The sequence below is a fragment of the Anolis sagrei genome, chromosome Y, assembly GCF_037176765.1.
Source record: "Anolis sagrei isolate rAnoSag1 chromosome Y, rAnoSag1.mat, whole genome shotgun sequence".
Classification (NCBI taxonomy): Eukaryota; Metazoa; Chordata; class Lepidosauria; order Squamata; family Dactyloidae; genus Anolis; species Anolis sagrei.
This window is the reverse complement of record NC_090035.1, coordinates 76,568,639-76,712,817: the sequence shown is the minus strand read 5'-3', so window position 1 is coordinate 76,712,817 and position 144,179 is coordinate 76,568,639. Positions and strand designations below refer to the sequence as shown.

At 43.2% G+C, this 144,179-nt stretch overlaps 2 protein-coding genes across 4 annotated transcripts in view; both read right to left on the bottom strand.

Moving 5' to 3' along the window:
- LOC137095148 (serine/threonine-protein phosphatase 5) overlaps window positions 1–35,198 on the bottom strand; it is a 44,861-nt gene extending 9,663 nt beyond the window's left edge. The window contains exons 1-11 of the mRNA XM_067461453.1: window positions 35,004–35,198; window positions 23,532–23,773; window positions 21,205–21,352; window positions 17,266–17,387; window positions 13,641–13,706; window positions 11,550–11,648; window positions 8,527–8,632; window positions 5,747–5,889; window positions 5,453–5,540; window positions 3,626–3,666; window positions 195–373 (exon numbers count right to left, since the gene is read on the bottom strand). Of these exons, the coding sequence (XP_067317554.1) occupies window positions 195–373; window positions 3,626–3,666; window positions 5,453–5,540; window positions 5,747–5,889; window positions 8,527–8,632; window positions 11,550–11,648; window positions 13,641–13,706; window positions 17,266–17,387; window positions 21,205–21,352; window positions 23,532–23,773; window positions 35,004–35,139 (1,370 nt within the window). The 5' untranslated portion in view covers window positions 35,140–35,198. The remainder of the gene's footprint in view (window positions 1–194; window positions 374–3,625; window positions 3,667–5,452; window positions 5,541–5,746; window positions 5,890–8,526; window positions 8,633–11,549; window positions 11,649–13,640; window positions 13,707–17,265; window positions 17,388–21,204; window positions 21,353–23,531; window positions 23,774–35,003) is intronic.
- Window positions 35,199–53,336: 18,138 nt separating this feature from the next.
- On the bottom strand, window positions 53,337–140,009 carry LOC132781947 (hypoxia-inducible factor 3-alpha). 3 transcript variants are annotated; one of them, XM_067462109.1, is made up of 15 exons: window positions 139,776–140,009; window positions 88,412–88,602; window positions 87,101–87,246; window positions 81,668–81,752; window positions 77,627–77,736; window positions 77,091–77,305; window positions 74,670–74,776; window positions 71,595–71,742; window positions 69,406–69,566; window positions 67,805–68,037; window positions 65,562–65,657; window positions 62,569–62,951; window positions 60,216–60,327; window positions 60,014–60,107; window positions 53,337–57,864 (listed from the first exon to the last, which is right to left on the bottom strand). In XM_067462109.1, exons 1-15 carry the CDS (start codon window positions 139,799–139,801, stop codon window positions 57,710–57,712), a joined length of 2,262 nt encoding a protein of 753 aa, XP_067318210.1. In that variant the 5' UTR covers window positions 139,802–140,009; the 3' UTR covers window positions 53,337–57,709. The 3 variants fall into 3 exon arrangements, with proteins under 3 accessions (XP_067318210.1, XP_067318211.1, XP_067318209.1); XM_067462110.1 differs by lacking the exon at window positions 139,776–140,009 and adding an exon at window positions 134,522–134,671; XM_067462108.1 differs by lacking the exon at window positions 139,776–140,009 and adding an exon at window positions 93,370–93,460.
- Between the last annotated feature and the right edge of the window lie 4,170 nt (window positions 140,010–144,179).

Here is a 144,179-nt window from a genome sequence, read left to right as displayed (position 1 = left end):
ACTCCCAAATGACAAAATCAATTTTTTTGAGTGAAGGACATACATTGGGTTGTTAGGTGTCTTGTGTCCAAATTTGGTGTCAATTCGTCCAGTGTTTTTTGAGTTCTGTTAATCCCACAAACTGACATTACATTTTTATTTATATAGATAGAAGAAAGTTTGTAGTATATATGGTTTTCCATTTGCTCACTCACCAGTAGTTGGGGGCAGAGAACACAGTGACGCACTTGCCGTCGTGGGCCACCTCGTATCCCTCGGGCTTGACTTCGTGGCTGCGGATGATGTAGTCTAAATGGTTGCGTTCCAGGAAGCTTTGGGTGACGTCGGGCCCGAACTGGCAGCTCACGCCCCGTTTGCTGATCGACCGGCCGTTCTGGAGGAGGCGAGACAAGAAGGAAGGCACGCAAAGGTGCTTATGTTTAGCCCCAGCTTCTTTCTAAGTGATGTTCCAGCCATGAGTTCTGCTATATTGGTAGATCACAAGGGAGCCAGAAAGGCAGTGAGTTTGTGTGTCTGATTCAGGCATGGGCCAACTTGGGCCCTCCAGGTGTTTTGGACTACAACTCCTGTATTCCTCACCATTAGACATCATGGCTAGAGCTTATGGGAGTTGAGATACAGCAGTATCTGGACAGCTGAAGTTTGGTTTTGTTTCGACAAGAGAGAGAGGTTTGGATTTAGATAGAATCATAGAATCATAGAATCAAAGAGTTGGAAGAGACCTCGTGGGCCATCCAGTCCAACCCCATTCTGCCAAGAAGCAGGAATATTGCATTCAAATCACTCCTGACAGATGGCCATCCAGCCTCTGTTTAAAAGCTTCCAAAGAAGGAGCCTCCACCACACTCCGGGGCAGAGAGTTCCACTGCTGAATGGCTCTCACAGTCAGGAAGTTCTTCCTCGTGTTCAGATGGAATCTCCTCTCTTGTAGTTTGAAGCCATTGTTCCACGTCCTAGTCTCCAGGGAAGCAGAAAACAAGCTTGCTCCCTCCTCCCTGTGGCTTCCTCTCACATATTTATACATGGCTATCATATCCCCTCTCAGCCTTCTCTTCTGCAGGCTAAACATGCCCAGCTCCTTAAGCTGCTCCTCATAGGGCTTGTTCTCCAGACCTTTTATCATTTTAGTCGCCCTCCTCTGGACACATTCCAGCTTGTCAATATCTCTCTTGAATTGTGGTGCCCAGAATTGGACACAATATTCCAGATGTGGTCTAACCAAAACAGAATAGAGGGGTAGCATGACTTCCTTAGATCTAGACACTATGCTCCTATTGATGCAGGCCAAAATCCCATTGGCTTTTTTTGCCGCCACATCACATTGTTGGCTCATGTTTAACTTGTTGTCCACGAGGACTCCAAGATCTTTTTCACACGTACTGCTCACGTACTGCACAAGATACAAGGCTTGTGCCTCATGTAAGCCACTCCGAGTCCCCTTTGGGGAGAGAGTGGTGGGATATAAATAAAGACTATTATTGTTATTATTATTATTATTATTATTATTATTATTATTATTATTAGCTGTCCCCTGCCACATGTTGCTGTGGTCCAGTCTGAGTATATATTTGTGTATATATGTGTGTTTGCGTATCTATCTATCTATCTATCTATCTATCTATCTATCTATCTATCTATCTATCTATGTGTATGTGTGTGTGTGTGTGTGTGCATGTCTATATATGGGTTTATATATTTGTGTGTTTATGTATATTATATATGTGTGTATGCTTGTCTATTTGCATATTTGTGTGTATATATATGTGTGTGTATGTGTATATCTATATGTGTGTGCATGTGTATATGTATATATGTGTGTATACGTGTGCATGTGTGTATATACAGTATATTTTGGCGTATAAGACTACTTTTTAACCCAAGAAAATCTTCTCAAAAGTCAGGGGTCGTCTTATACGCGGGTGTAGTCTTATGCATGGAAGTCGTCTTAACTCTATATTTTAACTGGAAAAGTTGGGGGGTCGTCTTATACGCCCAGTCATCTTATATGCCGGAATATACGGTATATATATTTGTGTGTACTTGTTCATTATATGTGTGTGTGTATGAATGTGTGTATATGTATATTGAGCGTATATGTATACATGGTGTATTTTTTGGGTTTTTAAGTCTGGTCTGATGGGCTTTTTTGGTGTTTTTAGGGGTGAGGGACACTCGTTGGATTGTTAGGTGTATTGTGTCAAAATTAACCGCCAGTTGCAGTAAATCTGCAGAAAGGTTGACAGTTTGAAGCCCGGGGTCGGGGTGAGCTCCTGGCCTTTAGCGCAGCTTCTGCCTACCTAGCAGTTTGAAAACAAAATGTACTGTTTTAAAAGCGGGGAGGTATTTAAGGCACCCATAAGGAAATGACAGAAAAATGCCGGCAATTCAATCAAGGAGGAAGTTTACGAACAAAAGCTCTTCGGCAGAGAAAGTGGAGCAACAGCACCCCCTGTGGCTGAAACCGAGCACAGCCTCCAAGATGCCTATATATATCTCTATCTATCTATTTTTTTTAATTGAAAACATTTATATTCCGCCTTTCTCACCCCGAAGAGGACTCGGGGTGGAGCACAGCATATATACGGCAAACATTCAATGCCAGGACACAGATTCACATACAATACATAAACATTAAAAAACATATATTAAAATACACCATTTAAAACCGTCCTAGTCATTTCCTATTGCCGCTTTATTGCCCTATCCCGAAAGCTTGGTCCCACAGTCAAGTTTTTACCATCCTTCTAAAGGACAGGAGGGAGGGGGCCGACCTGATCTCACCACGAAGGGAGTTCCATAACCGGGGAGCAATCACTGAGAAGGCCCTGTCTCTCGTCCCCACCAATCGTGCCTGTGACAATGGCGGGACAGAAAGCAGGGCCTCCCCGGAGGACCTTAATCTCTATCTATGTACAATTGTCTGTCTTGTCAATGTATAATGGCATTGAATTTGGCTGTATACGTGTTCTGTGATCCGTCCTGAGTCCCCTTTGGGGTGAGAAGGGTGGAATATATATTCTGTGAATAAATAAATAAACACACACACACACCCCTTTGTCCTATAACAACATACAGCTTGGCACCCAATCTCATTTATTTTTATTTAAGACATTTATATGCCACCCTTCTCACCCCAAAGGGGACTCAGAGCAGCTTACAAGATATATATACATACAATATATTATATTAAAAGCATAGTACAATATCAGTATTAAATATTACTATATTGTATTATACCATTATATTGTAATATTATTAGTAATATTACATGTAATATAAATATATAATTAGTAATATTTTATTGGTAGTATTATATTGCATTACGTTATAATATTATATGTATATACAATATATTATATTATATTATATTATATTATATTATATTATATTATATTATATTATATTATATTATTAACATAGCACAGGAGACAAGGTGGAACTGTCCCCTGGCCCACTCTCTCTTCACTCTGGCCTAGAGCGGTAGTTTTACCTTATGCAAAGCATGTGTGCCCATAATCTGCAACTATTTCAGACAAAGATAGACAAAGAAGAGAAGGGGTCCCTAGGATGCCTGGCAAACATTTGCACCAGGGTAAAGTGCAGGTAGAACGAAAGTAGGCCTTACCTGAGGTTGAGGGTCTGACCAGAGTAAGTCACACATGGGACCTGCCAATGAGAATGTGGAAAATCAGTTAAAAATATCAAAGGAAACCCAGAAAGGAAGACCTGAGTGTCAAACATGTCTGTTGTAAACCACCCAATCAAACTAGAGATGGAAAAGAATGGAATTCCATTCAGGTTGGTAGAACTGTAGCTGGTATAATAGGCAAGGTGCAAGTGGAAACCACTGGTGGTGCAGCGGGTTAAACCGCTGAGGTACTGAACTTGCTGACTGAAAGGTCGGCGGTTCATAGAACCAGTCCCATGACGCGACTCAGAAGGATAACATGGTCTACTGCGGTGTTTCTCAACCTGGGGGTCGGGACTCCTGAGGGGGCCACGAGGGGGTGTCAGAGGGGTCGCCAAAGACCATTAGAAAACACAGTATTTTATGTTGGTCATGGGGGTTCTGTGTGGCAGGTTTGGCCCAATTCTATCATTGGTGGGGTTCAGAATGTCTTTGATTGTAAGTGAACTATAAATCCTAGCAACTATAACTCCCAAATGTCAAGGTTTATTTTCCTCAAATTCCACCAGTGTTCACATTTGGGCATATTGAGTATTCGTGCCAAGTTGGGTCATGATCCATCATTGTTTGAGTCCACAGTGCTCTCTGGATGTAGGTGAACTACAACTCCAAAACCGAAGGTCAATGCCCACTAAACCCTTCCAGGATTTTCTCTTGGTCATGGGAGTTCTGTGTACCAAATTTGGTTCAATTCCATTGCTGGTGGAGTTCAGAATGCTCTTTGATTGTAGGCGAACTATACATCCCAGCAACTACAACTCCCAAATGTCAAGATTCTATGTTCCCCAAACTCCACCAGTGTTCACATTTGGGCAAATTGAGTATTCGTGCAGTTTGGTTCAGATCCATCATTGTTTGAGTCCACAGTGATCTCTGGATGTAGGTGAACTACAACTCCAAAACTGAAGGTCAATGCCCACCAAACCCTTCCAGTACTTTTTGTTGGCCACAGGAGTTCTGTGTGCCAAGTTCGGTTCAATCCCAACGTCGGTGGAGTTCAGAATGCTCTTTGATTGTAGGTGAACTATAAATCCCAGCAACTACAACTCCCAAGTGACAAAATCAATCCCTCCCAACCCCACCAGTATTCAAATTTGGACATATTGGGTATTTCTGCCAAATTTGGTCCAGTGAATATCATCCTGTATATCAGATATTTATATCACAATTCATAACAGTAGCAAAATGACAATTCTGAAGTAGCAACGAAAATAATTTTATGGTTGGGGGTCACCACAACATGAGGAACTGTATTAAGGGGTCGCGGCATTAGGAAGGTTGAGAACCACTGGTCTACTGTATCGAAGGCTGCGGAGAGGTCCAGGAGAACCAAAAGGGACACAATCCCCCGTCCAGTTCCCTATGCAGATCACCCACTAAGGTGTTTCAGATCCATGTCCCAGCCTTTTAACCTTTCATATGCCATTTTTAAAACTTTTGTGCACTTTAAAACCCCTTTTCTATGTTTTTATGATAGAAATAATTAAAAAATGACATTTATAACCCAGGAAACAAAAATCATGTGATATAATATAACTAACATGGGGCTTGCTGTAACTCTGCTCTAATGTTTAAGGCCACACAACTCTTGTCATTTGGGATTAGTGACATTTCTTTTCCTCGAGTGCAATTTACACATGAAAGAATCCCATTAATATACAAAAACGAACCATGATTTCATTTGCTGGGCAACTGCCTGCAGAGGGAGCAGATAATCCCGCTCACAAATGTGATGCATTAGAGTTCACCTTCCGTATTATTTACCTGAATCAGGAGGTTGCCGATTCCGTTCGATCTTCCTGATATCATCTAACGTTACTCCATCTTCACTGAAAAGCCCACCGTGCATTATCTATTTAAGGGGAGGAAAAATATAACAGGATCACCAATGGAGTAACATAGGGCATGGGCAAATTTGGGCCCGCCCGGTGTTTTGGACTTCAACTCCCACAATTCCTAACAGCCTACCGGCTGTTAGGAATTGTGGGAGTTGAAGTCCAAAACACCGGGCGGGCCCAAGTTTGCTTTCCCACCTCCTAAGCTGCAGGACTATCTTACCAAGACTTTGCCGTTGATGCACTGCGCCAGAGGAAGCCACTCAAACACTTCGCTGAAGAGCTCAAACATCTGGGCTGTGTATTTGGCCTTCACTTCGCCTTCAAACCCGTAAATTTGGTTCATGTTGTCTGTTTCGTGGTTCCCTGGAAAGGCAGGCAAAGGGGGAAATACAGAGAAGACGGTGTTGGGACGAGGAAATGTAAATTCCACAGGAATGGGTTAAAAGGAAGAGGAGAAGGAGAAAGAGCGATGGGATACGGAAAGAGAATAAGTGACAGGACAAGAGAGATTTGTGTGAGAGGTTAGGAGAGAAATCAGACTGACTGAACTGTGGTTTACAACTTTGAATATGTTTTAGTGGATTTAGTGATTTTTTAAAAGATACTGTTTATAATGAATTCTGTTTTAATGTTTGCATATTAACATAAAAACATTGTACGCTAATGTTTTTGTGTTAAGCTGCATTGAGTCTCCTTTGGAAGAGATAAAGAAGGGTATAAATAAATATAATAATGATAATAATATCAATTTTGCAATCCCATGCAACAGCAGGATTGAAGAAAAACAACTGGAAAAGCCAGTCAAGGTGGCCCCAGTGGTGATCGGCACACTGGGTGCAGTGGCTAAAGACCTTGGCCTGCAGTTAAACACAATTGGCGCTGACAAATTAACATCTGCCAGCTGCAAAAGGCCACCCTACTCAAATCTGCACGCATTATTTGCCAATATATCACACAATCCTAGACACTTGGGAAGTGTCCAACGTGTGATCCAATACAACAGCCAGCATAGTAATCTTGTCTCAACGTTCTTGCTCCAGGGGTTCTCCCCCCCCCCCCCGCCGTACGAAGGTTTGTTTACTTCTCTGTCTCTCTATGAGTTCTCCCTTACAAAAGGTCTGCCCCTTTATCTCACCCTGAGTTTTTAAATCATTTTATGTACATGTGGCCCGCTCTCTGTCATTATGTTTCTATGTTTTGTGTATATTTTTATATGCTTTGATATTTTATACTTTATTGATATGTTGTTTATTTTATTGCAATTTGTATTTTTGTATTGTAATTTGTTGTTCAGGCTTGGTCCCATGTAAGCCGCTCCGAGTACCCATTGGGGGAGATGGTGGCAGGGTATAAATAAAGAATATTATTATTATTATTATTATTATTATTATTATTATTTGAGAACACAGAATTGTTTACAGAACAGAAAAGAGACACAGAGGTGCTGGGGTGAGTGGCAAAATTTACAGGCAGATGGGGAAAAAGAAAATTGGATTTCATATGTTCACGTGCGCATATTTACGTCAAGTTGAGACTACAAAACCCATGATTCAGAAGCACTCAAATGGGGCATTTTTCTTGATTGAAAACCATCCCTTAGTTCTTCTGCAGAACAAACTATTGAATTCTAATCTAATTTCTAGTCTTTGACTGAGAAGTTAAAAGGACTATGAGAATCAACATTTTTTTACGCCCGATAGATTTAAGGATAACATTTTAAAACACTGGGAGATTGGGCAATGTAAATTATCGCGAAGGGGGGTCTGGGATGAGGAAGGGTTTAATTGCATGAACCATAAAATAAAGTGCTTCTGAGGTCATTTTGTGCGAAATTTGGTCAGGGAGTATTGATTTACTGTATATACTTGAGTATAAGCCTAGTTTTTCAGCCCTTTTTTAGGCTGAAAAAGTCCCCCTCGGCTTATACTCGAATCAAAGTTATTTATTATTTTACTCTATTATTTTTATTACATTTATAATTTTACTCTATTATTATTATTATTATTATTATTATTATTATTATTATTATTACATTTATTATTTTACTCTATTTATTATTGTTATTACATGTATTATTTTACAACATAATTACTGGTATTATTACATTTCTATTATTATTATTACATTTATTATTTTACTCTATTATTATTGGGAGGATACATAAGCACATTGAAGAAGGTTAGAATAATGGTTTAATCAGAGTTGGGCAGTCTTATCTTAAATTACAGTTTTATGTAAATATTTAATCTACTGATGCCTCAATTAATGTAATTTTATTGGTATCTATTTTTATTTTGAAATTTACCAGTAGATGCTGCATTTTCCACCCTCAGCTTATACTCAAATCAATATGTTTTCCCAGTTTTTTGTGATAAAATTAGGTGCCTCGGCTTATATTCGGGTCGGCTTATACTCGAGTATATACGGTAAGTATCAACACAGAGAAGAAACTACATCTTATCTAACTGAACTCTAACAAGAAATGTGCCTGTATGGTGAATTAATGCAAGTTATTTATGAGTAAACAAGTATGCTATTTTTGTTTTTGTCTCTTGAGTGCATATTTTAACTAAGAGGTTTCAAGAGAGTATATATCTTTTGGGCAATCGCAACTGCAAATTCTATTTCAAAGAAAGGACTATCCTCTGCTAATCCAATATATTTTTGTAGTGGCATGTCTTTATTCTTGGCAGTTTAAAGACATGGTTCTTCAGTTTAACAGTCGAGTTACCTGTGTGCCATTACACGAATGCTTATGAATATCACTGGTTCAAGGAGTTAACTTCTAACAAGGTCATGCTTTTCTTGACTAGTGGTTTTCAAAAGGTGGTCTCCACATGTTCATGGCGATTCTCGTTTGTCACCATTTTTACCTTTTCAATAAGGTTGTGGTGTACTTATTTCCAATAGGTTATGGAATTTCCAATACAAAGACCTATTGCTATTGGTAGGTGCTTCATCTGTCTGGCAAGATGGGTAGGAGGAGGAGGAGAGCCTTACCTCGAAGTAGGTGGAAATGGTCTGGGTATAGCAGCTTAAAACCAAACAGCGTTAATATCACCTCCACAGAGAAGGAGCCGCGGTCAACAAAATCCCCGTTGAATATCTGACGCGGTGAAGAGACTTCGGCTCAGGAAAAATAAATACAATTCTGGTGCCCAGAGGACACCCAGATGTTTTTGATCTGTTATCACCCTTCTCTCATGTCCCTGCATGGGGAGCTGGAGCTGACAAAGGGAGCTCATCCGCGCTCTCCCCGGATTTGAACCTCTGACCTGTCGATTTTCAATCCCGCCGGCACAAGGGTTTAACCCATTGCACCACCGGGATATGTAGACAGATGGATATTACTGAAACTAAGGGGAAAATAGAGTATGTCTAAGTAAACTGATAAAAGGAACACTTATCATGCAGGCTTGGGGGAAAAGATAAAGAAAAGATGGGACAATATAAGAAGATTAATACGAATGCCAGATGACAAGAATCTACTTGTTCTTCGAATAGAAGAAGATATTGTAGATGGAATTTCTTTATATGCTAGATTCCTGTTAGATTTATATGCTAACAAAACTCCATCATACTTTTCTTTATTTCCCATCTTTTTCCCACCCCGCTTTTCCTTGATGTTATACAATTGTGACAATCTATATAAATAAAAATGTAATGTTTGTTTGTGGGATTAACATAACTCAAAAACCACTGGGTGAAATGACACGAAATTTGGACACTACACCCTTAACAGACCAACGAGTGACCATCACTCAGAACTCCCCCCCCCCAAAAAAGTAGAAAGGACTTAAACCCCCAAAAAGCTTAATTAGGAAAAGCTAAATGACGATACAGGGGCGGGGGGAAGGGAAGGAAGAGGGAGGGAAGGAAGGGGAGAAGGAAGGAAGGAAGGAAGGAAGAGAGGAAGGAAGCATGGAAGCAAAGAATGAACAAATGAAGGAAGGAAGGAAGGAAGTAAAGAAGGAAGAAAGGAGAGAAAGAGGAAAAAAGGGATGGAAAGAAAGGGGTAGAGAAAGAAGGAAGGAGAGGAAAGAAAAAAGGAAAAGAGGGAAAGAGGGAGCAAAGGAAAAAGAAATAAAGGGAGAAAGAGGGAGGGAAGGAAAGACAGAAGGAAGGATGGAAGCAAAAAGCAAAGGAAGGAAGAGGTAGAGAAGGAAAGAGAAAGAGGGAAAAAAGGGAAGGAAAGAAAGAGGTAGAGAAGGAAGGAGAGAAGGAAAGGAAGAAAAGGGAGTGAAGGAAGGAGGGAAAGAGGTGGAAATGGAAGAAAGGAGAGAAAGAGGAAGGAAAGACAAAAGGAAGAATGGAAGCAAAAAGTGAAGGGAGGAAGGAAAGAGGCAGAGAAGGAAGGAAGGAGAGAAAGGGAAGGAAAAGAAAAAGGAAGGAAAGAGGTAGAGAAGGAAGGAAGGAGAGAAGGAAAGAAGAAAAGGGAAGGAAAGAATGAAAGAGGGAGTGAAGGAAGGAGGGAAAGAAGGAGAGAAAGAGGGAGGGAAGGAAAGACAAAAGGAAGAATGGAAGCAAAAAGTGAAGGAAGGAAGGAAAGAGGCAGAGAAGGAAGAAAGGAGAGAAAGGGAAGGAAAAGGAAAAGGAAGGAAAGAGGTAGAGAAGGAAGGAAGGAGAGAAGGAAAGAAGAAAAGGGAAGGAAGGAATGAAAGAGGGAGCGAAGGAAGGAGGGAAAGAAGGAGAGAAAGAGGGAGGGAAGGTTGGCCACAGCAATGCATGGCTGGTACAGCTAGTCTATATAAATAAAAATGTAACATTTGTTTGTGGGATTAACATAACTCAAAAACCACTGGACGAATTGACACCAAATTTGGGCACAAGACACCTATCAGGCCAACGAGTGACCATCACTCATAAAAACACTGAAAAACACATTGGAAGAGACTTAAAAAGCTAAAAAAAAGTAAAACGACACTACAGCGCATGAGCAAAAATGATTCCCCCGGCAAACAAAACACGCAATAGCATGACCACACTCTTTTCCAGACTACAGCTCCCAGCATCCCCTAGACCAGGCCCTTTAGGAGAGGAGGATGATCCAAATGCACTGCTTCCAAGAGGCAAGCTTTCTTCTCCTTGGATTTCTTTGAGAGCATCCCAATCCCTGCATATTTCCAATTTTCTATTCCTGGACTGCAGCTCCCATCAATCCTCGAGATAGATAGATTAGATAAAGACAGATAAGTAGGTAGATAGATCAATCAATCAGGAGGACTGCTGGGAGTTACAGTCCAAGAATGGGTAGAGAAGGAAGAAAGGGGAGAAAGAGGAAGGGAAAGAAAAGGGGGGAAGAGAAGGAAGGAAGGAGAGAATGAAAGAAAAAAGGGGAAGGAAGGAAGGAAAGAGGGAAGGAAGGAGAGAAAGAGGAAGCGAAAGAAATGGGGGGAAGGAAAGGAAGAGAAGGAAGGAAGGAGAGAAGGAAAGAAAAAGGGGAAGGAAGGAAGGAGAGAAAGAGGAAGCAAAAGAAAAGGGGGGAAGGAAGAGGAAGAGAAGGAAAGAAAAAAGGGGAAGGAAGGAAGGAAAGAGGGAAGGAAGGAGAAAAAGAGGAAGCGAAAGAAAAGGGGGGAAGGAAAGGAAGAGAAGGAAGGAAGAAGAGAAGGAAAGAGGAAAGGAAGGAAAGAAGGAGAGAAAGAGGAAGCGAAAAAAAAGGGGGGAAGGAAGAGGAAGAGAAGGAAGGAAGGAGAGAATGAAAGAAAAAAGGGGAAGGAAGGAAGGAAAGAGGGAAGGAAGGAAGGAGAGAAAGAGGAAGGGAAAGAAAAGAGGGGAAGGAAAGGAAGAGAAGGAAGGAAGGAGAGAAGGAAAGAAAAAAGGCGAAGGAAGGAACGAAAGAGGGAAAGGAGGAGAAAAAGAAAGGAGAAAAAGAGGGAGGGAAGGTTGGTCGCAGCAACGCGTGACAGGTACAGCTAGTGAAATAATAAAAAAGGAATGCCGCCTGCATTATGACTCCTGCTTCCCTCCAAAGAGAGGAGGTGATCAATACAAGAGACCCAGAACGGAGCACCAAGAAAGGATACATAGGGGTTTGTTTCTGCCGGCAGCCCATTCAACTCAAATATGTTCAGGAGGTCGTAATACTGGCCGTGGGTGTCTCCACAGACTGTGATTTTCTCTGTCTGGAGCAAAGAGAGAAGAGACAATAGGGAGTAGAGACAACAGGTGGAATCAAACGTATTTCTTTGCAATGAGCCCTGGATTATTTCCCTCTGTTCAATTCCAAGGGACCATGACATGGTTGTGCCCCAAACCTCCCAACTCAAGAACAGGAAACGTAATGTTGGTGGACAGGAAAAGAGATTTAAAGATGGGCTGAAACCCAACCTTAACAATTGTGTGATAGACACCGAGAACTGGGAAGCTCTGGCCCTTGAGCACTCTAACTGGAAGTCAGCTGTGACCAGCAGTGCTACAGAATTCGAAGAGGCATGAATGTGTTTTCTGATGGTCTTTGGCGACCCCTCTGACACTCTCTTGTGACCCCCAGGATGAGAAACCTTGATCTAGAGCAGAAGTCCTCAAACTAAGGCCCGAGGGCCGGATACGGCCCTCCAAGGTCATTTACCCGGCCCTCGCTCAGGGTCAACCTAAGTCTGAAATGACTTGAAAGCACACAACAACAACAATCCTATCTCATCAGCCAAAAGCAGGCCCGCACTTTCCATTGAAATACTAATAAGTTTATATTTGTTAAAATTGTTCTTCATTTCAATTACTGCATTATTTTTAAGTGTTTTTATGCACTACAAATAAGATATGTGCAGTGTGCATAGGAATCCATTCTTTTTTTCTTTTTTCTTTTTTGCAAATTATAATCTGGCCCTCCAACAGTTTGAGGGACTGTGATCTGGCCCTCTGTTTAAAAGGTTTGAGGAACCCTGATCTAGAGCAAACTTGCCCAACATGACAAACTTTAACTATTGATGGAGTTTCAGGGGGTTGACCCTGATGTGAGTTATAGCTCACCCACAAACGTATGCATTTTGGGAAAAAATGTCTTTTTCAAATAACCCGGGCAACGCCTTTTCGGTGGTGGCCCCTCGAGTCTGGAATTCACTCCCTAAGGACATCATACATGCCCCAACGTTGGCAGTTTTTAGGAGGAGCCTGAAAACGTGGTTGTTCCAGTGTGCCTTCCCAGAATAAGGAAAACACTTATTGCTGTCCTCAAATGCACTTTAGTATTCATTAGGATTGCCTGCGCGCCCTCTTCTTCCTTTGAAAACCCTATCCTAGTTTACCCTACATTGTTCATGCCCCAGAATTTAAAATTTTAATTATTACATTTGGCCCAGCCATAGGTTTTTTAAATGCTGTATGTTATTGTTATTGCTTATTGTGTATTTTTTGTTTTTGAGTTTTATTTTAACTGTGTGTATTGATTATTTTTTATCGCCTTTGTTTATTGATGTGCTGTGGGCTTGGCCTCATGTAAGCCGCACCGAGTCCCTTGGGGAGATGGTAGCGGGGTGCAAATAAAGTTTTATTTTTATTATTATAACGGTAGGTACCCAAACTAGTAATAATATAAGACTTTATTTCTATCCCGCATTATCTTCCCAATGGGGACTTAGGGTAGTTCACAACATACAGCGACAAACGTTCAATGCCGTAAAGTACGACCCAAAAAAGCAAATAAACAACCCATAAATCAAAAGTTCTGAGAGTGCCTTGGACTGCGAGAAGATCCAACCAGTCCATCCTCCAGGAAATAAAGCCCGACTGCTCACTGGAGGGAAGGAGACTAGAGACAAAGTTGAAGTCCTTTGGCCACATCATGAGGAGACAGGAAAGCCTAGAGAAGACAATGATGCTGGGGAAAGTGGAAGGCAAAAGGAAGAGGGGCCGACCAAGGGCAAGATGGATGGATGGCATCCTTGAAGTGACTGGCTTGACCTTGCAGGAGCTGGGGGTGGTGACGGCCGATGGGGAGCTCTGATGTGGGCTGGTCCATGAGGTCACGAAGAGTCGGAGACAACTGAACGAATGAACAACAACAAATCAAATAACAACATATTATGGTATTAGCATCGGTGGAACTCAGTCCATTTCTAGAGTACAGACCTCTATAGCTTATTCCATAATTTCGGGCTGCAAAGGGATACACTCACTTCTTTTAACGTCGTTTCAACTAAGGTGGGGAGTTTCGATAGCACCTCTTTCGCTTGCACCAAGATCTGCAGGAAGGGAGAGAAAAGTCAGGCTAAATAGGAGGAAAGATTGATGCAAAAAAGAGGGGTAAAATCAATAAACATGCATTTATATCCTGAGCAGTATTATACACTTCAATTGTAATCATTTAAAGCCAAGTACAGAAGACTGTGATCAGAAGTGATTTTTGAAAAAGCCAAGGACGGTCTTGTAGCATCTAATAAGTCAACAGTGTCTACAATATCTTGAAAGGTTTGTTTATTGATGTTTTGTGGGCTTGGCCTCATGTAAGCCGCACCGAGTTCCTTAGGGAGATGGTAGCGGGGTACAAATAAAGTATTATTATTATTATTATTTCATTGTTTCATATCAGCTCTTATCACAGCTATTTAAATATATTAAATCCTATTTTTAAAAAATGCAATGCTTGGAACATGAGTCTTTCACACACAGAACTAACAAGTAAGTACATATAACTTATGCGGCCAGCAATGGACTGATCTTGGACTTTGATTCTGAACTGGCAGAATTTTTAAATGAATGTTTATAACTTTATTTTAATGTATTTATGTGTTTGGCATCTAATGGTTGCCTGTTGCAAAGCCACTCAAAGTCCCCATCCAGGGGTGAGAAGGACAGGTACAAATGCACGGAATAAATAAATAAATACCCAATTATAAAATACCAAACAATGCAACATTAATTACCTCTTGCCTAGTAAGTAACCAATTAAAATTCCGTATTACTGAAGAATTAAATAAGAGAACTTTGAATATAAACAACCACATCATAGTTAGTTTTTTAAACAATTTTTTAATAACAGTGTTAGGAAACTATGTTGAGTATGAGAGTAAAAAACAAAACAAAAATAAATATTCGTATATGTAAATATACAAATATTTACCAGTAATATTGTTTTTAACTCTTATATTCAACATCATTTCTTAACTCTGCTTTTAAAAATTGTAATTTAATGCCTAAACATATGTTTATTTACCTTTTGCTATTTGTTTTAATGCTGGTCACTGACTAAAATCATTCTCTCATATATATATACACTCTCTCTCTCTCTCTCACACACACACACACACACATATACATATACATACACGGCGCTCCATGCAGTCATGCCGGCCACATGACCTTGGAGTTGTCTACGGACAACGCTGGCTCTTCGGCTTAGAAATGGAGATGAGCACCACACCCCAGAGTCAGACATGACTGGACTTAATGTCAGGGGACTACCTTTACCTTTTACACATATATCATTTTTTTCACAGCTATTGGAAAAAGACCTTCCACATTCATTGGGGTAAGAGGGTGAGAATCTCCACAAAAGTAGGGAAAGAGTATAAAAATATCTAAAAAGAATGCCTCTATAGAAATCTCTAGGTCCTCCAGCATGTTTTTATGGTCAACGTCTAGCAAAAGCTGAGCACAGAATCATGCTGGTGGAACTAGAAATGCTTTGTCTACGAATGTCTAGGGCCCCTTCTATACTGCCATATACAATCCAAATTATCTTATTTGAACTGGATTATATGGCAGTGTAGACTCATATAACCCGGTTCAAGGCAAACAACGTGGACTATCTACTTTGATAATCTAGGGTCCTTAAACTTTTTCAACAGAGGGCCAGGTCACAGTCCCTCAAACAGTTGGAGGGCCCGATTATAATTTGAAAAAAACAAAACATGAATGAATTCCTATGCGCACTGCACATATCTTATTTGTAATGCAGAAAACACTTAAAACAATACAATCATTAAAATGAACAATTTTAACAAATATAAGCTTATTAGTATTTCAATGGGAAGTGTGAGTCTGCTTTTGGCTGATAAGATAGGATTGTTGTTGTTGTTGTGTGCTTTCAAGTCATTTCAGACTTAGGTTGACCCTGAACGAGGGCTGGGTAAATGACCCTGGAGGGCCGTATCTGGCCCCCGGGCCTTAGTATGAGGACCCCTGATCTAGATTATATGGAAGTGTAGAAGGGACCTAGGTCCTCTATTACCATTCTCTGGTCACTCTCCAATGGAAGTCCAAGGTGGAGGACTTCAGAGATTTCTGAAGAGCACACATTAATCAAATCCAGATCTATAAACATTAAAGTCACAGATATGGAGGTCTGATGGTACTTTGGAAGTTAAAAAAAGCAGGGGCAAATGATGAAATATGGATCATTATGATTAAGAAGTGAAGGATATCTGGACAAGGAGACTATTATTATTATTATTATTATTATTATTATTATTATTATCATTATCATTAGCTATCCTCTGCCATGTGTTGATGCAGCCCAGTCTGTGTATATGTGTATTGTGTGTGTATATGTGTGCGTATATATTTGTGTGTGTATATATATGTGTGTATGCAGCCCAGTCTGTGTATATGTGTATTGTGTGTGTATATGTGTGCGTATATATTTGTGTGTGTATATATATATGTGTGTGTGTGTGTGTGTGGTTTTGCACATGTGCTGAAATGTAATTTTTGTTTTTTGGCTTTTTAGGTCTCTTCAGCTGTGTTTTCCGGTGTTTTATGAGTGATGATCACTTGTTGGCTTGAGAGGTGTCTTGTGTCCAAATTTGGTGTCAATTCGTCCAGTGATTTTTGAGTTATGTTAATCCCACAACTGAACATTACATTTTTATTTATTTATATTATTATTATTATTATTATTAATATTATTATTATTATTATTATTATTATTAGCTGTCCTCTGCCATGCGTTGATGCAGCCCAGTCTGTGTATATGTGTATTGTGTGTGTATATGTGTGCGTATATATTTGTGTGTATATATGTGTGTGTGTGTGTGTGAGGTTTTGCACATGCGCTGAAATGTAATTTTTGTTTTTTGGCTTTTTAAGTCTCTTCAGCTGTGTTTTCCGGTGTTTTATGAGTGATGATCACTTGTTGGCTTGAGAGGTGTCTTGTGTCCAAATTTGGTGTCAATTCGTCCAGTGATTTTTGAGTTATGTTAATCCCACAACTGAACATTACATTTTTATTTATTTATATTATTATTATTATTATTATTATTAATATTATTATTATTATTATTATTATTATTAGCTGTCCTCTGCCATGCGTTGATGCAGCCCAGTCTGTGTATATGTGTATTGTGTGTGTATATGTGTGCGTATATATTTGTGTGTATATATGTGTGTGTGTGTGTGTGAGGTTTTGCACATGCGCTGAAATGTAATTTTTGTTTTTTGGCTTTTTAAGTCTCTTCAGCTGTGTTTTCCGGTGTTTTATGAGTGATGATCACTTGTTGGCTTGAGAGGTGTCTTGTGTCCAAATTTGGTGTCAATTCGTCCAGTGGTTTTTGAGTTATGTTAATCCCACAACTGAACATTACATTTTTATTTATATTATTATTATTATTATTATTATTATTATTATTATTATTATATTTATTTACACCCTGCTTTATCTCTCCTGCAGGAGACTCAAAGTGGCTTAACATAAAAGCATCAGCATGCAATTAATCATTATCAATTGATCATTATCAATTATCATCTCCCAGTTTCGCCAAACGCATCATTTTCAGCATCCCTGGAACAGAGGGGAGGAAGTACCTGGTAGGCACACTTCCTGTGAAGCTTCTTTTGATCCTTGTACCACTGCATTAGCTCCTTCATGAATTCGGGGGTCACTTTCCCATCGTCCAGTTTGGGGCCGCTGTACTCGTCCTCGATGGCTGGGGGGGGGGGGGGGGGAGAAAGGTGGGGATGGTTTAGAGCAGGCATGGGTAAACTTCGGCCCTCCAGGTGTTTTGGACTATGACTCCCACCATTAAAAAACAGAGTCCTGCCTTTCTGATCATCTAGGGTTGGACTGCCCTTCACAACATCCTGTTTCTAGCTTTCTTCAAACACATTCAAAGGTAGGGGATTATAAAAATTCGATTTCAGGGGCATTCAGACTTCAACTGTGCCAGAGTTCAATCCAGATGCAAGGACCAAGGCTGCCTTGCTCGTGCCGTTTGCAAAAACGGTGTCTATTTACTCTTACTGATTAAGCCTCTCTGTGATGAGATCTATTTATGATGGGAGATTGTGGTCTATTTTGGGCCCTGGCAGGAAACCCTCGGCGCAGCCAGCCGGCAAAGTGGCATTAGTCACCGGCAGGAAGAGGCCAGGGCTGCCTTTGGAAAGGAGGGAGTCACGAGGCAAGAAGGCCTCCTTCTCAGCCATTTCCAAACCTAAAGGGAAAGGCAGGGCCCCTCCTGATGTCTTCCAAACTCACTCAACAGAAAGACTGTAACACACCAGTTTTCAAGTCCTATAGAAGGAGGATGCCTTCAGGTGCATCTAAATCAGGCATGGGCAAACTTTAGCCCTCCGAGTGTTTTGGACTTTCACTCCCACAATTCCTAGAAGCCGGCAATAAACACACCAAAGGAACAAAGGCCTGGCTGCTTACAGGCAGATGCCCTCATGATACAATCTCCTCAGTTGCTGTTGTTGATTTGTTCAGTCACTTCCGACTCTTGGTGATCTCCTAGACCAGCCCAGGCCAGAGCTCCCTGTCCGCTATGGTCACCCCCAGCTCCTTCAAGGTTAAGCCAGTCACTTCAAAGATACCATCCATCCCTTGATCGGCCCCTCTTCCTTTTTCCTTCCATTTTCCCCAGCATCACTATCTTCTCCAAGCTTTTCTGTCTTCTCATGATGTGGCGTATAAAGAAGAACAGTTGGTCATGAGTTCGAAGCTAGCCCGGGTCGGAGTGAGCTTCCGACCAATTTGTGTAGCTTGCTGATGACCTTTGCAGCCTGAAAGACAGTTGCATCTGTCAAGTAGGAAATTTAGGTTCCACTTAAGCAAGGAGGCTAATTTACAACACCATAAAAATCTCCAGCAAGCCTGTAAAGAATGAGGAAGTACTTCATCAGTGTCACAAATGGTGATGGTGAAGCGACAGCTCCCCTGGTGGCCAGAATACCCTCATGAAAAAGCTGGAATGTTAAATGGCCTCTGTCTATATATGTTGTGTGTCTATGGCATTGAATGTTTGCCATGTATATGTACATTGTAATCCGCCTTGAGCCCCCTGCGGGGTGAGAAGGGCGGAATATAAATACTGTAAATAAATAAAAATAAATGTGGCCAAAGTACTTCATCTCTGTCTCTAATATTCTTCTCTATAGTGAGCAGTTGAGCATTAGTTTCCGGAGAATGGACTGGTTGGATCTTCTTGTGGTCCAAGGCATTCTCAGCATTTTCCTCATTTCAAAAGCATCGCTCTTCCTTCGCTCAATCTTCTTTATGGTCCAGTTCTTGCATCCATAGGTTACTATGTGGAATACCATTGCTTGAACTAGGCGGACGTTCGTTGCCAGTGTGATGTCTCTACTCTTTACTATTTTATCGAGATTGGCCATTGCACTCCTCCCAAGATGGAACCGTCCTCTTTTTTCCTGGCTGCAGTCTGCAGTAATCTTCCCACTGAGAAATACAAACCCTGTCTCTGACTCCACGTTTTCTCCCTCTATTTGCTGGCTATCCATCAGTCTGGTTGCCATCATCTTGGGTTTTTTAATGTTTAACTGCAGCTTTTGCACTTTCTTCTTTCACCTTGGTGAGAGGGTTCCTCCGCTCCTCCTCGCTTTTGGACATCAAAGTAGTATCATCCGCATATCTAAGGTTGTTAATGTTTCTTCCAGCCATTTTTACCCCAGCTTTGCATTCGTCAAGCCCCGCACATTGCATGATGTGTTCTGCATACAAGTTGAATAGGTTGGGTGAGAGGATGCCGTACGCCTTTCCCAATCTTTCCAGTCTGTTGCTCCATGGTGAGTTCTGACTGTTGCTACTTGGTCCTTATACAGATTCCTCAGGAGACAGGCAAGGTGGCTTGGTCTCCTCATACCAACAAGAACTTGCCACAGTTTATTATGATCCACACAGTCCAAGGCTTTAGAATAGTCAACAAAACAGAAATAGATGTTTCTCTGCAACTTCCTGCCTTTTTCCAATATCCAGCAGATATTGGCAATTGGGTCTCTTGTTCCTCTGCCTTCCCTAAAACCTGCTTGTCCATCTGGCAACTCTATCTCCATGTCTTGCTGGAGTCTTCCTTGCAGGATCTTGAGCATTACCTTCCTGGCACGTGAAATAAGCTAATGGATGGATCCCACTCAAATTCTTTCAAATCAGGCTTGCTAATTGCACCCTTTACACTTGGTCAAAAGATATTGGTTCTTTCTTCCATTCTGGACATTCCACAGGTATATATTTTCCACTTGCTTTACCACCATCAGATCCTCTGAAGATGCCAGCCACAGATGCAGGCGAAATGAAAAAACTAGGTTCTTGTGGGTTTTTTCGGGCTATAGAGCCATGTTCTAGAGGCATTTCTCCCGACGTTTCGCCTGCATCCTCATTACCTCTGAGGATGCTTGCCATAGATGCAGGCGAAACGTCATGAGAAATGCCTCTAGAACATGGCTCTATAGCCCGAAAAAACCCACAAGAACCTAGTGATTCCAGCTATGAAAGCCTTCGACAATGAAATGAAAAAAGAAAAAAAATGCTTTGTCAAAGGCTTTCATGGCCAGAATCACTGGGTTGCTGTAGATTTTTTCGGGCTATATGGCCATGTTCTAGAGGCATTCTCTCCTGACGTTTCGCCTGCATCTATGGCTAGCATCCTCAGAGGTAGTGAGTGACCTCACTACCTCTGAGGATGCTTGCCATAAATGCAGGCGAAACGTCAGGAGAGAATGCCTCTAGAACATGGCCACATAGCCCGAAAAAACCTACAACAACCCGGAGAAAATGCTACTAGAACATGACCTTACAGCCCGGAAACCATGCAACACTCTAATGTTGTAATAGTCTTCTAGAACCCATCCTTAGTTTATAGAAAGCACCAAAAAAAGAGCAAATGCTCCACAGATCAGCCCATTCCAACTTTTTTTTCTCCCCGGAGTAGTGTTGAGCTTCTTTTCAGGTCCCTGAATTAAAATTATGACAGTTCAAAATAAAGTTTTTTTCCAAACACAAAACCCCAGAATTCCAGGGAACCCTGGTTGAGAAACCTAGTCCTCAACTATGTCCCAGAATTCTTTGCAATGAGCCTGAAGTTCACGGTAGGCATGCAAAGTCTCGACAATAATGTTCAGCTTAGGCACAGAAGCACCTAGGAAACTGAGGGACAGCACAAGCTCCACTGCAGAGAAACAGTTTATTAATGGACAGGCAGCTTCTCCTAAAATTAGGAAAATGCATGGGATGCTGGGCATCTGGGCCCTATGGCTTTCAGTCAAGGACAACGGCACAAAAGGGCTTGTTCCTCCCTCGGGCAGCTCAACCTTTTTGCCCTTTGTTGTTGCCATGCGGATTCAGTTCCCCCTCTGAGCAAGTCCCAAATGCCTGTCAGATTAACTAATGTCACTAGCTTTAGCAATGGGGGGCTTATTATGCTTCATGGAAGAGAAAGGAAACCTCGCCTTTGCTTTGGAGCGAAACCCTCCCATTTTCACTCTCACGTTCTCCTCTGCTCCCAAACTCACTCATATTCTCAATGTCCAGAGAGTCGACCACGGACCGCTTGTGCTCGTCGCTGGCGATGGCCCGCTCGAAAGCCTTCTGTTTCACAATCTTGTTGCACTCCTGGTACTTCATCTTGGCGTCCTTGTCGTTTGGTTTCACCTTCACAACCTGGGAAGAAAGAAGGAGTTATAGATAGTCAGCCTTTCAACTTTCACAAGAGACATAAGAACCTTGTAAAAACTGCAAATAATAAAGGTGGTTTTGAAAACATTGGAAAAACAACTCTTTTTTGTTATTTTTATCGAGAACTTTCCAAATACATTGAATCTTGTAAATATTTTAAGAAACTATGAATGAAAGCAGAAAGAAAACAGTTATTATATGAGAAAATGCATAGAAATAAATATATAAATGTCATAAATCAATAAATCAATAAAAAAAGCTTACAACTTCTTTTTGGTGCTTATAAATTACAAAAGGTAAAGGTTTCCTCTGACATTAAGTCTAGTTGTGTCTGACTCTGGGGGGTGGTGGTGGTGTTCATCTCAATTTCTAAGCCAAAGAACCGGCGTTGTCCATAGACACCTCCAAGGTCATTTGGCCAGCATGACTGCATGGAGCACCGTTACCTTCCCGCAAAAGCGGTACCCATTGCTCTACTCACACTTATATGTTTTCAATAGGTTGGCAGAAGTTGGGGATAACAACGGGAACTTACCCCACTCCCCCTATTCGAACTGCCAACCTTTTGGTCAGCAAGTTCAGCAGCTCAGCAGGTTAATCCGTTGCACCACCAAGGTTTAACCCATTGCGTTCACTAAACCAGACTGAGTCTTCAGCAGGGAATAAATACACATAGTAAAACCATTCCTCTCTATATAAGATCGTATTTATCTTTAGACAATCAAATCCTAATTCTCAAAACTCTCAGAGATCAAATCATTTTTTTCTGCAAAAAAAAAAAAATCAACTGGTGTTCCTAGTCTTTTAAATATATAACTAATTATTTTTTTCTCTAACCAAAGCAGATAATGTTGGCTAATTTATTAAAATTTTTGGCCTTTAAAAAAAATTGAAACATATTGTCAAATTGTTTACACAGCATTCTTTCATATACCTAAGAATTACTGCTGTTTCCATACGATCAAGTTCATGCGATCGTTTCCATACAATCTAATTGTGTCAAATATTATGTAACAGATTAATATTTTGAACATGAAGTCCTCATGTTGAAATTTTATTTTCATCCAGGAATTTTTTTTGAAGTGTTCCCAACCATGCTGATAAAACCCTTTTCAACCAATAGTGAAAAGGGTTTTATCTGTGTATTGTCGAAGGCTTTCAAGGCTGGAATCACTAGGTTCTTGTGGGTTTTTTCGGGCTATAGAGCCATGTTCTAGAGGCATTTCTCCTGACGTTTCGCCTGCATCTATGGCAAGCATCCTCAGAGGTAGTGACTACCTCTGGTGGCCCTCCTGTAGTAGCCTTTGACTACCACTACCTCTGAGGATGCTTGCCATAGATGCAGGCAAAACGTCAGGAGAAATGCCTCTAGAACATGGCTCTATAGCCCGAAAAAACCCACAAGAACCTGGTTTTATCTGTTCTTTAGTACAGCAGGTTAATCACCAGTTACAGCTGCAATAAATCTTGCCAACCAAAAGGCTGACAGTTTGACGTTGGATTAGGGTGAGCTCCTGACCTTCAGCCCAGCTCCACATCCACTTAGCACATCGAAAACAGCAATGTGAGTAGATAAATAGGTACCACATTGAAAGTGGGGAAGTATTAGGCATGGCAATTCCACCAAAAAGGAGAAAGTTTATGAACTAAAATCACTCTTCTGAAGGGAAGATGGAGTGACAGCACCCCACTCCAGAACCCATGGCCGGAATCGAGCACAGCCTCCAAGATGCTGAAAGATGGGAAAGCCTATAGATACCTCTATCTATGTTGTCTGTCTTGTCATTGTATAATCGGCATTGAATGTTTGCCGTATATGTATTCTGTGATCTGCCCTGAGAGGGGAAGAATATAAATATTGCAAATAAATGAATAAATAGTCAATTTCTGCTATTTCAGCAACTTTTACTATCCAGGAAGAACACATCTGAAGGAATCCCTAGGTCCATGCAACTCTTTAGGAATTCTAGAGGGAGCACATTAATCCACCCAGTGAGGAGTAAATGGCCCACTTGTAAGGAAAGCTCATCTTAGTGGACCCTGAAACCGCCACATCTTTGCAGTGCAACTCTGAGCAAACTAACCAACATCCCTCAAGTTTGGGCAACCTCAGAAGAAGAGGGGAGACCTACTTCCTTCCCATCCTGTCTCCCTTCCCACTCACCGTCTCGTAGTCCCGCAAGGCCGCCTTGAACTTGCCCAACGCCATGTTGCTGGTGGCCCTCCTGTAGTAGCCTTTGATATATTTCTTGTCCAACTCGATGGCCTTGGTGGCATCTGCAAGCGCGTATCCGTAGCATTCCGTCCGCAGGTAAGCCAAACTCCGGTTGCCATAATAGATAGCATTCGTGGGGTTCAGTTCAATGGCTTGAGTGTAATACTTCACGGCATTCTCGTAGTCCTTTGCTAACAAGGGAAGGAGGGGAAAAAAACATAAAAAGAAGAGCCTTTATTGGAGAACCGACACAACAACCATATGCAACCTTATGAGGCACGGTCCAAAGTTGTTCAAGGAAAGGCTAAGGCTTTCTGTAAAGTTTTTTAAAGGTTTATACCATGTTGCATCCACACAGGACAATATTCAACAAAATGTTGATGATAATAATAAATTATTGTTATTATTGTTATTATTATTATGTGAAAAGATTTTCTACCTTTTGACTGACACTAACTCTGCGGTTGCTTACAAGGTGTCTCTTTTTGCCACGGCAACACTGAAAATTTGGGCAAGATGAATAATAACAATAACAATAATAATGCTGAGTTTGTTGACCAAAAGGCCGCAGGTTCGATTCTGGGGAGCGGCATGAGCTTCCACTGTCAGCCCTAGCTTCTGCCAACCTAGCAGTTCGAAAATTTATTTATTTATTTATTTATTTATGGCATTTATATGCCGCCCTTCTCACCCCGAAGGGGACTCAGAACGGTTTACAATATATATTTTCATACAATATATTATATTATTAGCATAGTACAATATCAGTATATATTACTATATTGCACTATACTGCTATATTAGAATATTATTAGTAATATTACATGTAATGTAAATATATAATTATAATTATAATATTGAATTATTATTACTAGTATTATATTGTATTGTATTACATTATAATATTATAAATATTATATGTATATACAATATACTATATTATATTATTAGTAAAGACAAGATGGAAATGTCTTCTGCTCACTTCTGCCTTCGCATGCAAATATGAGTAGATCAATAGGTTACTCTGGCAGGAAGGTAACGGCGCTCCATGCAGTTATGCTGGCCACATGACCTTGGAGGTGTCTATGGACAACGCCGGCTTTTCGGCTTAGAAATTGAGATGAGCACCACACCCCAGAGTCAGACATGACTGAACTTAATGTCAGGGGACAACCTTTACCTTAAACTTTATTTATACCCCACCACCATCTCCCCAGAGGGGACTCAGGGCGGTTTACATGAGGCCAGGCCCAAAATCATACAACATAATAAACACACAATAACAAAATACATCTAACATATGAAATAACAAATAAAATCAACAATATAAAATAACATTATGATGAATGACTGATATTGCAGTTGACTATGCTGGGAATGCTTTTATCTAATCATTATACAGTTATATTCAAAATTCTCTTGTTTAAGTCTTCAATAATACTGAATTTTACTTGGCTTCTCACTATGCAAGAGCTAGTTTCTGTAGTATTTTTAATGTTGCATTGTTTTTATAAATGGGTTTATATGTATATGTTCTCCCCTATGAACAATCATGGAGGTTAAGATCTTCCGGAGAGGCCCTGCTCTCGGTCCCACCACCTTCGCAAGCGCGTTTGGTGGGAACGAGAGACAGGGCCTTCTCTGTGGTGGCCCCTCGGCTATGGAACTCTCTCCCAAACAAGATTAGATCTGCTCCCTCCCTCTTGTCCTTCAGGAGGCTAGTGAAATCCTGGTTATGGAATGAAGCATTCCCAGAACAATGGCTAAGACTGGTTATAGACCAAAGTGAGTGACCACATATGAGTTGAACATGATTTTACCTTGGCGATTTGGTATATATGTATTTTATCTATATGTATTTTAATCTTGTATTGTTGTATGGTGTTTTAACTTGTATTAGTAGCATTGAATCCTTGCTGTAAGCCAGTCTGAGTCCCTCTACGAAGGTGAGAAGATCGGGATATAAAAGTTTTAAATAAATAAATGCTTCTTTGTTCTATATGTGAAAGACCCACGGACTAAGCATTAGAATCATAGAATCATAGAATCAAAGAGTTGGAAGAGACCTCATGGGCCATCCAGTCCAACCCCATTCTGCCAAGAAGCAGGAATATTGCATTCAAATCACCCCTGACAGATGGCCATCCAGCCCCTGTTTAAAAGCTTCCAAAGAAGGAGCCTCCACCACACTCCGGGGAAGAGAGTTCCACTGCTGAACGGCTCTCACAGTCAGGAAGTTCTTCCTTATGTTCAGATGGAATCTCCTCTCTTGTAGTTTGTAGCCATTGTTCCATTGCGTCCTAGTCTCCAAGGAAGCAGAAAAAAAGCTTGCTCCCTCCTCCCTGTGGCTTCCTCTCATATATTTATACATGGCTATCATATCTCCTCTCATCCTTCTCTTCTTCAGGCTAAACATGCCCAGCTCCTTAAGCTGCTCCTCATAGGGCTTGTTCTCCAGACCCTTGATCATTTTATATAAATAAAACTGAACTGGAATTGAATTGGTAAAGTTCTTTGAGGTTTATACTTGTTGCACTTCAAGACTCTGTACATAACACTCACTCCAGTCCAAGGTAAAATAGCAAAGTGAATTATTGAGGACTATGTGAAGAGCAATTCAGCAAACTAGTATATTAAAAAATTCAAAGTTCAAATATCAAGATAAATCCACAGAATTCAAAGTACATGAGTAGCATCATAAACCAGGAATACAAAAGCAGAATAAATCCCAAACATGAGATTCAGGAACAGTCTTCAAAACTGGGAATCATGAGACATGAACAAAAGGAAACATGGAACATAGAACTAGAAATTTCTTGACTAGACAGAAGCTCTATACTCAAACACCAACCTTGCCTTGACTGGTGAAGCAACTGGTCTAGCTAATATTGAGAGAAAATCATGCTTTCTCCCATGGGAAACTCATAAGGCCTTCTTGGCTAATAGGCGTCTCGACCTTCGTACATTCTCCTGAGAAGCTCTGTGTTGACGGAACACAAATCTCCTATCTAGCTGCTCATTAGCCTGTCCACTTGGACTCTCATTTCCATCCTTTGAGTTCAGTTTTGTTTCTGAGCTTGCTTCCCTAGAGAACTGCCTTTCTGGAATGTGGCCATCAGACAGAGACTGCACCTTTTCAGGGCTTAAAATTTCTGGCTGACTCTCCTGCTCCTGATGACTTGCAGACCCAAAATCCCCAGTGCCATCGGGCTGACTAACAGGTCCACAATCCCCAGAGAGATCAGCTGCAAGCACAATCAAAGGCTGGACTCCAAGATACCGTGTTGCTTACACACAGGACAATATTCCACAAAAAATGATGATAAATTATCGACGTGGAATGGCTTTTGTAGTATTGATGTTTTTTGATGATGATGTTTTTGGGTAATGCTGGACTGATTATTTTAGATTGTGTCTTCAATTTTGAACCTTGTTCTTTCTATGTTGTACTATGTTCTGTGAGTCGCCCCCGGGCTGAGAACAGCGGTATATAAGCAAAGTAAATAAATAAATAAGTTATATTATTATTATTATTATTATTATTATTATTACAAGACCCATCTACAAGTCCCATCTATGAGTTCCAATAATAACAGATCCCAAATGTAGACTCTGCAAGGAAGCAGATGAAACAATAGATCCCATAGTCAAGAAGATCGCACAGACAGACTACAAGCAGAGGCACAACACCATTGCTCAGATGATTCATTGCAACTTGTGCCACAAATACCATCTGCCTGTAACAAAGAACTGGTGGGATCACAAGCCGGAAAGAGTTACAGAAAATGAACATGTCAAGCTACTCTGGGTCTTCCGAATTCAGACAGACAGAGTTTTGGAGCACAACACTCCTGACCTCACAATCGTGTTAAAAAACAAAGTATGGCTCGTGGATGTTGCAATCCCAGGTGACAGCAGGATTGAAGAGAAACAACTGGAAAAGCTGACACGATATGAGGATTTAAAGATCGAACTGCAAAGACTCTGGCACAAGCCAGTCAAGGTGATCCCAGTGGTGGTCGGCACACTGGTTTCAGTGCCTAAAGACCTTGGCCTGCACTTAAAAACAATGGGCGCTGACAAGATTACCATCTGCCAGCTGCAAAAGGCCACCTTACTGGAATCTGCACGCATTATTTGCCGATACATCACACAGTCCTAGAACTGGGGAAGTGTCCGACGTGTGATCCAATACAACAGCCAGCAGAGTGTCTGCTGTGGACTCATCTTGTTGTGTTTCAAATAATGATAATAATAAATGTATTGTCGAAGGTTTTCATGGCCGGAATCACTGGGTTGTTGTAGTCTGACATGGTGGTTGTGAGAGTGGTCCAGCATTTCTGTATTCCACTCTCACAACCACTATTTCAGACTACACAGAGAAGCCATTGAAATCCACAAGCATGTGGACAATTTCAACAGAAAGGAGGAAACCATGAAAATGAACAAAATCTGGCGACCAGTATTAAAAAACTCTAAAATTACAACAGCACAACAGAAACAAACAAAGACATCTCATCACCTCTCAACAAAAGATTGCTCCAGGCACTGCCAGGCCATCAAATGCTAATCAAGGTGGTCAGTTGAAACATTCACACCTAGCTCCAGCAGACAAGAGTCCTTTGTCTCACCCTGGTCATTCCACAGATATATAAACCCTTTTTCCTAGTTCCAACAGACCTCACTACCTCTAAGGATGCTTGCCATAGATGCAGGCGAAACATCAGGAGATAATGCCTCTCTAGACCATGGCCATATAGCCCGAAAAAACCTACAACAACCCGATAATAATAAATGTATTACCTATCTCTCCTTGTGGCTCAAGACTCATACATAGGTTCATAAAGAGAGATAAAATACAATATTAAAATACGTATAACAATACATGTACACGCACACTTAAAATACATGTTATAATTCTCCGATAAAATACAGATTAAAATTCAGAAATTTGAAGAACAAGGAAAGACAATTGAATGGGATTTGTTATTATCCTTGATTTTCTATCTCCATGGTTTCAGGAATATATCCCCTGCGAATACAGGGGTCATGCTGTATTTTCATAAGTCTCTTCGCAGGAGGCATGGATTCTAATTTGCCTGGAGGATCTGAAAATGGAAGTGGGATGGTGCTACCATTAGGCTGAATGAGCAATCGCACACCCCTAAGCTGCTACACACGGCACACAAATGACACACAAACATTGAATTGCAATAATTGTCCATTTAAACACAAGATTGGTTAGGAGGTTCAATGGCACAGCGAGAACGGAAATCATTAAGGCAGAAACTACACAGAAATAGGCACATTAGTGTCTACATGGAATTCCCTTCCTTCATGTCCAAGCCAGAATGAAATATGGCCTAAGGCACTAGAAAAACCTAATGTCAGAAGCCAGTTTGGCTAAGGATTTAAAAAGTCACATTGTGGAAATTGGCAAAGACGCAACCAAATGTAGCTTGAGAGTCCAGGATTCCCCAATAACATTCTTTGAACCACAAGTTAAGGATCCAAGCCTGCAAGGAAGGCAGTGATATCCTCCTGCAAGAGCTAGTTTACAAGGAGTACTTTGGGAGAATACAATCACGGTGTTAAAGGTATTCCCATTTTGTGTTAGCTTTTATCACTGCAATGTAAGTATTCAACAATATTTTTATCTTTCATAAAAATATTCAAATATTTAATTAGTCTTATCAGTTTATAGTTGTGGACCTTTCAATGCTGAGCAAATTGGGTCTTTGGATTGGAATAAAGTTTTGATGGATTGATCAAATGTTGTATTTTAGTGCCTCACTCTATGTTTTACCTACACTGTTCTGTTTCTTTCATTCATGGTTACCGTGTCCTGACTTATAAGAAACCCTGCTTGGATATCAATCGTGGGTGCTAGAAATAATATCATCCGAAAGCTGACTGGCAGAACCTGGGGATCACAACCAGACACAGTGAAGGCACCTTGAGTACACATGCCCTATGTGGAACACATCTCACCACTCTAAAACAAAGGATGTGGCTCTTAATGAAGTGATTGAACAGAAGGTCTCTGAAGCTTTAGGTGCCCTTACTGCCTATTACAGGGAAAACCAGCTGATTCCTAATCCATCTAAAATGCAGGCGTATGCTTTTCACCTTAAGAACAGACAAGCATCCCGAGCTCTGAGGATCACCTGGGAAGGAATCCCACTGGAGTATTGCAGCATACCCAAATACCTGGGAGTTGCCCTGGACCGTGCTCTGACCTACAAGAAGCACTGTCTGAATATCAAGCAAAAAGTGGTCACTAGAAATAATATCATACGAAAGCTGACTGGCACAACCTGGGGATCACAACCAGACACAGTGAAGACATCTGCCCTTGCGCTATGCTACTCTGCTGCTGAGTATGCATGCCCAGTGGGGAACACATATCACCACGCTAAAACAGTGGATGTGGCTCTTAATGAGACATGCCGCATTATCACAGGATGTCTACACCCTATGCCATGGGATAAATTATGTTTAGTCAGTATTGCACCACCTGACATCTGCCAGGAAGTAGCAGCCAGCAATGAAAGGACCAAGGCATTGACACCTTTGGCGCATCCTCTCTTCGGATAACAGCCAGCACACCAATATCTTAAATCAAGAAACAGCTTCCTAAGATCTGCAAATATACTCACAGGAACACCTCAGCAAGCAAGAGTCCAAAAGTGGCAGGCAAAAACCTGGAACCTCAATCAGTGGCTGAGACCGGATGAGAGACTCCCTCTGGGCACACAGAAGACTGAGCGATCTAGAAGGCACTGAACAGGCTGCACTCTGGCACCATGTGATGCAGAGCCAATCTTAAGAAATGGGGCTACAAAGTGGAGTCCACAACATGTGAGTGCGGAGAAGAGCAAACCACAGACCACCTACTACATACAATGCAGCCTAAGCCCTGCTATATGCACAATGGAAGACCTTTTCACAGTGACACCAGAGGCACTCCAAGGGGTCAGCTTCTGGTGAAAGGACATTTAGTATAAGGCCAAGTTTTTAAATTTTGTGTTTGTAAATATATTAAAACTGTACCCTCATGATAAATCTATATAAATAAAAATGTAATGTTCGTTTGTGGGATTAACGGAACTCAAAAACCACTGGGGGAATTGACACCAAATTTGGACACAAGACACCTAACAACCCAATGTATGTCCTTCGCTCATAAAAACACTGAAAAACACAACAGAAGGGACTTAAAAAGCCCCAAAAAGCTAAATGACGAAAAGCTAAATGACAATACAGAAAAAAGGGAAGAAAGGGGGAGGGAAGGGGAGAAAAGGGAAGGAAGGAAGGAAGGAAGGAAGGAAGGAAGGAAGGAAGGAAGGAGGGAGGGAGGGAGGGAGGGAGGGAGGGAGGGAAAGAAGGAAGGAAGGAAGGAAGGAAGGAAGGAAGGAAGGAAGGAAGGAAGGAAGGAAGGAAGGAGAGAGGAGGGAGGGAAAGAAGGAAGGAAGGAAGGAAGGAAGGAAGGAAGGAAGAAAGGGGAGAAGGAAGGAAGGAAGCATGGAGAGAAGGGAGGAAGGAAGGAAGGAAGGAAGGAAAGAGGTAGAGAAGGAAGAAAGGAGAGAAAGAGGGGGGAAAGGGGGAAGGAAGGAAAGTTAGAGAAGGAAGGAGAGAAGGAAAGAAAAAAGGGAAAGAAGGAAGGAAAGAGGGAGCGAAGGAAGGGGGGAAGGTGTAGAGAAAGAGGAAGGAAAGAAGGAAAGAGAGAAGGAAGAAAAGAGAGACAGAAGAGAAAGAAAAGTTGGGAAGGAAGGAAAGAGGTAGAGACGGAAGGAAGAAGAAAAGGAAAGACAGGAAGGAAGGAAGGAAGGAAGGAAGGAAGGAAGGAAGGAGTGAAAGAAGGAAGGAAAGAAGGAGAGAAAGAGGGAAGGTTGGCCACAGCAACATATGGCGGGTACAGCTAGTAAATAAATAAAATGGATGCTTACTAACTGAAATATAATATATGTGAGAGTGTACAGGTTTATGACAGCTTACTTGGAGGAAATTCCTTCCTGCTACATCCCAAAAAAAGCAAAGCAATGGTTCACAGAAGGTGGCTGACCAATTAATGCAACCTTTCATGCAACAACAGTTATTTAAAATGAAACAGCACAGCTTTTATGACGTTAATGGACTCAGGGCTGCAAATCTGCTGGCCGCAGCATCACCTCCAAAGATTACATTGCCTTTAAATGCTAATCCCACTCACGGATAACAATGCTCCCTGACTGAAGAGATCGTTCTAGTGGGTGTGTGGGTGATTTGTCACATGAGATACAACAGGCATGAGCAAACTTTGGCCTTCCAGGTGTTTTGGACTTCAACTCCCACAATTCCTAATAGCCTATTGTGGGAGTTGAAGTCCAAAACTTTGGAAGGCCAAAGTTTGCTCATGCCTGAGATACAAGGTCAGACTCTGAATCCACAACATTTCATCCAGGCAGGAAATACAAAGGACCCGAGTATTGCTAAAGCAATACTATGATCCCAAACAAGACCTTTGGCCCTTTAGGTCGGTAGTCCTCCACCAGATATTGCAAGGCTCTCCGAAGTTACGGCCAAATTGGCAATACAGGGAGTCCCCAAGATACGACTTAGATATGACTCATAGTTAAGAACAGGACTGAGACAACACGAAGCGAGAGAAATTGAACCCTTGGAAGGGAAATTCACTTCTGGAAGAGATATTATCATGAGGAAAAGCAGTCTCAGGTGAAGCTTTATCACCAATACTTGTTTCCATGAGCTAAATTTTTCAAAATTGAATTCTCACAGGGATGGAAAGAGAAGTAAAATCTCTTGAACAGGGATACAGACAGCAAAACAAACACCACTGGGGTGTTAGCACTCTCTCTCTCTCTCTATATATATATATATATACACACACATATATATTTGACTGGAGATACACTTAAAATATGTCCTTGTTCTAACATACATATTCAGCAAAAGAACAAACCTACAAAACCGATCTTGTCTGCAACCTGGGGACTGCCTGTAGTGTGAGATAATGCTTTTCTTCAAGGATTTGCAGAAAAACATGGATTGCAGGCTGCATCAAAAAGAGTTAGGGTCTAGATCGAGGGAAGTCATGGTGCCTCTCTAGTCTGCTTTGGTGAGACCTCTTAACCTGGCATACTTTGTCCAATTCTGGGCACCACAGTTCAAAAGAGATATTGACAAGCTGGAAAGTGTCCAGAGGAGAGCAACTAAAATGATCAAAGGTCTGCCCTGCATCTCCACTATGTTTATGTTTATTATTATTTTTATTAATGCCGTGCTTTTGCTTTCCGCTGTGTTTATTATTATCTTTATTAATGCCCTGCTTTTGCTCTCCACTGTGTTTACATTTATTATGATGTTTATTTATAATCTTCTTTTGCTTTCCACTTTGTCTGTTTATTATTAGGTTTATTTATACCCTGCTTTTGCTCTCCACTGTGTTTATATTTATTATTATGCTTATTATATCCTGCTTTTGCTCTCCACTGTGTTTATATTTATTATTAAGTTTATTTATAACTTTTTGCTTTCCACTTTGTCTGTTTATTATTATCATTATTTATACCCTGCTTTTGCTCTCCACTGTGTTTATGTTTATTATTATGCTTATTTATAGCCTGCTTTTGCTCTCCACTGTGTTTATATTTATTATGATGTTTATTTATAATCTTCTTTTGCTTTCCACTTTGTCTGTTTATTATTAGGTTTATTTATACCCTGCTTTTGCTCTCCACTGTGTTTATATTTATTATTATGCTTATTATATCCTGCTTTTGCTCTCCACTGTGTTTATATTTATTATTAAGTTTATTTATAACTTTTTGCTTTCCACTTTGTCTGTTTATTATTATCATTATTTATACCCTGCTTTTGCTCTCCACTGTGTTTATGTTTATTATTATGCTTATTTATAGCCTGCTTTTGCTCTCCACTGTGTTTATATTTATTATGATGTTTATTTATAATCTTCTTTTGCTTTCCACTTTGTCTGCTTATTATTAGGTTTATTTATACCCTGCTTTTGCTCTCCACTGTGTTTATATTTATTATTATGCTTATTATATCCTGCTTTTGCTCTCCACTGTGTTTATATTTATTATTAAGTTTATTTATAACCTTCTTTTGCTTTCCACTCTGTCTGTTTACTATTATGTTTATTTATACCCTGCTTTTGCTCTCCACTGTGATGTTTATTATTATGTTTATTTATAGCCTGCTTTAAGGAGACTCAAAGTGGCTTGCATTAAAAACATTTCAATACCATTTTAAAATCCACATACACACACACACACACACACACATATACACACAAACATTGAAATAGAATTAAAAATCAATGGTATTAAATAAAAATCCATAAAATGGATTTAAATGTATTCAAAGCTGAAAGATATAAAGAAATATCATATAGTAGGGACTGATATAAATAACAGGCCTAACTCAAACTATGCCCTGCCTTGAACTATGTATTGACTTGATATTGATATTGAAACACAGTTTTAAAAGCTCATTAAGACAAACAGGGACAAACTTAATGTAACACTGATTTATTTATATCCCACTTTATCTCTCTATATGCACACTCAAAGTGGCTCAAAATCAAAACATTACAACTTAAAAATAAACAAATATGCAATAATAAAACAGTATATTATTACATTATTATATATTACCCGTAGTAATTCTATTTAATATATCAGTATGACTATATCAATATTATTATATTATTATTAGTATTATACTATATTACATTATAATATTATTGAAGTTATATGTATGTGTAATCGTTGGTTTTAATTCAATATTACAATAATTAATTCAATAATACAATATTATTGATATTGATATTAATACAATATTATTTAATTCAATAATACAATATTATTGATATATATTATTATATTGTATGATCATTAGTATTATACTGCATTACATTATAATATTATTGATGTATGTCTATATAATCGTTGGCTTTAAGTCAAATAATTCTCATAAAATCCATGCTTCAATTCCAATACTCTCCCCTTTTCAGGCTCTCCTCCCTGTCCTTCAAGGAGACCCCTTTACTCCTATTGGCTGCTCTAGTTCCCGCCTTTGTCATTCTCTCCCTTTCATTGGTCAATGGAAAGACCTCTCCCTCCCTCATTGGAGGTAAGAATGAGAAGCCCCGCCCCTTCATCAGTTGGCCCCGCCCTCCAAAAACCCCTTTTCTGTCAATGAGAACCCCTATTTTCCTATTGGCTACTTTAGTTCCCCCTTAGCCAATCGCTGCCTCGCATTAGATAACGCAGAACCCGCCCTCCGTTTCTCATTGGCCAGTGAAGTTGGAGGCCCCGCCCCTTTTCGGTTTGCCCCGCCCCTACCGAGGCCCCGCCCTTTTCTCCTCAGGGAGCGAGGCCACGCCCCCTCCGCTACCTTTGAAGTAATCGTTCGCCTGAGTCTTGAGGGATTCGGCCCGCTCCATTGTCCCCGGCTCCCCTTCCTGAGGCGGCCGCCCGGAGCTGCTCCCTCCTGCACCGGCGCCGCTCTCCGCCCTCTCTCCCTCCGCCATCGCCGCCGGGCCGTAAAACGAACCGTCGCGACGAAAAGCCGTCAAGCGCGGACGTCGCAAACCACAATCTGGTGAAGAGGGGGCGGAGCCAGAGATGACGTCACACAGACGTATTACGCATGCGCAGAAGCAAACCCGGGAGGACTCCTAGCCGGCAAACCACAATCTGGTGGAGAGGGGGCGGAGCCAGAAATGACGTCACACAGACGTGTTACGCATGCGTAGAAGCAAACCCGGGAGGACTCCTAGACGTGGTTTCCATCCCTAGCTTAGGAGGCGGGGCCCGAATTGATACGTCATCGCCTCCTTCAAGGGCGGAGCCAGAGGCAAGCCTGGTACGTCATTGGACAGAATAAGTGCCCTAAGATGCTATGATTGGCTGTTTGGTGATTGGACAGCGCCGAGCTGGAAGGCGATTGGTGCGCGTCTATTTGCGGCTGGACGTGACGTCAATGTTTCTAGGCAAGATTCCCAAAGCTTTTGAGTTGAGTCTTTTTTATTTTATGAATTTGTTTATATTCTTGCTTTATCTTTCCATACAGAGAGTGGATCACAATTAAAAACATTACAATACAACTGAAAATATACAAATATACAAAAATAAAACAATTTATATGTTATTATTATATTATCAATAGCAATATAATAACAATAAATAATAATAATAAATAATAAATATAATAAAATATTAATATTGAATATTATCAGTAGTAATTATATTTAATATATTAGAATTATAAGTGGGTCATAACAAAGGAAATAGTGGTATTAGGGAAAAGAGAGGAAATGGGAAACAAAAGGGAAATAAAAGAAGCAATAATTGAATGTGCACAAGCAGTAATAGTATTAGGGTGGAAAGATAAATCAAAATGGACAATAAATAAATGGTACCATTATAAGGTGGAGAGCAAATGGAATTTGAAATTATGAATGTGAAATTAAATGATTTAAAAATCAATGAAAATCAAATGAGAGAAATGGAAGATAGATGGGCAAGGGTAATGAACTGTATTATGAATCATTCTGGAGATCAGGTCATAAGAAATAAGATACAAATGCTATATAGCATACAGGATGGAAATGTATAAAGATAAAGAAATAATGATTGTCTCAAAAAGAAATGAATATGTGAAAGATAATAATCCTCATGTTGGTGGTGGGAATTGTAAATGTTTTGTGTGTGCAAGGTATGTATTTTCTGTATTGTAAAAATAAAAAGTCGGGAAAAAATAAAATAAAATAATATTATATTATTATCAGTAGTAATTGTATTTAATATATTAGAATTACTATAGAACAATATTACATATTATTATACAGTATCAGTATATTTTATGTCATATTATATTATTAATATATACTATATGTGTATATAATATATATTATTAGCATAGCACAATATTAGTATTATATATTACTATATTGTACTATGCCATTATAGTGCTATATTTTACTAATTATATTATCAATAGCAATATAGTATTATTGAATATTATCAGTAGTATACTGATAATTATACTACATTACTATATTACAAATTAGCTATTATTATATGGTATTAGTATATTTTATGTCACCATTATATTACTAATATATGCCATATGTGTATATAATATATAATATATATATTATTAGCATAGCACAATGTTAGTATTATATATTACTATATTGTACTATGCCACTATATTACTATATTTTACTAATTATGTTATCAATAGCAATATAATTTTATTGAATATTATCAGTAGTATACTGATAATTATACTATATTACTATATTACAATATTATCTATTATTATATGGTATTAGTATATTTTATGTCATCATATTATATTATTAATATATATTATATGTGTATATAATATATATTATTAGCATAGCACAATATTAGTATTATATATTACTATAATATACTATGTCACTATAGTGCTATATTTTACTAATTATATTATCAATAGCAATATAATATTATTGAATATTATCAGTAGTAATTCTATTTAATATATGAGAATTATTATATTACAATATTATCTATTATTATATGGTATTGGTATATTTTATCTCATCATATTATATTTTAATATATACTATATGTGTATATATGTGTATATATTATATTATCAGCAGAGCACAATGTTTGTATTATATATTACTATATTGTACTGTACCACTATACTGCTATATTTTTACTAATATAACATGTAATCTATAATATACAATTATTATCATAGAACTAGCCATCCCCTGCCAGGCGTTGCTGTGGCCCACATGGGGGTTCTGTGTGGGCGGTTTGGCCAAATTCTATTGTTGGTGGGGTTCAGAATGCTCTGTGATTGTAGGTGAACTATAAATCCCAGCTACTACAACTCCCAAATGTCAAGATTGTATTTCCCCCAAACTCCACCAGTGTTCACATTTGGGCATATTGAGTATTCGTATAGAGTTTGGTCCAGATCCATCATTGTTTGAGTGCACAGTGCTCTCTGGATGTAGGTGAACTACAATTCCAAAACCAAAGGACACTGCCCACCAAACCCTTCCAGTATTTTCTATTGGTCATGGGAGAACTGTGTGCCAAGTTTGGTTCAATTCCATCGTTGGTTGGGTTCAGAATGCTCTTTGATTGTAGGTGAACTATAAATCCCAGCAACTACAACTCCCAAATGACAAAATCTTTTTTTTTTTTTTTAGTGAAGGACATACATTGGGTTGTTAGGTGTCTTGTGTCCAAATTTGGTATCAATTCGTCCAGTGGTTTTTGAGTTCTGTTAACCCCACAAACGAACATTACATTTTATTTATATAGATTATAGAGTTGGAAGAGACCTTGTTGGCCATCCAGTCCAACCCCATTCTGCCATGAAAGCAGGAAAATCACATTCAAAGCACTCCCGACAGATGGCCATCCAGCCTTTGCTTAAAAGTCTCCAAAGAAGGAGCCTCCACCAAAATTATTATTATTATTATTATTATTATTATTATTATATAATGCACTATATGACCAAACTGCTTTTTATGTCAGTTTAGATCCAGTTGAAGTTCACTTTTGCACATCTGCAGCTTCCAGCCATCTTCGGAAGTTGATATTCCGCTTTTCTCTCCCCTCGGTTTGTGCATTGGCTCTTCTGCCACTAGTCGGTGCTCTGAGTCAATTAAATCAATGTGTGATCAAAAGCAGCAAGACATGCATAGGATGAACTTCCATAGGATACACACAGCTGTGGCTGGATCTATACTGCCATACAATGCAGCTCCAAATTGCATTGTATGGTCAGTGTAGACCCATTTAATGGTGTTTAACTGCATTGTGTTATTGAAGGCTTTTAACTGCATTGACCTACATTATATAGGTCTACACTGACCACAGTTCCAGTTGAACCGCATTATATGCATCTACACTGATCCTAGTTCTGTTGAACTGCATTATATGGGTCTATATTGGATATATAATTCATTCAACTGCATTATACAGGCCTATATTAATCCTAGTACTGCTGAACAGCATTATATGGGTTCACACTGGCCATATAATGCAATCAACTGCATTACATGGCTCTACGCTGACCCATGTAATGCATTCAGTAGCATTATATGGGTCTACATTGATCTTAGTTCAGTAGAACTGCATTATATGGGCCTACACTGGCCACGTAATGCATTCAGTTGCATTATTGGGGTCTACATTGATCCTAGTTCAGTGGAACTGCATTATATGGGTCTACACTGGCCATATAATGCATTCAGTTGCATTATACGGGTCTACATTGATCCTAGTTCAGTTGAGCTGCATTATATCGGTCTACGCTGGCCATGTAATGCATTCAGTTTCATCATATGGATCTACATTGATCCTAGTTCAGTGGAACGGCATTATATGAGTCTACCCTGGCCATGTAATGCATTCAGTTGCATCATACGGATCTACATTGATCCTAGTTCAGTGGAACTGCATTAGATGGGTCTACACTGGCCATATAATGCATTCAGTTGCATTGTACGGATCTACATTGATCCCAGTTCAGTTGAGCTGCATTATATGGGTCTACAGTAGTCATATAATGCATTAGTTGCATTATATGGGTCTACATTGATCTTAGTTCAGTTGAGCTGCATTATATTGGTCTACACCCCTGGCCATATAATGCATTCAGTTGCATTATATGGGTCCACATTGATCCTAGTTCAATAGAACTGCATTATATGAGTCTAAACTGACCATATAATGCATTCAGTTGCATTATATGGGTCTACATTGATCCTAGTTCAGTAGAACTGCATTATATGAGTCTAAACTGACCATATAATGCATTCAGTTGCATTATATGGGTATAGATTGATCCTAGTTCAATGGAACTCCATTATATGTGCCTACACTGGCCATATAATGCATTCAGTTGCATTAAATGGGTCTACATTGATCCTAGTTCAGTTGAGCTGCATTATATGAGTCTACACTGGCCATATAATGTATTCGCTTGCATCATATTGGTCTAGATTGATCCTAGTTCAGTGGAACTGCATTATATGGGTCTACTGTCCATATAATGTATTCAGTTGCATTATACGGGTCTACATTGATCTTAGTTCAGTGGAACTGCATTATATGGGTCTACACTGGCCATATAATGCATTCAGTTGCATTATACGGGTCTACATTGATCCTAGTTCAGTGGAACTGCATTATATGGGTCTACACTGGCCATATAATGCATTCAGTTGCATTATACGGGTCTACATTGATCCTAGTTCAGTGGAACTGCATTATATGGGTCTACACTGGCCATATAATGTATTCAGTTGCATTATATGGTTCTACATTGATCCTAGTTCAGTGGAACTGCATTATATGGGTCTAAACTGGCCATATAATGCATTCAGTTGCATTATACGGGTCTACATTGATCCTAGTTCAGTGGAACTGCATTATATGGGTTTAAACTAGCCATATAATGCATTCACTTGCATTATACGGGTCTACATTGATCCTAGTTCAGTGGAACTGCATTATATAGGTCTAAACTAGCCATATAATACATTCACTTGCATTATACGGGTCTACATTGATCCTAGTTCAGTGGAACTGCATTATATGGGTCTGCCTTGGCCATATAATGTATTCAGTTGCATTATACGGGTCTACATTGATCCTAGTTCAGTGGAACGGCATTATATGAGTCTACCCTGGCCATGTAATGCATTCAGTTGCATCATACGGATCTACATTGATCCTAGTTCAGTGGAACTGCATTATATAGGTCTAAACCAGCCATATAATGCATTCACTTGCATTATACGGGTCTACATTGATCCTAGTTCAGTGGAACTGCATTATATGGGTCTAAACTACCATATAATACACTCAGTTGCATTATACAGGTCTAGATTGATCCTAGTTCGGTGGAACTGCATTATATGGGTCTACACTGGCCATATAATGTATTCAGTTGCATTATACGGGTCTACATTGATTCTAGTTCAGTGGAACTGCATTATATGGTTCTAAACTGGCCATATAATGCATTCAGTTGCATTACATGAGTCTACATTGATCCTAGTTCAGTTGAACTGCATTATGTGGGTCTATACTAGCAATATAATGCATTCAGTTGCATTATAGGGGTCTACATTGATCCTAGTTCAGTTGAACTGCATTATATGGGTCTATACTAGCAATATAATGCATTCAGTTGCATTACACGGGTCTACATTGATCCTAGTTCAGTGGAACTGCATTATATGGATCTAAACTGACCATATAATGCATTCAGTTGCATTATACAGCTCTACATTGATCCTAGTTCAGTTGAGCTGCATTATATGGGTCTACACTGGCCCTATAATGTATTCAGTTACATTATATGGGTCTACATTGATCCCAGTTCAGTGGAACTGCATTATATGGTCTCTGTTGATCCTAGTTCAGTGGAACTGCATTATATGGGTCTAAACTGACCATATAATGCACTCAGTTGCATTATACGGGTCTACCTTGATCCTAGTTCAGTGAAACTGCATTATAGGAGTCTACACTACATTATACGGGTCTACATTAATCCTAGTTCAGTAGAACTGCATTATACGGGTCTAAACTAGCCATATAATGCATTCAGTTGCATTATATGGGTCTCCATTGATCCTAGTTCAGTGGAACTGGATTATACGGGTCTACGTTGATTCTAGTTCAGTTGAGCTGCATTATATGGGTCTATGCTGGCCACATAATGAGTTCCACTGCATTATATGCATCAACACTGAATCCAGTTGACCTGTATTGTATGAGTCTATACTGATCATATAATGCACTCAGTTGCATTATAAAGGTCTACATTGACCCTGGTTCCATTGAACTGCATTATGTAGGTCTATATTGACCATATAATGCTTTCAACTCCATTATATGCATCTACACTGACCCTATTTCTGTTGTCCTGTGTTATATAGGTCTACACTGACCCTAGTTCAGTTGGCCTGTGTTATATGCATCTACACTGACCCTAGTTCAGTTGACCTGTGTTATATAGGTATACACTGACCCTAGTTCAGCTGACCTGTGTTATATGCATCTACACTGACCCTACTTCAGTTGACCTGTGTTATATGGGTATACACTGACCCTAGTTCAGTTTACCTGTGTTATATGGGTATACACTGACCCTAGTTCAGTTGACCTGTGTTATATGGGTATACACTGACCCTAGTTCAGTTGACCTGTGTTATATGGGTATACACTGACCCTAGTTCAGTTGACCTGTGTTATATGGGTATACACTGACCCTACTTCAGTTGACCTGTGTTATATGGGTATACACTGACCCTACTTCAGTTGACCTGTGTTATATGGGTATACACTGACCCTACTTCAGTTGACCTGTGTTATATGGGTATACACTGACCCTAGTTCAGTTGACCTGTGTTATATGGGTATACACTGACCCTAGTTCAGTTGACCTGTGTTATATGGGTATACACTGACCCTACTTCAGTTGACCAGTGTTATATGGGTATACACTGACCCTAGTTCAGTTGACCTGTGTTATATGGGTATACACTGACCCTACTTCAGTTGACCTGTGTTATATGGGTATACACTGACCCTAGTTCAGTTGACCTGTGTTATATGGGTATACACTGACCCTACTTCAGTTGACCAGTGTTATATGGGTATACACTGACCCTAGTTCAGTTGACCTGTGTTATATGGTTATACACTGATCCTACTTCAGTTGACCTGTGTTATATGGGTATACACTGACCCTACTTCAGTTGACCTGTGTTAAATGCATCTACACTGACCCTAGTTCAGTTGAACTGCATTATATGGATCTATATTGACATATAACACAGTCCCAAACTGCATTATATGGTAGTACAGGTCCAGCATTTGTTATGTTCTTCCATTTAATAAAAACAAAACGCATACACAGAGAGATATGATGTTACCAGACGTATTTAATGTTCCACAACAGCGATAGATACATACGCAGCGGGGGCCAACTCTGATCCCGCCATACAGAGAAGGAGGGGAGGAAATTAAACCGTACACAAGGGCGGAGGAAACGAGAGATATAAAAACGATATCATATAAACAAGATGCCCAAAGCCTTGAAAAAGAGACACGGCGGCCTCCTGCCACCGGCTCCCCTTTGAAGGAGCCCGTCCTCTGCCCCCCCTTTTTTTTGCCATCGCCAGCAAGCCCTTCTTCGGCTGATAGCCCAAAAATTTGGTTTGGTGGCCCACTGAACCCAGGGCAGATCGATCGATGAAGCTGCCAGGAAAGAGATCCGTTCTTTCATTGAGAAGCTAACGCCGGATCTACGCTGCCATATAATGCATTATATGATTAGTGTAGATCTATATAATGCATTGTATAGGTCTACACCAAGCATGGGCCAACTTTGGCCCTCCAGGTGTTTTGGACTTCAACTCCCACCATTCCTAACAGCCGGTAGGCTGTTAGGAATGGTGGGAGTTGAAGTCCAAAACACCTGGAGGGCCGAAGTTGGCCCATGCCTAGTCTACACTGACTATATAATGTAGTTTGAAATTCTATTAAAAGGGTTGAATGAAAAGTAATGCCTCCACCATCGTAAATCCTCAACAGATGGCAGTACTGGTATGCGGCAGGTACTGGCTTGTTCAGTAGACTCTCCTCTACAGTTCAATTTTGGTGGGGAAGCCTTAGAATTGAATGGTTGTGGTGTTAAAGTGGGAACTATGGAACCCTGCGCAGACGGTCTGTCAGTGCGACTTAAGCATTGAATTCTTGACAGCAGAAGGTGTCACCCCAAAGGAGATGCATCAGAGAATGCAAGCTGTTTATGGTTGTTGTGTTGATGTGATTACTGTGCATCGTTGGGAGAGTAAGTATATTGGTCTACGCTGCCCATATAATGCATTCAGTTGTATTATATGGGTCTACATTAATTCTAGTTCAGTGGAACTGCATTATATGGGTCTAAACTGACCATATAATGCATTCAGTTGCATTGATCCTAGTTCAGTTGAGCTACAGTTGAGAAAAGATATTGAGGTGACACCTTCTGCTGTCAATAATTCAATGACTGCATGTTGCTTAAGCTGCATTGACTGACCGTCTGCGCAGGGTTCCATACTTCGCACTTTAACAACATTACCGTTCAATTCTAAGGTTTCCCACCAAAATGAAACTGTAGAGGAGAGTCTACTGAACAAGCCAGTACCTGCCACATACCAGTACTGCCATCTGTTGAGGAGTTACGAAGGTGGAGGCATTACTTTTCATTCAACCTTCGTATATGGCAGCGTCGATCCAGCTGGCATTCTCATCCCGAAAATCAGCTTGAGAGGCACTTAAAGGTGCAGTGGGCCTCCATCCCCAAACCTGTCAGGGCCAGGTTTTGTCGTACCCAAGATCAATGGCTTCCAAATGTTGGCTTCCAGTGAAATCTCACATTGCAAATAACTTTGTCAGTTGTCAAACATTACTGTTCCTACTTTGCTCAAAGATGTCTTTTCTCAAGGGCACAGTCAGTAATGGTGACCATATTGCCTTTGAGAATAACCTATCCATCAATAATGGTGACCTTGGGTTGTTGTGAGTTTTCCGGGCTGTGCAGCCATGTTCCAGAAGCATTGTCTCCTGACGTTTTGCCTGCATCTATGGCAGGCATCCTCATGAGGATGCATGCCATAGATACAGGTGAAACGCCAGGAGAGAATGCTTCTGGAGCATGGAAAACTCACAACCCAGTGATTCCAGGCTTTGACAATACATTGAACATCTCTACAGGGAGAAACTGTTCCAAGACTGACCAAATTTGGAAAAATAGGGATGCCTGCCATAGATGCAGGCGAAACGTCAGGAGAGAATGCTTCTGGAACATGGCCACACAGCCCAAAAAAACTAATAACTCAGTGATACCGGCCATGAAAGCCTTCGACAATACATTGAACATCTCTACGGGGAGAAACTGTTCCAAGACTCACGGAAGTTGCAAAAATGGGGGTGCCTGCCATAGAGGCAGGTGAAACGTCAGGAAAGAATGCTTCTGGAGCATGGAAAACTCACAACCCAGGGATTCCGGCCATGAAGGCCTTTGATGATGCATTGAACATCTCTACGGGGAGTAACTGTTCCAAGACTCATGAAAATTGGAAAAATGAGGATGCCTGCCATAGATGCAGGGGAAATGTCAGGAGAGAATGCTTCTGAACATGACCATACAGCCTGGAAAACTCACAACAACCCAGTTAGTCCGGCCATAAAAGCCTTCGACAATACATCAAACATCTCTACGGGGAGAAACTGTTCCAAGACTCATGGAAAATGCAAAAATGGGGATGCCTGCCATAGATGCAGGTGAAAAGTCAGGAGAGAATGCTTCTGAACATGGCCATACAGCCTGGAAAGCTCACAACAACCCAATGATACCGGCCATGAAAGCCTTCGATGAGACATGGAACATCTCTACGGGGAGAAACTGTTCCAAGATTTACGGAATTTGGAAAAATGAGGATGCCTGCCATAGATGCAAGCGAAACGTCAGGAGAGAATGCTTCTGAACATGGCCATACAGCGTGGAAAACCCACAACAACCCAATGATACTGGCCATGGAAGCCTTCAACAATACAATGGTGACCTTATTTAGAAACCAATTGTCAAGTATTACGCATTATCCCAGGCATCCTCAAACTGCAGCCCTCCAGCTTTTTGGGACTCCAACTCCCAGAAGCCCTAACAAGCTTGTTCAATTGTCAGGAATTATGGGAGTTGAAGGCCCAAACAGCTGGAGGTCCGCAATGGTCTTATCTTGGGGGCAAAGTCCGTAATGGTGACCATATTACCTTTTGAGAATGACCTATCCACCAATATGGCCATATGATCTCTGAGACTCACTCACATAATGGTGACACTGTTTGAGAACCAGTATCTCACCATTATTGATCCGGAGGCCCTTTGAAAGCCATTGATCTCACCCTTTTGAGCGCTGGCTGGCATGGCAAATGTTTTGGGGCGAGGGGGCAATGTGCGTGTGTAAGCGTGGCCGGAAAGCGGGAGGGTTGTGTCTCTTTCAAACGTCTCCGTTTCGCACTCGTGCAACCGGTGCTCCTTCTGGAACGAGATGGTGGCACATCCCAGCATCCACCCAGTACCACCAGTGATAAGTAGCACCGGAAAGAAGGAAGGAAGAGATCCGCATCCTCTGTTCGGCCCAGCCGCCGCTGCCGCGAAAGGCAGGAACGGAGCACCGGGGCCTCAATAGCGGCACAGTGATTTGCCGCTAGAGACAGAGCGATGGGTTCTTCGGAGCACGTGGTTGCCGTTGTTCTCTACCCCTCCATAGCTGCCTCTTGAAACAACTGCAGAGCTAAGCGCATTTACCTTTTGCGGAAAGGGGGTTAAGGGGTTCTGGGAGTCGCAGTCTCCAAAAGTCACTCCTATCGAGTTCTGCGGGGCGAATGCATGCACATGCGCTAACTAGGTTTGCCAGATCTGGACCCTGATGTTGACGAAAGCTGCATCTAGACCATTGATTCCCAAACTCAGGTATTTTGGGAGATGTAATCCAAAACATGCAAGGAGCAGAGTTTGGGAAACACCGATCTGCACCGTTGAATGCAGTTTGACACTGCTTGAAATGCCATTGCTGGATGCAATGGGATCCGGGAAGTTTTGGATCCAAGAGTTTTTTATCCGGTGCCCGCCAAACTCCAACTCCAAAGATCCCATAGCATTGAGCCTTGGAAGTTAAAGTTGTGTCAAACTGCATTCATTCCACAATATAGATGCATCTTAGGGTTGCTGGAATGAAAACCGGAGAGGGTTACCTGTCCCGTTAATGTGATAATAATAATAACAACTTTATTTTTATACCCCATTTCCCTCTCCCTGAAGGTACTCAGGGCGGCTTACATGGGGCCAAGCCCAGATAACAGAGTTAGATCTGGAACCCAGATGTAGAATCTCGAACCCAGATGTAAAATCTAGAACCAAAATGTAGAAACTGGAACCCAGATGTAGAATCTGGAACCCAACCTCCCTCTCCCTGAAGGTACTCAGGGCGGCTTACATGGGGCCAAGCCCAGATAACAGAGTTAGATCTGGAACCCATATGTAGAACCTGGAACCCAGATGTAGAATCTGGAACCCAACCTCCCTTTCCCTGAAGGTACTCAGGGCGGCTTACATGGGGCCAAGCCCAGATAACAGAGTTAGATCCGGAACCCAGATGTAGAACCTGGAACCCAGATGTAGAACCTGGAACCCAGATGTAGAATCTGGAACCCAACCTCCCTCTCCCTGAAGGTACTCAGGGCGGCTTACATGGGGCCAAGCCCAGATAACAGAGTTAGATCTGAAACCCATATGTAGAATCTGGAACCCAGATGTAAAATCTAGAACCAAAATGTAGAAACTGGAACCCAGATGTAGAATCTGGAACCCAGATGTAGAATCTGGAACCCAGATGTAGAATCTGGAACCCAACCTCCCTCTCCCTGAAGGTACTCAGGGCGGCTTACATGGGGCCAAGCCCAGATAACAGAGTTAAACCTGGAACCCAGATGTAGAATCTGGAACCCAGATGTAGAATCTGGAACCCAGATGTAGAACCTGGAACCCAGGTGTAGAAATCTGGAACCCAGATTTCACATCCAGGTAAAATGCAGCACCTGTTGAAATTCCCTTTTAAAATTTCAACAGACCCCAAGGCAGGAATACTCAATCCAAGCCCTCCTGACAGATGGCCATCCACCCTCTGCTTAAAAATCTCCAGAGGAGACTTCAAGACAGCATATTCCTCAGAGCTTTGGGGAGTTCTTCCTAATGTTTAGGTGATGTCTCTTTTTCTGCAATTTGAATCCATTGCTCTATTTAAGTTATTTCAAGAGACGGGAGGTGTCTCCGGCTTTCCTTCTTGCAACCGTAAGCTGGTTCTATATCCATCATATAATGGCAGTTTGAACTGCATTATATGATTAATGTCTAACCATATAACCAGATACATACAATGCAGTTAGAACTGTGTTTAAGTGCGTTACATGCTTCATGTATAAACCATATAATGCAGCTTGAGCTGTAAAGAACTGCAAAATACGTAGATCCATATAATGTAGTTTGAACTGTATTTAACTGCATTGCATGCTTAGTGTCGAACCATATAATGCAGCTTGAGCTGTAATGAACTGCATTATATGTAGATCCATATAATGCAGTTTGAACTGTATTTAACTGTATTATATGATCAGTGTCGAACCATATAATGCAGTTAGAACGGCACAGTATTGCATTATACGATTCGACACTAACCACAGAATGCAGTTCAAACTCCCAGTATATGGACTGCATTATATGCTTAGTGTTGAACCATATAATGCAGCTTGAGCTGTAATGAATTGCACTGTATGCAGATCCATATAATGCAGTTTGAAGTGTGTTTAACTGCATTATATGATCAGTGTTGATGCAGTTTGAACTGTACTGGACTGTATTCTGTGGTTCAACACTGACTATAGAATGGAGTTCAAACTCCCATTATATGGACTGCATTAGATGCTTAGTGTCGAACTATATAATGCAGCTTGTAGATTCATATAATGCAGTTTGAACTGTATTTAACTGCATTATATGATCAGTATTGCATGAAATGGTTCGACACTGACCATAGAATGTCGTTCAAACTCCCAGTATATGGACTGCATTATATGCTTAGTGTCGAACCATATAATGCAGCTTGAACTATAATGAGTTGCACTGTATGCAGATACATATAATGCAGTTTGAACTGTATTTAACTGCATTATACGATTTGACACTAACCACAGAATGCAGTTCAAACTCCAATTATACGGACTGCATTATATGCTTAGTGTCGAACCATATAATGCCGCTTGAGCTGTAATGAATTGCACTGCATGTAGATCCATATTATTTAACTATTTCACTGTATTATATTATTCGACACTGACCACAGAATGCAGTTCAAGCTCCAATTATATGGACTGCATTATATGCTTAAGTGTCGAATCATATAATGAAGCCTGAACTGTATTTAACTGCATTATGTGATCAGCGTCCAACTATATAATGCAGTTAGAACTGTATTATATTATTCGACACTGACCACAGAATGCAGTTCAAACTCCAATTATATGGACTACGTTATATGCATAAATGTCGAACCATATAATAAAGCTTGAACTGTATTTAGCTGCATTATGAGATCAGTGTCCAATCATACAATATAATGCAGTTAGAACTGCATTATATTATTCGACACTGACCACAGAATTCAGTTCAAACTCCAATTATATGGACTGCATTATATGCTTAAGTGTCGAACCATATAACGCAGCTTGAGCTGTAATAAATTGCACTGTATGCAGATCCATATAAAGCAGTTTAAACTGTATCTGACTGCATTATGATTCGACACTGACCACAGTATGCTGTTCAAACTCCAATTATATGGACTGCGTTATATGCTTAGTGTTGAACCATATAACGCAGCTTGAGCTGTAATGAACTGCATTGTATGCACATCCATATAACGCAGTTTGACCTGTATTTAACTGTCGAACCATATTATAGGTGTCGATCAGTGTTGAACCATATTATGCAGTTAGAATTGCACTGGACTGCATGATGTGGTTGGAGACTGACCACAGAATGCTGTTCAAACTCCATTATATGGTCAGCATCGAAGCAACCCCATTGTTGACATTGCCTGGAGTGTCCATCACTGGCAACCTATCCCTATTTTCGCCTTTTGAGCAGGAAGAAAGCGGGTCCAACCCTCCGCTGGACTAGCACCTCAGCCTCTTGGTGGCCCGACGGTTGCCCTTGGCCATATGTATACAAGAGAGGGATTAGTAAGAGTAATACTAATCCTGGCACCTGGGTGAGGAGGGCTACCAAACCGCTGACCACCGGAGAGGGCTGATTGAGAATAAAAGGTGGGAGGGTTGACCGTCACAGTCTCTTAGGTAAGCTAGCCACCGTCGCAGGTATATTGGGGTTCACGCGGGTGGGTGAGAGCACCATGGCCGTCACGGGGCCATATAGAAACCACCACAACAAGGGACGAGAGCACCACAACTTGAAGGTAGTTTAGCACCTCATGCTCGATTCGCATGACAACATGGCGGAGTTAGCAGCGGCTCGCAATGCATGCCAAAGCAACGTGCCACTCGGGGCACGACAAGCACCGAAACATGTGCGTTGTTTGTTGTTGTTGGGGGGCAGAGCGAAGAGACACAACCCTCCCTTGGAAAATTAGCAGGACTGGTTGACAAAGGAGAGAAACGGCACAGCGGCCGCCGCGTCTTTTTTTTTTCCTGGGGAGGGGGACGAGACGAGAAATAAACAAGCGAACGACCCTACGATAACGAACATCGACAATAAGAAAAGTGCGGCATAATGATTTCAAACCACAGTCTCTGGGGGAGGAAAAATAATCAAAACAGAACGAAACCGGAAATAGGAAAAAAGAAAGAAAATATTCAAAACATTGGGGAAGAGGGGCACGGTGGCGAATCCGGGTCCTCCTTCCTTAGAATAATTCGACAACAAAAAGAAAATAAACAGAGAGAGAGAAAGAGACGTTAACATCCCGTGTTCTTCACCTGGCTTGGAGATTTCTATTGTTCTGTGCGTGCGGACAAGTGCGGCTTTTTGACAAAACGAAAAATAAACAGAGAGAGAGAGAGCTGCCTCGGGCCGAAGGCGACCCAACCTTTGTGTGTGATTGCACATGCTTCCGTAAGGTGTGTGCATTGGTGCGTTGGTGTATGTGTGTGTACATGTACGTAACGTGTGGTGTGTCGACTAGCCTTGTATTTCGCCCGACCGAAGGGGCTCCTCCTTCGCTCTCCTCCCTCCAATCGTTACCCCTCTTTTTCCTTGCTTTTCGAACCGAGCGGCTTGGAAAGGCGAGGGCCACAAAGGGGAGGAAGAGGAAGCATGTGAGGAAACAGGGAGGTAGTTGTAAACAAAGGGGGGAAGTGCATATGTTCCCCGCCACCTTCGTCTTCCTCGCTTGCCACAGTTTGGGGGAAATGCAGCCTGTTTCTCTCCCCATTCTCCGGTGCCACTGACAATTTTGCGTTGTCTTCCAACCCGGAAAAAGATCGGAAAGGGTTGGGTTTGGGACTTTTCCCTTGAAAGGAAAAGAACCACATGATATATTTGGTGCTGGTGACGTTGTCAACGTGAAGGCACAGGTGAATGGCGAAGGAGGCAAAAGTGGTGTTCAGTAAGGGCAGCGTCGGTCCCTTCTCGGGGCTGCAATGCTCAACTTGGCTCGTAAAGGGAACAATGGAAACGCGGGGACCATCTCGGTCTCCCCGCTTCCCAAGGGATGTTGGTCCCGGCCATGTTGTGTTGGTACGTCTTTTCTAAAAGGCAGATGGACGGCCCCAGGTTGGGTGGAAGCAGGGGCCGAAACCCAACCAAAGTTTGGCGTTGTAATCGAACCTTCTGAAGTTGCTCTTGCCCTTCCAAACACTTTTGGGGGAACGGGAGGAAAACTAGGACAAGGAGGACCATTCACACTAAGCAGTTAGAGTTGCAGTTGTGGTAGGGTCATCATGCTTTAAGTCAGTGGTTCTCAACCTGTGGTCTCCAGATGTTTTGGCCTTCAACTCCCAGAAATCTCAACAGCTGGTAAACTGGAAAGGAATTTCGAGGAGTTGTAGGTCAAAACACCTGGGGACCCACAGGTTGAGATCCACAGACTCTACCACAACTGCCGTGGAATCCTGGGATTTGTGGTTTACGGAGAGTCATCCAGAAGTCTCAAATTGAGAGCTCTGGTGCTTCCCAAAACTACAAACTCCAGGTTTTATAGTTTAGGGAGGGTAATCCAGAGGTTTCAAATTGAGAGCTCTAGTGCTTCCCAAAACTACAAACTCCAGGTTTTATAGTTTAGGGAAAATCGTCCAGAAGTCTCAAATTGAGAGCTCTGGTGCTTCCCAAAACTACAAACTCCAGGTTTCTGCAGGATCTTAGTAGCTGAATTGTATACAGTAAGACTTCCAGCAAACTTCAGCCCTCCAGGTGTTTTGGACTTCAACTCCCACAATTCCTAACAGCCTACCGGCTGTTAGGAATTGTGGGAGTTGAAGTCCAAAACACCTGGAGGGCCGAAGTTTGCCCATGCCTGCTCTATAGGTCTTTTAACACAACTCAGTGGCAGACTTATTCCAGAAATCAGCTAATTTAATAGCATTCAGTTGCAGTGAAGTCTTAACATCCTACTTGCCGTTGGCCAATTCCCCTGGCTGTTAGGAATTGTGGGAGTTGAAGTCCAAAACACCTGGAGGACCAAAGTTTGCCCATGCCTGCTCTATAGGTTAACACAACTCAGTGGTATGCTTCTGCCATAAATCAGCTCATTTAATGGCATTGAGTTGCATCCTGGTGGCGCAAACGCTTGTGCCAGCAGGATTGAAGACCAAAAGGTCAGAGGTTCAAATCTGGGGAGAGTGTGGATGACCTCCCTCTGCCAGCTCCAGCTCCCCATCATACAGGGACATAAGAGAAACCTCCCACAAGGATAGTAAGACATCAAAACATCCAGACGGCCAATTCTCTCACAACAGAAGCGACTTGCAGTTTCTCAAGTCACTCCTGGCACGAAAAAAAAGATGCATCCATGATTTGGCTGGGAATGCAATGCCCACAGTTGCAGAGATCTTACAGTAATTGCATAGTGTGAATGGGCCTCAGGTCCAGAGATCTCCATACAAAGTTCCCCCTTTAATGCCTAGGTATTCCCTTTCTTCTGAGTCCCTATTACCTAGTTGCCCCATTTCCTGGGGATAAAAGGACGGTGCCAGCAAAGGGGAAAGCTTAGGATGAGCAATTGGGTTTCCTCGTTGCTTCCTACTCAAGTCGGGAGACGGAAACGCTCCCTCTCCCATTGCTAGCAAGCCTGGCTGAAGAGAAGTTGGGACTGCTCAGCTTCCGATGGTGTCCGGGGCTGGCGATTCCCATATTATTTCACATACACACAAACACACACACCCAAGGGAAGGGTGAGAAACACTGGCTTCGCTTAGACTGTCTCCTAACACTCTTTGTTTCGCCCTCCGAGAGCTTTGGACAGTGAAGGGATGAATGGACGGCGAGTGGAAATGACTGGAAAAAAAAATCCCAAAAGATTTGCGGCGAATGCCAAGGGACTGCGGAGATTTAAAAACAAAACCAACATTTGTTTTCAAACCGAGAGACTATTGGGAGAAATTGGTGTGTCGTCCCCCTCCTTTCCAAACAAATGGGTTGATAACTCGGGTTACCTGCATCCACGCAGGGAAAGTTACCGATGGTTTTGAATGGTGTGTCCAAGGACGCTCCTCCCGGCGTGAGGAGGAGCGCCGTTGTCCAATCTATTTCCTCGAGGAGTCTTTCCCTCCTAGAATTCGGGGCAACCCTACGATGAGCGTCAACTAATACTACGGTGGCCTCTTTTATATCAAAGGATATATTAAGAGGTAAGGCAATTGAATTCTTCGACGACTAGTGCAGGTGTATGCAAGGTTTTCTCTTCTTTTTGGGTTATGCAAAACTCGTCCTCTTTGGGCAGAATGGAAAGGTGCCTCGTTCTGAAACGGAAGGGTTTGTTTACGTTTACGTCTCTTCCGGCAATGGTGGGCTTCCTGGCACTTGTCTCCACCATGGCTCAGAATGAGACACCTTCCCATGCCGAAAATATTCAAACAGGATGGAAAGGTGCCTCGTCCTGAAAGCGGAAGGGTTTGTTTACATTTCCGCCACTTCTGGCATTGGTGGGCTTCCTGGCATTTGTTTCCACCGTGGCTCAGAATGAGACACCTTCCCATGCCGAAAATATTCAAATAGGATGGAAAGGTGCCTCGTTCCGAAGCGGGTTTGTTTACGTTTACGTCGCTTCCGGCAATGGTGGGATTCCTGGCATTTGTCTCCACCGTGGCTCAGAACGAGATACCTTCCCATACCGAAAATATTCCAATAGGATGGAAAGGTGCCTCATCCTGAAGTGGAAGCGTTTGTTTACATTTCCATCACTTCCGGCAATGGTGGGATTCCTGACACTTGTCTCCACCGTGGCTCAGAACGAGATACCTTTCCATGCTGGAAATATTCAAATAAGATGCATTTGAGGTTGCAGTATATTAATCCCATTGAACGTCACCATGAGACGTACTTCGGAGTAAACGTGCAATTAAATAAAAGGGACGGTGATAGGCAAACAACCTCAAGTTACTTCGAAGTTAGTCTCATTGGCTTTGGGGGGGAATTTGGGATCGGGGCACGAAAAAAAAACCCTTTTCAAAATGCCCTTCTCCCAAAATCAGTGGTACTGAAAGATTGACTTCCGAAAAACCTATTTTCATATTGATGGGTGACAATTTAAATTCAGCATTAAATCTAAAAGAAGGCTTGGCCCACCCTTGACTGTTTCAAAAACAAATCAAGGTTTCCATGAAAATTCAGGGGAAAAGTGCCTTTTAAAATGGGTTGCTGTGAGTTTTCTATGCTGTCTGGTCATATTCCAGAAGCATTCTCTCCTGATGTTTCGCCCACATCTATGGCAGGCATGCTCAGAGGTTGTGAGGTCTGTTGTAAACTAGGAAAATTGTGGAATAATGTCCAGGGTGGAAGAAAGAACTCTTGTCTGCTTGAGGAAAGTATGAATGTTGCAGTTGGCCGCCTTGATAAGCAGCTGCAAAGCCTGGCTGGTTGCTGCCTGGGGGAATCCTTTGTTGGGAGGTGTTACAGAATATTATTTGAGAATATAGAAAATTGGGTTTATATATATGTCCAGGGTGAGAGAAATAACTCTTATTTGCTCGAGGCAAATATGAATGTTGGAATTGGCCACCTTGATAAGCATTGAATGGCCTTGCAACTGCAAAGCCTGGCTGGTTGCTGCCTGGGGGATCCTTTGTTGGGAAGTGTTACAGCATATTATTTGAGAACACAGAAAATTGGGTTTATATATATGTCCAGGGTGGGAGAAAGAACTCTTGTCTGCTTGAGGCAAGTATGAAGGTTGCAATTGGCCGCCTTGATTAGCACTGAACGGCCTTGCAGCTGCAAAGCCTGGCTGCCTGCTGCCTGGGGGATCCTTTGTTGGGAGGTGTTACAGCATATTATTTGAGAACACAGAAAACTGGGTTTATATATATGTCCAGGGTGGGAGAAAGAACTCTTGTTTGCTTGAGGCAAGTGTGAATGTTGCAATCGGCCACCTTGATAAGCACTGAATGGCCTTGCAGCTGCAAAGCCTGGCTGGTTGCTGCCTGGGGGAATCCTTTGTTGGGAGATGTTACAGCATATTATTTGAGAACACAGAAAATTGGGTTTATATATATGTCCAGGGTGGGAGAAATAACTCTTGTCTGCTTGAGGCAAGTATTAATGTTGCAATTGGTCACCTTGATAAGTAGCTGCAAAGCCTGGCTGGTTGCTGCCTGGGGGAATCCTTTGTTGGGAGGTGTTACAGCATATTATTTGAGAACACAGAAATTTGGGTTTATATGTATGTCCAGGGTGGGAGAAATAACTCTGCTTGAGGCAAGTGTGAATGTTGCAATTGTCCACTTTGATAAGCACGGAATGGCCTTGCAGCTGCAAAGCCTGGCTGGTTGCTGCCTGGGAGATCCATTGTTGGGAAGTGTTACAGCATATTATCATTGTTGGCAGGTGTTACATATTATTTGAGAACATGGAAAATTGGGTTTATATATATGTCCGCGGAGGCTAGAAATGGAAATGGAGATAGTTTGGGATGATACAAATCAGACATTTGTTACTGTTATTATGTCATTGCTACTATAATTTTAAAGAGCCAGTATATGGAATACATTTTAATATTTTTTACTGGAAAGTTCTTATTGTAGTTTTAAACTCAAATCAAGACATTTGTTATTGTTATTATGTCGTTGCTACTATAATTTTAAAGATATTCCAGTATATGGAATAAGTTTTAATATTTATACTGGAAAGTGCTTATTGTGGTTTTAAAGATTGTATATTATTTCATGTCATGGCCATCAATAAACAATCCATTCATTAACAAGCATGTGGACAATTTCAACACAAAGGAGGAAAATGTGAAAATTAACAAAATCTGGCTCCCAGTATTAAAAAAAACTCTAAAATCAGGATAGTAAATAAAGAGCAACACTCAAAAAACAGGAATTCCAGACACGAATCGGTCAGGGCCAGCTAACACCTCTGAACAAAGGATTCCCCCAGGCAGGAAGCAGCCAAGCATTGAAGCTGCAATGCTATTCAATGCTAATCAAGGAGCCCCCAGTGGCACAATGGGTTAAACCCCTGTGCCGGCAGGACTGAAGACCGACAAGTCGCAGGTTTGAATCCAGGGAGAGTGCGGATGAGCTCCCTCTATCAGCTCCAGCTCCTTATGTGGGGACATGGGAGAAGCCTCCCGCAAGGATGATAAAACATCAAATCATCCGGGCGTCCCCTGGGCAACGTCCTTGCAGACGGCCAATTCTCTCACACCAGAAGCGACTTGCAGTTTCTCAGGTCGCTCCTGACACAACAAAAAAAGGTGATCAATTGCAACATTCACACTTGTCCAGGGTGGGAGAAAGACAAGAGTTCTTCCTCTCACCCTGGACATCGTTCCACAGATATATAAACCTCATTTGCTTAGTTTCCAACAAACCTCACAACCTCTGAGGATGCCTGCCATAGATGTGGGCGAAACGTCAGGAGAGAATGCTTCTGGAACATGGCCAGACGGCTCGGAAAAATCACAGCAATTCCAGCCACAAAAGCCTTCGACATCACATCGAACATGCCTTTTTCAAGATTGTCTTTTCAAGTTTCGGATTGTAAACAACAGGCCTGTTCCTTTAAAATTGTCTTCTCGATTGGGATCACGGTCCATTGTCTGCAAAACTTTTAAAAATTTGGTTCGATGGGGTCCAAACTTGGGTTTCGCTTCTGGAAGCCAAAGATTGCTATTTGGGACCTTGAAAGAACCAAAGTAAAGTGTTAATTCTAAAATTAGAGTTAAATTAAAAATTAAGGATGACGAGCAGGGACTACTGGAGACGTGTAAATACGTTCAACGAGGGAGCGTTGTTGTTTGATTGATCTCCCTACCCTTTTGGGAAAGGTCACCATAAACAGACCCTAAAGAGGGCCAAAATGGCCAATGCTTTCCCTTTCTCTGGGGGAAATAACTTTTGGCCACTTCAGGGATATTAATCATAGATTTGGACTATAGAGCACCGGCTGCAAGAGCAGTCTATCCTAGTCAAAACTTATATTTCTCAGCTTACCCAATCTGCCGTTGCAACTGGGATCTATTCTGGACGGTTCGGGGAAACCAAGCCTAGACGTTTCCCATGGAGCAGAAGTCTCAAACTTTCCCTATTATATATATATTTTTGAACAATCTCCCAAAGTTTGGGTGGTCCCGATTCCTTCAGGAATGGATGCACTCGTGCCAGAAGCTGGGAACTCGGGGACCTTCTCGGCCAAAGCCAAAAGGGTTTGGCGCCAAAGCGAGAGGTTTGCATCTCTGGTTTGGAAGGACTCGCGTTGTCCTTCGGCACCTCAGGACGTCCGAAAGTGACCCCAAATGGGGCTCCCCGTCTCTTGGGGAGCCTGTAAGAGAACGGACTCTTGCCACTGATAGGGACTAAGTGCTGAAAGCGACCCCCCACCCCAACCCTTCCGTTCCTCTTCGTAGGAACCGCGGGAAGGGTACGTTAGCACCGAATTGGGGGCCTGCCGGTCTCGCGGGAGACCGAGTCCCGATTTGACCCAGACTCCTACTGTGTTTGGTGGGGCTTTCCTCCCTCGTCTGCAGAAGGGAGGGAGGGGACTGAGGTAGGAAGGATTTCTGAGGATGCTGGCGGAGGTTAAGGGGCAACGAGGGTCGGAGGGAGGAAGAGGAAGAGGAGGAGGAAGAGGAAGAAGAAGGAGACCCTCCCCTCCCCCCCAAAGCTCGGCCTCTCGTGGATGATTTGGGGGTTGGATTTGGTTCCGTTTGTCCCGGCTGCGGAGCAGGAGTGTGGGGTGAAGGTGCGGCGATGGCTGCCCGCCTGTTCGCCCGCTCGCTTGCCCGCTCAGGTGGCCTGGTCCAGCTCCACCAGGAGCTCCTCCCCGAGCTGGAAGTGCCCTCCGCTCCGCACCAAGGAGGCCTCGTCCTCCCCGTCATACAGGGCCAGCTGGGAGAGGGCCGGGCCGTCCACCACGAAGGGCAGCATGTCCCCTAAGAGGCCTGGAACGGGGAAGACAGGATGGCAAAGCGGAGGAAGAGAACGAGGGAGGGAGGAAAATAAAGGAAAGAGGAGAAGAGAGGAAAATCAAGGGAGAGGAGGAGAGGAAAGAAGAAAGGAAAGGGAGAAGGGAGGGGAAAGGGAAGAAAAAAATCAAGGAAGAGGAGAGGGAGGGAGGGAGGGAAGGAAGGAAGGAAGGAAGGAAGGAAGGAAGGAAGGAAGGAAGGAAAGAAAGAAAGGAAGGAAAGGAAGAAGGGAGGGAAGTGGGAAGTTGAGACAAAGGCAAGAGGAAGGGAAGGAAGGAGGAAAGAATGAAGCAAGGAAATAAAGAAAGGAAAGGGAGGGAAGAGGGAAGATGAGATGAAGGCAAGAGGAAGGGAAAGAAGGAGAAAAGAATGAAGCAAGGAAATAAGAGAGAAAAGAAAGAAGAAAAGAAAGGGAGAAGGGAGGCAAGAGGGAAGATGAAATGAAGTCAAGAGGAAGGGAAGGAAGGAGAAAAGAAAAGAAAAGAAAGAAGCAATGAAAGAAGAAAGGAAAAGAAGAATGGAGGGAAGATGAGAGGAAGGGATGGGAGTGGAAGGGAAGGATGGAAAGAGAAAAGGAAAGAAGCAATGAAAGAAGAAAGGAAAGGGAGAAAGAAGGGAAGAGGGAAGTTGAGATGAGGAAGGGAAGGAAGGAGAAAAGAAAGAAGCAAGGAAATAAAAGTTAAAAGGAAGGAAGGGAAGGGAGTAAGGAAAAAGAGGGAGGAAAATAAAGGAAAGAGGAGAAGAAAGGAAAATCAAGGAAGAGGAGAGGGAGAAAAAGGGGAGGAAAAAGGAAAGGGAGAAGGGAGGGAAAAGGGAAGAAAGAAAAATCAAGGAAGAGGAGACGGAGGGGAGGAAGGAAAAAAGAAAGAAGAAAGGAAAGAGAGAAGGGAGGCAAGAGGGAAGATGAGATGAAGACAAGAGGAAGAGAAGGAAGGAGAAAAGAACGAAGCAAGGAAACAAGAAAGAAAAGAAAGAAGAAAGGGAGAAGGGAGGCAAAAGGGAAGATGAAACGAAGTCAAGAGGAAAGGAAGGGAAGGGAGGAAAGAGAAAAGAAAAGAAAGAAGCAAGGAAATAATAGTGAAAAGGAAGGAAGGGATGAAAAAAAGGAAGGAAGAAGAAAAAGAAAAGACAGAAAGAAGAGGGAGGAAAATAAGGAAAGAGTAGAGGAAGGAAAGGCAGGGACCGAAGAGGGAGGGAAGGAGTGGAAGGAAGGAAAGGAAAGGAAGAAGAAAGCAAAGGGAGAAAGGAGGGAAGAGGAAAGGTGAGAGGAAAGGAAGGGAAAACAAAAAGGAAAGAAGCAAGTAATTAAAAGTGAAAAGGAAGGAAGGGGCAAGGGAAGAAGGAAGAAAGGTAAGGAAGGAGAAAAAAAGGAAAGAAGGGAGGGAGGGAGAAAATAAAGGAAAGAGGAGAAGAAAGGAAAATGAAGAAAGAGGAGAGGGAGGGGTGGGAGGAAAGAAAAAAAGATAGGATGAAAGGAAAGGGAAAGAAGAAGGGACGGAAGAGGGAAGGAAGAAGAAAAGAAAAGCAAGAAAAGGAAAGGGGAAAAGAAGGAAGTGGCAAGGGATGACAAAGGAAGGAAGAACAAAAAGAAAAGAAGGAAGGAAGGGAAGGGGAAGAAAAAGAAAGGAAAGAGGAAACGAAAGGAAGAGAAGAAGTAGGGGAGGAAGGAAGGAAGGAAGAAAAGAAAGAAGAAAGGAAGGGAAGAGGAAAGGGAAGAACAGAGGAAGGAAAGAACAGAGGAAGGGAAGGAAGGAAGGAGAAAAGAAAGCAAGGAAAGGAAAGGGGAAAGGGAAGAAGGAAGGGACAAGGGTAGAAGATAGGAAGGAAAGAAGTAAGAAAAGGAGGAAGGGAAGGAAGGGAAGCAAATAAACATGGAGCAGAGAAAGAAAGGAAAGGAAAGAAAGGCTGTTAGGTCTTTTTCAGGAAGTTGTGAGACAAACAGCATGCGGAAAGCTGTCACTGGAAAAAACATGGCAAGCTAACTCAGATCATTCCCTGTACAAACCGAGATCCTAAAACAACATGCCAGTCGTGATCCAGAGGCTTTCTTCAGGCATTCAGTTTTCAAGTAAACCCTAGAATTCCAGTTGCTGGAGCTAGACTAGATCTCAGTGGCCATACTCACCCATGGGTTCCTCCAAAGAGAGGAGCTTCTTGCCCAGGGACATGGCACCTCCGGACCTGGCATCCAAACACTCTTCAACGCTCAGAAGGAAACCCTGACGGGATGAGAAAGAAGGATCTAGACAGGCCCAAGCAGGCCCAGAAGACACACACGAGGCTTCAGGGAGTTTGGTGAATGCTGAACGGGGAAATTCAGTACGTACCAGGCTGAGGGAGGGCATCAGAAAGGCATCAGCCTCGTGGCCGTGAGCACGCTTGGCAGGACTGGCTTCCAGGAAGATGTCCCTCTCTTCTTCCAAGCTCAGCTCCCGGGATCTGTGAAGGAAGACCATGGGAGGGTGCAAATACTGTCCAATATGTTGTGACAGCTAAAAAAGCCAATGCAATAGGAGTATATTGCCTTGATCAAGGGTGGTCATAATCCCACTCTATTCTGCTGTGGTCAGATCTCACCTGGAATAGCTGAGAGAAGGGGACGTGAGACCCATGTTTAAATATCTGAAAGTATATAATAGAGGAGGGAGCAAGCTTATTTTCTGCTGCTCTACAAACCAGGACATGGAGCCATGGGATCAAATTGCAGGAGAAGAGAGTCCTACAAGTCTGATGGAGTATCCTTCTCTGGAGGTCTATAAGCAGAGGCTGGATGGCCACCTGTCAGGAAGGATTAGATCATGTCCTCCTCCCTGCCTGAATGGGAATGGACCAGATGTCCCTTGGGGTCACTCTCAACTCTAGAACTTTTATCTATCTATCCATCCATATATCTTTATCTTAGGGAGTTGACCTGGATGGCTCTTGGGGTCTTTCTCAACTCTAGGACTTCTATCTATCCATCAATCCATCCATCCAATCTTTATTTTAGGGGATTGGATGGCCCTTGGAATCTCTCCCAACTCTAGGACTCCTATCTATATGTCTGACTTGTCTATCCATTCAATATCTTAGGGGGTTGAACTGGATGGCCCTTGGGGTCTCTTCTAACTAGGACTCCTATCCATCCATCCATCCATCCATCCATCATCCATCCATCTTTAACTTAGGAGGCTGCATTGGCTGGACCTTGGGGTCTCTTCCAACTCTAGGATTCCCATCCATCCATCCTTTGATCTTTATCTTAGGAGGTTGAATTGGCTGGCCTTCAGGGTCTCTCCCAATTCTAGGACTCCTATCTATTTATCTGTCCGTCCGTCCGTCCGTCCATCCATCCATTATCTTAGGAGGTTGAACTGGATGGCCCTTGGGGTCTCTTCCAACTCTAGGACTCCTATCTATCCATCCATCCATCTTTAACTTAGGAGGCTGCATTGGCTGGACCTTGGGGTCTCTTCCAACTTTAGGCTTCCTATCTATCCATCCATCCTTTGATCTTTATCTTAGGAGGTTGAATTGGCTGGCCTTTAGGGCCTCTCCCAATTCTAGATCCTATCTATCCATCCATAGATCCATCCATCCATCCAATATCTTAGGAGGTTGAACTAGATGGCCCTTGAAGTCTCTTCCAACTCTAGGACTTCTATCTATCCATCTATCTTTAACTTAGGAGGGTGCATTGGCTGGACCTTGGAGTCTCTTTCAACTCTAGGATTTCTATCCATCCATCCATTGATCTTTATCTTAGGAGGTTGAATTGGCTGGCCTTCAGGGCCTCTCCTAATTCTAGGACTCCTATCTATCTATCTATCTATCTATCTATCTATCTATCCATCCATCCATCCATCCATCCATCCATCCATCCATCCATTGATCTTTATCTTGGTTGACTTGGCTGGCCCATAGCGTCTCTTCCCATTTATGTACCTACCCATCCATACCTTAGGAGGCTGAATTGGTTGGCTCTTGAGTCTCTTGCAACTCTAGGACTCCTGTCTGTCTGCCCATCCATCCAATATCTTAGGGGGTTAAACGGGACAGTTACTGGGGTCTCTTCCAATTCTAGGATTCCTATCCATCCATCCATCCATCCAATATCTTAGAGGGTTGAACTGGATGGCCCTTGAGGTCTCTTCCAACTCTAGGACTCCTATCTATCCATCCATCTTTAACTTAGGAGGCTGCGTTGGCTGCACCTTGGGTATCTTCCAACACTAGGATTCCTGTCTATCTATCCATCCATGCATGCATGAATGCATCCATCCATCCATCTTTGGATCTTTATCTCAGGAGGTTGAATTGGCTGGCCTTTAGGGCCTCTCCCAATTCTAGGACTCCTATCACTCCATCCATAGATCCATACATCCACCCAATATCTTAGGAGGTTGAACTAGATGGCCCTTGAGGTCTCTTCCAACTCTAGGACTCCTATCCATCCATCCATCCATCTTTAACTTAGGAGGGTGCATTGGCTGGACCTTGAGGTCTCTTCCAACTCTAGGACTCCTATCCATCCATCCATCCAATATCTTAGGGGGTTAAACTGGACAGCCCCTGTGGTCTCTTCCTACTCTACGATTCCTTCCTCCCTTCCTCCCTTCCTTCCTATCCATCCATCCATCCATATCTTAGGGGGTTGGACTGAATGGCCGTTGGATCTCTTCCAACCCTATGCTTCCTCACCTCTTCCTGCTCCCAGCGAAGGCCCCCTGGCCATTTGGATTGGTCCCTTCTGGCATGGCCTGGATCTTGACTGAGGCCACCATCTCCACCACCTGCCCTGCCCCGCACTGCCCGCCTCCTGGCGCCTGGGCCGAACGGGCGTTGCTCAGGCTGGTGTCGCTGCCCCAGCGGGGGAGACCGGCCGGCTCAGGCGGGCGAGGGGAGACGCCGTGGAAACTCCGGGAGCGAGGACGCGGGGGCGGAGAACCCGGACGGACCCCTGCCCCGGCTTCTGCAGCACGCTTCTCGGCCAGCCACGGAGGGTGGTCGGTACTGCTGAGCTGGAAGTCGTCGTCCATCGAGATGTATGGAGCCAGCATTTCCAAGTCCAGACCTTCGTAATCCTATAAGGACAGCAGAGAGTCAACTGCCGTTGCAGTGGGTGAGGAAGTTAGCACAGAGGTAAAATATATTTCCAGAACCAGATTCAGCTTTGGATTGTGACCTTTTTATTAAGAAATGTCCTTTTTTGGAAGGTTGGAAAGGTTGTCGCTTATAGAGCTGACAAGTGTCCCTTATTATGTAGGACATGCCCTATTAGAAACCTTTTTCTTTCATACAGAACAAGACGCCTATCCAAAGTAGGGATATAAGTGCCAAGTACTGAATCTAGCTTCAGACGAAGCAATGTTAGATTCACAATAAGTTCTTCATGCCAAGTTCCTGGACCTTTGTCTTTGTTTGCTTCCTGTTTTAAGTGCCTTTGCTGTTATTCTGCCTTTGAAATCAAGCTCTATGGACTTTTTTGGACTATTTCTCTTTGGATTGATTGCTCTTTTTTCTTCTTAATCAATCGGATTTACCTTTTACTGGTGGATTACTTTTTATTGCTTTGGCTTTTATGACTTTCAATAAACTGCTTGCTATTTTAACCCAACTGGGTGGTGTTTAAAGCCAGAGGGAATCCTGCTCTGGAGTGCAACAGAAAAGCCAAATACTATTTAGGGATGAACAAACATAGTTTAGGGACTTTGTGCATTAGATTAAAAATTTTAGGGCCTGTCCAGATAGTACCTTTATCCCAGGAGCTTCCACAGCAAACAGAAGGGTGGCCAGACGCCGTTCCCTGTAAACGTGGAAGCAATCGCTACAAAAGGCAAAAAATGTGAGATTTCCAGGTGGTTTGGAGCTGAATATGCGGATCTTCGCATGTCTGTATGTCCCTGCAATCGGAAATCACGAGATTTTTTAAAAAAATTGGGTTTGTTCCTGGGTTTTAGATGTTTGTTCCTGATTGGTTGGTTCCTAAAAAGAAGGTGACGCTTGAGTAGAAGGCAAAAACTTTGTTTGTCTGCCAGAAACTTTATGAATTGTGTGGACGGCACATTTTCTCTGGGCAGGACAAAGAACCGAACTTTTCGGTGATTCGCTGCAATGATTCTCCGCATATCCGAATATCCGCGTCTTGAGGGTTTTTAAAAGGCTGCAAAGTTTCCGACAGAAGACCTGCGGTGGCCATCTTGGAAGCCTCAATATCTTGCATCAAGTCTGGACAACAGAGGCAGAAATCCCGGGACCAACAGAACTGTATGCAGACTTCTTCTGAAGTCCCGGGATTTTTTGCCTGTTGAAAACTCGCGATTTAGTTATGTCTGGAAGCGTCCTTCGAGACCTGGGTTCGAATCTCTGGTGAGCCATGATAAGCACGGCGGCCATTTTGGAAGCCTCTAAATCTTGCAAGAAAGCATCAAGTCTGGACAGCGGAGGCAGAAATCCCGGGACCAACAGGTCTGTATGCTGACCTCTTCTGAAGTCCCGGGATTTTTTGCCTGTTGAAAACCTGTGATTTAGTGCTGTCTGGAAGCGCCCTTCAAGACCTGGTTCCGAATCTCTGGTGAGCTATTATAAGCATGAGTGGCACAACCTGGGGATCACAACCAGACACAGTGAAAACATCTGCCCTTGCGCTGTGCTACTCTGCTACTGAGTATGCATGCCCAGTGTTGAACACGTCTCACCACACTAAAACAGTGGATGTGGCTCTTAATGAGACATGCTGCATTATTACGGGGTGTCTGCGCTCTACACCACTGGAGAAATTACACTGTCTAGCCAGTATCGCACCACCTGACATCCGCCGGGAAGTGGCAGCCAATAGTGAAAGGACCAAGGCAGACACATCTCCAGCTCATCCCTTGTTTGGGTATCAGCCAGCACGTCAACAACTTAGATCCAGACATAGTTTTCTAAGATCTACAGAGACACTCGCTGGAACACCTCAGCAAGCGAGAGTCCAAAAGTGGCAGGCTCAAACCCAGAACCTCAACCAATGGCTGATACCAAATGAGAGACTCCCCCCTGGGCACACAGAGGACTAGGCGACTTGGAAGGTGCTGAACAGACTGCGCTCTGGCACCACGAGATGCAGAGCCAACCTTAAGAAATGGGGCTACAAAGTGGAATCCACGACGTGGGAGTGTGGAGAGGAGCAAACCACTGACCACCTGCTGCAATGCAACCTGAGCCCTGCCACATGCACAATGGAGGACCTTCTTGCAGCAACACCAGAAGCACTCCAAGTGGCCAGATACTGGTCAAAGGACATTTAATCAACTACCAAACTCACACATTTTGTATTTTCTCTGTTTGTTTGCTTTGTTCTGTTAGAAATGTAATATAACTGACTGGATGCCCTGACACGAGAAATAAATAAATAAGCACGGCGGCCATTTTGGAAGCCTCTAAATCTTGCAACAAAGCATCAAGTCTGGACAATGGAGGCAGAAATCCCGGGACCAACAGCTCTGTATGCGGACCTCTTCTGAAGTCCCGGGATTTTTTGCCTGTTGAAAACCTGTAATTTAGTGCTGTCTGGAAGCGCCCTTCGAGACCTGGGTTCAAATCTCTGGTGAGCCATGATAAGCACTGTGTGACCATTGGCAAGTCACTCTCTCAGAGCGAGGCATCATGCAAACACATGCAAGCCCTTTCCTGACCCATAAACCTAGCCTTACCTGCAGTGTTGTCTCCATCGGCTGAGGCTCCTTGTTGGAAGCAAAGAGTTTCTGGACGTTCTCCATGTCGAAAAGCAGTTCTTCCGGCAGCTCGGCCTAAGGAGAAGGAGAAGATTGGTGGCGGCATTCATCTATTTTGCTATAGCAAGGTGGCATTCCATCTTTACCTTCTCTTTTCTTGCTGGCAAGCCAATAACACTATGTAACATGATGTCTGTTCCTGGGTTATAAATGTCATTTTTTAATTGGTTTTATCATAAAAAGCATGGAAAAAGTTGATAAAACTGCAAAAACTTTGTTTTTGCGCAACATCCGCAAGCACATTTTGCTCTAGTTTTTCAAAGAGTATCTCATTGAGTCTCAACTGATTCAAACTAGTTTGCGGCAGACACAAAAATTAAGTTTTTGGAGTAAAACAACTCCTTTCAAAGTAAGTGTCACACAATTAAACAGGGAATTGGACATGGGCAATCCATGGTTCAAAATACTTACAAAACTAAGGGCGCTGGTGCTTTGCTTATAAAGTGTTGCTAAAGTTCTGGTGGTGAAAATTTCAGAACTCTAACAAAACTTTCAAAATTCCTTTAAAAATGGCAGGTCTTAATTCAGGGGTCCACAAACTAAGGCCTGGGGGCCAGATGTGGCCCTCCAAGGTCATTTACCCGGCCCTCACTCAGGGTCAACCTGAGTGTGAAACGACTTGAAAACACACAACAACAACAATCTCAAACTAAAGCCCGGGGACCAGATGCAGCCCTCCATGGTCATTTACCCGGCCCTCACTCAGGGTCAACCCGAGTGTGAAATGACTTGAAAGCACACAACAACAAACTCAAACTAAGGCCCGGGGGCCAGATGTGGCTCTCCAAGGTCATTTACCCGGCCCTCACTCAGGGTCAACCCGAGTGTGAAATGACTTGAAAGCACACAACAACAATCTCAAACTAAGGCCCGGGGGCCAGATGTGGCCCTCCAAGGTCATTTACCCGGCCCTCACTCAGGGTCAACCCGAGTGTGAAATGACTTGAAAGCACACAACAACAATCTCAAACTAAGGCCCGGGGGCCAGATGTGGCCCTCCAAGGTCATTTACCCGGCCCTCACTCAGGGTCAACCCGAGTGTGAAATGACTTGAAAGCACACAACAACAATCTCAAACTAAGGCCCGGGGGCCAGATGTGGCCCTCCAAGGTCATTTACCCGGCCCTCACTCAGGGTCAACCCGAGTGTGAAATGACTTGAAAGCACACAACAACAATCTCAAACTAAGGCCCGGGGGCCAGATGTGGCCCTCCAAGGTCATTTACCCGGCCCTCACTCAGGGTCAACCCGAGTGTGAAATGACTTGAAAGCACACAACAACAATCTCAAACTAAGGCCCGGGGGCCAGATGCGGCCCTCCAAGGTCATTTACGTAGCCCTCACTCAGGGTCAACCTGAGTGTGAAATGACTTGAAAACACACAACAACAATCTCAAACTAAGGCCCGGGGGCCAGATGTGGCCCTCCAAGGTTATTTACCTGGCCCTCACTCAGGATCAACCTGAATGTGAAACGACTTGAAAGCACACAACAACAACAACAACAATCTCAAACTAAGGTCCGGGGGCCAGATGCGGCCCTCCAAGGTCATTTACCCGGCCCTCACTCAGGGCCAACCTGAGTGTGAAACGACTTGAAAGCACACAACAACAACAACAATTCTATCTCATCAGCCAAAAGCAGGCCCACGCTTCCCATTGAAATACTAGTAAGTTTATATTTGTTAAAATTGCTCATCATTTTAATTATTGTATTGTTTTTAAGTGTTTTTTGCACCACAAATAAGATATGTCCAGTGTGCATAGGAATTCATTCATGTTTTCTTCAAATTATAATCCGGCCCTCCAACCATTTGAGGGACTGTGACCTGGCCCTCTGTTTAGACAGTTCGAGGACCCCTGTCTTAATTGGTTCTGTCATAAAAATAGCCAAGAATGAAATAATAATGAAATTTTGAAAGTTTTGTTAGAGTTCTGAAATTTTCACCACCAGAACTTTAGCAACACTTTAGAAGCAAAGCACCAGCGCCCTCTAGTTTTGTAAGTACTTTAGAACGATTTAGAACCATGGATTGCCCATTTTCAAACCAGGAATAGAATATTTTTACAATTCTGTTACATAGTGTAATACGCAATGTCCTCCTCCCTCAGCTTTCAGATATGGCCGAAATTACCCATCACCATTGCCCACAGGGTCCTTACTGGGCTGCTGTTTCCAAAGATCTTCTTGACCACGGATGATGGCTTGAGTGGGGCAGCCGGAGGCTTTGCTCGCCCGGTGCCCCCTCCTTGGTTCTGGGCCCCCGGTGGGTCGAAAATGGGTCCCAGAAGTTTCTGGAGGTCCGGGCTGCAGAAGCGCTTGGGGTCCATCTCCAGCTCCTCTTCGCTGATGTTGGCAGGACGGAGGAAGGCCAGGATCTTGGGCCCACGAAGCTCTAGGAGAAGAGGAGAAAGCACATGGAGGGCTTGAGACCGGGATGGGAATTATGGGGTCCCTGAACATTGTAGGGGCCCCAATTTCCCCATAATATTGACCATCTGGAGGGTGTCCAGAGAAGGGCCACCAAAGTGGCCCAAGATCTGGAATCCAAGACCTTTAATATAAGGCTTTGAGGACATGCAAAGATACAGAATGGGGGTGATGCCTGGTTCGAGAGTAGTACATGTGAAAAAGATCTTGGAGTCCTCGTGGACAACAAGTTAAACATGAGCCAACAATGTGATGTGGCATCAAAAAAAGCCAATGGGATTTTGGCCTGCATCAATAGGAGCAGAGTGTCTAGATCTAGGGAAGTAATGCTACCCCTCTATTCCGCTTTGGTTGGACCACACCTGGAATATTGTGTCCAATTCTGGGCACCACAATTCAAGAGAGATATTGACAAGCTGGAATGTGTCCAGAGGAGGGCGACTAAAATGATCAAGGGTCTGGAGAACAAGCCCTATGAGGAGCGGCTTAAAGAGCTGGGCATGTTTAGCCTGAAGAAGAGAAGGCTGAGAAGAGATATGATAGCCATGTATAAATATGAGAGAGGAAGCCACAGGGAGGAGGGAGCAAGCTCGTTTTCTGCTTCCCTGGAGACTAGGACACAATGGGACAATGGCTTCAAACTACAAGAAAGAAGAATCCATCTGAACATGAGGAAGAACTTTCTGACTGTGAGAGCCGTTCAGCAGTGGAACTCTCTGCCCCGGAGTGTGGTGGAGGCTCCTTCTTTGGAAGCTTTTAAACAGAGGCTGGATGGCCATCTGTCAGGGGTGATTTGAATGCAATATTCCTGCTTCTTGGCAGAATGGGGTTGGACTGGATGGCCCAGGAGGTCTCTTCCAGCTCTATGATTCTATGATAGTTTAAATATCTGAAAGGATGTCCCATTGAGGAAGGGCCAAGCTTATTTTCTGCTGCCCTGGAGACTATTTCCACATCTACACTGCCATATAATCCAGATTATCAAAAAAGATACAGCCCTCGGTGGCACAATGAGTTAAACCCTGAAGGTCGACAGGTTGGTGGTTCGAATCTGGGGGAGAGCACGGATGAGCTCTTTCTGTCAGCTCCAGCTTCTCATGTGGGAATATATGAAAAGTCTCCCACAAGGATGGTATGAAGAGCGGGGATTTGAGAGAAGCCTCCCACAAGGATGGTAAACATAAAAACATCCAGGCAACGTCCCCTAGGCAACGTCCAACTCTCTCACACCAGAAGCGACTTGCAGTTTCTCCATTACAAAACAGACCCCCGGGGCTGTGGCTTTCGCTTCCACCCTCTTTGGCCCAAGAATCTCCCTGCTGTCACTCCATACCGAAGCTGAGGTTGATAATGGTGTCCCCGCCGTTGGGGTCCAGTTCATCAAGCGCCCCATCGGAGTCCAGCCCTTCGAGGCAGGGCGGGGGCAGCCGGCGATGCTCCCCTTGCCGGTCCGTCTGCTCCAAGGAGAGCACCAGCCCCGTCTCCTCCACCTGGCTGCAAAACAAAAGAGTTTTGGAAAGACAGGCGTTACTTGCACTCCTTTGCAGAGGTGATGCTCCAATAACACTATGTAATTTGAAAATATTTTCTGTTCCTGGTTTGAACGTGTTATTTCCTGTTTAATTGTGCAGTGTTTACTTTGAAAGTAGTTCCTCTCCTCCAGAAACTTTGTTTTTGTGGCTGCCACAAACTATGTGGAATTGGTTGAGACACAACGAGATATTTATTGTGCTATAGGAGGATGTCCCTCCCATGAAAACTAAATATTTGCAGTTTAATATTTTTTCCCCGTGGTTTTATGATACAACCAATTAGGAAATGACATTGATAACCCAGGACCAAAACAGGTGTTACATAGTGTAATCAGCTGACCCCTGACAGCTCTGGGAGAAACAATGCTAGTTTATGCATTCAGATATACTATCTCTAGGCATTTTCGACGTCCTCCAGTGTAATTTGAGAGTTGCACTGGAAGACCTAGAATTGCTAGGGAGAGGTATGCACTTGAACAATAATTTATTTTGGGGACTTTAGATGGTTAGTGGAGATTCTGGAAATGGACATCCCAAATAACAACAACAAAAAACGACAATACTAATAATTGCAAAGACTCTGGCACAAGTCAGTAAAGGTGGTCCCAGTGGTGATTGGCACACTGGATGCAGTGCCTAAAGACCTTGGCCTGCACTTAAACACAATCGGCGCTGACAAAATTGCCAGCTGCAATATTTGCCAGCTGCAAAAGGCCACCTTACTGGGATCTGCACGCATTATTTGCCGCTACATCACATAGTCCTAGACCAGGGGTCGTCAAACTTTTTAAACAGAGGGCCAGGTCACAGTCCCTCAAACTGTTGGAGGGCCGGACTATAATTTGAAACAAAAAATGAATGAATTCCTATGCATACTGCACATATCTTATTTATAGTACAAAAAAACCCCCTTAAAAACAATACAATAATCAAAATGAAGAACAATTTTAACGAATATAAATTTATTAGCATTTCAATGGGAAGTGTGGGCCTGCTTTTGGCTCATGAGATAGAATTGTTGTTCTTGCTGTGTGCTTTCAAGTCATTTCGGACTTTGGTTGACCTTAAGCGAGGGCCGGGAAAATGACCTTGGAGGGCCGTATCCGGCCTACGGGTCTTAGTTTGAGGACCCCTGTCCTAGACACTTGGGAAGTGTCTGACGTGTGATCCAATACAACAACCAGTATAGGGATCTTGTTTGCTGGATCTTGTGTACTAATCTTATTGTGTTTATAATACTACTACTACTACTACTACTAATAATAATAATAATAATAGTAATTGTGCGGTTTTCTGGCATTGTAAACGCAAAGGTCATGGAAAATGAACCCGCAAAAATACTGTGGGACTTTCGAATCCAGACTGACAAAGTTTTGGAACACAATACACCAGACACCATGATTGTGGAAAAGAAAAAAAATCTGGATTATTGATGTCGCCTTCCCAGGTGACAGTCGCATTGAGGAAAAACAACAGGAAAAACTCAGCCGCTATCAAGATGTCAAAATCGAACTGCAAAGGCTCTGGCATCAACCAGGACAGGTGGTCCCAGTGGTGATGGGCACACTGGGTGCCGTGCCAAAAGATCTCAGCCAGCATTTGGAAACAATAAACATCGACAAAATCACGATCTGTCAACTGCAAAAGGCAGTTGGATCTGCGTGCATCATTCGAAAATACATCACACAGTCCTACACACTTGGGAAGTGTTTGACTTGTGATTTTGTGATACGAAATCCAGCATATAGATCTCGTTTGCTGCGACATACTGTGTTTTTGTGTCAGTATAATAATAATAATAATAATAATAATCAATATCATCGAGGGAATATAGATGTCAAATAGACAAACCATAAAGTGCACTCAGCCTGAAACCTATAAATACTACAGCTGGACAATATCAAGCATGGACATGTGAAAATGGCTGTATTTACAAGATATGGTCATGCTACATATCTATGATGAGGAGAGGCCTGCCCTGCCGCCTTACCTGAGAATGTAGTGGACGCAGACAATGCTCTCCGGCTGGGAGTTCTTGCTGCTGGAGATGACAGTGGCCTGGGTCTGGGTCCAGAGGTAGCCACCCTTCCTGGCCAGGAAGCGGTATTGCCCCGTCACGGCCTGCCCTTTGCTCAGCACTAGCAATAGGGAGGGAAAGACAGACAGTCTAGAACAGACAGACAGGCGGATGAGCCGGTGGACGGGAGGAGACCTCAACGGCAGAACAGGATTCGCTCGCCGTCTCGCAACTTCGTCCCCCTCCAGTATTTCCCAGAACTTGCCTTGCTATATAGCACTCTTGGTATTACATAATATATTGTATTATATCATATATATTATATTAAAGTACAGGTAAAGATTTCCCTTGACATTAAGTCTAGTTGTGTCTGACTCAGGGGTGTGGTGCTCATCTTCATTTCTAAGCCAAAGAGCCAGCATTGTCCACAGACTAACCCAAGGTCATGTGCCCAGCATGACTGCGTGGAGCGCCGTTACCTTCCCGCAGAAGCAGTACCTATAGTTTTCGAACTGCTGGGTTGGCAGAAGCTGGAGCTAACAGCCGGAGCTCACCCCGCTCCCTGAATTCAAACCACCAACCTTTCAGTCACCAAGTTCAGCAGCTCATATAGTATATTATAGGCTTGTTTGATAAAAAAAATGGTTCAAAACTCTTTTTGGATGTAGGGAGCGCTGGTGGTTCGATTCTAAAATCAATTTCGATTTTCACCAAAAAAAAAGTTCAAAACTTTTCAAAACTTTTGAGATTTCTGAATCTTTTCGTTAATAGTTTGAAAGTATTATTTCCTGTTTCATTGCGTGGTCTTTACTTTGAAAGTAGTTGTTTTACTCCAGGAGTGGGGAAAAGCAAGCGGAGGAAATTCCTTCCTTCTCCGGTTTGAGACAGAAGCGAAGCAAATTCATGCTTCTCTGGTTTATAACTCGCTACTCTGGCTTTAAAACTGGCTGGCTTCTCTGGCTTGAGACAGAAGCAAAGCAAATTCATACTTCTCTGGTTTATAACTCGCTTCTCTGGCTTTAAAAATGGCTGGCTTCTCTGGCATGAGATAAGCAGAGCAAATTCATGCTTCTCTGGTTTATAACTCGCTTCTCTGGCTTTTAAACTGGCTGGCTTCTCTGGCATGAGATAGAAGCAGAGCAGATTCATGCTTCTCTGGTTTATAACTCGCTTCTCTGGCTTTAAACCTGGCTGGCTTCTCTGGCTTGAGACAGAAGCAGAGCAGATTCATGCTTCTCTGGTTTATAACTCACTTCTCTGGCATTAAAACTGGCTGGCTTCTCTAGCTTGAGACAGAAGCAGAGCAAATTCATGCTTCTCTGGTTTATAACTCGCTTCTCTGGCTTTTAAACTGGTTTCTCTGGCTTGAACTGAGGCCAGGGACCAGAAGCAGGGAAAAGCTGAATCATTTCCGACTCACTTCATGAGTCGTAACAAAAATGGTGAAAAAGCTTTGGAAGGGCAAAGGAACTTCCGGTTTTCTTAAAAAGTTCGAAATAGCTTCAAAAAGGATTTTTTTCCGACTTTATTCTGGATAACGAAGATTCGGACCGGACATAACCATGCCTAATTTCACAAAATTATTAATATTATATATATTAGTACTAGCCGTCCCCTGCCACGCGTTGTTGTGGCCCAGTCTGCGAATATGTGTTTTGTGTGTGTATATATGTATATATATTTGTGTATATGTGTATAGATGTGTGTTAGCGTATATATATGTGTGTGTATACATGTGTATATATTTGTGTATTTGTGTTTATATGTGTATATGTATATTGTGTATATGTGTGTGCTTGTGTATATCCATATATGTGTGTATATATGTGTGTAAGTGTATATGTATGCATGGGTATACTGTATGTGTATATTTGTGTGTGCTTGTGTATATATGTGTGTCTGTATGAATGTGTGCATGCGTATATGTATATTTCTGTGTTTATATGTGTATGTGTGTGCTTGTGCATATGCATATATGTGTGTATGTATGTATATATGTGTGTTTGTGTGTATGTATATGTGTGTATACATGTGTATATATTTGTGTACTTATGTTTATATGTGTATATGTATATTGTGTATATGTGTGTGCTTGTGTATATCCATATATGTGTGTATATACGTGTGTAAGTGTATATGTAGGTCTGCATATGTGTATATGTGTGTGCTTGTATGTGTATATGTGTGTAGGTGTTTATGTAGGTGTGCATATGTGTATATTTGTGTGTGCTTGTGTATATATGTGTGTCTGTATGCATGTGTGCATGCGCATATGTATATTTCTGTGTTTATATGTGCATATGTATATTGTGTATATGTGTGTGCTTGTGTATATGCACATATGTGTGTATGTGTGTGTATATGTGTTTAGGTGTATATGTAGGTGGTTATATGTGTATATTTGTGTGTGCTTGCGTATATATGAGTGTCTGTATGTATGTGTGCATGCGTATATGTATATTTCTGTGTTTATATATGCATATTGTGTATATGTGTGTGTGCTTGCGTATATGCATATATGTGTGTATGTGTGTGTATATGTGTGTAGATATATATGTAGGTGTGTATATGTGCATATTTATGTGTGCTTGTGTATATATGTGTGTGTGTCTGTCTGTATGTGTGCTTGTGTATATGTATACAAATGTATATGTATATTTGGTTTATTTTGGGAGGGTTTTAAAGTCCATTCTGCTGGTTTTTTGTTTGTTTTTAGGGGTGATGGTCACTTGTTGGCCTAATAGGTGCATTGTGTCCAAATTTGGTGTCAATTCGCCCAGAGGTTTTTGAGTTATGTTAATCCCACAAACGAACATTACATTTTTATTTATATAGATTATTATATTAGAATTTTATTTTTTCTATATATTATATTGTATATATATTATGGAGTTCCCAGAAGCCTCAGCTTGCCTGGACCAGTGACTAGGAATTCTGGGAGCTGAAGTCCAAAATCCTTGGAAGGCCAGATATAGGGAAAGAGTGAAAGATGCAGAGCTGTCGATGCACCTGGGGAAAGTTCACATTTTATTTATAAGCATGACGTACGGGTGTTGATGCTCTTGCTGACGGCATCCGAATCCAGGGCGTGGATGTATTCATACATGGAGCAGCCCAGCAGGTCTTCAGGGGTGTAGCCGGCCACTTCGGCAATCCTGCCCAGAGAAGGAGAGACACCCAGAGAGGAGACGGTGATACACATCTGTCCTGGGTGAGGCTGTTATTTCAGCCGGAATAGACATTTAGAGCAAGGCGCAGCCACACATCTGACCCCAGGGCAGCCTTTGTGACACTTGTCTCAACTTCCCAAACACTTATTTATCCATGTCCTCTAACCTTATCAGACCTCACAACCTCTGAGGATGCCTGCCATAGATGGAGGTGAAATGTCAGGAGAGAATGCTTCTAGAACAGTGCTTCTAGAAGGGCCTCAGAGTGTTAGTAGGCCTCAGTATGAGAAGGCCTCAGTGTTAGTTCAGCTCAGTGTGAGAGAGGCATCGGTCTGAGAGAGCCCTCAGTATGAGAAGGCCTCAGTGTGAGAGAGGCATCGGTCTGAGAGAGCCCTCAATGTGAGAAGGCCTCAGTGCGAGTAAGGGCTTAGTGTTTTAGTAGGCCTCAGTATGAGAAGGCCTCAGTGTGAGAGAGGCATCGGTCTGAAAGAGCCCTCAATGTGAGAAGGCCTCAGTGCGAGAAAGGCCTCAGTGTGGGGTAGGCCTCAGTATGAGAAGGTCTGGTGTGAGAAGCATCGGTGAAAGGAAGCCCCAGGTCGAATGCCTCGTGTGAAAAGCTCGTGTGTCCCCATCTCTCAGCCTTCTTTTCTCCGAGCAAAACATTCCCAGCATTTCCAGACCTTTGATCATTTTGTTTGCCCTTCTCCAGACACCTTCTATCTTATCCATCTCCTCCTTGAATTGCTTTGCACAGAAATGGTCACAATATTAATCCAGGTAAGGTCTGACCAAAAGTGAATCGAGTGGGACTATGATTTCCCCTGATGAAGACACTAGAGTCCTACTGATGTAGACTGGAATCACATTGGCCTTTTTTGCTGCCACATCATGTCCTGAATTGCCCTTCAACAACAACCTTTAGACAATACTGAAAGTAAAAGAAAAGTGCTTTACTCCAGCAAACACAAAGAATAAGCAAATGCAATTGAGAAGTGCAAAAGAAAGCAAGGAAATCTTAATCCAGACACAAATTGAAGTCTCTTACAAGATCCCAAAAGAAACGCCAGTCTTTCATCAGACAACGGGCAATGAACTAAGTCCTTAGCAAAACAGATTCCATTGGAGTGAAAACCGCAGTATCAGGGTCATTGTTACCAGCTAAAGCTGACTGCTTCTACTACTGATTTATAGCCCTGAATTCCCCACGCAGGAGGTGCTAGGGCGTCTCCCAATTAGTTCAGCGTTTTTAGCAGCTATCCTAGCTGACCGCCGTCTGTGTTCTGTCTCTTTAGAAATGTGGGCACTTTCAAACCCTCATCGTCTGATGCTTCTTCTCCCTCCAATTCCTGAGCACTTCCAACAGATTCCGTTGGAGTGAAAACCGCAGAATCAGGGTCGTTGTTACCAGCTAAAGCTGACTGCTTCTACTACTGATTTATAGTCCTGAATTCCCCACGCAGGAGGTGCTAGGGAGTCTCCCAATTAGCTCAGCAGCTATCCTGTAGCAGCTATCCTAGCTGACCACTGTCTGTGTTCTGTCTCTTTAGAAATGTGGGCACTTTCAAACCCTCATCATCTGATGCTTCTTCTCCCTCCAATTCCTGAGCACTTCCAACAGATTCTGTTGAAGTGAAAACCGCAGAATCAGGGTCGTTGTTACCAGCTAAAGCTGACTGCTTCTACTACTGATTTATAGCCCTGAATTCCCCACGCAGGAGGTGCTAGGGTGTCTCCCAATTAGCTCAGCGTTTTTAGCAGCTATCCTAGCTGACCGCCGTCTGTGTTCTGTCTCTTTAGAAATGTGGGCACTTTCAAATCCTCATCATCTCATGCTTCTGCTTCTACTACTGATTTATAGCCCTGAATTCCCCACGCAGGAGGTGCTAGGGCGTCTCCCAATTAGCTCAGCATTTTTAGCAGCTGTCCTAGCTGACCGCCGTCTGTGTTCTGTCTCTTTAGAAATGTGAGTACTTTCAAACCCTCATCGTCTGATGCTTCTGCTTCTACTACTGATTTAAAGCCCTGAATTCCCCACGCAGGAGGTGCTAGGGTGTCTCCAAATTAGCTCAGCGTTTTTAGCAGCTGTCCTAGCTGACCGCCGTCTGTGTTCTGTCTCTTTAGAAATGTGGGCACTTTCAAACCCTCATCGTCTAATGCTTCTTCTCCCTCCAATTCCTGAGCACTTCCCTGCTCCCCTTCCTCATCTGAAGATTAGGAATCCCTAACACATAATGTTCAGCTTGGGGTCTACTAAGACTCTAAAACGGAATTGAAAAATAAATAGTTGCCCTCCGCCAACCTGTCGTCGCAGTAGGTAAACTTCATGTCCATCGTATGGCGGCTGAGGAAGGTGCCGCTGTCCAGCGGGGTCTCAATGTTGGCCGGGTGCGGGATGGCCTCGCAGATCAGCACCAGGCACCGCAAAGGGGGCTCCGTAAACCCACCCTCCGTCTCCTTCCCAGCCGCAGGCTTGGGGGGCGCATAAGTCCGCATGTGCCCGGCGCAATGCAACACCTATGAAGATAGACAAGAAAAAGGAGACGCTAATGGAAGCTGTACATGGAGACTTCTTCCCTTGCCTCTTTTAAGCTGAGAAATATGACTTTCCCCCCACAACCAAAAAAGGTGCGTCTGTACTATTACATTAATGCAGTTTGATACGACTTGATCTACGATGTCCCAAGGCTATGGAATCATAGAGTTGTAGTTTTACAAAGTTTTGAGTCTTCTCTGCCGAAGAGTGCTGGAGCCGCATCAAAGTACAACTCCCAGGATTCCATAGCCAGGGCAGTTAAACCAGTGCCGAACTGCAATAATTCCGCAGTGTAGACTCACTTTCCAGGTGGCAGACTTGAGGTTGACGGTGCGCCCCCTGGTGGTAAGAGTACTCTTCATGCGCACCGAAAAACTGCGCTCCGTCTTGACTTCTTTCTTCTTAGAGAAACCTGGAAGGATCAAACATGCATTCGTTATCATTAGTTCATACTTGGGGATGCCAAACTCATTTCCACCAATGGCCACATCAGCTGCAGGGTTGCCTTCAAAGAGCCATTGAATCCATGGACAGAGAATCCATGGATACTGGGGATACATTATCCCCAGTCCGCTTCTGATTGTGTGGACTGGGGATAATGGGAATTGCAACCCAACATCATTTGTGGTCCTGAAGCTGGGGACACTCTATGGCCAGATTGTTGTATGTCAGCCTGTTTAGCCTGTGATTGTGTCTCATGATCATGTTGATTTCCATGGGAATGGGGATGATGGTCTCGTTGATTTCCATGATGGGGATGGGGATGATGTTCATGTTCATGTTGATTTCCATGATGGGAATGGGGATGATGTTCATGTTGATGTTGATTTCCATGATGGGAATGGAGATGATGTTCATGTTCATGTTGATTTCCATGATGGGAATGGGGATGATGTTCATGTTGGTGTTGATTTCCATGATGGGAATGGGGTGATGTTCATGTTCATGTTGATTTCCATGATGGGAATGGGGTGATGTTCATGTTGGTGTTGATTTCCATGATGGGAATGGGGATGATGTTCACGTTCATGTTGATTTCCATGATGGGAATGGGGTGATGTTCATGTTGGTGTTGATTTCCATGATGGGAATGGGGATGATGTTCATGTTCATGTTGATTTCCATGATGAGAATGGGGATGGTGTTCATGTTGATGTTGATTTCCATGATGGGAATGTGGATGATGTTCATGTTGGTGTTGATTTCCATGATGGTAATGGGGATGATGTTCATCATCATGTTGATTTCCATGAAGGGAATGGGGATGATGTTCATGTTGGTGTTGATTTCCATGATGGGAATGGGGATGATGTTCACGTTCATGTTGATTTCCATGATGGGAATGGGGTGATGTTCATGTTGATGTTGATTTCCATGATGGGAATGGGGATGATGTTCACGTTCATGTTGATTTCCATGATGGGAATGGGGATGATGTTCATGTTCGTGTTGATTTCCATGATGGGAATGGGGATGATGTTCATGTTCGTGTTGATTTCCATGATGAGAATGGGGATGGTGTTCATGTTGATGTTGATTTCCATGATGGGAATGTGGATGATGTTCATGTTGGTGTTGATTTCCATGATGGTAATGGGGATGATGTTCATCATCATGTTGATTTCCATGAAGGGAATGGGGATGATGTTCATGTTGGTGTTGATTTCCATGATGGGAATGGGGTGATGTTCATGTTCATGTTGATTTCCATGATGGGAATGGGGTGATGTTTATGTTGGTGTTGATTTCCATGATGGGAATGGGGATGATGTTCACGTTCATGTTGATTTCCATGATGAGAATGGGGTGATGTTCATGTTGGTGTTGATTTCCATGATGGGAATGGGGTGATGTTCATGTTCATGTTGATTTCCATGATGGGAATGGGGATGATGTTTATGTTGGTGTTGATTTCCATGATGGGAATGGGGATGATGTTCACGTTCATGTTGATTTCCATGATGAGAATGGGGTGATGTTCATGTTGGTGTTGATTTCCATGATGGGAATGGGGATGATGTTCACGTTCATGTTGATTTCCATGATGGGAATGGGGATGATGTTCATGTTGATGTTGATTTCCATGATGGGAATGGAGATGATGTTCATGTTGATGTTGATTTCCATGATGGGAATGGGGATGATGTTCATGTTGATGTTGATTTCCAGGATGGGAATGGGGATGATGTTCATGTTGATGTTGATTTCCATGATGGGAATGGAGATGATGTTCATGTTCATGTTGATTTCCATGATGGGAATGGGGATGATGTTCATGTTGGTGTTGATTTCCATTATGGGAATGGGGTGATGTTCATGTTCATGTTGATTTCCATGATGGGAATGGGGTGATGTTCATGTTGGTGTTGATTTCCATGATGGGAATGGGGATGATGTTCACGTTCATGTTGATTTCCATGATGGGAATGGGGTGATGTTCATGTTGGTGTTGATTTCCATGATGGGAATGGGGATGATGTTCATGTTCATGTTGATTTCCATGAAGGGAATGGGGGTGATGTTCATGTTCACGTTGATTTCCATGATGGGAATGGGGTGATGTTCATGTTGGTGTTGATTTCCATGATGGGAATGGGGATGATGTTCACGTTCATGTTGATTTCCATGATGGGAATGGGGTGATGTTCATGTTGGTGTTGATTTCCATGATGGGAATGGGGATGATGTTCATGTTCATGTTGATTTCCATGAAGGGAATGGGGGTGATGTTCATGTTCACGTTGATTTCCATGATGGGAATGGGGATGATATTCATGTTTATGTTTATGTTAAGAATTATGGGAGTTGGTGTCCAAAACACCTGGAGGGCCAAAGTTTGCCCATGCCTGATCTATATTATTGATTCAGTAGAACAGCAGCCTTCCAGATGTTCCTGCACCACAACTCCCACAACTCCTATCAGCTCTAATCATGATGTCTAGTGATGAGGAAGACAGAAGTTATAGTCCAGAATCTGGAGGAGGGCCACATAAAAGAACATGATGGGCTGCATTCGGCCCACGGGCCTTGCGTTGGATGCATACACCATACTTCATTTGTGTTCACCTTGCACGACTTCTTCCATACTATTGCAAACTTAGTGAAAAAATATTTGCAATTTCTTCTTAATATAGGCACGTATAGTGATCTTGGCTGTTTTGTTTATGTATTTTATTTACTTTATTTACATTATTTTAAAGTGACCTTGGCCTGTTCCGTATTATTATTATGATTATGATTATGATTATTATTATTATCCTTCCTTTGTGTTCACCTTGCATGACTTCTTCCTACTATTGCAAACCCAGGGAAAAACTATTTGCAATTTCTTCTTAATATAGGCACGTATAGTGGTCTTGGCCGTTTTGTTTATGTATTTTATTTACTTTATTTACATTATTTTAAAGTGACCTTGGCCTGTGCCGTATTATTATTATTATTATTATTATTATTATTATTATCCTTTATTTGTGTTCACCTTGCATGACTTCTTCCTACTATTGCAAACCCAGGGAAAAACTATTTGCAATTTCTTCTTAATATAGGCACGTATAGTGGTCTTGGCCGTTTTGTTTATGTATTTTATTTACTTTATTTACATTATTTTAAAGTGACCTTGGCCTGTGCCGTATTATTATTATTATTATTATTATTATTATTATTATCCTTCCTTTGTGTTCACCTTGCATGACTTCTTCCTACTATTGCAAACCCAGGGAAAATCTATTTGCAATTTCTTCTTAATATAGGCACGTATAGTGGTCTTGGCTGTCTTGTTTATGTATTTTATTTACTTTACTTACATTATTTTACATTGACCTTGGCCTGTGCCGTATTATTATTATTATTATTATTATTATTATTATTATTATTATCCTTCCTTTGTGTTCACCTTGCATGACTTCTTCCTACTATTGCAAACCCAGGGAAAATCTATTTGCAATTTCTTCTTAATATAGGCACGTATAGTGGTCTTGGCTGTCTTGTTTATGTATTTTATTTACTTCTACATTTTTATATATATAGATTATTATTATTATCCTTCATTTGTGTTCACCTTGCATGACTCCTTCCTACTATTGCAAATCCAGGGAAAAATTATTTGCAATTTCTTCTTAATATAGGCACGTATAGTGGTCTTGGCTGTTTTGTTTATGTATTTTATTTACTTTATTTACATTATTTTACCGTGGCCTTGGCCTGTGCTGTTTTGTTTATGTATTTTATTTACTTTTATTTATTTTTTTATCAAGGCAGCTAATTGCAAAGACTGACACCGTACAATTAGAAACTGCTCCGCAATCTACGAGGATCCAAGAAAAGGACGCAGAACGCCTTCCCACCTTGCCGGGGGCTTAATACGTCTTGCAGCTCCTCCTGATCGCAGGGATGAATGAAGTCAAAGACGCTGTGGCCAATGAGCTCCAGCTAGTGGAGAAAAAAGAAGAAAGAAAAGACGAGGAGGGGGAAAAAAGGGGGGATCAGAAATATCCAAAAGCGTAGGCTGGAGGCAGCGCATAAGCCCTGGACGAGCACAACACCAGATGCTGCAACACGTGCCCTGAAAATAAACGGGGATTCTGCTCGGAGCGATCCGATTGGCTAGGACTCCTTGGAGGCAGCCAATCAGGAGGCACCCTCACCCCTCCCTGTGTTCCCTAGCTTCCCACGTATTGCCATTAAGAAATTGGGAGACAGGGCAGTTTTTTCCTGCAGGTTTGTGACCTCCCCGCATAGGAGATATTTCTCTCTTTTGCGCCATCAACTCTTGGTTGCTTTTTTTTTCTTGAGGTTTTAAATAGATGCTGACGGCTTGCAGCAAACGGTTCTCGCAATCAGTACATTAAAAAAAATATATCTCAAATCGTCCTTTCCAATTGCCAAGATTTCTACGTGCGTTTCGGCAATAAATCAAACACGTTTGTTCGAGATCGGCTTTCGTTACTCGCAGGAGCATGTTTTGCTTGGAAAATAAAAGAGGACCGTGCCAAAAAATATAAGATATATTTCCAAAATTGTCATTTGCAACAGCCAAGATTTCTCTATGAGATATTGCTGTTTTGAGCTTCTTCAAGAGAGAAACAACAGCATATTATTATTCATTATTATTTTAATATTTTATTATTAAATGATGATAATATTGATAAATATGTTCAATAATAATTAAATATTATTTAATTATTATTAAATAATAATATTAATATTATTATTTAAATAATTATTATTATTTAAGTTTTTATTATTAAATGACAATAATATTAATAAATATGTTCAATAATAATTAAATATTATTTAATTATTATTAAATAATATTATTAATTATTATTATTTTAATATTTTATTATTAAATGATAATAATATTGATAAATATTTTCAATAATAATTAAGTATTATTAAATGCTAATAATAATATTATTATTTAAATATTTTATTATTAAATGATGAAAATAATAATATTGATAAATATGTTCAATAATAATTAAATATTATTTAATAATTAAATAATATTATTAATTGTTATTATTTAAATATTTTATTATTAAATGATGATAATAATAATATTGATAAATATGTTCAATAATAATTAAATATTATTTAATTATTATTATTTTAATATTTTATTATTAAATGATGATAATAATAATATTGATAAATATGTTCTACAATAATTAAATGTTATTTAATTATTATTAAGTATTATTATTATTTATTATTATTTAAATATTTTATTATTAATTGATGATAATATTGATAAATATGTTCTATAATAATTAAATACTGTTTGATTATTATTAAATATTTTTATTATTATTATTATTTAAATATTTTATTATTATATGATGATAATAATATTGATAAATATTCAATAATTATTAAATATTTTTAATTATTATTAAATATTATTATTTATTATTATTATTATTATTTAAATATTTTATTATTAAATGATGATAATAATAATATTGATAACTATGTTCAATAATAACTAAATATTATTTAATTATTATTAAATATTATTATTATGATTTAAATATTTTATTACTAAATGATGGATAATAATGATAATGATAAATATGTTCAATAATAATTAAATGTTATTATTATTAAATGATAATATTAATTATTATTAAAACATTTTATTATTAAATGATGATAATAATAATATTGATAAATATGTTCAATAATAATTAAATATTATTTAATTATTAAATATTATTATTATTTATTATTATGCCACGTTCTAGAGGCATTTCTCCTGACGTTTCACCTGCATCTATGGCAAGCATCCTCAGAGGTAGCATCCCCACAAGAACCTAGTGATTCCAGCCATGAAAGCCTTCGACAATACATTTATTATTATTATTATTATTATTATTTAAATATTTTATTAAATGATGATGATGATAATAATAATAATAATAATATTGATAAATGTGTTCAAGAATAAATAACACACATTCATTCAAGATCAGCTTTCCTCATCCGCAGGAGCGTGTTTTTGGAAAGGAAAGATAAGATGCATCTACACTGTCAAGTTAAGGCAGTTTGACACCATTCGAACTGCCATGGCTCTATGCTTGGCAATCCTGGGATTTCTAGTTTGCTGAGAAGGCTAAAGGCTTCTACAATGCCCATGGTTCCATAGAACTGAGCAATGGCGTTTAAAGTGGGCTCAAAGTGCATTAATTCTGCAGTGTAGATCCACCCAACGCCTCCATCTACGCTGCCATATAATGCCATTTGAAAATGCATTGTATGGTGAGTGTAGACTCATGAAATGCAGTTTGAAACTGCATTATATGAGTCTACACTGAGCATTTAATGCAGTTTCAGCCTACGTTGAAGACGCCATGGACCAGGTCATGGGACTGAGACAGCCTTGGTCTCCTTAGTGGATGATCTACACCAGGTATGGGCAAATGCAGGCCCGGAGGCTGGATGCGGCCCCTTGGGCTCTTTTCTCAGGCCCTCCTCTCTCTCACCATCCTATCCTTCCTTCCTTCTCTCTTTCCTTTCTCCTTCCATCCTTCCCTTCTTTCCTTACCTCCCTCCTTCCTTCCCTTCCACCCTTTTTTTCCTTCCCTCTTTCCTCCCTCCTTCCCACTCTCTTTCTCCTTCCTTCCTTCACTTTTGTCTTTCCTTCCTTCTCTCTTTCCTCCCTCCCTCCTTCCCCCATTCCCTTCCACCCTTCCTTCCATTCTTCTCTTCCTACTTTCTTCTTTCCTTCCTCCTTCCATCCTTCCCTTACCCCCTCTTTCTCCTTCTCTCCTTCCCTCTCTTCCAACCTTTCATCCTTCCTTCCTTCCCTCTTTCCTCCCTCCTTCCCCTTCTCACTTTCTTCATCATTTCTTCCTTCCCTTTTGTCTTTCCTTCCTTCTGTCTTTCCTCCCTCGCTCCTTCACTCCATTCCCTTCCACCCTTCTCTTCCTCCTTTTTCTTCTTTCCTTTCCTTCTCTCTTTCCTTCCTCCTTCCATCCTTCCCTTCCCTTCCTCTTTCTCCCTCCCTCCTTCCTTCCCTTCCACCTTTTCATCCTTCCTTCTTTCCCTCTTTCCTCCCTATTTATCTCTTCTTCCTTCCTTTTTGTCTTTCCTCCCTTCCTTCCATTCTTCCCTTCCTTCCATTCTTCCCTCCCTTCCTTCCTTCCTTCCTTCCCTTCCCTCCCTCTTTCTCCCTCCCTCCTTCCTTCACTTCCACCCTTTCGTCCTTCCTTCTTTCCCTCTTCCTTCCCTACTTCCCTCTCTCTCTTTCTCCTTCCTTCCTTTTTGTCTTTCCTTCCTTCCTCCTTCCATCCTTCTGTTCCCTTCCCTTCCCCTTTCTTCCTCCTTCTTTCCCTTCCACCCTTTCGTCCTTCCTTCTTTCCTCCCTCCTTCCCATTCTCTCTCCTTCCTTTCCTTCCACCCTTTCATCCTTCCTTCTTTCCCTCTTTCCTCCCTCCTTCCCTTCCCTTCCACCCTTCCTTCCATTCTTCTCTTCATAGAATCAAAGAGTTGGAAGAGACCTCATGGGCCATCCAGTCCAACCCCATTCTGCCAAGAAGCAGGAATATTGCATTCAAAGCACCCCTGACAGATGGCCATCCAGCCTCTGTTTAAAAGCTTCCAAAGAAAGAGCCTCCACCACACTCCGGGGCAGAGAGTTCCACTGCTGAACAGCTCTCACAGCCAGGAAATTCTTCCTAATGTTCAGATTGACCGGAAAGATTTCCTCGTTATGAACAAAACCGATCATAAAGAATGAATTAAGCCAAAGATACCATTGCATTTCGAAATTAAGCACAACAATCCATTCAGAAATTAAGCTGCTCTTGGTGGAAAATTATTATTTTCCAAACTGGGCAAGGGATGGTTGAAAGAGGCACGTTGTTTTCGTATTTAAAAAAAAAATCCAGGCACAAAACGAGGTCTTTGTTTCTGGTCTGAAAAATTGCCCAATCCGTTTTAAAAGATCTATGAACCAGTTCTGCAAGGAAGGAAGACTCCGTCATAAAGGGACACTGTTTCCCATTGCAGATAGCGAGAGATAAGAGCCTGCATTCATCTTGGCATCAGGAGACATGCGTAAAGCATCGCCATGTGATTTTCCGGCTCACTTCCTCCTTCAGCAGAGTTAGAAAAGCATCAAATATTTATTTTTACTTCTATTTAGAATAGTATTCCATTTGAACTGAACACGAATGCGTCTACATTGCAGAATTAATGCAGTTTGACACCACTTTAACCACCACGTCTCAATGCCATGGGAATTTGGTAGGACACAATCACTCTTTGACAGAGAAAGTTACACATTTATAAAACTAAAGCCACAGCATTGAGGTATGGCACTTAAAGTGGTGTCAAACTGCATTAATTCTGCAATGTAGATCAGGCATGGGTAAACTTGGGCCCTCCAGGTGTTTTGGACTTCAACTCCCACAATTCCTAACAGCCTGCTGGCTGTGAGAGAAGCCTGTGTGTTAGGAAGGACTTAATCTGTGAGAGAAGCCTCTGTGAGAGGTAGGTCTTAGTCTGTGAGAGAAGTCTCTGTGTTAGGAAGGACTTAATCTAAGAGAGAAGCCTCTGTGAGAGGTAGGTCTTAGTCTGTGAGAGAAGCCTGTGTGTTAGGAAGGACTTAATCTATGAGAGAAGCCTCTGTGAGAGGTAGGTCTTAGTCTGTGAGAGAAGCCTGTGTGTTAGGAAGGACTTAATCTGTGAGAGAAGCCTCTGTGAGAGGTAGGTCTTAGTCTGTGAGAGAAGCCTGTGTGTTAGGAAGGACTTAATCTATGAGAGAAGCCTCTGTGAGAGGTAGGTCTTAGTCTGTGAGAGAAGCCTGTGTGTTAGGAAGGACTTGATCTGTGAGAGAAGCCTCTGTGAGAGGTAGGTCTTAGTCTGTGAGAGAAGTCTCTGTGTTAGGAAGGACTTAATTTATGAGAGAAGCCTCTGTGAGAGGTAGGTCTTAGTCTGTGAGAGAAGCCTGTGTGTTAGGAAGGGCTTAATCTATGAGAGAAGCCTCTGTGAGAGGTAGATCTTAGTCTATGAGAGAAGCCTCTGTGTTAGGAAGGACTTAATCTGAGAGAGAAGCCTCTGTGAGAGGCAGGTCTTAGTCTGTGAGAGAAGCCTCTGTGTGAAGTAGACCTTTGTGAGAGAAGCCTCTGTGTGAGGTCGGCCTTAGTCTGTGAGAAGGCCTCAGAGTATGAGAAGGCCTGGTTTGAGAAGCTTCAGTGAAAGTCCAAAACACCTGGAGGGCCCAATTTTGCCCACGCCTGAGGTAGATGCATCACCAGTTGCATTTCTCTTACCTGGCTGAGTCCCAGGTGTTTGTTGACATTCTCTGAAAGGTAGATCATGTCTCCTTCTTCAGTCAGGACCATCAGGAAGCCATCCAAGGCCTTCAGGTAATAACCATCGACCTGTTCTTCTGCCTCCGCTTCGTCCCTCCATTCGCCTGTTTTGCAGGGAGAGAACAACAGAACTGTTTACGTTTAATCCTGTTTTAGTGTTTGCATATTTGCATAAATAAGCATCATCATCATCATCATACCATGGAGATACAACATATACTTCCAAGTATAGAATCGTAGAACTGGAAGGGCAACTCAATCCAACCATCTTCCAAGCAGGAGGACACAATCCATGTCAGAAATATTACAAATTAACTAGGTATTTTTAATTACAAAAATGTGAGTCAACCACTGAAAGGGTTAAATGGGTGCAATGACTCAGGAAAAGGTGCAGCTTCATATAAGCAGGTGTGCCTGTAGCTTAGTAGGATTTTCTGTTAGTTTGCCTCAGTGAGAGGTAGGCCTTAGTCTGTGAGAGAAATCTCTGTGTGAGGTAGGCTTTAGTCTGTGAGAGAAATCTCTGAGGTAGGCCTTAGTCTGTGAGAGAAATCTCTGTGTGAGGTAGGACCTAGTCTGTGAGATAAGCTTCTGCATGAGGTAGGCCTTAGTCTGTGAGAGAAGCCTCTATGTGAGGTAGGCATTAGTCTTTGAGAGAAGTGTCTGTGTGAGATAGGCCTTAATCTGTGAGAGAAGGCCTCACTGTGTGAGGTAGTCATTAGTATATCTGTGTGAGGTAGGCCTAAGTCTGTGAGAGAAGCTTCAGTGTGAGGTAGGCCTTAGTCTGTGAGAGAAACCTCTGTGTGAGGTAGGCCTAAGTCTGTGAGAGAAGCCTCTGTGTGAGGTAGGCCTTAGTCTGTGAGAGAAGCCTCTGTGTGAGGTAGGCCTTAGTCTGTGAAAGAAGCCTCTGAGAGAGGTGAGCCTTAGTCTGTAAGAGAAGGCTCTGTGTGTGGTAGGCCTTAGTCTGTGAGAGAAGGCCTTACAGTGTGAGGGAGTCCTTTGTATATGAGAGAAGCTTCAGTGTGAGGTAGGCTTTAGACTGTGAGAGAAGCCTCTGTGTGAGGTAGGCCTTAGTCTGTGAGAGAAGCCCCTGTGTGAGGTAGGCCTTAGTCTGTGAAAGAAGCCTCTGAGAGACGTGGGCCTTAGTCTGTGAGAGAAGCCTCAGTGTGCAATTTGAATCCATAGCTCCATTGTGTCCTAGAACAGATTCCACCTGTTAACTTATTTTCCCTCCAGAAAGGAGGCAAGTGGAAGTGGAGACCCATCACTCACCGGAGTTCAACATTTTGTGCATTCTCAGGTAGCTGATAGTCAAGCGCATGATGGATGCCTTGTCTAGGTGGGCGCTGACCCCCCGGGCAAAGGGCAAGGTATGCGCCAGCTGGTAGAAGACTTCCGTCTCTTTGCTGCGCCGGCATCGTGCCGCGTCTCGCGACTTCTCCTTCCGGATTTCGGTGGTTGACCTGCAAAGGTAAAAAGGGAATGGTCATTCCACAGATATATAAACCCTTTTTCCTAGTTCCAACAGACCTCACTACCTTTGAGGATGCTTGTCATAGATGCAGGCGAAACGTCAGGAGAGAATGCCTCTAGACCATGGCCATATAGCCCGAAAAAACCTACAACAACCCAGTAATTCCGGCCATGAAAGCCTTCGACAATACAATAATAGAAACAATTGATTACCCGCTTCTCCTAGTGTTATTGGCATTGTGTTCCAAAATGCACACTTTTCCTAGCTTTGAGCCAGAGAGAAGGAAACCATAGCCTTACTTATAAAAGAATTAAGGAACTGCCACTCAAAAAATCATTCTTTGTGATATGCCCATTATAAACTCTGCTGTCGAAAGAACCCATGGCATGCTTTCAAAGCAGTCTTTGTCAATTGACATAGAACTGTAGAAGGGGGAAATGCGGGCATTGCCACCCAGATACAAATTCTGCACCCACCCTCATGAAATTTCCTTTATTTCCCAAATTCCCAGCATTGCAAAAAGAGAAAGCCTGGCAAGCATCCACATCCACAACTTTTCTATTTGCTGTGTTTGCTATTCCGTGGGTCGCTTTGCTTGGTCCTTTCCTTGAGATGCCAAAAGTTTTGTTTGTAAGTGATCAAAAACGGAGCTTGGAGTGACTGCAAAGCTAGAAACTACAGGTAACCAGGATCCCAAAGTTCAAAAACAAGACTCCACTTCTCACCCATCAGCCCTCTGCCATTTTACTCCATAGCTCTTCCATCTGATGTCCTTTGAGGCCCTGGACTTTCTCTATCTTTCTCTATCTTTAGCACAACAGGTTAACCACCAGCTGCAGTCAGAGGTGGCCCTAGGTAATTTTCAACGGTAAGCAAACAGTATTTTGCCCCCCCCCCCCCCCCACCAATCACTGATATATATTTTCTGTTTGTCGTGGGAGTTCTGTGTGCCATGTTTGGTTCAATTCCATCATTGGTGGAGTTCAGAATGCTCTTTGATTGTAGGTGAACTATACATCCCAGTAACTACACTTGCCGCACTTGCTCCCTTGCCTGGCCCGCTTTGGGTCCGGAGGCGTGCCTGAAGACCCCGACGTGTGCACCAGAAGTCACCTCTTCTCCTGACTTTCTCCTCAGCCATTGGAACCAAGAGAGAGAGAGAGAGAGAGGTGGAGATGCCCACCTTTCCTGGAGGTAGGCGCACGGATTGGGGAGAGCAGAGGAGGCGGGTGGAGCACCGAGGGATCGGGAAAGGGAGCCGGTCATGGGGAAGGGATCAAAAGCGGAGAACGATTGAGCGCTGGCTCTGCTTGCGCACCCGGTGGCCGGGTGGAGCAGGAACGAGAGGGGCTAGGCGAGGCTCAAGGGCCCGGCCCCTTTGGGAAGGGGATCGCCCGGCAGCGAGGCAAGAAAGCCGAGGCTCCCCCCGGACTGCTAGGGCTGTTGTGAGCTGAGGAGGTGCTCCTCAAGTGGCGGTCGAGAGGCATTTACAGAGGTGCCTCTGCGCCCCTGGCAAAAAAAGAGTTCTGCGACCGCTTACTTCGCGTAATGGGCGAGCCGCCCCTGGCTGCAGTAAATCTTGCCAACCAAAAGGTTGACAGTTTGAAGCCTAGGCAGGGTGAGCTCCTGGCCTTTAGCCCAGCTTCTGCCTACCTAGCAGTTTCAAAAACAGCAATGTGAGTAGATAAATAGGTACCGCTTAAGCGAGGAGGCAAAGGCACCCATAAAGAAATGCCGGTGATTTTATCGGCAGGGAAAGTGGAGCAACAGCACCCCCCATGGACAGAATCAAGCACAGCCTCCAAGATGCCGAAGATGGGAAAGCCCATATATATACCTCTATCTATATACTATTGTCTGTCTTGTCAGTGTATAACTGCATTGAATGTTTGCCGTAGATGCATTCTGTGATCTGCTCCCCTTTGAGGTGAGAAGGACGGAATATAAATACTGTAAATAAATAAATAAGATATATCTTCTTGAGTTTCCATAAGTTTGGCAGGACATCCCTGACCCAGACACCCACGATAACCTGCAGCAACACGCTCCCATACCTTGCAGGCAACGTTTGGGAAATAATATGAACACATGCTCCGTGATCTGCAGAGAGAACGCCCATAGGTTTCCTATAAATGCATTGCCACCTCCCACAACTCAGAGAAAAGACAAAGCAACGAATAGGAAACAATACAGAATGTGTTGCCGTGAGTTTTCCGGGCTGTATGGCCATGTTCCAGAAGCATTCTCTCCTGACGTTTCACCCACATCTATGGCAGGCATCCTCAGAGGTTGAGGGGTCTGTTGGAAACTAGGCAAGTGTGGTTTATATCTCTGTGGAATGATGTCCAGGGTGAGAGAAAGAACTCTTGTCTGCTTGAGGCTTTAAACAGAGGCTGGATGGCCATCTGTCAGGGGTGATTTAAATTCAATATTCCTGCTTCTTGGCAGGGGGTTGGACTGGATGGCCCATGAGGTCTCTTCCAACTCTTTGATTCTATGATTCGATGATTCTATGAATGTTGCAATTGGCCAGCTTGATTAGCATTTAATGGCCTTGCAGCTTCAAAGCCTGGCTGGCTGCTGCCTAGGGGAATCCGTTGTTGGGAGGTGTTAACTGGCCCTGATTGAGTCTTGTCTGCATGGTATACGGTAGACTCCTTCAGAGGTGAGAGGAGTCTACCATATACCATGAAGCTGTGGACAAGAATATATAGGGACTACATAGGGACCACCAAATGCATCACCCAAACACGAACCAAGGAACATGAAAGGCACCAGAGAAGTCAGCCATAGCAGAGCACCGGATGAACCAACCTGGACACAGCATTTTATTTGAGAACACAGAAATGCTAGACTATTCTCACAACCACGATGTCAGACTACACAGAGAAGCCACTGAAATCCACAAGCATGTGGACACTTGCAACAGGAAGGAGGAAACCATGAAAATGAACACAATCTGGGTACCAATATTTAAAAAAACTTTATAATCACGACAGTAAATGAAAAGCAACATCAGAATACAGGGGAATTCCAGACAGGAAACACTCAAGGCCAGCTAACACCTCCCAACAAAGGATTCCCCTGGGCAGGAAATAGGCTTTGAAGCTGCAAAGCCATTCCTCACCATCCCCGAGGATGCCTGGGTGAAATGTCAGGAGAGAATGCTTCTGGAACATGGCCATACAGCTCGGAAAACTCACAGCAACCCAGTGATTCCGGCTGTGAATGCTTTCGACAATACAATAATACAGAATGTGTTTTTTATGGCAACAGAAATCCTACAAAATGGAGAAACTTCCCCACCTCTTGTGACGTGAAAGGCGAGAAATTATACTCCAAAGTATCGCCTTCTTCTGTTCTCGGAACTAGGCTTATTTGTTATTATTATACTTCCTCCATCTTTCTGTGACATTAACACACAGGAAAAGGATGCAGCCTCCAGGCAATGCCATACAACTTTTGGAGACCAACAACAACATAGGAACGGACCGCTGGAAAAAAATAGGAAGCCTTGAGGTTGCGATGCTTTAAAAAAACTCGTCCGATGTTATCTTCAAAGCCCCACAACTCTACAAGAAAGATCCAAAAGAAATGTGCAAACTTTGAAGCACCGAAACGCACCAAATTCTACAAGATCCCTTCCCAAACATCTCTGCAAAGAACTCCAATGCCTATCCAGATCCAGGGATATAGTCAAGTTCCTCTGTGATACCAAATGCTTGCCAGGATCTAACCTAAGGTGAAATCTCATGCAACGTTTGAACATCACTGTTGTAATGCTGTCAAAAACTGATCCAAGACCCGCAAGTCTACAAGAAAGATCCAAAGGAAATTCGGAAGCTTTGGAGCACCAAAATGCACCAAATTCTACAAGATCCCTTCCCAAACGTCTCCGCAAAGAACTCCAATGTCTATCCAGATCCAGGCATATAGTCTATGATCCCAAACGCTTGCAAGGATCTAGCCCAAAGTGAAATCTCATGCAACATTTGGAAATCACAGTTGCAATGCTGTAAAAAAACTCATCCAAGACCCGCAAGTCTACAAGAAAGATCCAAAGGAAATCCGTAAGTTTGGAGCACCGAAACACACCAAATTCTACAAGATCCCTTCCCAAACGTCTCTGCAAAGAACTCCAATGTCTATCTAGATCCAGGGATATAGTCAAGTTCCTTTATGATCCCAAATGCTTGCAAAGATCTAGCCCAAAGTGAAATCTCATGCAATGTTTGGAGATCACGGTTGCAATGCTGTTAAAAACTCATCCAAGACCTGCAAGTCTACAAGAAAGATCCAAAGGAAATCTGTAAGTTCTGGAGTACCGAAGTGCACCAAATTCTACAAGAGCCCTTCCCAAAAGTCTCTGCAAAGAACTCCAATGTCTATCCAGATCCAGGGATATAGTCAAGCTCCTTTATAATCCCAAATGCTTGCAAAGATCTAGCCTAAGATGAAATCTCTTGCAATGTTTGGAGATCACCGGCAACATTGGAACAACATTTGGACACCTACCGGCTGTTAGGAATTGTGGGAATTGAAGTCCAAAACACCTGGAGGGCCAAAGTTTGCCCATGTCTGATGCTAGACCCTATCCAAGGCTATATACAAAGCCCCACAGGTCAATAAGAAAAATCCAAAAATAAATCCGCAAACTTGGAAGCACTAAAGTGTACCAAATTCCAGAAGACACCTTCCTAGAAATGCCAATGGAGATGTTCCAATTCAAAACCTCCAAAGCATGCCGGGACCGCACCTGTGCCACCTCCTGCTCCTCTGCCGCCTCCGTCTCCGTCTCATACCCGGCGCCCGGCTCTCTCTGAACCCAAACAGGGCTCCACCAGTCCTCCGACGGCTCCTTCCCACCATCCCTCCCTCTCTTCCCGGTCCCGTTACGGGTACAGGCTGTTCCATTTCTGTCCCTTGGCTCCCTGCCCATCTCTCCGGGCCTCCGGGTTGCGGCGTGCTTTTTTGGCCCCGAGGTATAACACGGTGCCTTATCTGCTCTCCTTTGACTCCTGGGGCAAAAGTTCACCCAGAAGTCATGGCCAAGGTCCAGGTGGGCCACAGGGTCAGCAGACATGGCTGGCAGAGGAGGAGACCGCATTGGGAGCCACGTGCGTGCAGCCGGCGCACATGCGCAAAGGCAGGAACACCACTGTAAACAATCCCACATGAAGAACCGGAGCCACAGAATCCTAGAGCTCGAATCCATCACCGAACCCCTTTGTGCCATGAAGGAAAACATCATCAAAGCAGTCCCGACAGATGGCCATCCAGCTCCAACCCCAAAGGCACAGGCAAAACCCTCCCAACAGATGGCCATGCAGCCTCTGCTTCTAAACCTCCACCACAATCGGGTACAACCCCTTGGCTCATAGATACATAAATAGATGATAGAATCATATATTGATAGAGTTGGAAAAGAGTTCCAAAGATCACCCAGATGACAGAATTATAGACTGATTGAGTTGGAGGGGGTCCTCCAAAGGTCACAACAGTCCAACCCTAAAGACACAGGCAAAACCCTCCTGACAGATGGCCATGCAGCCTCTGCTTCTAAACCTCCACCACAATCAAGTATGACTTCTTGGCTCATAGATGCATAAATAGACGGATATAATCATAGACTGATTGAGTGGGAAGGTCACCCAGTCCAAGCCCGAAGACACAGGAAAAACCCTCCCGACAGATGACCATGCAGCTTCTACCATGCAGCTTCTACTCTAACTATGATTCTAAAACTCTAATTATGATTCCTTGGCTCTTAGGTACATAAATAGACGGATATAATCATAGACTGATTGAGTTGGAAGGTCACACAGTCCAAGCCCGAAGACACAGGCAAAACCCTCCTGACAGATGGCCATGCAGCCTCTGCTTCTAAACCTCCACCACAATCAAGTAAGACCCCTTGGCTCATAGATACATAAATCAATGATAGAATCATAGATTGATTGAGTTGGAAGGGTACTCCAAAGGTCACCCAGTCCAACCCCGAAGAATCATAGATTGATTGAGTTGGAAAGAGACTAGTCCAACCCCAAGGACACAGGCAAAACCCTCCCGACAGATGGCCATCCAGCCTCTGCTTCTAAACCTCTACCACAATCAAGTATGACTTCTTGGCTCATAGATACATAAATAGATGGATATAATCATAAACTGATTGAGTTGGAAGGGGATTCCAAAGATCACCCAGTCCAATCCCAAAGACACAGGCAAAACCCTACCGACAGATGACCATGCAGCTTCTGCTTCTAAACGTCTACCACAATCAACTATGATTCCTTGGCTCATAGATACATAAATAGATGATAGAATCATTGATTGATAGAGTTGGAAGAGAGTTCCAAAGATCACCCAGTCCAACCCTGAAGGCACAGGTAAAACCTTCCCAACAGATGACTATGCAGACTCTGCTTCTAAATCTCCACCACAATCAAGTAAGACTCCTTGGCTCATAGATACATAAATAAACAGATATAATCATAGAATCACTGAGCTGGAAGGGGACTCCAAAGGTCACCCAGTCCAATCCCAAAGACACAGGCAAAACCCTCCTGACAGATGGCCAAGCAGCCTCTGCTTCTAAACCTCCACCACAATCAAGTAAGACTCTTTGGCGCATAGATATGTAAGCAGATGATAGAATCATAGATTGACTGAGTTGGAAGGAGACTCCTAAGGTCACCCAGTCCAGCCCTGAAGGCACAGGCAAAACCCTCTTGGCAGATGGCCATGCAGCCTCTGCTTCTAAATCTCCACCACAATCAAGTAAGACGCCTTGGCTCATAGATACATAAAAGAATCGTAGATTGACTGAGTTGGAAAGAGACCCAGTCCAATCCCAAAGACACAGGCAAAACCCTCCTGACAGATGACTATGCAGACTCTGCTTCTAAACCTCCACCACAATCAAGTAAGACCCCTTGGCTCATAGATACATAAAATAATCGTAGATTGATTGAGTTGGAAAGAGACCCAGTCCAAGCCCGAAGACACAGGCAAAACCCTCCTGACAGATGGCCATGCAGCCTCTGCTTCTAAACCTCCACCACAATCAAGTAAGACTTCTTGGATCATAGATACCTAAATAGATAGATATAATCATAGATTGACTGAGTTAAAAGGGGGCTCTAAAGGCCACTCAGTCCAACCCCAAAGACACAGGCAAAACCCTCCTGACAGATGGCCATGCAGCCTCTGCTTCTAAACCTCCACCACAATCAAGCAATATTTTTAATAGTTTTGTGCATGGGACAAAATATGTGTGCCTTGACCCATCAGAAAGCAAAGGTGTCACTGCCTCAGCCACCAATGCAGATGGTTTTGGAGAAGTCGCGTTTTTGCATCAGGGATGTTCAACTTGCATTGTCTGCACTGACTCATAGCAGTTCCTTTATACAGAGGACTTTCCCAGGGACCTAAATTTAGGCGACATCTTTTCCTCAAAGCATCTTCGGAGCGGGCGACTGAGAAATAAGATGCAGATGAAGTACTTAACCCAGTTTCCCTTGACCCAAATCCTTCCTGTGCATTTCAAGGCCTGAGCTTAAAACGAAACTGCAACGTACCTAATAGTAAGGTATGTGATAAGACACACTCACTGCATATGTTTGGGTTTTGTAGTTAACTGCTGTCAAAATCCAAGGTTTTGGAAACAGTTTGAATCCTAGAGACCCCAAGGGCCATCCAGTCCAACTCCAGATAGAAAGACACCACCAAAGCCCTCCCAACAAATGGCCAACCAGCCTCTGCTTAAAAACCTCCAGAGAAGGAGACTCTACTACACCCCTACTACACTGGAAGCCAAAACCAAGGTCACAACAACATATGTTATAGAACTCCAATATGCTGATGACAATGTTGTCTGTGCGCATTCAGAAGAAGACCTACAAGCCACAGAAGCATACGAGAAGCTCGGCCTGTCACTGAACATCGAGAAAACCAAAGTGCTCTTCCAGCAGTCACCAACCAATCCCTCTCCAATGCCAGAGATACAGATTAATGGTGTAACATTAGAAAATGTTGACCATTTCCGCTCCCTTGGCAGCCACCTCTCCACAAAAGTCAACATTGACACTGAAATACAACACCGCCTGAGCTCTGCGAGTGCAGCATTTTTCTGAATGAAGCAGAGAGTGTTTGAGGATTGGGACATCCGTAGGGAGAGCAAGGTACTTGTTTATAAAGCCACTGTCCTCCCAACTCTGCTGTATGCCTGCAAAACGTGGACTGTCTACAGACCCTGACAGGCTTGTGCCAGAGTCTTTGCAGTTCGATCTTTAAATCCTCATATTGTGTCAGCTTTTACAGTTGTTTTTTATTATTATTACTAGCCATCCCCTGCCACACGTTGCTGTGACCCACATGGGGGTTCTGTGTGGGAGGTTTGGCCCAATTCTATCGTTGGTGGGGTTCAGAATGCTCTGTGTTTGTAGGTGAACTACACATCCAAGCAACTACAACTTACAAATTTCAAAATTCTGTTCTCCCCAACCTCCACCAATGTTCACATTTGGGCATATTGAGTATTCGTGTAGAGTTTGGTCCAGATCCATCATTGTTTGAGTCCACAGTGATCTCTGAGTGTAGGTGAACTACAACACCCAAACTCAAGGTCATGTCCACCAAACCCTTCTAGTGTTTTCTGTTGGTCATGGGAGAACTGTGTGCCAAGTTTGGTTCAATTCCATCGTTGGTGGGGTTCAGAATGCTCTTTGATTGTAGGTGAACTATACATCCCAGCAATTACAACTCCTAAATGACAAAAATCATTTTTTTTTTGAGTGAAGGCCATACATTGGGTTGTTAGGTGTCTTATGTCCACATTTGGTGTCAATTCGTCCAGTGGTTTTTGAGTTCTGTTAATCCCACAAATGAACATTATATTTTTATTTATATAGATTATTATTATTATTATTATTATTATTATCTATCTGGAGGATGGGGTTGGACTGGATGGCCCTTGGAGTCCCTTCCAACTTTAGGATTCTATGTGATGCACTTGCATTCCACTCTCTATCACACAATAAATAGTTTTGCCGTACTGCCATGAAGGGAATGAACGTACCATATTATTATTATTATTATTATTTTTGTCTGGAGGATGGGGTTGGACTGGATGGCCCTTGGGTTCTCTTGCAAAAAGGTCTCTCAAATCACAAAGGTAGCTTTGAGCGTGGACAAAGAGAGACATGCCGTGTGTCCCTAATTTGGGGGAGGTTTGCCGCAAGACGTGGGGCCCCCAAATCCAAGGCAGGGGTGGCTGCGTCTGTTCACTCTGTCGCACCGCTCTGATAAGAGCCGACGACGCACAAGCGCACGTGCGCCACCAAAGCCTCTTGCCCCGAATCAAGCATCTCTGACGTCAGTTTCCTTCCTCCGCTGAGAATATCTCGGCTCCACACATGCAGCGTGTTACCAGCCGGCGACTTGATGCTACATGCACAAACCGCCCACTTGCTCCCCTTGCGAGCGCAAAACTGGGAAGACGTGGCGGGGGCGGCAGTGGCAGAGAGACCGTGGAAAAGGGCCGTGCGATTTTCTCCTGCATCCCTCCGCCATCAGCCAACTATCATGAGTTTCCCAACAAGACAGAGTTGTTGTTATGATGTCAAACCCTGGTGACCCTCTTCAACAAGGACAGCGAGACTTCTTGAAAAAATTCTAACATCGTAATATCTTATGGCAATCCCAAAGCCCATCCAGTCCAACCCTTGTCTAAGGTGCAGGAAGGCACAACTAAACCTCTCCTGAAAGAGGCCCATCCAAGTTCTATTCAATGATCTCCAAAGATGGAGAACTCATCGGCCGCTAATGTAGTCCGTTTCACTCCCAAACAAAGTTTAAGTGGGATCTCTTTGCTTGGAATCTGAGTCTACTTCTCTATAAGTTTTTAAGCAGAGGCAGGATGGCCATCTGTCGGGAGGGCTTGGATTGTCTATTATTGCATGGTTGGACTGGATGGCCCTTATGGCAACGTTTCTCAAACGGGGGTCGGGGTCCCTGGGAAAGTTGTGGGGGGCAAAGACCATCAGAAACCACAGTATTTTTTGTTGGTCATGGGGATTCTGTGTGGGAAGTTTGGCCAAATTCTATCATTGTAGGTGAACTATAACTCCAAAACTCAAGGTCAGTCCTTGCCAAACCCTTCCAATATTTTCTCTTGGTTATGGGAGTTCTGTGTGCCAAGTTTGGTTCAATTCCATCATTGTTGGGGTTCAGAATGCTCTTTGATTGTAGGTGAACTATAAATCCCACCAACTACAAATCCCAAATGTCAAGGTCTATTTTCCCCAAACTCCACCAGTGTTCACATTTGAGTATATTGAGTATCCCTGCCAAGTTTGGTCCAGACCCATCATTGTCCGAGTCCACAATGCTCTCTGGATGCAGGTGAACTACAACTCCCAAATTCAAGGTCTATTTCCCCCAGTGTTCGCATTTGAGTATATTGAGTATCCATGCCAAGTTTGGTCCAGACCCATCATTGTCCGAATCCACAATGCTCTCTGGATGTAGGTGAACTACAACTCCCAAACACAAGGTCAATGCCCCTTCCAGTATTTTCTGTCGGTCATGGGAGTTCTGTGTGACCAAGTTTGGTTCAATTCCATCGTTGGTGGAGTTCAGAATGCTCTTTGATTGTAGGTGAACTATAAATCCCAGCAACTACAACTCCCAAATGTCAAGGTCTATTTTCCCCAAACTCCAACAGTATTCACATTTGGGCATATTGAATATTCATGCCAGGTTTGGTCCAGGTCAATTATTGTTTGAGTCCACAGTGCTCTCTGGATGCAGGTGAACTACAACTCCAAAACTCAAGGTCAATGCCCAGTGATCCCTTCCAGTATTTTTTATGGGTCATGGGAGTTCTGTGTGACCAAGTTTGGTTCAATTCCATTGTTGATGGAGTTCAGAATTCTCTTGGATTGGAGGTGAACTATAAATCCCAGCAACTACAACTCCTAAATTACAAAATCAATCCTTCTCCCAACCCCACCAGTATTCAAATTTGGGCGTATTGGGTATTTATGCCAAATTTGGTCCACTGAATGAAAATACATCCTGCATATCAGATATTTACATGACGATTCATAACAGTAGCAAAATTACAGTTGTGAATTAGCAACGAAAATAATGTTATGGTTGGGGGTCAGCACAACCTGAGGAACTGAATTGAGGGGACGCGGCATTAGGAAGGTTGAGAACCACTGCCTTAGGGTCTCTTTCAAGTCTACGGTTCTCTTACATTCTAGTTCAAACTACAAGAGAGGAGATTCCATCTGAACATGAGGAAGAACTTCCTGACTGTGAGAGCCATTCAGCAGTGGAACTCTCTGCCCTGGAGTGTGGTGGAGTCTCCTTCTTTGAAAGTTTTTAAACAGAGGCTGGATGGCCATCTGTCAGGGGTGCTTTGAATGCAATATTCCTGTTTCTTGGCAGAATGGGGTTGGACTGGATGGCCCATGAGGTCTCTTCCCACTCTTTGATTCTATGATTCTAGTCTTTGGGCATTTCTGCATTCTGTGCTTATCAAACTTTTTGAGTTTGGGACAGGCAATTTTTTTTTTGCCAACGTGCCGGAGTCTGGTAGCCAACGTCTCAGCGACTGGCATTTCGAGGAACGTTGCTCTACGTGACAGATATTTAAAGAAGGCTCCCGTATCATCTCTCAATCCCTTAAGACGTTAAGTAGCTAATCCATCTTTCTATCCATCCATAAGACAAGGTTGGCACAAAATTCAGGGCGTTGACATCTATCCTTCACTTGACACCCAACCCATATATTTGCCGGAAGGTCCATCAATACAAGGAAGATTATTTGGATGGTGTATATGTGCCTTCAAATTGTCTGTCGATCTATGCCAACCCCATGAATCCATAGGGCAGTGGTTCTCAACCTTCCTAATACCGCGACCCCTTATCACAGTTCCTGAGGTTGTGGTGACCCCCAACCACAACATTATTTCCATTGCTCCTTCATAACTCTAATTTTGCTACTGTTATGAATCGTAATGTAAATATCCGATATGCAGGATGTATTTTCATTCACTGGACCCAATTTGGCACAAATACCCAAAATGCCCAAATTTGAATATTGGTGGGGTTGAGTTGATTTTGTCATTTGGGAGTTGTAGTTGCTGCAAATCGCCTACAATCAAAGAGCATTCTGAACTCCACCAACGATGCAACTGAACCCAACTTGGCACACAGAACTCCCATGACCAACAGAAAACACTGGAAGGGTATGGTGGGCATTGATCTTGGGTTTTGGAGTTATAGTTCACCTACATCCAGAGAGCACGGTAGACTCCAACAATAATGGATCTAGATGAAAACCCTATGATGAAAATGCCTCCAGAACATGACCATATAGCCCGAAAAAACCTACAACAACCCAATAATGAATCTGGACTAAACTTGGCATGAATATTCAATATGCACAAATGTGAATACTGTTGGAGTTTGGGGAAAATAGACCTTGACATTTGGGAGTTGTAGTATATGTGCTATCATCTATCCATCTATCTACCTATCCATCTATCTACCTATCCATCTATCTACCTATCCATTTATCTCTCCATCTACCTATCCATCTACCTATCCATCTATCTATCCATCCATCGATCCATCCATCCATCCATCTATCTACTTACCTATCCATCTATCTACCTATCAATCTAACAATCTACCTATCCATCTATCAATACATCCATCTACATACCTACCATCTATCCATCCATCTACCTATCCATCTACCTATCCATTTATCTCTCCATCTACCTATCCATCCATCCGCCTACCTACCTATCCATCTATCTACCTATCAATCTAACGCTCTACCTATCCATCTATCAATCCATCTACATACCTACCATCTATCCATCTATCTACCTATCCATCCATCTATCTATCTATCTACTTACCTATCCATCTATCTACCTATCAATCTAACGATCTACCTATCCAACTATCAATCCATTCATCTACATACCTACCATCTATCCATCCATCTACCTATCCATCTATCTACCTATCCATTTATCTCTCCATCTACCTATCCATCCATCCATCCACCTACCTACCTATCTATCTACTTACCTATCTATCTATCTACCTATCAATCTAACAATCTACCTATTCATCTATCAATACATCCATCTACATACCTACCATCTATCCATCCATCTACCTATCCATCCATCTACCTATCCATCTATCAATCCATCTACCTTTCCACTTAAGCAGCTGAGGGGGAAAAGGAAGGGGCCTGAGGCTGTTAGGAATGGTGGGAGTTGGAGTCCAAATCACCTGGAAGGCCCAAGTTTGCCCATGTCTGTTCTATAGGCTATGTTTCAAAGGAAGGACCTGCCCAAACCACCTCTTGAGTATTCCTTGCTTACGAAAATGTATGAAATTCATGGCCATCGCCTTAAGTCAACATGAGACATGAAGGCACGTCCGCATATACAAAGCAGCAATGGGTTGGTTCTCCTTTGAACCCCATAACAATGTCCAGACCCACCCCGACTGTACACAACGAGCCCCACGTCCGCTGCAAAGTTCAGTCTCGCTTGGAGATGGGTCATAGTTTCTCCTCCAAATGCCCCACTATACCCACTTCCACAACAATGCCCAGACCCACCCCAATTGTAAACTATAGGCCCCACGTGCATTGCAATGCTCAATCTTGCTTGGCAATATGTCACACTTTCTCTACCAAATGCTCCACTATCCCCACTTCCACCTCACCTGTGGCTAATCCCGAAGCGCAGAGAAAGAAAGGCATTTAACACATGCTCAATGGCATTGCAAAGTTCCTAAGACACGGGGAATTAATGGTGCCCAAAACTCCAAGCAATTCCAACTGCGTGACTGTAGTGTTTTGAGAAAAGTTAATCCCATTGCCATCCTTTTTAGGACATAACTCTCTTTGATGTACCTTGGTTCCTGCGGCCATTATGTTCATGCTCATGGCACCATCTCCTTTATGCTTTCAATCGTTCCAAGGATAGGGTCAAAGTCTGGTGTCCCAAAAGCATGGCAACTCCAATTATACCAATATGGCATTTTTAAGAAATCTTATTGCCACCTCTTTTAGAAACACACCCCCTTCCAACATACCCAGATTCTCATTACATGTATGCTCAAAGGCACCATCTTTATGTGCCCAAAGTTGTATTTCTATCACTAGATCAGTGCTTCTCAATCTTCCTAATGCTTCGACCCATTAATACAGTTCCTCTTGTTGTGGTGACCCCCAACCATAACATTATTTTCGTTGCTACTTCATAACTGTAAATTTGCTACTGTTATGAATCGTAATGGAAATATCTGATATGCAGGGTGTATTTTCATTTACTGGGCCCAATTTGGCACAAATACCCAATATGCCCAAATCTGAATATTGTTTAGTTTGGGGGGGATTGATTTTGTCATTTGGGAGTTGTAGTTGCTGGGGTGTATAGTTTGCCTACAATCAAAGAGCATTTCGAACTCCACCAACGATGGATTGAATCAAACTTGGTACATAGAACTCCCATGACCAAGAGAAAATACTGGAAAGATTTGGTGGGCATTGACCTTGAGTTTGGGAGTTGTAGTTCACCTATATCCAGAAAGCACTGTGAACAATGATGAATCTGAATCAAACTTGGCACGAATATTCAATACGCCCAAATGGGAACACTGGTGGAATTTGGGGGAAATAGACCTTGACATTTGGGAGTTGTATTTGCTGGGATTTATAATTCACCTACAATCAAAGAGCATTCTGACCTCCACCAACAATGGGATTGAACCAAACTTTGCATACAGATCTCCCATGACCAATAGAAAATACTGGAAGGGTTACGGTGCATTGACCTTGAGTTTTGGAGTTGTAGTTCACCTAAATCCAGACAGCACTGTGGACTCAAACTCAAACTCCAGTGATTGATCTGGATCAAACTTGGCATGAATACTCAATATGCCCAAATGTGAATACTGGTGGAGTTTTGGGAAAATAGACCTTGACATTTGGGAGTTGTAGTTGCTGGGATTTATAGTTCACCTACAATCAGAGCTTTCCGAACTCCACCAACGATGGGATTGAACCAAACTTGGCACACAGAACTCCCATGACCAACAGCATATACTGGGTTTGGTGGGCATTGACCTTGAGTTTGAGAGTTGTAGTTCACCTACACCCAGAGAGCACTGTGAACTCAAACAATGATGGATCTGACCCAAACTTGGCACAAATACTCAATATACGCAAATGTGAACTTTGGTGGAGTTTGGGGAAATAGACTTGACATTTGGGAGTTGTAGTTGCTGGTATTTATAGTTCACCTACAATCAAAGAGCATTGGGAACCCCACCAATGATGGAATTGGGCCAAACTTATATCTTTATTTATTTGCCCTCCTTGAGTCCCCTTTCTCTACTCCGAAGGTGATTCAAGGAGGCTTTACATATAGGCAACTATTCAAAGCCTTTGGACAAACTTCCCACAGGACCAACAGAAAATACTGTGTTTTCTGATGGTTTTTGGTGACCCCTCTGAAGCCCCATCGTGACCCCCAACTTGAGAAATGCTGTTCTACAGTCTAAGGATAGGGCCAAAATAACAACAACAACAAGAATAAGTAGTAATAGTAGTAGTAGTTGTTGTCAAGTTTAAAATGATGGTTCCCCAAAAACATGGTGACCGCAACTGCACCAAGATGCATTGTCGAAGGCTTTCATGGCCAGAATCACTGGGTTGTTGTAGGTTTTTTTGGGCTATATGGCCATGGTCTAGAGGCATTCTCTCCTAACATTTCGCCTGCATCTATGGCAAGCATCCTTAGAGGTAGTGAGGTCTGTTGGAACTAGGCCTGTGGTGTTTTGAAAGTCCTTTTGGCTGCGAGAAATTGTGGGATGGTATCTGTGTCTCTGCAGTGTAGAAGGAAAGTCAGGGAGCACAGTAGATGGCATTTCTCAAAATCTTATTGCCCACAATATATTATTTCCCACGGACGCAGGTTCCCATTGCCATGACAAGCAGTCCCCCAGGTTGTGAACAAGATGGGTCGTTTGTAAGTTGGATGTTTGCAACTCGGGGACAGCCTGTGCATTCCCAATTCCAAGGCAAACCGATGCTGCATGGCACCTCAGCTGTGCACAGCCGGCTTGGCTTCCTTCTCCTCCGGCATCCAGCCCGCTGAGCTCTCCCCGCCTACCCATTCACAGATGGAAACCCCTTCACATTGCTGTTGTGTGTGTGTCGGTGTGTGTGTCACTCAGCTCTTTCCCCCTCCCAAGCAGGAACCGCACGTGCTCCTGGCAATGCCTTTGGCTGTTCCGTCCATCTCCGTCCAGGACACTGTGTACTGTAGACGGGGCCCGGTGCCAAGAGCTCATCGCTGGAGGAGAAGGAGGAGGAGGAGGAGGAGGGCGGCCAGGGAAAGGCAAGGCATGGCTCTCTTTCTGAGGTGCCGAGAAGGAAAATAGGCCTCCAGATACAGGACCCAGCCTTCCCCAAACACACCTTTGGCATCGCCACCCCAAAATAAAAACAGGTGCCAACCTTTGAGAACGTCGGAGACGCACTCGCATTCCAATAAGGAATTTTACCATACCGCTAAGTCCTATCAGCAGCGGATATTATTTAGCTTGGAGAAGAGAAGGTTCAGAAAGGACCTTATTTAAAAATATTTGGAAGTATATCATAGAATCAAAGAGTTGGGCCATCCAGTCCAACCCCATTCTGCCAAGAAGCAGGAATATTGCATTCAAATCACCCCTGACAGATGGCCATCCAGCCTCTGTTTAAAAGCTTCCCAAGAAGAAGCCTCCACCACACTCCGGGGCAGAGAGTTCCACTGCTGAACGGCTCTCACAGTCAGGAAGTTCTTCCTCATGTACAGATGGAATCTCCTCTCTTGTAGTTTGAAGCCATTATTTCGTGTCCTAGTCTCCAGAGAAGCAGAAAACAAGCTTGCTCCCTCCTCCCTGTGGCTTCCTCTCACATATTTATCCATGGCTATCATATCTCCTCTCAGCCTTCTCTTCTTCAGGCTAAACATGCCCAGCTCCTTAAGCCGCTCCTCATAGGGCTTGTTCTCCAGACCCTTGATCATTTTAGTCGCCCTCCTCTGGACACATTCCAGCTTGTCAATATCTCTCTTGAATTGTGGTGCCCAGAATTGGACACAATATTCCAGGTGTGGTCTAACCAAGGCAGAATAGAGCATGGGGAGCATGACTTCCCTAGATCTAGACACTAGGCTCCTATTGATGCAGGCCAAAATCCCATTGGCATTTTTATCCTATTGAGGAAGGGGCTGTTCTAGAGCAGCAATGAGCAAACTTTGGTCCTCCACTACTACTTCTCTGGAGGATGAGGTTGGACTGGATGACCTTTTGGGGTCTCTTCCAACTCCCACAATTCCTAACACATTACTACTACTACTACTACTACTACTACTTCTCTGGAGGATGAGGTTGGACTGGATGACCTTTTGGGGTCTCTTCCAACTTTAGGATTCCATGTGACGCACATGCATTCCACTCTCCATAGCTCAATAAATAGTTGTACCATACCACCATGAAGGGAATGTATGTACCATATTATTATTATTATTACTATTATTATTACTTGTCTGGAGGATGGGGTTAGACTGGATGGCCTTTGGGGTCTCTTCCAACTTTAGGATTCCATGTGATGCACGTGCATTGAACTCTCCATAGCTCAATAAACAGTTTTACCGTACCACTACGAAGGGAATGTATGGATCATATTATTATTATTACTATTACTATTATCTCTCTGGAGGATGGGGTTGGACTGGATGACCTTTTGGGATCTCTTCCGGCTTTAGGATTCCATGTGGCACATGTGCATTCCACTCTCAATACCCCAATAAATAGTTGTACTATACCACCATGAAGGGAATGTATATACCATATTATTATTATTATTATTATTATTATTGTTATTATTATTATCTCTCTGGAGGATGGGGTTGGACTGGATGGCCTTTGGGGTCTCTTCTAGCCTTAGGATTCCATGTGACGCACTTGCATTCCACTCTCCATCGCTCAATAAACAGTTCTACCATACCACCATGAAGGGAATGTATGTACCATATTATTATTATTACTATTATCTCTATGGAGGATGGGGTTGGACTGGATGGCCTTTGGGGTCTCTTCCAACTTTAGGATTCCATGTGACGCACTTGCATTCAACTCTCCATAGCCCAATAAATACTTTGACCGTGCCACCATGAAGGAAATGCATATACCTTATTATGATTATTATTATTGACACAAAAGCACAGTATGTCACTAATAATAATAATAATAATAATAATAATAATAATAAGGTATAATTATTACTACTACTACCACTACTATTATTACCACCTTTCATTACTTTATTCCCCACCACATCTCCAGTTTGTCTGCCATTCCTTCCACATTATTATTACCATCATCATCATCATCATCATAATCTGTATGGAAGATGGGGTTGGACTAGATGGCCCTTGGGGTTTCCTCCATGTGACGTATGTGCATTCCACTCTTCATAGTCCAATAAATAGTTTTATTGTACCACCATGAAGAGAATGCATGCATCATATTATTATTATTATTATTATTATTATTATTATTATTACCTTTCCTTACTTTATTCCCTTCCACCTCTACTATTAATTTCTTTGCCATTCCTCCCAAATGTGGGCATTTTGGAAAGGGTGGATTCATCCTAACGAGTCAGAGAATCCTAGTATTCTAGGGCCACCCAGTCCAACTGTTTGAATCACAGAATCCTAGAGTTGGAAGAGACTCCAAGGGCCATCCAGTCCAACCCCTTGCAGGAAGACACAATCAAAGCACCCCCGATAGATGGCCATCCACTTTTTCATCCACTGAATTGGTGTTGACACCAGAACGGAGAAATAGAAGAGCAGATGGGGAGCGTCTACCAACCCAACCCCATTCTGTTTGCGGAGCTTCCTTCCCACGCGAGGGCCTCTTTCCCTCTGGGTTGGGTGGGAACGCGATGTTCTTGGCAAAGTGCCGAATTCCCCACCCCATAGCTTTACATCGCTATATTATTTATTGTGTACATTAAGGGGGGAGGGAGGGTTAGGCCACCTTTTTTTCACCTGGCGCACTAAAGCACACCGTGCTTTTCCTCGATCCGTCGGATAGGATTTCAACCCTGAAATCCCAGCATTGACGTTTGCAAAACGCTGTCCGTGCTCAGCCTCAACGTTGCGCCCATTTCACAGATAGCGATGGAACAATGAGTAGTCCGAAAACTTCAATGACGTAGCAACTGTCCACAAACTCAAATCTCCTTCCCTCTGAAGGTGCATATCCGCACTTATTTCATGTGAACTTGCACTGTAGGACATTGTGGAATCAGTTACCATGGAATTATTGTTGTTGCTGTTTTATTTCTTACCTGCCTCTCCTTATGGCTCATAAATCAGTATAGAAATAATTAATAATAATAATAATAATGTAGACTCTGCAAGGAAGCAGATGAAACAATAGATCACCTCCTAAGCTGCTGCAAGAAGATCATGCAGACGGACTCCAAGCAGAGGCACAACACCATTGCTCAGATGATTCATTGAAACTTGTGCCACAAATACCATCTGCCTGCAACAAAGAACTGGTGGGATCACAAGCCGGAAAAAGTTACAGAGAATGAATACGCCAAACTCCTCTGGGACTTCCAAATTCAGACAGACAGAGTTCTGGAGCACAACACTCCTGACCTCACGATCGTGTTGAAAAACAAAGTATGGATCGTGGATGTTGCAATCCCAGGTGACAGAAGGATTGAAGAGAAACAACAGTAAAAGCTGACACAATATGAGGATTTAAAGATCGAACTGAGAAGACTCTGGCACAAGCCAGTCAAGGTGGTCCCAGTGGTGATCGGCACACTGGGTGCAGTGCCTAAAGACCTTGGCCTGCACTTAAACACAATCAGCGCTGACAAAATTACCATCTGCCAGCTGCAGAAGGCCATCTTACTGGGATCTGCATGCATTATTCACCAATACATCACACAGTTCTAGACACTTGGGAAGTATCCGACGTGTGATCCAATACAACAGCCAGCAGAGTGATCTTGTCTGCTGTGGACTCATCTTGTTGTGTTTGAAATAATAATAATAATAATAATAATAATAATAATAATAATAAATTATTATAATATAATAACAATAAAGCAGAATAGAATTATTATTATTATTATTATTATTATTATTATTATTATTAGAAACACAGAAAGATTTGTACACAGCAAACAAGGCTGTTGGCTGTTGTATTGGATCACAAGTTGGACACTTCTCATGTGATATATCTGAGAATAATACGTGTAGACTGAGTAGGGTGGCCTTTTTCAGCCAACAGATGGTAATTTTGTCAGCGCCGATTGTGTTTAAGTGTAGGCCAAGGTCTTGAGGCACTGCACCCAGTGTGCTGATCACCACTGGGACTACATTGACTGGCTTGTGCCAGAGTCTTTGCAGTTATTATTACTATTATTATTTGTCTGCAGGATGGGGTTGGACTGGATGGCCCTTGGAGTCTTTTCCCACTTTAGGATTCTACGTGGCGCACTTGCATTCCACTCTCTATCACACAATAAACTGTTTTACCATACTGCCATGAAGGCAATGAACGTACCTTATTATTATTATTTGAAATACAACAAGGTGAGTCCACAGCAGACACTCTGCTGGCTGTTGTATTGGATCACACGTCAGACACTTCCCAAGTGTCTAGGACTGTGTGATGTATCGGCAAATAATGCGTGCAGATCCCAGTAAGGTGGCCTTCTCCAGCTGGCAGATGGTAATCTTGTCAGCGCTGATTGTTTTTAAGTGCAGGCCAAAGTCTTTAGGCACTGCACCTAGTGTGCCGATCACCACCGGGACCACCTTGACTGGCTTGTGCCAGAGTCTTTGCAGTTCGATCTTTAAATCCTCATATCGTGTCAACTTTTCCAGTTGTTTCTCATCAATCCTGCTGTTGCCTGGGATTGCGACATTGATGATCCATACTTTGCTTTTTTAACACAATTGTGAGGTCAGGAGTATTATGCTCCAAAACTCTGTCTATCTGAATCTGGAAGTCCCAGAGGAGTTTGGTGTATTCATTCTCTGTAACTCTTTCTGGCTTGTTGCAGGCAGATGGTGTTTGTGGCACAAGTTCCAATGAATCATCTGAGCAAGAGTGTTGTGCCTCTGCTTGCAGTCCATCTGTGCAATCTTCTTGCCGATCACCACTGGGACCACCTTTATTGGCTTGTGCCAGAATCTTTGCAGTTATTAGTATTGTTGTTGTTATTATTATTGTTATTATTTGGGATGACAATTTCCAGAATCTCCACTATTTCCAGAATTTCCACCATTTCCAGAATCTCCAGTGTGCCAATCACCACTGGGACCACATTTACTGACTTGTGCCAGTCATTAGAATAATAGAATCATAGAATCATAGAATCAAAGAGTTGGAAGAGACCTCATGGGCCATCCAGTCCAACCCCCTGCCAAGAAGCAGGAATATTGCATTCATTATTATTATTATTATTATTATTATTATTATTATTATTATTGACGAGAGATGAGTCCACAGCAGACACTCTGCTGGCTGTTGTATTGGATCACACGTCAGAGACTTCCCAAGTGTCTAGGACTGTGTCATGTATTGACGAATAATGCATACAGATCCCAGTAAGGTCGCCTTCTGCAGCTGGCAGATGGTAATCTTGTCAGTGCCGATTGTTTTTAAGTGCAGGCCAAGGTCTTTAGGCACTGCACCCAGTGTGCCAATCACCACTGGGACCAAGTTCAATCTTTAAATCCTGTAAACACTTCACACGTGCTGTATCTGTGAATAATATGTGCAGATCCCAGTAGGGTGGCCTTTTGCAGCGAACAGATGGTCATTTTGTCAGCGCCAATTGTCTTTAAGTGCAGGCCAAGGTCTTTAGGCACTGCACCCAGTGTGCCGATTACCACTGGGACCACCTTTACTGGCTTGTACCAGGGTCTTCGCAGTTATTTGTATTGTTGTTGTTGTTGTTATTATTATTATATTGTTTTATTATTATTATTTCTATTCCGCTTTATCGCTCTGAAAGAGACCCCAAAGTGGTAAACAATATAACCAATGCAATATATAATGTAAAGCCTGTACAAACAGTATTGGGAGTGCTTTTGCTTCTCTCTCTGCCAATGCAATAACGAACAGTGTAGACAGAAAGGCAGACAGGCAGCATTGACTTGTGCTGGCCGGTGACCAAAACGAAGCCTGATTGATCGATGGACAGACGAGTAAGGAGGAAAGTTATTCACATACTGGGATTCCTTGTTAAAATGCAGCGATTCCCGATGCGAAGCAGGAGTCCCGGTTCCCAACCACTAACAACACATCTTGCCTGGTGATTGAGGGTGACGCAATGCATATCCCTCCAGCTGTCCCGATTCGGCAGAGAAATGTCCAATGAATCCTCCATCATGCCATCATGATTATTACTATATCCACTATTTCGAAATGTTATGGTTTCATTCTCCCGCTTCCCTAATTTGGGTGCCTCTGCACCATGGAATGAATGTGGTTTGATACCTCTTTGACTGCTATGGGATCCCGGGGGCTGTAGTTTTCCAAGGATTTTTTCTGATGTCTCACCAAACTACAAGTCCCATGTTCCCTTCGCACTGAGCCATGCCAGTCAAAGTGGTGTCAGACCACATTCATTCCACAGTGTAGGTGCAACCCTTTGACTGTCGTGGAATCCTGAGAATTGTAGTTTTCCAAGGGTCTTCTCTGCTTTAAAATGCCTGTGTCTTACCAAACTACAACTCTCAGGATCCCTTAGCATTGAACCATGTCAGTCATAGTGGTGTCAACCCGCATTCATTCCACAGTGTAGGCACACCCTTTTGACCGCCATGTAATCCTGGGAGTTGTAGTTTCCCAAGGGTTTTCTGGTGCCTCGCCAAACTACAACTCCCAGGGTTCTATGACAGTTAAAGTGGTGTCGAATCGCATTCATTCCACAGTGTAGACGCACCTCTTCGACCGCCATGGAATCCTGGGAGTTGTAGTTTCCCATGGGTCTTCTGGTGCCTCGCCAAACTACAACTCCCAGGATTCTATGACATACAAAGTGGTGTTAGACCACATTCATTCCACAGTGTAGATGCAGCACTTTGACCACCATGGGGTCCTGGAAGTTGTAGTTTTCCAAGGGTCTTTTACTGTCTTACCAAACTACAACTCTCATATTTCCATAGCATTGAGCCGTGGCAGCCAAAGTGGTGTCAAACCGCATTCATTCTGCAGTGTAGATACACTCCTTTGACTGCCATGGATCGTAGTATGGAGAGGCACCAGAAGACCATTGGAAAACTGGAAGTTGTAGTTTTCCAAGGGTCTTCCACTACCTTCCCAAACTACCACTCTCATGTTTCCATAGCATTGAGCCATGGCAGCCAAAGTGGTATCAAACCGCATTCCACAGTGTAGATGCACCCCTTTGACCACCATGGGGTCCTGGGAGTTGTAGTTTTCCAAGGGTCTTCTGGTGCCTCGCCAAACTACAACTCTCAGGATCTCTTAGCATCGAGCCATAGAAGTCGACATGTCAAACCACATTCATTCCATAGTGTAGATGCACCCCCTCTGACCACTATGGAGTGCTGGAAGTTGTAGTTTCCCAAGGGTCTTCTGGTGCCTCACAAAACTACAACTCTCATGTTCCCTCAGCATTGAGCTGTGGCAGTCGACGTTGTGTCAAACCGCATTCAGTGTAGATACACCCCTCTGACCACCATGGGGTGCTGGAAGTTGTAGTTTCCCAAGGGTCTTTTACTGCCTTATCAAACTACAACCCTCATTTTTCCATAGCATTGAGCCGTGGCAGCCAAAGTGGTGTCAAACCGCATTCATTCTGCAGTGTAGATACACTCCTTTGACTGCCATGGATCGTAGTATGGAGAGGCACCAGAAGACCATTGGAAAACTGGAAGTTCTAGTTTTCCAAGGGGTTTCTACTGCCTTACCAAACTACAACTTTCATGTTCCCTTAGCACCGAGCCATGGAAGCCAAGTGGTGTCAAACCGCATTCATTCCGCAGTGTAGACGCCCCCCTTCAAGTGCCATGGATCGTAAGAGTTGTAGTACGGCAAGGCACCAGAAGACCATTGGAAAACTACCACTCCCAGGATCTTGTGGCAGTCATAAGTGGTGGTGAACTGCATTCACTCCACCGTGTAGACACAACCCCTAGTGTTGCTTGTCCTCATGTGTCCTGGTGCGTACCGGGCATGTAGATGAGTGTGTAATGGAAAGAGAGATGCAGCGCATAACGCGAGGGATCTGCGACCCATTAGCCGCCGGCGGGTCCGCCTGCCCCGCATTCTCCAAACAGACGGAGCGCCTCTGTGACATTCCTAGGGAGGGAGCGAGGATGCTAAATCCAGCCTGGCTTTGGCCCACGTCCACGGCCTGTTCTCGAGCCGCGCCAAGGGACGGAGCCAAGAACATACATAGCGTGTGAATAAACACAGGGAGCCGGAACAAACCTCCGAGCCAGAACCCCAAGCAGCGGACGGAGACGTTCCTCGCAAGTGGCGCCAAGGTTTCCGAATCTCACCCACTGCCCTACAAAACAGAGGCAGGACCAAAGGAGACGGACACTTGGCGGTGATCCAGGCATGGGCCAACTTGGGCCCTCCAGGTGTTTTGGACTCCAACTCCCACCATTCCTAACAGCCGGTAGGCTGTTAGGAATGGTGGGAGTTGGAGTCCAAAACACCTGGAGGGCCCAAGTTGGCCCATGCTTGCTGCAACCACTATGTGCCATTTCCTTACATTTCTTCGATTGTAAACACACAATCGATTGGAAGATGCACAATCATTTCAGTCCCAACAACAACAACAAAGATATAGACATCATCCACGATGCTAAAGCCCCATCTACACTGGCATATAATGCAGTTTGAACTCGATTGATCAGTGCAGACCTTGGCCCCTTCTACACTGCCATACAAAATCTAGATTATCTGCTTTGAACTGGATTATGTGGCAGTGTAGACTCATATAATCCAATTCAAAGCAGATGTGGATCATCCGCTTTGATAATCTGGATTATATGGCAGCGCCTTAGGCTGAATCTACACTGCCATGTAACCCAGTTTCTGAATCTAGATTATCTGCTTTGAACTGGATTATAGGAGTCTACACTCCCATATAATCCAGTTCAAAGCAGATAATGTGTGTCATCTGCTTTGATAATCTGGATTATACGGCAGTGCAAAAAGGACCTTAGGCTGGATCTACACTGCTATATAATCCAGTATCTGAATCCAGATTATCTGATTTGAACTGGATTATATGTGTCCACTGTGCCATATAATCCAGTTCAAAGCGGATAAAGTGTGTCATCTGCTTTGATAATCTGGATTATACAGCAGTGCAAAAAGGACCTCAGGCTGGATCTACACTGCTATATAATCCAGTTTCTGAATCCAGATTATCTGATTTGAACTGGATTATATGAGTCTACACTGCCATATAATCCAGTTCGAAAAAGATAATGTGGATCATCTGCTTTGATAATCTGGATTATATGGCAGTGCAAAAAGGACCTTAGGCTGGATGTATACTGCCATATGATCTAGTTTCTGAATCCAAATTATCTGATTTGAACTGGATTATATGTGTCCACAGTGCCATATAATCCAGTTCAAAGCGGATAAAGTGTGTCATCTGCTTTGATAATCTGGATTATATGGCAGTGCAAAAAGGACCTTAGGCTGGATCTACACTGCTATATAATCTACTTTCTGAATCCAGATTGTGAACTGGATTATATAAATCTACACTGCCATATAATACCCCAAATCAGATAATGTACTTCATCCTCTTTGAGAAATCCAAATTATATGGCAGTGTAGAAAGGGCCTTAGGCTTAATCTAGTTTCTGAATCCAGATTATCTGCTTTGAACCAGATTGTATGAGTCCACACTGCCATATAACACACCCCAAAGCAGATAATGCGGATCATGTGCTTTGATAATCTGGATTATATGGCAGTGCAGAAAGGGCCTTAGGCTGGATCTACACTACCATATAAATAAAGTGTTATTGTTGTTGTTGTTGTTGTTATATAATCCAGTTTCTGAATCCAGATTATCTGCTTTGAACTGGATTATATGAGTCTACACTGCCATATAATCCAGTTTCTGAATCCAGATTATCTGCTTTGAACTGGATTATATGAGTCTACACTGCCATATAATCCAGTTTCTGAATCCAGATTATCTGCTTTGAACTGGACTATATGAGTCTACACTGCCATATAATCCAGTTCAAAGCGGATAATGTAGATCATCCGCTTTGATAATCTGGATTATATGGCAGTGCAAAAAGGGCCTACATTGCCATATAAATATAGTGTTGTTATTATTGTTGTTATTGTTGTTATTATTATTATATAATCCAGTTTCTGAATCCAGATTATCTGCTTTCAATCAGATTATATGAGACTACACTGCCATATAATCCAGTTTCTGAATCCAGATTATCTGCTTTGAACTGGATTATATGAGTCTACACCGCCAGATAATCCCGTTTCTGAATCCAGATTATCTGCTTTCAACTGGACTATATGAGTCTACACTGTCATATAATCCAGTTTCTGAATCCAGATTATCTGCTTTGAACTGGATTATATGAGTCTACACTGTCATATAATCCAGTTCAAAGCAGATAATCTGGATTTTATATGGCAGTGTAGATGAAGCCTCAGTATTGAGGAAATTCAGCACATCCCAATAGCTCAGTCTATGTGTTTTGATAGTGTTGTGCATGAAGCAAATTTTGCATGCAAGGAACAAACAGTAAGCAAAGTTGTCACTCTCCTATCAACGATTTCGGATTTTGGAGTATTTTGGAATTTTGGACCAGGGATGCCCACCCTGTGTTTTACCGCTTGGCTCCAAATCTATTCCGAAAGTGCGAAAATAACACAGATGTCCGGATTCCTCTGTCGTTCCGCTCTTCCCTTGGCAGGAAACCAAGCATGCCTTCCAACACATACACATACATACACACACACACACCCCTTGTGTTGCGTTCAATTCATCTCCATAGAAGCACAAATACATATCTTAGCTCCGCACAAAAAGAATAATAATTTGAGTTCTTGCAGAATAGAAATGAGAAGAGTGGAATTGCAAAGAGGCAGGTGCTTAGTTTAAAGATATTTGGCAGAGAAGGGCCTTGTGAAACTACAGCTCCCAGAATCCCATAGGGTGCACCTACACTATAGAATTAATGCAGTTTCACACCAGTTTATCTGCCATGGCTGAATCCTATGGGGCCAACCTGCAGAATTAATGCAGTTTGACCCCACTTTCACCTTCACTGCTGTGGAATCCTGGGAGTTGTAGTTTTTAAAGGTCTTTAGGCTTCTCTGCCAAGGGACAAATCCCAGGATTCCACAGCAATGAAGGTGAAAGTGGGGTCAAACTGCATTCATTCTGCAGTGTAGATGCACCCTATTAAACATGGGTGGATTTCATGTTCAGACTAATCAATCAATCATTAATCAATTAATGCTCCGACCAATGGTCATATGCATTTACACAAACAGAAGCAAAACATGTTCAGACTTGGATCCCACTGTGTTTTGTGGATAAGGAAGACTCAACCTGCATAAGAAGGAAGGAAGGAAAGGAAGGAAGGAAGGGGAAAGGTAAAGGAGGGAGGGAGGGAGGGAGGGAGGGAGGGAAGGAATGAAGGAAGGGAAAGGGAAGGAAGGAAGGAAGGGGAAGGGAAGGGAAAGGGAAGGAAGGAAGGAAGGAAGGAAGGAAGGAAGGAAGGAAGGAAGGAAGGAAAAAGGGAAAGGTAAGGAAGAAAGAGGGAGGAAGGAAGGAAAGATGGAAGAAAAAAGGGAAAGGGAAAGGTAAGGAAGAAAGAAAGAATCATAGAATCAGGAAGGAAGGAAGGAAGGAAGGAAGGAAGGAAGGAAGGAAGGAAGGAAGGAAGGAAGGAAGGAAGGAAGGAAGGAAGAAAAAAGGGAAAGGGAAAGGTAAGGAAGAAAGAGGGAGGGAGGGAGGAAGAAAAAAAGGAAAGGGAAAGGTAAGGAAGGAAGAGGAAGGAAGGAAGGAAGGAAGAAAAAAGGGAAAGGGAAAGGTAAGGAAGGAAGGAAGGAAGAAAAAAGGGAAAGGGAAAGGTAAGGAAGAAAGAGAGAGGGAGGGAGGAAGAAAAAAAGGAAAGGGAAAGGTAAGGAAGGAAGGAAGGAAGAAAAAAGGGAAAGGGAAAGGTAAGGAAGAAAGAGGGAGGGAGGGAGGGAGGAAGAAAAAAAGGAAAGGGAAAGGTAAGGAAGGAAGAGGAAGGAAGGAAGGAAGGAAGAAAAAAGGGAAAGGGAAAGGTAAGGAAGGAAGGAAGGAAGAAAAAAGGGAAAGGGAAAGGTAAGGAAGAAAGAGAGAGGGAGGGAGGGAGGGAGGGAGGGAGGGAGGGAGGGAGGAAGGAAGGAAGGAAGGAAGGAAGGAAGGAAGGAAGGAAGGAAGGAAGGAAAAAAGACAGGCTTTTAAACAGAGGCTGGATGGCCATCTGTCTGGGGTGCTTTGATTGTGACTTTCCTGCTTCTTGGTAGAATGGGGTTGGACTGGATGACCCACAAGCTCTCTTCCAACTCTACTTTGGCAAGAGATGTGGGTCTGGATGCCGCTTTCTGTGGGCGAACCCAATGCCCCTGGAAGCAGCCCTGAGGACCCTGTGTGGCTTTGCACATTTGCTTGCAGCCACAAAGCAGATCTGCCCCCCTGCCTGCCCCACGGCGTGGCTGTTTCCTCGGTGGGCCCCCCCTTGCTCCGAAGCCCTTGCCTTGGAAGGCAGCCCAGAGGCCCCTTGGCTGAGGCCGGGCTACGTGAGCCCTGCGAGGGGAGGGGGCGGCGGAGAGTCCCCAGCAGCCAACCAGCGGCCGGCCTTTTTCCTGTTTGCCTGGCTAATTTCAGCTGGGAACACTGCGCTGCCATTGGGCGCCGGGCTTCCCATGCGCAATGCTCGGCCCCTCGCCAGATGGGCAGGCCTTGGCAGGAGAGCATCACCGCACGGCTGCTGCTGCTAATGGGCCGGCCGAGGGGCGCTGAGGACACCGGTGAGGGTGGGAGTGAAGATCTGGCCCAGTGGGCTTCGTGAAAAGTCAAAAACAAAGCGGCATCCTGAAAGTCAAAGTCAAGGGCAACACACTCCACGAGATTAATCATAAAAATACAAATAACATCAAAATTATTCTCAAAATGCAGTCTGCAGACCACTTTGGAAGTCCTCTAGAAGCATTCTCTCCTGACCTTTCACATCCTCAGAGGTTGTGAGGTCCTCTAGAAGCATTCTCTCCTGACCCTTTGCATCCTCAGGGGTTGTGAGGTCCTCTAGAAGCATTCTCTCCTGACCTTTCACACCCTCAGAGGTTGTGAGGTCCTCTAGAAGCATTCTCTCCTGAGCTTTCGCATCCTCAGAGATTGTGAGGTCCTCTAGAAGCATTCTCTCCTGACCTTCTGCATCCTCAGAGGTTGTGAGGTCCTCTAGAAGCATTCTCTCCTGACCATTCACATCCTCAGAGGTTGTAAGGTCCTCTAGAAGCATTCTCTCCTGACCTTTCGCATCCTCAGAGGTTGTGAGGTCCTCTAGAAGCATTCCCTCCTGAGCTTTCGCATCCTCAGAGGTTGTGAGGTCCTCCAGAAGCATTCTCTCCTGATCCTTCGCATCCTCATAGCTTGTGAGGTCCTCTAGAAGCATTCTCTCCTGACCTTTCGCATCCTCAGAGGTTGTGAGGTCCTCCAGAAGCATTCTCTCCTGATCCTTCGCATCCTCATAGCTTGTGAGGTCCTCTAGAAGCATTCTCTCCTGACCTTTCGCACCCTCAGAGGTTGTGAGGTCCTCCAGAAGCATTCTCTCCTGACCTTTCACCTGCATCTACGGTGAGCATCCTCAGAGGTTGTGAAGCCTACACTGCCATATAAAATCCCTATTGTCTGCTTTGAACTGGATTATATGAGTCTACACTGCCATATAATCCAGATAACCTGGATTTTATATGGCCACTGTCTGCTAAAGAGTGCCCAAAGTACAAGATCTGCATCCCGCTTTCAAAGACAAGGCAACAATGCAAATGTGTGTGTGTGTGTGTGTGTGTGATTCAGAGCCATTTGCCAAAGGGTGTAACATGACATAACACACACAGGGAGGAAAAACGTAGAGCAAACATAAAAAGGCTTTCACATCAAGCAGAGATGAGGAAATCGGGTGGAAAAAAGGACTTTCCCGTTGCATGGGCCTCGGCCCATCCCAAAAGCTATTTTGAGAACACTGCTGCACATTTAGATATATATGAATTCACTATCTCTTCTAGTTTCTGCCACATCGACAATGTTGCAGCCATATCCTCTTAGGTAAGTGATATGGTGCAATCGTCACAATGTTTTATTCCAAGACCACACAATGAGAACACTTTGCTTTATTTGCAAAGCATGCAACTCAAAGGTAAAACAACCAACCAACTTTACATTATTATTATTATTATTATTATTATTATTATTATTATATGTGTATTTATATCCCACTTACTACTTCCCAAAGAAGACTCAAAGCAGTTATTATTACTGCATGCTGTTTGTTTTCCGGGCTGTCTGGCCATGTTCCAGAAGCATTCTCTCCTGACGTTTCGCCCACATCTATGGCAGGCATCCTCATAGGTTGTGAGGTCTGTTGGAAACTAGGCAAGTGGGGTTTATATATCTGTGGACTAATGTCCAGAGTGGGAGAAAGAACTCTTGTCTGTCTGGCCATGTTCTAGAAGCATTCTCTCCTGACGTTTCGCCTACATCTATGGCAGGCACCCTCAGAAGTTGAGGGATATGTTGGAAACCAGGAAAATTGGGTTTATATATCTGTGGATTAATGTCCAGGGTGGGAGAAAGAACTCTTGTCTGTCTGGCCATGTTCCAGAAGCATTCTCTCCTGACGTTTCGCCCACATCTATGGCAGGCATCCTCAGAGGTTGTGAGGTCTGTTGGAAACTAGGCAAGTCAGGTTTATATATCTGTGGATTAATGTCCAGGTGGGAGAAAGAACTCTTGTCTGTTTGAGGCAAGTGTTATTGTTGCAATTGACCATCTTGATTAGTATTTAATGGCCTTGCAGCTTTAAAGCCTGGCTGGTTACTGCCTGGTTGCTGCTGTCTCATTTCAAAAGGGAAGAGAAGGGCAATCTTGGAGCTGTGTTGTCAAAGGCTTTCATGGCCAGAATCACTGGGTTGCTGTGAGTTTTCGCGCTGTCTGGCCATGTTCCAGAAGCATTCTCTCCTGAGGTTTCACCCACATCTATGGACATTATTCCACAGATATATAAACCCTACTTGCCTAGTTTCCAGCAGACCTCACAACCTCTGTGGATGCCTGCCTTCGATGTGGTGAAACATCAGGAGAGAATGCTGCTGGAACATGGCCAGACAGCCTGGAATACTCACAGCAACCCAGTAAATCATTTGTTTTTATGGCGGAATAATCTCAATTATGCACATAGCATCGCTGATATCTCTCCTGGCTTTTATGTATACCAAAGCATTGGGTTTGAATAAGCCATTTCCCCAATTTGATCCCTTAAGCATCGTTGGACTTTATGCCCCAGAATCCCCCAACCAGCATGGCCAAGATCAGGGAATTATGGAAGTTGATGCACTTATTAGTACATAATAATATAGTAATAATATAATATAATATAGTAAGGTAAAAGGAAGAGGGGCCGACCAAGGGCAAGATGGATGGATGGCATCCTTGAAGTGACTGGACTGACCTTGAAGGAGCTGGGGGTGGTGACGGCCAACAGGGAGCTCTGACATGGGCTGGTCCATGAGGTCACGAAGAGTCGGAGACGACTGAACGAATGAACAACAACAACAATATATATTGTCGAAGGCTTTCATGGCCGGAATCATTGGGTTGTTGTAGGTTTTTTTGGGCTATATGGCCATGGTCTAGAGGCATTCTCTCCTGACGTTTCGCCTGCATCTATGGCAAGCATCCTCATGAGGAGAGAATGCCTATAGACCATGGCCATATAGCCCGAAAAAACCTACAACAACCCATAATAATATAGTAATATTAATATGGTATTATATTGTTAGTTTATTTATTTTTTCCATGTCAGGAACGACTTGAGAAACTCCAAGTTGCTGCTGGTGTGAGAGAATTGGCTGTCTGCAAGGACGTTGCCCAGGGGACGTTGTCCGCATGTTTGATGTTTCGCCATCCTTGTGGAACGCATCTCACATGTCCTCGCATGGGGAGCTGGAGCTGACAGAGGTAGCTCATCCGCTCTCAACCCAGATTCGAACCTCTGACTTGTTGGTCCTCAGTCCTGCCAGCACAAGGATTTATTTAGTTGATGTCCTAAATAAATGCCAACAAAACATTTGGGAACTCGTGTTTTTGACCTGCCGAAAACCCAAAGGTGCCTTCGCTCTCCTGGGTATCGCCATCCCTGATCGGGTGTTTCGAAACCTACAAATTGGCACCTTCACAGGTTTCCATGGAGGTCAAGGATAAGACTAAGTCCCCTCTCCGTTTTCAAGATGAGACAAGCGATATTTCCAGCCGGTTTTTGGTGACACGGGATGGGCACGCTGCCAACGTCAAGGGCACGGCTAAAGCACCACGCATGCCTCCGCTTCCAGAGACATGTCCCATCATAGGCGCATTGAATACCTGTTCTCTGGACGCATTGTAAAACAAAACTTGGCCACGTTGAGCCAGTCGTTTCGGAGATCAAAGCGGCACCGCACATCTCCCCTTCAGAAAATAGGAATTGCACTGGGCAAAGTTCCCGACACATTGCTGCAAACGCGGGGCACGTCTACACTGCGGAACTGATGCACTTTTGACACTGCTTTAAAGGGAATTGTGGGACTTGTAGTTTGGTGCGGGACGAGCAGAGCAGACTCAAAGACCTTGCAAAACTACAATGGTTAGGATTCCATAGGGAGTTCAAAGTGGGGCTGAACTGCATTAATTCCAAAATGTGGCCATTGGAGCATCACATTATAGCCCATTGTACACTGCTGTATAAAATTCAGATTATCTACTTTGAACTGGATTATATGGCAGTGTAGACTCACATAATCCAGTTCAAATCAGATAATGAAGATTATTTTGCTTTGATAAACTGGGTTATATGGCAGTGTAGACTCATATAATCCAGTTCATAGCAGATAATGTGGATTATGTGCTTTGATAATTTGTACTATATAACAATGAAGACTAATATAATCGAAATCAGATGTGGATTCTTTTGCTTTGGTAATCCGGATTATATGGCAGTGTAGACTCACATAATCCAGTTCAAATCAGATAACGAGGAACTCTGATAATCTGGATTATATGGCAGTGTAGACTCACATAATCCAGTTCATAGCAGATAATGTAGATAATGTGCTTTGATAATCTGGATTATATGGCAGTGTAGACTCACATAATCCAGTTCAAATCAGATGAGGAGCTTTGATAATCTGGATTATATGGCAGTGTAGACGCACATAATCCAGTTCATAGCAGATAATGTAGATAATGTGCTTTGATAATCTGGATTATATGGCAGGGTAGACTCACATAATCCAGTTCATAGCAGATAATGTGGATTATGTGCTTTAATAATCTGGAATATATGGCAGGGTAGACTCACAAAATCCAGTTCATAGCAGATAATGTGGATTATGTGCTTTGATAATCTGGAATATATGGCAGGGTAGACTCACATAATCCAGTTCATAACAGATAATGTGGATTATGTGCTTTGATAATGTAGATTATCTGCTTTGATAATCCCTGATCGGGTGTTTCGAAACCTACAAATTACAATACAATATGGCAGCATAGACTCACATAATCCAGTTCATAGCAGATAATGTAGATAATGTGCTTTGATAATCTGTAATATATGACAGTGTAGACTCGCATAATCCAGTTCATAGCAGATGTGGATTATGTGCTTTGATAATCTGGATTATATGGCAGTGTTGGAAGGTCCCAATCCCAGCTGAGTTATGAAAAGAGTGACTTTGGGGCAAGTCACACTCTCTCAGCCTCAAAGGAACACAGTTGTAAAGCCCTCCTGAACACAACTTGCCAAGAAACACCCAAAACAATTTCACATTTGGTCCCTTCTACACTGCCATATAATCCAGATTATCAAAGCAGACAACCCACATTGTCTGCTTTGAACTGGATTATATGAGTCTACACTGCCATATAATCCAGTTCAAAGCAGATAATCCGGATTTTATATGGCAGTGTAGAAGGGTTTCCCTAATTGGGAAATGACTACAACAAGAAGGCAGGGAACTGATTTTCATTTGGAGCAAATTTTGGAAACCAGACCATTACAATTCCCTGGATTCTACAGCACTGAGTCATGGCAGTTCAAGTGGTGCCAAACTGCATTAATTCAACAGTGTAGATGTACCCAAGGACACATTTGGAAAAATAAGTATAAGGTTGTGGGTGAACTACAACTCACGTCATGCCAGGTTAACCCCCAAAAACTCCATCCGTACTTAAAGTTTGTTATGTTGGGCAAGTTTGTTCCAGTTGGTTCATCGGTAGGATTCAGTGTGCTCTCTGGCTGTAGGGTAAACTACAACTCCCACTATAGTTAGTCAGTCCCCTCAAACCCCTCCAGCAGGTTGAGTTAGTCATGGGGGTTCTTTGGGCCAAGTTTGGGCCAGGTCCATCATCGGTGGAGGTCACAGTTTCTCTGGTTGTGGGTGAACTACAACTCCCAGAAAGGAAAGTCAGCCCCCCCCCCCCAAAAAAAAAAAAACTCCCCAGTAATCAAATTTCGGCATATCAGATACGTGTGCCAACTTTGGTTCAGATCCATCGGTATTTGGGTTCACAGTGCTCTCTGGATGTAGGTGAACTATAACTCCCCTAAATCAAGGTGAATATTCCCTAAAGACCTCCAATACTTTTTTCTGCTCATGGCTCTGTGTGCCAAGTTTGGTCCAGTTTTATCATTGGTGGAGTTCAGCATGCTCATCGATTGCAGGTGAACTATAAATCCCAGTACCTACAACTCCAAAATGTCCAGGCCAATTCTCCTCAAAATTCACCAGTATTCAAATTTGGGCACATCGGGTATGTATGCCAAGTTTGGTCCAGATCCATCATTGTTTGGATTCATAGTGCTCTCTGGATGTGGGTAAACTACAACTCCCTTAAATCAAGGTGAAATTTCCCCAAAGACCTCCAGTACTTTTTCTGGTCATGGGGGCTCCATGTGCCAAGTTTGGTCCAATTGTATCATTGGTGGAGTTCAGAGTGCTCTTAGATTGCAGGTGAACTATACATCCCAGTACTTACAACTCCTATAAATAATGGAGAAATCCTGTGTTTGCTATGTGCCATAGAAAAGAATAGGAGAGGGTTAAGGGAGAGGCAGTGGGCGGGGTCATGCAAATTCTACACCAATGGAGAGAGTAAGAAACACTGAGATGTCTGTGGTGGAGGAAGCACATGAAATCTAGGATGGAATTGTCCCCGTATGAAAGCCTTCACTTGGGCGGTGGACAGTGTTGTGTTTGTGGAGGACATTGGCAGGGTTCTTGGACATGTTTACGGCGCTCGCTATAACCTGCAATGTCATTGGAGGAAGGGCCATTGGTGTCTCCTGAGTAGTGGGAGCTATAGCTGCTTGTGGAGGCCGGAGCTTGTCTGTGTACGTGGGCACCCCAGCCACACATACATACGTATTTTCACTTTTATTATGTGTATGGATCGATGGATGGATGGGTAAATAGATGGGTAAATGGGTGGATGGATGGATAGAAAGATGGATGGATAAATAGATGGATAGATAGATAGATAGATAGATAGATAGATAGATAGATAGATAGATAGATAGGATGGATGGATAGATAGGATAGATGGATGGATGGATGGATAAATAGATAGTTGGATAGATAGATGGATAGATAGATGGATAGATAGATGATAGATAGATAGATAGATAGATAGATAGATCGGATAGAAGGATGGATGGATAGATAAATAGATAGATGGATGGATAGATAGATAGGATAGATGGATGGATGGATGGATGGAAAGATGGATGGATGGATGGATGGATAAATAGATAGATGGATAGATAGATGATAGATAGATAGATAGATAGATAGATAGATCGGATAGGAGGATGAATGGATAGATAAATAGATTGGATGGATGGATGGATGGATAGATAGATAGGATAGATGGATGGATGGATGGATGGGTAAATATATGGGTAGATAGATGGGTAGATAGATGGATGGATAGATGGATAGATGGATGGATGGATGGATAGATAAATGGATGGATGGATGGATGGATAAATAGATAGATAGATGGATAGATAGATAGATAGATAGATAGATAGATAGATAGATAGGATAGATTGGATGGATGGATGGATAGATGGACAGACAATGGATGGATACATGGGTGGATGGATAAATAGATAAATGGATAGATACCTAGATGGATAGATAAATGGATAGATAGATAGATGATAGATAGATAGATAGATAGATAGATAGATAGATAGATAGATGGATAGATGGATGGATAGATGGATAGATGGATAGATAGATAGATAGATAGATAGATAGATAGATAGATTAATTGATAGAGTCCCCTCTGTAGGTTTTTAAGCAGCGATCAGATGGCCATCTGTCAGGAATGTGTATAGATAAAGTCTCCTTTTCTGGAAGTTTTTAAGCAGTGGTTGGATAGCCATCTGTCGGGAGTGCTTTAATTGCTTTAATTTAATTAATCTTTCGGGAGTGCATTAAATAAAGTTTATTATTATTGTTTCTTCCGACAAGACAGAAAGGGGTTGGACTGGATCCCTTCCAACTCTAGAATCCTACAATCCAATCCACTGCTAAGAAAAGAATCTGGGGCAGGATGGCCATCTGCCAGGAGTGCTTTAATTATGTCTTCCGACATGACAGAAAGGGGTTGGACTGGATGGCCTTTGGAGATCCCTTCCAACTCTAGGATTCTATAATAATAATAATAATAATAATAATAATAATAATGATAGTTTTCCCAGAATTTGATTTATGAGGACTAGAAACTTGGCTCAACTTAAAAGCATTCATTGAAAGAATAGTAAACAAACATTAACTCCCGAACCTCTCTGCTTTGAAGTACATAAAAGGGAGCAAAGTCCTAAGGAGCAATGTATAAGTTTCAAAACATACAGCTTTGTTAAGTTCCCTTGTTGGTCTATGGATGCGTCTACACTGTAGAATTAATGCGGTTTGATACCACTTGGTGAAAAGATAGGGAATTGTGGGAGATTGACAAAATCTCTCGCCTTTCCATCCAAAGAGTGTTGATGCGTCACCAAACAACATTTCCCGGGATTTTACAATATTGAGCCATGGAAGTTGAAGTGGTATCAAACTGGATTAATTCTACAGTGTAGATCAGTGGTTGCCAACCTTCCTAATGCCGCGACCTCTTAATTGTGTTACCCCCAACCATAACATTATTTTCATTGCTACTTCATAACTGTAATTTTGCTACTGTTATGAATCGTAAAGTAATTATCTGATATGCAGGATGTATTTTCAATCACTGGACCAAATTTGGCACAAATATCCAATATGCTCAATCTGAATACTGGTATGGTTGGGGGAGAAATTGATTTTCACATTTGGGAGTTGTAGTTTCTGGGATTTATAGTTCACCTACAATCAAAGAGCATTCTGAACTTCACCAATGATGGAATTGAACCAAACATGACACGCAGAACTCCCATGACCAACAGAGTATGGTTTGCTGGGCATTGACCTTGAGTTTGGGATTTGTAGTTCACCTACATCCAAAGAGCACTGTGGACTCAAACAAGGATAGATCTGGATCAAACTTGGCACAAATACTCAATATGCCCAAATGTGAATACTGGTGAAGTTTGGGGGAAATAGAACTTGACATTTGGGAGTTGTAGTTGCTGGGATGTATAGTTCACCTGCAATCAAACAGCCTTCTGAACCCCACCAATGATAGAATTGGGCCAAATTTCCAACCAAGAACCCCCATGACCAACAGAAAATACTGTGTTTTCTGATGGTCTTTGGTGACCCCTTTGACACCCTCTCACAACCTCCCCAGGGGGTCCTGATCCCCACGTTGAGAAACGCGGGTGTAGATGGCTTCTGTAACTGGGGCAAAGTGGGTATTCCAAAACTTCAATTAAAATTATTAATATGGACTGAGAATCCTTATTCGAAATACTTGGCACCAGGAATGTTTTGGATTCTGGAATACTTTTATTTGTACATAATGAGATATCTTGGAGATGTACATAATGAGATATCTTGGAGATGGGACCCAAGTCTAAACACGAAGTTTTTATACGTTTAATATATACCTTAGACACATCGCCTGAAGATAATTTTATATAATATTTGAAATAATTTGAGGCATGAAACAGAGCCTGTGCTCATCAAAGCATGAGAAAGCAAAGATATATTACTCAGTTCTTGTGGGTTTTTTCGGGCTATATGGCCATGTTCTAGAGGCATTTCTCCTGACGTTTCTCCTGCATCTATGGCAAGCAGCCTCAGACCTCACCTCTGAGGATGTTTGCCATAGATGCAGGCGAAACGTCAGGAGAAATGCCTCTAGAACATGGCCATATAGCCCGAAAAAACCCACAAGAACTGAGTGATTCCAGCCATGAAAGCCTTCGACAATACAAAGATATATTAGCCGCCTCTGTGGACAATTCTGGATTTATGATCTTTGCAGATTGTAGAATTCCAGATAAGTGATGCTCTACATGCATTATTATTATTATTATTATTAGGAGTACTTCCTGCTCCGGCGGGAAGGTAACGGCGCTCCATGCAGTCATGCTGGCCACATGACCTTGGAGGTGTCTATGGACAACGCCGGCTCTTTGGCTTAGAAATGGAGATGAGCCCCAATCCCCAGACTCGGACATGACTGGACTTAATGTCAAGGGAAAACTTTACCTTTTAGTAGTAGTAGTATTACTATCAGTTTCAGTCGAGAGATAAAACAGTAAACAACAACAACTGTCCTGCAGACTGGGCAGAAGTATTACTATCACTGGATTGTTGTAAGTTTTTTGGGCTGTATGGCCATGTTCCAGAAGCATTCTCTCCTGACGTTTTGCCTGCATCTATGGACCTCACAACCTCTGAGGATGCCTGCCAAAGATGTGAGTTTTGTTTGGTTTGCTCTTTTGTCATGTCAGGAGCGACCTGAGAAACTGCAAGTCGCTTCTATACTATATACGACTTGCAGTATAGACGTGGGTGAAATGCTTCTGGAACATGGCCAGACAGCCCGAAAAACTTACAACAACTTACAACAACCCAGTGATTCTGGCCATGAAAGCCTTCAACAAGACAGTATTACTATCAGTCTCAGTCAAGAGATAACACAGTAAATAACAACAACAACAACAGCAACTGCCCTGCAGGCTGGACAGAAGTATTACTATCAGTCTCAGTCAAGAGATAAAACATTAAACAACAACAACAACAACAACTACTACTACTACTACTCCTACTGTCCTGTAGGCTGGTCAGAAGCATTACTATCTGTCTCAGTCAAGCGATAACACAGTAAATAACAATAACAACAACAGCAACAGGAACTGTCCTGCAGGTTGGACAGAAGTATTACTATCAGTCTCAGTCAAGAGATAACACAGTAAATAATAACAACAACAACTGTCCTGCAGGCTGGTCAGAAACATTACTATCAGTCTCAGTCATGAGATAACACAGTAAGTAATAACTACTACTTCTACTACTACTACTACTACTACTACTGTCCTGTAGGCTGGTCAGAAGCATTACTATCAGTCTCAGTCAAGAGATAACAAAGTTAAATAATAACAACAACAACAGCAACTGTCCTACAGGCTGGTCAGAAGCATTACTATCAGTTTCAGTCAAGAGATCACACAGTAAATAACAACAACAACAACAACAACAACAACTGTCCTGCAGGCTGGTCAGAAACATTACTATCGGTCTCAGTCATGAGATAACACAGTAAGCAACAACAACAACTACTACTACTACTGTCCTGCAGGTTGGTCAGAAGCATTACTATCAGTCTCAGTCAAGAGATAAAACATTCAACAACAACAACAACAACTGTCCTGTGGGCTGGTCAGAAGCATTACTATCAGTCTCAGTCAAAAGATAACACAGTAAGCAACAACTACTACTTCTACTTCTACTACTACTACTGTTCTGCAGGCTGGTCAGAAGCATTACTATCAGTCTCAGTCAAGAGATAAAACATTCAACAACAACAACTGTCCTGTGGGCTGGACAGAAGCATTACTATCAGTCTCAGTCAAGAGATAACACAGTAAGCAACTACTACTACTACTACTTCTACTACTACTACTACTGTCCTGCAGGCTGGTCAGAAGCATTACTTCAGTCTCAGTCAAGAGATAACACAGTAAGCAACAACTACTACTTCTATTACTACTACTACTACTACTGTCCTGCAGGCTGGTCAGAAGCATTTCTATCAGTCTCAGTCATGAGATAACACAGTAAGCAACAACTACTACTACTTCTGCTACTACTAATACTGTCCTGCAGGCTGGTCAGAAGCATTACTATCAGTCTCAGTCAAGAGATAACACAGTAAGCAACAACAACAACTACTACTACTACTACTACTATCCTGCAGGCTGGTCAGAAGCATTACTATCAGTCTCAGTCAAGAGATAACACAGTAAGCAACTACTACTACTACTTCTACTACTACTACTGTCCTGCAGGCTGGTCAGAAGCATTACTATCAGTCTCAGTCATGAGATAACACAGTAAGCAACAACTACTACTTCTATTACTACTACTACTACTACTACTACTGTCCTGCAGGCTGGTCAGAAGCATTACTATCAGTCTCAGTCAAGAGATAACATAGTAAGCAACAACTACTACTACTACTACTGTCCTGCAGGCTGGTCAGAAGCATTACTATCAGTCTCAATCAAGAGATAAAACATTCAACAACAACAACTGTCGTGCAAGCTGGGCAGAATATTTTCCTTCATGGCTGCCTAAGTTAGCCTGGCCTACCTTGCAAGTTGTTGTGAGGACAAAACCAAACAAACTCATCCTGAATTGCTGGGAGGAAAAGTGAGAATTCTCAATGAAATTGAGACTGAGATGAAGATGGAAAAACGATGCCTTTGAAATAGAAGAATCATTTTGTATGCATCTGATCCAATATTTTTCACAAGTCAAGGAAGGTATTACGTAGAGACGTAGAATGGATATGTTATTCCTAAAGCTCCTTGCAAGATATAAAACACCACTATTTCTCCTTTGTGCGCTGATGAGCTGAATATAGACCTCATTACTATCAACCTAGCTCTGGGACATACCATTTCATGATAATAATGCCTCTGAGCATGTACAGATAGCACGAGCAATCACATTCGGCCACCCTCCAGACAAACATGTGGAATACAAGATAAGAGATGACCGTACTTTCTAAGGTTAGGACGACTCCAGATATTATTTCTGGAAAATAAACACTGACCGTCCAACAATAACAAGTTTGGAAAGATCTTGGAAAACAGCAAGAATTTCTGGACAAGGAAAATATATTTATTTTCCTATTAGATTTGCTAATTATAAGGCACCTCCGGCCCTGTTTGCTGAATCAGGATTTTGTCTGACGAAGCCGATCGCGATGCAAAAAGGCGCAATTCTTACGTCCAAAAGAAGTAAACATTCACGTTAGTCCCATCGCCAATTTCCAGTACGAGACCAAACTAGGAATCTCCAACATTGCACAGCAAATACAGAAATGTATGCAAAATTAAGAAATGTATGCAAAATTAAGACCTCGCAACCTCGGAGGATGCTTGCCATAGATGCAGGCGAAACGTCAGGAGAGAATGCCTCTAAAACATGGCCATATAGTCCGAAAAAACCTACAACATCCCAGTGATTCCAGCCATGAAAGCCTTCAATAATACGTTAAAATTAAGAAATGCAAAACTGCTTTCAGTTAGTGCCTTTGCTCCAATTTACGGGAGGGTAAACTGAGGCACGGCTTCGACACTGTGAAACTCCAGGAGAAAATTCAGGAATCGGGAGAATATCTCCAACGCTGGACACGAACACAACTATTTTTTCAGGGCCAGAAATTCCAGGAAGTCTGAACCCGTCCTCCAGGTCAATATAATCCGCCAAAGAAAGAATATATTTAACTCCTCGTCCACCTTCCCAAATTGTCGCCTGCCTGTCGCCATCAACACAAGCTAATAGCTGCGGTAATAACAACACCGTTTCGAACACAACATGGTCCGCACGCAGATTAGCACAAGGTAAGTCAGAGAGAAGGGAATCAACCCACTCACCCCAAAGTTTTGGATCCAAAAACCATCAACCGGCAGTTTTACATGTTTGATTTTATATGTTTTACTCCAGGAAAGTTTGGGTAAGCTTGGGCCTGGATGTTCCAGATCTCGAAACAGACCCTCATGGTTGGAAAGGAAAAGGAAAGTCACCTAACGATGGTGTAGAAGTCGAGAAGAAAGATACGGAGCAAGACCAAATGCGAAATATTCGGAATTCTGAGAGACGGAACGTAAGGGCAGAAACTTTCCAAAGTGCAAAAATGGCAAAAAGAAGAAGAAGCATGGACCACAGGTGAGTAAAGACATAGATAAGTAAACACGTGGAGAGTGCTAAAGGGAAGATTTGTGAAAAGGATAAGAAAGGAATAATTATGTAAGTAAGTTACGTAAGTATGGAGGAAAGGGAAAACAAGGACGGGCAAACGGGTTACGTGAAAACGGGAAAACATACAGAAAAGGAGGAGAAAAGGAAAACCACAAAGATAAAAGTAACGGAACAGAGAAAAGGATAAAGTCAAGAGCGGACGAGAGAGATCCTATCAAGGGAAAAGGGCAGCCAAGTGCCGAAGCGAAAGAAGAACGTGAACGAGAGAGAAAGGAGATGGGTTGAAAGAGGGAAAGATCCAAGGACACAAAGAAAGAGATAACTGGGAGGGAAGCCAATGCAAGAATGCAGCTGCTCCAGCTGCAGTGCCCACACTTACCGTCAAGGGGCTTTCCACGGGCATTGTGCCCATGGGGCCTGCTTCCTGCCCGGTTGCCCTGCGGGCCCCCATCTTACTTCGGCACCCAACTGGCTGCCAACTCCAAGCCGAGAAGGCTCCTCTCCATATAGGAACTGCCCCCTACCTCCGCCCCCCGCGTCACGGCCTGGCACGGGCCTGGGAACACGTGATGTACACAAGACCCGTCATGTGTTCACCCTCCGGCACACGAGGGCCACCGGCTTCCCTGCCTGGAGGAAAACAGCCCACAGCAAGGCTGAGGAGGAGGAAGAAGGACACGTGCGAGGAGAAGGAGGCTGGGTTGGGAGAGGTGCCAGTCCGTCCGCCTGCAAAGGGAGAAACGCTGGAGCAGAAAGCGGAGAGTGAGCAGGATCCGGGAGTGCCGCGAGAGGGTGCTGGCAAGCCTGGGAAGCGACGCCCGAGCGGGACACCCAACTCCGAAAGTGTTCGCCGGGCATCCAGGATCCATGCCAGGTGCCCACATTTTGCCAGCCGGAAATGGGTGAACCGAGCTAGAAAGTCACCCAAGCATAAGCAGTTTTCGTAAAGTCATAACCAAAGGTTGGGCATTCCCAATGGGCACAGAGACCAGAATCAACAAGGGACGGACACGTTTGGCACTTAACGATCCGACACGAAGTGTGCTTCCTTTGCAAAAAGTTTGATCGTGACAGAGTAAGTCTGAACATCGACTGCTGGTGCTGCTTCCAAAAAAAGACTGACGGTTAGCTTGTAATTCACTATGTAACACGATTTTTGTTCCTGGATTATAAATGTCATTTCCTAAGTGGTTCAAAGTTTATTAAACTGCAAAAACGCTTGTTTTTGCACATATTTTCAAAAACAAAAGTTTACAAAGTTTTGGGTCTTCGGTAATCGAAGGATACAAACGAAAAACAAAGTTTCTGGAGTAGAACAACAACTTTCCAAGCAAGGACCTCACAATTAAACAGGAAATAACACTTTCCAACCAGGAACATAACTTTTTTCAAATTTCGTTACATAGTGATTTGCTCCTAAATGTGGTTTCTTTCATCAAGAAGCAAAAATGTACAATCTCAACCCCAGCCGTCAGAAGGCAGTGCCAAAGGTAATCAAGAAAGGCTAAGGATCAAATTGGAATCCGACATGCTAAACTTCTGGATTTAATAATGCGCAAAAATTGAACAGATCACAGAAAATACCTTTTTGAGTTACTTGGCAATGAACCAAGGCACTTAAAATTGCAAATGAGATTTAAGATCTTAGGTTTCTTTCTGCAAGAGAGTGGGAACTATTCTGGACAGTAGAATGGTTGGAAGCATTTCAAGATTAAGATTCCTAGCAATGGAAAGAATAGTAAAAAATATTGGAAATAGGGTCAGAAAATGTGTTTCTCAAATGTCAAAGAAATCCTGATGGGAAGAATCCCAAATAAAGTAGAATTTTCAGAATTTGGGTTAAATTTGCAAATGACAACTGTGTGTGTGTGTATATGCAGAAAACAGCATTTTCTGCACATTTTTCTGTGCTGAAAATTCTGCTTCCTGCATAAAAATACAACACGCGCATTTTGTGCAGAATAAATCCAGAAATGCAAATCGTTTACAAAAACTGTGAAGTTTTCAAAACTTTTTCGCAATGGGAAGAACATAGTTAAACGTCATGAAAAAATGTCATCCCTAGTAATTTCATCCAGAAAGGAGCCCCCGGTGGCGCAGTGGGTTAAACCCCTGTGCCGGCAGGACTGAAGACCAACAGGTCGCAGGTTCGAATCCAGAGAGAGGTGGATGAGCTCCCTCTGTCAGCTCCAGCTACCCAAGCGGGAACATGAGAGAAGCCTCCCAGAAGAATGATAAAAACATCAAATCATCTGGGCGTCCCCTGGGCAACGTCTTTGCAGATGGCCAATTCTCTCACACCAGAAGCAACTTGCAGTTTCTCAAGTCGCTCCTGACATGACAAAAAAAATATTCATCCAGAACCCTGCAGTTTTGAAGAACCCTTCTTTCCAATTTGGGAGGGGATGGGAGCAGAGATCAATGGGATATATCTGAAGCCTGCTAAGACCTAGATCAATACATGTTAACATAACTACAGGCTGCAAAACAGAACAAAAGTTTTTAAAAAATAGTTCTATGTTGGCCTCATGCCATTTTTAGGAGCCCTTGGTGGTGTAATGGGTTAAACCTTTGTGCTGGCAGGACTGCTGATCGAAAGGTCAGCGGTTCGAATTCGAGGAGTGGGATGAGCTCCCATCTGCCAGCTCCAACTTCTCATGTGGGGACATGAAAGAAGCCTCTAACAGGATGGAAAAACATTCCGGCGTTCTCTAGGCAATGTCCTTGCAGACAGCCAATTCTCTCACACCAAAAGCAACTTGCAGTTTCTCAAGTCACTCCTGACATAAAAAAAATTGCCCTTGTTACTGGTGGAATGGCGCCAGTTTTATTGTACCCAGCAACAGACTCTGAGCTCCTCCATAGGGGCATCCGGTGTGGCACATTCCACAGCCCAGAAACCAAGGAGAGCCACGGAACAACACACCCACTGGGCACATTGGCACCGCGATGCCTGCCCGCCTTGTCCTCTCCGGTTAAAACACACCCCAATGAGCGACCCTTCTCCCAAAGCTTGCGTCAGCTCAAGTTAGAAATCACGCTCTACGAAACCTTATGCCTGGTCTCCTCCTCATCCATACCTTCCCATCTCTCCCAAGAGTTCTGTCGCTCTGTTCCTGGTTGTCCTGACCCAATTCTGGGACGCTCCCGGCAGATTTGACCTACATCCCGATCGGTTCTTGCCTGCCTGCCGCCAGAGCTGGAGCACCGCTTCTGTGCCAGGACCTTCCGTCTCTCCTTTTAAAATCCCTTTCAAGCGCAAAAGCTTGTGATGCCTATTCTGATCAACCAAACCGGTCCCTTCTTTTCCTCCCTTCTCCAACTTCACTGGGAATTCAAACTCCCATTCAGGCAGAAATGGCAAACCACCTCTGAGTATTCCTTGCCTATAAGATTCATAGTGTCAACGTAAGTCAACTGGCAACTTAACACACACATATGTACAGACCAGAAAGGCAAGCACAAGCAATCATACTACTGGTGGAAGCTAATGAAACCCACAAGCAGTGGACAACTTCAACAGAAAGGAAGAAACTATGAAAATGAACAAAATCTGTATTTAAAAACTCTAAAATTGTAATAGTAAATAAATAAGAACACTCAAAAACAGGGGAATTCCAGACAAGAATCAGTCAGCTAATCACCTCTCAACAAAGGATTCCCCCAGGCAGGAAGCAGCCAGACCTTGAAGCTGCAAGGCCATTCAGTGCATTTGCGACATCCACACTTGCCTCAAGCATATAAGAGTTCTTTCTCCCACCCTGGAAAGATGAATCAGTCAGGGTCAGCTAATCACCTCCCAACAAAGGATTCCCCCAGGCAGGAAGCAGCCAGACCTTGAAGCTGCAAGGCTATTCAGTGCATTTGCGACATCCACACTTGCCTCAAGCATATAAGAGTTCTTTCTCCCACCCTGGAAAGATGAATCAGTCAGGGTCAGCTAATCACCTCCCAACAAAGGATTCCCCCTGTCGGGAAGCAGCCAGACCTTGAAGCTGCAAGGCCATTCAGTGCATTTGCGACATTCACACTTGCCTCAAACAGATAAGAGTTCTTTCTCCCACCCTGGAGAGATATATAAACTCCACTTGCAAAGTTTCCAACGGACCCCACAACCTCTGAGGATGCCTGCCATAGATGCAGGCAAAATGTCAGGAGAGAATGCTTCTGGAACATGGCCAGACAGCCCGGAAGATTCACAGCAACCCAGTGATTCTGGCCATGACAATACATAGTTCCCAAATTATCATTCTTGCACCAAGGTCTTTGGGACTTTAGGCCAGCTAATCACCTCCCAACAAAGGATTCCCCCTGGCAGGAAGCAGCCAGACCTTGAAGCTGCAAGGCCATCCAGTGCATTTGCCTCAAACAGATAAGAGTTCTTTCTCCCACACTGGAGAGATATATAAACCGCATTTTCCTAGTTTCCAACAGACCTCACAACCTCTGAGGATGCCTGCCATAGATGCAGGTGAAACGTCAGAAGAGAATGCTTCTGGAAAATGGCCAGACAGCCCGGAAAATTCACAGCAACCCAGTGATTCCAGCCATGAAAACTTTTGACAATACATAGTCACCCTACTGTTCCCACAGCCTGGAAAATTCACAACAACCCAGTGATTCCACCCATGAAAACTTTTGACAATACATAGTCACCCTACTGTTCCCACAGCCCGGAAAATTCACAACAACCCAGTGATTCCGGCCATGAAAACCTTTGACAATACATAGTCACACTATTGTTCCCAAATTCTCATTACTGCACCAAGGTCTTTGGGACTTTAATGTTTGGTTTCCAAATAAATCTGAATATTTTCCCCTGCTTTGCCAACATTTTCATCCCTACCAGGCTGAAATGCCCTTGGCTGCCCACTTCTCCGTCCCACATTTCCCTTCCCCTCCGCTACTGTACAAAAATCCCTGCCAACCCGCTTGTGCCAAAAGCGTACGGATCAGCAAACACCAATCCCATGGCACTTGTCCAGGTTTTTTTATTTATTTATTTCCCTCCTCCTTCTTTGCAAGTGGCTTTTAAATATCGTTGGAAAGAAAACCAGGGAATGCTGCAAAAGTAGAGCAAAGGATGGTTCGGAAAGGCAGAACGTTAGTACAACTTTCTCTTGTTTGCCTGTACTGTTATTCGTTCGTTCTTCCCCCTTCCCCCTCTAATCCATAGGATTAGATTATCCAGATGGGGTCTCAAAGGCAAGCCGAGAGGAAAGAGGCCATGATAGAAGATTGTAAACAAGGTTATGCGGAGAGATTAAGACGCGTTGACACAATTTGGGGAGAAAGGGATGTCACTCCTGGGGTCCCTTAGGGGTCTGTGCCAAATCCTATGAACTCAGGCATGGGCAAATTGTATATTTCCAAGGGTTTTGGACTCCAACTCCCACCATTCCTAACAGCCTCAGGCCCCTTCCTTTTCCCCCTCAGCCGCTTAAGCGGCTGAGGGGGAAAAGGAAAGGGCCTGAGGCTGTTAGGAATGGTGGGAGTTGGAGTCCAAAAACCTTGGAAATATCAAATTTGCCCATGCCTGCTTGAACTGCTCTGTCTGGCAAGCGGTTTGCGTGGCAAGTGTCCAAACTCTCCCTTTCCTCCCTGCCCCATTGCCTCTCCGTCCCCCGCCGACTACGCTCTAATTCCCAATTTGCATTTGGCACAGATCCCCACTGTAATCTACTGGCTCTCTCTGCACCATCAAAGAAGGCTGCGCTCTGCAGGGAAACCAACTCCAGCAGGCATGCAAGGCACGGTTGCGGTCCTTTCCCCCGTGACATTGGCACAACCTGGCAACGATGTTATCCAAAAATAAGGAAGAATACAACCTTTAAAATGTTATATTTTTCTCTCCCCTTGGATACAGTCTTTCCAACACACCGCAAACAAAACATAAGCGTTTTCAAAATGGTGCACCAACACAGCAGATGGAAGGAGATCCTTAGCAATGGGAAGGGATCGAGTGTACGTTCTCGGCACAATATGACATATTGTTTTTTGGAGAGGGGGCAAACCAGTTTGCAAAATAATGTATTCCTTCCATTGGAAATAAATTGGACAGAAGACAGTTTGGGGGATTTTTTTTTGCTGAGCCTGCAAACTTTTCCCCATTCACAACAAAAAATGGACCCAGGAGATTGCAGAAGGACACACAATGCATTGCAACATTCACACTTGCCTCCCTCGTGCAAAATAGTGAATCCAAAAGGTCAAGAATTCTGATATATTCCCATGAGTTTCCATTTTATTTCAAAACCTCATTATTATTATTATTATTGGGGTGTTGTGAGTTTCCCAAGCTGTCTGGCCATGTTCCAGAAGCATTCTCTCCTGACGTGATGGCATTGCAGAAGGAAACACAATGCATCGCAACATTCACACTTGCCTCCTTCACGCAAAATAGTGAATCCGAAAGGTTAAGAATTCCCATGAGTTTCCCTTTTATTTCAAAACTTCATTATTATTATTGGGTTGTTGTGAGTTTCCCAGGCTGTCTGGCCATCTTCCAGAAGCATTCTCTCCTGACGTTTCACCCACATCTATGGCAGGTGTCCTCAGAGCTTGCGAGGTCTCTTGAAATCTAGGCAAGTTGGGTTTATTTATCTGCAGAATGTCCACATATATATAAACTCTAATAGATATAAACTCTAAAAATTCAAAAATCGGGACAGTAAATAAAGAACAACACTCAGAAAACAGTGTGAATGTTGCAATTGACCACCTTGATTTAGCGTTGAATGTCCTTGCAGCTTCAAAGCCTGGCTGGTTGCTGCCTGGGGCGTCCTTTGTTGGACAGTAAATACAGAGCAACACTTAAAAAAACAGGGGAATTCCAGACAAAAGACAATCAGGGCCAGCTGACACCTCCCAGCAAATAATTCCCCCAGGCAGGAAGCAACCGGGCTTTGAAGCTGCAAGGCCATTCAGTGTTAATCAAGACGGTCAATAGCAATGTCCAGGATGGGAGAAAGAACTCCTGACTGCTGGTGGCAAATGTGAATGTTGCAAATGGCTACTTTGATTAGCATTTAATGGCCTTGCAGCTTCAAAGCCTGGTTGGTTGCTGCCTAGGGGGTCCTTTTTCGGAAGTGTTAGCTAGCCCTGATTGTCTAGAATTCACCTGTTTTTTGAGTGTTGCTCTGTATTTACTGCCAACAAAGGACTTCCCAGGATGCAACCAGCCAGGCTTTGAAGCTGCAAGGCCATTCAGTGCTGATCAAGGTGGCCAATAGCAATGTCTAGGGTGGGAGAAAGAACTTACTGCTGGTGGCAAATGTGAATGTTGCAAATGGTCACTTTGATTAGCATTTAATGGCCTTGCAGCTTCAAAGCCTGGCTGGTTGCAGCCTGGGGGGGGGTCCTTTTTGGGAGGTGTTAGCTAGCCCTGATTGTCTAGAATTCACCTCTTTTTCTGAGGGTTTTTTTTTTTTTTGGTCATGTCAGGAGCGACTTGAGAAACTGCAAGTCGCTTCTGGTGTGAGAGAATTGGCCGTCTGCAAGGACGTTGCCCAGGGGATGCCCGGATGATTTGATGTTTTTTTAGTGTTCCTCTGTATTTACTGTCCAACAAAGGACTCCCCAGGCAGCAACCAGCCAGGCTTTGAAGCTGCAAGGACATTCGATGCTAATCAAGGTGGTCAATTGCAACATTCACACTTGCCTCCAGCAGACAAGAGTTCTTTCTCCCACCCTGGACATTATTACACATACTTAGAAGCCCAATTTTCCTAGTTTCAATTGCAACATGCACACTTGCCTCAAGTTCTTTCTCCCACTTACTCTGGACAGATCTATAAACCCCAACTTGTCTAGTTTCCAACAGACCTCACCACCTCTGAGGGTGCCTGATATAGATGTGGGAGAAAGGTCAGGAGGGAATGCTTCTGGAACATGGCCAAACAGCCCGGAAAACTCACAGCAACCCAGTGATTCCGGCCACACAATGAAGGGTCAATCCTCTTTCAGCCTTTTCTTGGCAAGATATATTTTTCCTTCCTAAAGTAAATATATCTCTGCACCTTTTGCACCTGGTTTTGGAGAGGAGGAAAAAAAAATCCCTCTGCAAAGCAAACCACAAGGGAGACAATCCTCATTTTGGGGGGGGGGGTCTGCAATGACCCCCATCCCACCCTTTTTTCACCCCAAATATTTAATACATACATAAGCCTTGCGCGTCAAATAGAGGTGCGCCTTTTGCGCGCAAAGCAAGGGGGTCTTTTGGGTGCCCAAAAAGAGACAGTTTGGAAGGCTTTCTGGGGCATTTAGGACCCCATAACCGACCCCAATGGCCCCCCGAATTCAAGCACCCCAGATTAGACTTCCCCAGGCATTTACCTTGGGCATTGCAACCCATTCTCCATGGCTTGGGTGGCTCTCCTCCTCCTTCTCCTCCTTTCCTCCTCTTTGCTCAAGCCTTTGGCGGTGCGTGCGCTCTGCTCGCCTTCCCTTCTCCTTCTCTCTTCTTCTTCCCTCCTTCTCTCTCTCTCTCCGCCTGCGATCCGTCCGAGGGCCCCCTCCCTGCAAAGCCCACTCCCCTCCGGGGCCAATGCCACCGCCCTCCCCCTCCTCGCTCCCTCCTAGCCCCCGCCCACCCCGCCGAGGTAAGGTCCCCCCCCCCCCCAACGTCTCCAAAGCGCACTGGCTGATGCCCCTTTTTGGCACGCCTCCACGTCCCTTTGCGCCTGCGCCCATTGGGCGAAGGGGCGTCACTCCAAGACCCTGGATGGGGCGGGGGGCAGGGGGGATCATGAAGTCTCCTCCTCCTCTGCACCCCCCCCCCCAACTCAAATCTATTGGCTGCCCTTCTTATTTGCAAGAGAGGAGGAAAAAGAGAGGAAGGGGAGTGGAGATCCTTGGTGCAAGGCATAGGTGGAGATGGAGGGCGCATTCCTCCCAGGTTGAGGGTCAGATCTGGAGTCATGCAGCATTCACACCTGCCTCCAACAGGCAAGAGTTCTTTCTCCCACTCTGGACATTATTGCACAAATATATAAGCCCCACTTGCCTAGTTTCCAACAGACCTCACAACCTCAGGTTTAGAGGAAGGGGTCTGTATTGGACTTGGAGGTCCTTGGTGCAAAACATAGATGGAGATGGAGGGTGCATTCCTTCCAAGCTTAGGGGCAAATTTGGAGTCACACATGCAACATTCACACCTGCCTCCAACAGACAAGAGTTCTGAGTTGTTCTAGGTTTTTTCGGGCTATATGGCCATGTTCTAGAGGCATTCTTTACTGAAAGACATGAGTTCTTTCTCCTACCCTGGACATTATTCCACAGATCTATAAGCCCCACTTGCCTAGTTTCCAACAGAGCTCACAACCTCAGGTTTAGAGGAAGGGGATTGGGTTGGGTTTGAAGATCCTTGGTGCAAGACGGAGATGGAGATGGAGGGCACATTCCTCCACGTTTATGGTCAAATTTGGAGTCATGCAGCAACAGACAAGAGTACTTTCTCCCACCCTGGACATTCCTTCCAAGTTTAGGGGCAAATTTGGAGTCACACATGCAACGTTCATACCTGCCTCCAACAGGGAAGAGTTCCTTCTCCCACTCTGGACATTATTCCACAGATATATAAGCCCCACTTTCCTAGTTTCCAACAGAGCTCACAACCTCAGGTCTAGAGGAAGGGGTTGGGTTGGTTTTGGAGATCCTTAGTGCATTCCTCCAGGTTTAGGGGCAAATTTGGAGTCACACATGCAATACTCACCTGCCTCAAAAGGCAAGAGTTCTTTCTCCCACCCTGGACATTATTTCACGGGTATATAAACCCCACTTGCATAGTTTCCAACAGACCTCACAACCTCAGTTTAGAGGAAGGGGACTGTGTTGGACTTGGAGGTCCTTGGTGCAAAACATAGATGGAGATGGAGGGTGCATTCCTTCCAAGCTTAGGGGCAAATTTGGAGTCACACATGCAACATTCACACCAGCCTCCAACAGACAAGTGTTCTGAGTTGTTGTAGGTTTTTTGGGGCTATATGGCCATGTTCTAGAGGCATTCTCTACTGAAAGACATGAGTTCTTTCTCCTACTCTGGACATTATTCCAGATATATAAGCCCCACTTGCCTAGTTTCCAACAGACCTCACAACCTCAGGTTTAGAGGAAGGGGACTGTGTTGGACTTGGAGGTCCTCGGTGCAAAACATAGATCTCCATCTATGTTTTGCACCAAGAACCTCCAAGTCCAACACAGTGAAGGGTGCATTCCTTCCAAGCTTAGGGGCAAATTTGGAGTCATACATGCAACATTCACACCTGCCTCCAACAGACAAGAGTTCTGAGTTGTTGTAGGTTTTTTCGGGCTATATGGCCATGTTCTAGAGGCATTCTCTACTGAAAGACAAGTGTCCTTTCTCCCACCCTGGACATTATTCCACAGATCTATAAGCCCCACTTGCCTAGTTTCCAACAGACTTCACAACCTCAGGTTTAGAGGAAGGGAACTGTGTTGGATTTGGAGGTCCTTGGTGCAAGACATAGATGGAGATGGAGGGCGCATTCCTCCCAGGTTGAGGGTCAGATCTGGAGTCATGCAGCATTCACACCTGCCTCCAACAGGCAAGAGTTCTTTCTCCCACACTGGAGATTATTCCACAGATATATACACCCCACTTGCCTAGTTTCCAACAGACCTCACAACCTCAGGTTTAGAGGAAGGGGACTGTGTTGGACTTGGAGGTCCTTAGTGCAAGACATAGATGGAGATGGAGAGCGCATTCCTCCAGGTTTAGGGGCAAATTTGGAGTCATGCAGCAACAGACAAGAGTACTTTCTCCCACCCTGGACATTCCTTCCAAGTTTAGGGGCAAATTTGGAGTCACACATGCAACGTTCATACCTGCCTCCAACAGGGAAGAGTTCCTTCTCCCACTCTGGACATTATTCCACAGATATATAAGCCCCACTTTCCTAGTTTCCAACAGAGCTCACAACCTCAGGTCTAGAGGAAGGGGTTGGTTTGGTTTTGGAGATCCTTAGTGCATTCCTCCAGGTTTAGGGGCAAATTTGGAGTCACACATGCAATACTCACCTGCCTCAAAAGGCAAGAGTTCTTTCTCCCACCCTGGACATTATTTCACGGGTATATAAACCCCACTTGCATAGTTTCCAACAGACCTCACAACCTCAGGTTTAGAGGAAGGAGACTGGGTTGGGTTTGGAGATCCTTGGTGCAAGACATAGATGGAGATGGAGGGCACATTCCTCCCAGGTTTAGGGGAAAATTTGGAGTCACACATGCAATACTCACCTGCCTCAAACAGGCAAGAGTTCTTTGTCCCACCCTGGACATTATTCCACAGGTATATATGCTCCACTTGCTTGAGTAATGCTAATCAAGGTGGCCAATTGCAACATTCCCATTTGCCTCCAACAGACAAGAGTTCTTTCTCCCACCCTGGACATTATTCCACAGATATAGAAGCCCCACTTGCCTAGTTTCCAACAACGTCACAACCTCAGGTTTACAGGAAGGAGATTTGGTTAGGTTTGGAGATCCTTGGTGCAAAACATAGATAGAGATGGAGGCCGCATTCCTCCCAGGTTTAGTGACAGATCTGGAGTCATGCAGCATTCACACCTGCCTCAAACAGGCAAGAGTTCTTTCTCCCACACTGGATGTTATTGCACAGATATATAACCCCCACTTGCCTAGTTTCCAACAGACCTCACAATGTGTTGTCGAAGGCTTTCCTAGCAATTGGCCACCTTGATCAGCATTTCTTGGCCTTGCAGCTTCAAAGCCTGGCTGGTTGCTGCCTGGATGCTGCAATCTCATTTCAAAAGAGAGCTCACAACCTCAGGTCTAGAGGAAGGGGTTGGTTTGGTTTTGGAGATCCTTAGTGCATTCCTCCCCGGTTTAGGGGCAAATTTGGAGTCACACATGCAACATTCACACCTGCCTCCAACAGACAAGAATTCTTTCTTCCACCCTGGACATTATTCCATAGATATATAAGCCCCACTTGCCTGGGTAATGCTAATCAAAGTGGCCAGTTTGCAACATTCCCACTTGCCTCAAGAAGAAGATAGTTTTTTCTCCCTCCCTGGACATTATTCCACAGATATATAAACCCCACTTGCCTAGTTTCCAACAGACCTCACAATGTGTTGTCAAAGGCTTTCCTAGCAATTGGCCACCTTGATCAGCATTTCTTGGCCTTGCAGCTTCAAAGCCTGGCTGGTTGCTGCCTGGATGCTGCAATCTCATTTCAAAAGAGAGAAGGGTAATCTTGTAGCTGTGTTGTCGAAGGCTTTCATGGCCGGAATGACTGGGGTGTTGTGATTTTTCCAGGCTGTATGGCCATGTTCATGAAGCATTATCTCCTGACGTTTCGCCTGCATATATGGCAGGCATGCTCAGAGGTTGTGAGGTCTGTTGGAAAATAGGCAAGTGAGGTTTATATATGTAGAATGTCCAGGATGGGAGAAAGAACTCTTGTCTGTTTGAGGCAAGTTGGAATGTTGCAATTGGCCACCTTGATTAGCACTGAATGGCCTTCCAGCTCCAAGGTCTGGCTTTCAAGTTCTTACCCCCACCCTGGACCTTCCACAGATATATAAACCGCATTTTCCTAGTTTCCAACAGAGCTCACAGCCTCTGAGCATGGCTGTCATAGATGTGGGCAAAACATCAGGAGGAATGCTTCTGGAACATGGCCAGAACCCAGTGATTCCAGCCATGAAAGCCTTCGACAACACTGCTCCAAGATTGTCCTTCTCTCCTCCCTTT

Bases quoted from the DNA above. Each gene is read 5' to 3' on its own strand.
- LOC132781947 (XM_067462108.1), bottom strand. From the start codon at position 93,413: ATGAGACGGAGACGGAGGCGGCAGAGGAGCAGGAGGTGGCACAG. The intron at 77,306-77,626 runs GTGAGTCTACAC...CTATCTTCATAG, and splicing joins TCAAGTCTGCCACCTGGAAA to GTGTTGCATTGCGCCGGGCA. The intron at 60,108-60,215 runs GTACGTACTGAA...TCATCCCGTCAG, and splicing joins TGATGCCCTCCCTCAGCCTG to GGTTTCCTTCTGAGCGTTGA.